This window comes from Thalassophryne amazonica, chromosome 16 (assembly GCF_902500255.1).
Source record: "Thalassophryne amazonica chromosome 16, fThaAma1.1, whole genome shotgun sequence".
In the NCBI taxonomy this organism is placed as follows: domain Eukaryota; kingdom Metazoa; phylum Chordata; class Actinopteri; order Batrachoidiformes; family Batrachoididae; genus Thalassophryne; species Thalassophryne amazonica.
Genome location: NC_047118.1, coordinates 26,568,933 through 26,673,733, shown reverse-complemented (window position 1 = coordinate 26,673,733; position 104,801 = coordinate 26,568,933). Strand labels below are relative to the sequence as shown.

General features: G+C 41.3%; 1 protein-coding gene across 2 annotated transcripts; it reads left to right on the top strand.

Annotated features, from left to right (window-relative positions):
• Positions 1-22,674: 22,674 nt before the first annotated feature.
• Positions 22,675-73,125, top strand: LOC117528651 (myosin heavy chain, fast skeletal muscle-like). Of its 2 annotated transcripts, XM_034191284.1 has the most exons (40): positions 22,675-22,799; positions 23,060-23,273; positions 25,404-25,547; positions 25,644-25,800; positions 34,587-34,614; positions 34,697-34,814; positions 34,886-34,978; positions 36,314-36,377; positions 36,465-36,563; positions 36,650-36,753; positions 36,832-36,970; positions 37,061-37,179; positions 38,648-38,797; positions 38,886-39,056; positions 39,132-39,436; positions 39,841-39,919; positions 40,172-40,259; positions 40,367-40,484; positions 40,588-40,711; positions 45,874-46,010; positions 51,749-52,004; positions 52,137-52,379; positions 54,858-55,034; positions 55,111-55,256; positions 55,332-55,422; positions 56,330-56,719; positions 56,805-56,931; positions 57,005-57,123; positions 58,191-58,387; positions 60,937-61,120; positions 61,204-61,369; positions 61,475-61,599; positions 61,769-62,077; positions 65,441-65,644; positions 65,723-65,848; positions 65,930-66,100; positions 71,060-71,164; positions 71,275-71,370; positions 71,445-71,579; positions 72,697-73,125. In XM_034191284.1, exons 2-40 carry the CDS (start codon positions 23,070-23,072, stop codon positions 72,718-72,720), a joined length of 5,832 nt encoding a protein of 1,943 aa, XP_034047175.1. In that variant the 5' UTR covers positions 22,675-22,799; positions 23,060-23,069; the 3' UTR covers positions 72,721-73,125. The 2 variants fall into 2 exon arrangements, with proteins under 2 accessions (XP_034047175.1, XP_034047174.1); XM_034191283.1 differs by lacking the exon at positions 22,675-22,799 and having other exon boundaries at positions 39,132-39,438; positions 39,843-39,919.
• Positions 73,126-104,801: the final 31,676 nt, after the last annotated feature.

The following is a 104,801-nucleotide window of genomic DNA, read 5'->3' as shown; positions in this document are numbered from 1 at the left end:
GGTACGAGCACCAGATTTGGGGTGGTGATTCTCATGATGTTACTCAGCATATCTGGACAACTGGCCACTTGAAAATGTAAGATGAAGGCCATTTGCCAAGACGGCCACCAAAATGACAAAAATCAAATAATGACGTGGCCATCTTTAAAATAGACACCATTTTGGATTTCATACATTGCGATGAGACCGTTTCTAAACAAAAAGTAATTTTTGGTGGGTCATTGTGGTGGCCTGCTTGGAAAATGGCTGTCATCTTGACTTTTCAAGTGGCCAACCAGATTTAGGAATGATCATTACAAATTTGGTGCTTTTACCACCAAATGCACGTTTCCGGCTTCATGGTCGAATAAAACGGGCAAGAATTCCTCTTCAGCCACAGAAACCAGTCAGCGGGAGCAAATAACGCATAGAAATGCTATATATCATGACAGCAAAATTACAGCTAGGATGCTAACGTGTTTGCCAGCTAACACAGTCCTACATCAGATTAACGGTACCCAGAATTTAGACCTTACGAGTCTTGAGTCCGACTCTGCTGGCAGGAACATCAGGGATTCAGGACAGCCATGTTTAGATAGCAAAAACCTCAACTCTCGTGCTACGGTCACATTAGCTTCAAATGACGGCGACAGCTCGTCAGTGTCGATGTTCAATGATAGATTACAAAGGACGGAAAAACCCGACATGGTTACTGAGATTTTCCTCCTCGTTTGACTGCTTCACTGAACCACAGTTCTCTTGATTTTTTTCAGTCTGAAGTCTTTCACAGTGATGTTTCTGTATCGCTAGTTAGCATGCTAACATCTCCGTAAGATGTCTTTAAATCACTTCTATCTGGTTACAAAAACTGTTTTATATTTAGAAGTGTGTATTTCTTGCTAAATTTTACAAGATATGAGAGAAAATGCGAAACAAGGTGTATGTGTGTGTGTGTGTGTGAGAGAGAGATGCTTAAATTATAAATAGTTATAGGACAGTTTAATATTTTACCTTTGTGGTATTTTACTGACATCAGGAGTGTTTCATTTAAAATTCAAAGAGGTCGAGTTTGAGAGAGTTTCCCCCAGCTAAGGTTCGGAACATAATTATAGCTAACGTGCGCTGATTCAGTACCATGTATTTTGAAGTAGCCTAACAGTTTTAGAAACGCCTGTGTGTCATCAATAACAGATTGCCTAATAAAATAATGTACAATTCAGTAGTATTTCAACAGTGTTTATCGTTAATTTTCACATTGAACCAAGTTTTTGGGGTTCATGCAAGTTGACGAGTTGGAATTCTGACTTCGGGGCGTAACAGAAATTTTGAGTGGATTGCACCAGAAGCTCCACCTTGTGGCTTTTGAATCTGGGCTGGAATGGTGTCAAGACTGTGCTTGTGAAGCTGCTCCTCTGTGATCCTGGAGCCATGTTCAGCCTGAATAATTTTTACAGTGAACACATCTCAGCAAAACATGGTCAAGATGTCCAGGGCGACTTTCCTCAGACCTGAAACCACTCTCTGAGTCTCAGAACTTTTGGAACCAGAACATGGTGTGGTCAATGCCTCCAAAACTTGGAGATGCATCAGTTGTATCTGGTAAGGCCTGGAGTTTGGACAGTTGAGGTGCCATGTGACTTCCTTTGAGGACCCACACACACACACACACAAAAGTTCTACTCAAACCGTTACTATTTATTAAAATTCACATTAAATACACATATAGCAATGAACATTTACAACGTTATAATAAGTAAGGCCAATAACAGTAAAGAACAGCAGCACCATTTATAATGTATAAATAATAAATAACTTTCTTAACAGCAGCATTAGAATTAAATTAAAAAAAACACTAAAAAACAATGAGCAATTAACAAATATAATTATGCAAATAAAGACGGCTTTACAATAAAAAAATAAATAAAATCAACTGCAGGTTCCAAACAAACAATGGTCGATGAACAAAAATAATTCTGCTCATAAATAAAGAAGGCGGCTTTACAAAAGTTCACGGCGAGCTTTCCTGGCAGCAAAATCATTGATCAAGTCATCCAAAGACAGGAACAAACTGTCAGGAGCAAACACCCAATCTGGTTGCATCCAATTGGTTTGTTTTGGGTAAAAATATGGCAGTGGACGAGTTTTTTTGTATAGAACTGCCACACACATTTTAAAAATCAGTTCAAATTGCGCAGAATTTAGTGCCTCCATGCATTTTTCAGCATTTATTGGACTGGAAATCGTCACATCTGGCAACCCTGGTTAGGCGACACAGCGAACAGACGCAAACAGGGCTGTACCATTTCAGGGAATCGGGGCGGGGGTGGATGGGGCTTTATATTAGGCTAAAAAAACTGTTAATTTGCCCCAATTAAGTAATGGGGTAGGGGCCTACACAATGTTTAAAGACAAAAACGATGGGTCTGTTCATAAATAATTCATATTGATTTTGAAATGTAATAATGTAATAATTTCAACACATTTTTCAGTCAATTGGAGGCCCTGGAAACTAGTGCAACATGGTTGGTGCCCCACGCAGGCTGCGTAGTCTGCTTATGCCGAACGGCGGCGCTGTTCAAGTATAATGTAAAATCTGTAATGATTAATGTTGAGTGATTTTTGGAGCTGTGTCTCGTGTTCTGGTCTCGCCGTGCACCTGCAGTGATTTATTAATATCCTGCACACCTGCTGTGTCCCTCCTTTAGAAGAACAAACAGAGTGTTTGTTTCAGCTCCTCACAGTCTTGTGTCTCAGTTATTCACTTCATAAAGACCTAAAAACAACATTTTCATTTCTGGCCTTGTTTGAGTACAGCAATATTTAATCTGATTATTCTCAGATATTTTACACTCGAACAGATGGGAAAATTACGTTCCGTTTTCTTATCGTGCCCCTGTTCTGTGGAATGATCTCCCTGCATCAATAAAACAGTCAGATTCTGTGGAGACTTTCAAGTCCAGACTTAAGACACACTTATTTTCCCTTTCGTATGGCTAGCATACTGGCATAGTATGTTACTATGCTTTTTACTCTTTTAATTCATTTTATTAGTAATTGGAGCAGGCTGCGACCTCAACTTTACCTAAAATCTGGGTCTTTTAGTGAAGCTTTTGGCTAGTGGCCGGCGATCACCTTAGTATTTCTTCTGTTTTCTTGTTGCTTAATGCTGACAAATTATACTTTAGTTGTTGTCTTTCTGATGCCTGATTCTGTTTTGTTTTTTTTTCTCTCTCTGTTTGAGGTACAGCTCCATCCAGAGATGTGTGTGATGTCTGTTCTGGAAACCCTCCTGTCCTGTGCACCAACAGCATTTCCTGTATATTTGTTTTGTCAATTGTTTTGTAATTTGTGTCTGTAGCATGGCCCAAGCAGAGGGTCGCCCCTTTGAGTCTGGTCTGCTTGAGGTTTCTTCCTCAAGTCATCAGAGCACGTTTTTTCTTACCACTGTCACCTGTGTTCTTGCTCTGGGGGTTAATAAGGTTTGACCTTACTTGTGTGAAGCACCTTGAGGCAACTATGTTGTGATTTGGCGCTATAAAAATGAAATAAATTGAAATTGAAATTGCTGCACTGTAGACCCGACGGGCCCTTGGAGGAGAACCTTTGGAGTACAGAACGAAACCAGAAACCGGTTTCATACCAAACCCCAATGAAGCATTTTGTGATTTTAGCATCAAACGAGCAGTGAGGGACTTGGTGGCCTGAAATAGTTAGGCTTTAGCAGTGAAAGAACCTGATAAACAAACCCAATTCAGCTGATATGTAATTTATATATATATATATATATATATATATATATATATATATAGTATATGTAGTATAAATAGTATATGCAAGTATGTTTCAAGTATACTTCTTGTTTACTTTTTATATACTTATCAGTACTATTCTTTGGTAAGGGGGAACATGCCCAAGCTGTTAAACAATTTCTCAGTTACTTGTTGAAAGCCATCAAAAGCCGCCTGAATTTTACAAATGGTTTTCAACACGGAGGTGTTTTTCCTGTCGCGGCGCACACAGATTCGCCGAGTCGTCACGGAAACGACTCGGCGAATTTGCGCGCACGTCTTTCATTACAAAATGTCCTTAAACACTGGAATGTCCGCATAAAGTCCTCATGCCGGCCTCTTCTGAATCTTCTCTGTTCTCTCACGACGTCCTGGGTGAATTAAGCCTTAAATTAGAATGTTTTCAGGTCGAAACAGGCTGACGACGGTGCCTGGAAGCGCTGCACGACGTCCCGCTCCGTGGGAAGTCCTTACAGCGACAGAAACACCCCATCTCTCATCAGCCGTTAAACTTTTCACCGAAAACCAGCTTAATTTCTCGAATAGTGTCCACTCGGATATCCCTCACAGGTCCAGAAAAATGTTGATAAAGCAACGCGCGCCGTCCGCAGCGGCTATTCAGACAAAAAGATTCCGACGGGCGGGGTGAAGCACTCCTCACTCAAGGCCTGCCCACAGGCGAATGACGTCACCGACACGCGTGAAAAAACTCACGCATGCGCACGAGGGTTCAAGCTTGTCTGACGTAAAAACATATGAATCAAATCCATTTGTAAGTCCCTTCGGCTGCTCCCTTGTTTGCACTTGGGGTCGCCACAGCAAATCCAAGGTGGATCTGCATGTTGAATTGGCACAAGTTTTACGCCGGATGCCCTTCCTGACGCAACTCCACATTACATGGAGAAATGTGGCAGGGGTGGGATTTGAACCCGGGAACCTTCTGAACTGAAACCAAGCGCATTAACCACTTGGCCACCACCCCAGCTCATGAATCAAATCCATTTATTTTTTGGAAAAAAAAAAAAAGGACCGCTTTTTTCATCACAGACCTCGTATATATATATATATATATATATATATATATATATATATATATATATATATATATATATATATATATATATATATATATATATATATATACAAAGAATGTTGAGGTCTGTAATTTTTATTGTAGGTACACTTCAACTGTGAGAGACAGAATCTAAAACAAAAAATCCAGTAAATCACATTGTATGATTTTTAAATAATTAATTTGCATTTTATTGCATAAAATAAGTATTTGACCCCCTAGAAAAACAGAGCTTAACAATTGGTACAGAAACATTTGTCTGCCATTACAGAGGTCAGATGTTTCCTGTAGTTCTTGACCAAGTTTTTACACACTGCAGCAGGGATTTTGGTCCACTCCTCCATACAGATCTTCTCCAAATCTTTCAGGTTTGGAGTTTCAGCTCCCTCCAAAGATTTTCTATTGAGTTCAGGTCTGGAGACTGGCCAGGCCACTCCAGGGTCTTGAAATGCTTCTTATGGAGCCCCTCCTTAGTTGCCTTGGCTGTGTGTTTGGGGTCACTGTCATGCTGGAAGACCCAGCCATGACCAATCTTCAATGCTCTTACTGAGGGAAGGAGGTTGTTTGCCAAAATCTCGCAATACATGACCCCATCCATCCTCCTTTCAATACTGTGCAGTTGTCCTGTCCCCTTTGCAGAAGAGCACCCCCAGAGTATGATGTTTCCACCTCCATGCTTCACGGTTGGGATGGTTTTCTTGGGGTTCTTCTCATCCTCTAAACATGGTAAGTGGAGTTGATTCCAAAAAGCTCTATTTTGGTCTCATCTGACCACATGACCTTCTCCCATGCCTTTTCTGGATCATCCAGATGGTCACTGGTGAACTTCAAACAGGCCTGGACATGTGCTGGCTTGAGCAGGGGGACCTTGCTGCCCTGCAGGATTTTAAACCATGACAGCATCATGTGTTACTAATGTAATCTTTGTGACTCTGGTCCCAGCTCTCTTCAGGTCACTGACCAGGTCCTCCTGTGTAGTTCTGAGCTTTCTCAGAATCATCCTTACCCCACAAAGTGAGATCTTTCATGGAATCCCAGACCGAGGGAGATTGACAGTCATCTTGTGCTTCTTCCACTTTCTAATAAATAATCATTACAGTTGTTGTCTTCTACCAAGCTGCTTGCCTGTTGTCCTGTAGTCCATCCCAGCCTTGTGCAGGTCTACAGTTTTGTCCCTGGTGTCCTTAGACAGCTCTTTGGTCTTGGCTATGGTGGACAGGTTGGAGTGTGATTGATTGAGTGTGTGAACAGGTGTCTTTCATACAGGTAAGAGTTCAAGTTCAAACAGGTGCAATTAATACAGGTAAAGAGTGCAGAATAAGAGGGCTTCTTAAAGAAAAATTAACAGGTCTGTGTGAGCCAGAATTCTTGCTGGTTGGTAGGTGTTCAAATACTTATTTTATGCAATAAAATGCAAATTAATTATTTAAAAATCATACAATGTGATTTACTGGATTTTTGAAGTTGAAGTGTACCTACAATAAAAATTACAGACCTCTACATTCTTTGTAGGTGGGAAAACCTGCAAAACTGACAGGGGGTCAAATACTTATTTTCCCCACTGTATATACAACCCCATTTCCAATGAAGTTGGGATGTTGTGTAAAATGTAAATAATAACAGAATACAATGATTTTCAAATCCTCTTCAACCTATATTCAATTGAATACACCACAAAGACAAGATATTTAATGTTCAAACTGATAAACTTTATTGTTTTTGTGCAAATATTTGCTCATTTTAAAAATGGATGCCTGCAACACATTTCAAAAAAGTTGGGCTGGGGAAACAAAAGACTGGGAAAGTTGTTGAATGCTCAAAGAACATCTGTTTTGAAACAGGTGAGTGTCGTGACTGGGTATAAAAGGAGCATCCCCAAAAGGCTTAGCGACGGGGCAAGGATCACCACTTTGTGAACAACTGCATGAAAAAATAGTCCAACAGTTTAAGAACAATGTTTCTCAATATTCAGTTGCAAGGAATTTAGGGATTCCATCATCTACAGTCCATAATCTAATCTGAAGTTTCAGAGAATCTGGAGAACTTTCTACACGTAAGCGGCAAGGCCAAAAACCAACATTGAAAACACATCCAGGTTTTGGAGGACCACATGCTGCCATCCAAATGTCTTTTTCAGGGATGTCCCTGCTTATTTCAGCAAGACAATGCCAAGCCACATTCTGCATGTGTTACAACAGCGTGGCTTCGTAGTAAAAGAGTGCGACTACTAGACTGCCCTGCCTGCAGTCCAGACCTGGAGAGCTGAACGAGCCACACATCACCCCGACCGCACTGGAATCTACACGTACAGTGTGTGAGGCCGAGCCCCACGCCTTAGAACCTCACCGGCCACGCGTGTAAACACACACCAACACCTGAACCAAATGAGAGAGACAGAGATGGGGGGGAGACAGGGAAAGGGAGGGGAGAGAGAGAGAGAGAGAGAGAGAGAGGGAGGGGAGTGAGAGAGGGAAGGAGACAAAGAGAGGGAGGGAGAGAGAGAGAGAGAGAAACAGAGGGAGGGAGAGAGAATTTTGAATTTTCAAACACAGCTTTATTTACAACAGTTGAGTTACATCACTTCCATTGTTTTTTTTCCATGTCCACCAACATGGACTGTGCTGACAGGCATCAGAAATGGAGAACCAAGCTCCCATCTTGCACAGATGAGAGAACGTCATTTATCCATCATGTGTCCCTGAAGATGTCGACATTATCAGTAAGAGCATAAGACTGGAAGTCCACTCTGGTCCGGGCTGCCAGGCTCGGACTGATAATCTGTGATTTTGGGCATTTGTCCGGTGGGCCGCTGCACGTTTAGACGTGCGTGGGCCAGCCTTCCCATATTTATACAGATTATGGAAATATACAGTGTTCTGTCAACACGAGGAAAGTCCGTGATCGGTGAAGCTACAGCATTTAATCGGCGCAGCTGCAGAGCCACTTCCTGAATTTGTGTCAAAATAAAAGTTCTGTAGTGTTTCATACACGGCGCAGTCTTATTCTAGGTTTCAGTTTTGTTTCTGTTTGATTGCACAACGGAGACTTACATCGAGCACAATGATTGACATGATCAACAGCCAATGACAATGGAGAAGCATACAGGGTGGCCAATCAGATTGCAGGAAGAGCAGGCGGCCGCTCCCGCCCCTGTGAATGGATTGAGTCCTCGGCGCCTGGACTTCTCTCCGCTCTTCTACTGATACAAGGTTGGAATCGTTTCTTTTATCTTAATTAACTGTGCTTTACTTTTGTTAATCTTTAAATGCAACAGCTACGGACTTCAGCTCCTTAATTTGCTGCTGTGTGAATCCTAGCAGTGGTTACACATTACCTCTCTCTCACAGTATTTTTTAAAATTATTATTTGAACGTATAGACCCTCGGTCAAGTGATCTCTTGCATACCACAGAGCCGGTGTTCTGTCGAGATGAGGTGCGCCAACTTTCGACACTCTGAGCTGTGATGTACCTTCGCATTGTCCAATAGGAACGACGCGTCGGGCCAAAACACGGAAGACTCGTGGCAGAAACCACTGATCTCTACAAAATGGATTGGACCAATCCGATTGGTGCAGAAACCACTGATCTGTACAAAACATTAACGTGTGACAGGACTGCTCATTTAGAGAGCAGTTTTCTGAAGAAAAATCATTGGAAATGTTTTGTTGTTGTTACCTCAAAATTTCTGATTACTGTTAAAAAAGTTTAGAACACTTGTAATTAAAATAGGTAAATAAATCAATAAATGGTTCTTTAGAAACCTTTCATCTGTATTAAAACCACCTGTTATTTCAGATTAGATAATTTCTTGTTTAACATAAGGAACCTCAGACATTTATTTTTAGACAAATAAAATAACATGGAAACTTGTATATTTTTTGAAGTCTGGTAGATTATTTATATCTTATTTCAATCAGAAAAACAAACACTAAATAAATACAAGTGTTTATTATAAATGCAAAAGGAAATAATTTAACAATGACTGCAATGTGATTGTAAAGTAGGATTTCTGTGACATAAACCTCATGATGTTTTATAGTCATTTAAACTTGTAATTTCGTCAAAATATGTAATTGCCTTTAATGTTATCAGGACGCCCCCTCGTGGCGCTGGGTCCACGTTTTGTACTATGATCAAGGTGAAATGACAGTGAAAGTGTGTGTTTAGGTGTGTGTTCATGGTATTTAGGTCTATAGTATTTGTTCATTGGGGGTTCGGTATGGACGGGTGGGTGTGCGTGTTTGGGGGTGGATTCGTCGGGCCAATAGTGGGCTGGTCCAGAGGAAAAATGCCAGGGCCGAAATTTGTTCCCAGTCCGACCATGCGGACTGCCAAGAGTCCCTTCAGCATAAACTGAGGGTACACTGATCCCTGAGCTAAAACACAGTTCTTCCGAGTCTTCCAGGTGGCCAACTTGGCGAGTCCACAAAGCAGGTTAATTCAAACATGCAATTTCCTGAATTGTGTGGACAAAAAATAAACAAGTCCATAGTGAACAACAAACCAAACCCATGAAACCACCTCCCCAACAACCCAAACAGCCCTGACAACCAGTGACACTGTGCAACAACATGGTGAACATTTTCCCTAAGTAGACAAAAAGGACAAACCCCATCAACCCCTGGATCCATGTGCATCAGATATCCATTTGTAGCCAGAAGCCCATGTACAATCCTCCATTGGAGGTCCCCCGTTCGTTTGTCTACTGGGGGTTTGTACAGGCTTTGCAAGCACCCCACAGGAGACAAGGCGGCACCAAAACCTCTGACCACTTCGACGCTGTCAACGCTACTAAAGAGTGTAAGTCTGACTGACACAGGTGTAATAGAGAGCCCTTTTACCAATACTCTCAAACACCCCCAATTTAGGTGTCCTGAAAGACAGGAGAGCCCCCTGCTCCTCCTGCCATGCCCCCACAGCAGGCAAGACAGTCAGAGAGGGGAACACCTACTCACATTCATTATCCCGCTGGTCAGACAGAGTACAGTTCTCAGCAAACGCCCTGTGGGGCCCTGGCAGGGAAGCACAAACCTCCTGCACCACCCAAAGCAGCATCCTGGAGGAACGGACTCCCACTGACTTCGTCAACTTCACAAAAGACGTGCGCAGTAGATGGCCCAATTTGGTGCACCCCACCTCCCTCAGGCGGGACCGCAGAGTGGCAGATGACAACCCGGGTGAGTGAAAAGAAGAGGCTCCTCAAACAGCCACATCCCAGGTGTGCCTACATTGTCCCTGTGCACAGCGAGGACCTGCCATGCCTGGAGAACTGATCGGTAAAAAGCTGAGGTGTGCATCCTGATGACATCCTGCTGCTGTAGGAGAAAAAGATGTTTGTCGTATCCAAGATCTGCCTCCTTCCTCAGCAGGACACGAGCCGTATCCTGCCAACTCAATCCCGAGGTGTACAGCAGTCTCTGAGCAACCTGCAATCTGATGGTCAACACCCGAGAAGCAATGTTCTCGGCATGTACAACACGGGAGCCCTAATCCCGTGATGGCCCAACCAGAAAAAGTCCACCAGTAACCACTGCAACTGCTTGATAAGGCCTCAAGGTGGTAGGAGGACAGACAGTTTGTGCCACAGCGCCAAAGCAACCAAGTTATTCGTGACCAGAACTCCCCCCCTATAGGACATCTGGGGCAGCAACCATTTCCATTTGGGCAGTCTGGCACACATCTTCTCCACCAAGCTCCCTCAATTTCTTTGCTGATAACTACCCCTCCCCAGGAAAACACCCAAAATTTTCAAGATTGTGGGGACTCCCTACCGCAGTCCATGTGGCAGACAGGGAGCAGCCCATTCCTCCCACCTCCCCATCAGAACGGCCTCACTCTTCTCCCACTTAACTTTTGCAGAGGTTCCCGTCACATAGAGCCGTAAGCTGTCTTGTAACTCATCAAAGTCTTCTTGATTTGTGACAAAAACAGTGATGTCATCTGCATAAGCAGAGAGCGCCAGGGGAGAAGACTGTTGAAAACCCAACAAAACAAGGCCAGACAGCCTGACCCTAATGCAACACAAGAGTGGTTCAATGGCTACAGAGTACAGCTGACCTGAGATGGGGCAGCCCTGTCTTATACCCCTTGTTACTGGGACTGGGCAGCTCAACGCTCCCCCAACCTTAACCAAACATGAAGCCCTGTTATACAAAACCCAGACAAATGAAATAATCCCTTCACCAAAATCAAACACCCTCAAGGTGGAAAACAAAACCACACAAATCAAGAAAAGGTTGTCCATAATAGTCCTATTGGTGCACAATAGGACTGCTGCTCCTTGTGAACAATGAAGTCCAGGACACCTTTTAACCTGTTCACCAGAACCCTAGAAAAGAGTTTATAATCCACACAAAGAAGTGCAACCGGTCTCCAGTTCTGCAAAAGAGTAAGATCCCCTTTGTTTGGAGGGACAGAACAGTGATGGAGATACGGAGAGTGAGAAAGGGAGAAGGAGAGAGAGAAGGAGAGGGAGAGAGAGAAAGAAACGGAGAGGGGAGAGAAGGAAAGGGAGGGAGGGGACCCAGCGCTGACTGTAATTTCAATTTATTTAATTTATATAGCCTCAAATCACAACATAGTTGTCTCAAGGTACTTCACACAGTAAGGTCTAACCTTACCAACCCCCAGAGCAAGAACACAGGAGACAGTGGTAAGAAAAAACTCCCTTTGATAATATTGAGGAAGAAACCTGTAGCCTTTGAATATGAAATTCAGAAACAGTTTGTATTCATTTGTGTTTTCATGTTTCAGCACCTGGTGCAGTGTCTATTTGCTCAGAACACCTCACCATGTCTGGTGTTTGTTCCATCCAGTCACATGTTCAGTCTAAAGTTTCATTCCAGTGAAGCTTTTTCTAATTGTGTCTGTTTGCTGAAGACCTGATGAAGCACATCAACACGACGACTGTAGTTGTGTGTATATGATGAAACATCAAACTTAAATCCTTTACCTGGTTTGCTGCTTTGGGGTTTTTGTCGTCCTACAAATCGGATGAACATGAGTGAAATTTTGTCAAACTCTTGCAGGAAGCGAGTGTTGAATGTCATTGTGGGACCAGAAGCACGCGGCTGATTGTGTTCTGGACTTTAGACTGTGTGCAATATTAAAATGAGGTTTATAACTTCAAAAATTATGTTTTTTTTTCATTGAATTTGATGACACAACAATCTCACAGCCTCGCTAATGAGGCTGAAGCAAGACAATCACCGGGTGGCCGATTACGCCATAAACTTCTGCATTTTGGCCAATCCCTCAGGACTTCAGGATGTGTTCTTCCAGGGCTTGAACAATAGCATCCAGAGCCAGCTCATCGTGGTGGACCTGCCCGAGGACCTGGTCGATCTCATTGCTCTGGCAATCTACACCGATCGGCGCATGTCCGACCACCCTCGCTGAGACAGCCACCATCCTGCTCCATGGGTCATTTCTGTCACCGGCCGGTTGTTCACTTCCAGTCATCCGGGTGTCCTCACCTCCAGTGCTGCTGAGGAACCCATGTAAGTGGGATGGACTGGTCTCCCTAATGAGGAGAAAGAGTGGTGCCATGTGGAGGGACTCTGTTTTTACTGTGGACAATCAGGTCATATTCTCACACACTGTCCTGTCAGGGGTGCACCAGTGCGGCCGAGAACGTTAGTGCGGGTGAGTCAGAGGTTAATTGCTCCTTCCTCTCAGAATGTGCTGAACGCTGAGCTAAAGTCTGATTATACTATGCTGGTCTGCCCTGTTTTATTGGTTCTGGTGCCGATTCTAACCTTATGTTATCCTCTCTTGCCAGGTCCCTCCACCTTAAATTGTACCTGCTGTCACGCCCCCTGGTGGTCCATGTGGTGGATGGTCACCAATTGGTCCAAATTGTGTTCCGCACTCAATCTGTTCATATGACTGTTCCTGACAGTCATTCTAACACATAAGTTTCCACATTTTTTATAAAACGACTCAGTTGGTAATCCTGGGCACTCTGGTTACAACGCCACAAACCCAGCATAGACTGGTCTCAAGGGAAGATAGAGTCATGCCAGTGTGACCCACGGTGTTCCACTGGATGCTGCGCTTTGTGCCACTGGATGCTGCATTGTATAATATGATTTCATAGCAGATTAATCATTTGCTCTCAGAACTTGGCTGATGAAACCACCTCTAATCGCTGCATGTCATGTGCTTCATGATGTGGAGAACACATTTGGTCTCAAAGGTAATTATTTCTAATACTTAGATTGTAATAGCTTGGTAAAACAGTTGCATTTTACTTCCTTCTTATGAGTATCAGTAAAATTGTGTTTATTATAGATATAACATCTCGTCATAATCATTCAGATGAGCTGTGCTGTGATGCGCTGATGCAGTGACTCACAGCGTATTGAACTGTTTGTGCAATGTTCACATATAGTTCATATTATTAATGTGTGGCAGAGATTTTGAACATTTCAAACTTTTCTTTGCACGCTTGCATGCAGCCGCGCACAGTTTACGTGTTTACTCTCTGGCATGCCAGATTGTGTACCAGTGTGTGGATCAAATTTGTGCAGTTGTCAAGGCACCTTAAGACTTTCAGTCATTTCTGTATGTCTCCAGGTCCCTAAGGTGAGCAAGACAGCTAGTGGCCGATCCCTCCCACCCAGGTCACAAACGTTTTGTCACCCTCCCCTCTGGCAGGAGGCTGATGTCCATCAGGACCAAAATCAAATCAAATCAATTTTATTTATATAGCGCCAAATCACAACAAACAGTCGCCCCAAGGTGCTTTATATTGTAAGGCAAAAGCCATACAATAATTACAGAAAAAACCCAACGGTCAAAACAACCCCCCTATGAGCAAGCACTTGGTGACAGTGGGAAGGAAAACTCCCTTTTAACAGGAAGAAACCTCCAGCAGAACCAGGCTCAGGGAGGGGCAGTCTTCTGCTGGGACTGGTTGGGGCTGAGGGGAGAGAGAGGCAGGAAAAAGACATGCTGTGGAAGAGAGCAGAGATCAATCACTGCAGAGTGGTGCATACAGAGCAAAAAGAGGTGAATAAAAAGAAACACTCAGTGTATCATGGGAACCCCGCAGCAGTCTAAGTCTATAGCAGCATAACTAAGGGATGGTTCAGGGTCACCTGATCCAACCCTAACTATAAGCTTTAGCAAAAAGGACAGTTTTAAGCTTAATCTTAAAAGTAGAGAGGGTGTCTGTCTCCCTGATCCGAATTGGGAGCTGGTTCCACAGGAGAGGAGCCTGAAAGCTGAAGCCTCTGCCTCCCATTCTATTCTTAAAAACCCTAGTTACTACAAGTAAGCCTGCAGTCTGAGAGCGAAGCGCTCTATTGGGGTGATATGGTAAGAAGTAAGAAGAAGAATTTTAAATTCTATTCTGGAATTAACAGGGAGCCAATGAAGAGAAGCCAATATAGGTGAAATATGCTCTCTCCTTCTACAACCCCTGGCAAAAATTATGGAATCACCAGCCTCGGCGGATGTTCATTCAGTTGTTTAATTTTGTAGAAAAAAAAAGCAGATCACAGACATGACACAAAACTAAAGTCATTTCAAATGGCAACTTTCTGGCTTTAAGAAACACTATAAGAAATCAGGAAAAAAAAATTGTGGCAGTCAGTAATGGTTACTTTTTTAGACCAAGCAGAGGGAAAAAAATATGGAATCACTCAATTCTGAGGAAAAAATTATGGAATCATGAAAGGTTGGAGCCTTGTCATGGACCATTTTCTTCAAGTTCCACAAAAGATTTTCAATTGGATTAAGATCCGGACTATTTGCAGGCCATGACATTGACCCTATGTGTCTTTTTGCAAGGAATGGTTTCACAGTTTTTGCTCTATGGCAAGATGCATTATCATCTTGAAAAATGATTTCATCATCCCCAAACATCCTTTCAATTGATGGGATAAGAAAAGTGTCCAAAATATCAACATAAACTTGTGCATTTGTTGATGATGTAATGACAGCCATCTCCCCAGTGCCTTTACCTGACATGCAGCCCCATATCATCAATGACTGTGGAAATTTACATGTTCTCTTCAGGCAGTCATCTTTATAAATCTCAATGGAACGGCACCAACAAAAGTTCCAGCATCATCACCTTGCCCAATGCAGATTTGAGATTCATCACTGAATATGACTTTCATCCAGTCATCCACAGTCCACGATTGCTTTTCCTTAGCCCATTGTAACCTTGTTTTTTTCTGTTTAGGTGTTAATGATGGCTTTCGTTTAGCTTTTCTGTATGTAAATCCCATTTCCTTTAGGTGGTTTCTTACAGTTCAGTCACAGACTCCAGTTTCCTCCCATTCGTTCCTCATTTGTTTTGTTGTGCATTTTCAATTTTTCAGACATATTACTTTAAGTTTTCTGTCTTGACGCTTTGATGTCTTCCTTGGTCTACCAGTATGTTTGCCTTTAACAACCTTCCCATGTTGTTTGTATTTGGTCCAGAGTTTAGACACAGCTGACTGTGAACAACCAACATCAGCACAAAAAACAATAATCACACACACAGACAGGAGATGAAAGACGACAACCGAGATTTGAAAGTCCAGTTTATCAGAACACCCAGAGGCAGCCTTTAGGCATCGTCAGCGGCCTTGTTCATCCATCTGGAAGGAGGAGGGGCTCAGCCCTGAACAGTTCACTGTCCACAGTCAACGTCAGAGCTGAAGAAGCTGAGGGAGGGAGAGACCGGGGAGTGAGGCATAAGTGTTGTCCTTCCTTCAGGAGGTTTTTATCGCAGCAGCCTTGAAGTGCAGCTGTGTTTTTGGGAAGCCAAATGAATATCCAGATTAGCAGACGCCTGACAGATTCCACAGTCTGAGAACAGAGTGGCTCTCAATACATCTGAATGCAGAAAGGAGATGCGGTCTTACTGACAATCAAAGCGGTTTGTCAGCGCCGCTATCCTCCCGGAGATGGTATCCAACGTGCGGTTAACACCCGCAGATTGAGCTGACACTGCCCTTCCAATCGAATCAATCATGTGGGGCAGCCTGGACGGGCCAATTATTGCTGCTTCCACCTTCTTGAGTTTCCGGTAAACCAGCGCTATGCCAGCTCCACATAGCAGAAAGCCTGTCACCACTGAGCCAAATATATACACATCTTCGACGTCCTCCACAGACAGCATGTAAAGGCACATGACCTGCCATCTCCTCCATGAGTCCATCACGTAACCCATCACATGTGTCCCAGCAGGACAGGTCGGGTCCTCCGCCCCCGAATGTCTTGTAGAAAAAATAGTGTCAATTGCGTTCAGAGACCACTTTAACAGATCCATTTTTGTCGTTTTCCAGAAGAGCAAAGCTGCAGCCTCACAGACAACACGCCACAGAAGCAGGAAAGATAGGGAGGGAGGGAGAAGAGAAAAATGCGTCCGTCTCGGCCGAGTGCAAGCTGGCAAAAAAAAGAGAAAGAATGCCCCAAGCGGTTAAACACCAACACCCGCCCTTAAAAACTGGGCTGAGGGTGGGCCAAGAAATTCACGTGGGACACACACGCATATCTGCACGTCTCCCAGTTACGATCCTGAGTGGGGATCTAACCCTTCAAGCCCCAGCACTGGTGGACACGGGGTCAGAAGGGAATCTGCTGGACAGCAGATGGGCAAGGGAAGTAGGGCTCCCTCTAGTGGCGCTCCCTTCACCATTGAAGGTGCAGGCGCTAGATGGCACCCTTCTTCCTTTAATCACACACAAGACACAACCAGTAACTCTGGTGGTGTCTGGGAATCATCGGGAGGAGATTGAGTTCTATGTAACTCCTTTTACCTCCCGCGTAATTTTGGGCTTCCCATGGATGATTAAACACAATCCCCGGATTGATTGGCTGTCTGGGGTTGTGGCTCAGTGGAGCGAAACCTGCCACCGGGAGTGTTTAGGATCCACGGTTCCCCCTGGTTTGACTGCTAACGAGGAGGTAAAAGGCCCCCCAATCTGACGGCAGTGCCTGAGGAGTACCACGATCTTGCTGACGTCTTCAGCAAAGATCTGGCACTCACTCTTCCCCCGCACCAGCCGTACGATTGCGCCATTGATCTGATCCCGGGCGTTGAGTACCCATCCAGTAGACTGTACAACCTCTCACGTCCAGAGCGCGAATCAATGGAAACCTACATCCGGGACTCCTTAGCTGCCGGGTTGATCCCGAACTCCACCTCCCCGATGGGTGCTGGTTTCTTTTTTGTGGGCAAGAAATATGGTGGACTCCGTCCATGCATTGATTACAGAGGGCTGAATGAGATTATGGTTCGCAATCGATACCCGTTGCCCCTGTTAGATTCAGTGTTCATGTCCCTGCATGGAGCCAAAATTTTCACTAAACTGGATCTTAGGAATGTGTACCACCTGGTTCGGATCTGGGAGACGAGTGGAAGACGGCATTTAACACCCCATTAGGTCACTTTGAGTACCTGGTCATGCCGTTCAGCCTCACCAACGCCCCTGCAACGTTCCAAGCCTTGGTAAACGACGTGTTGCGGGACTTCCTGCACCGATTCGTCTTCATATACCTGGACGATATGCTCATCTTTTCCCCGGATATGTTAAGCATGTACGTCAGGTCCTGCAGCGGTTGTTGGAGAACCAGCTGTTTGTGAAGGGCGAGAAGTGCGAGTTCCACCGCACTTCTTTGTCCTTCCTGGGGTTCATAATCTCCTCCAACTCCGTCGCCCCTGATCCGGCTAAGGTTGCGGCGGTGAGAGATTGGCCCCAACCAACGAGCCGGAGAAACCTGCAACAGTTCCTCGGCTTTGCAAATTTCTACAGGAGGTTCATTAAGGGCTACAGTCAGGTGGTTAGCCCCTTGACAGCCCTGACCTCCTCTAAAGTCCCCTTCACCTGGTCGGATCGGTGCGAAGCCGCGTTTAGGGAGTTGAAGCGCCGGTTCTCGACTGCGCCAGTTCTGGTGCAGCCCAATCCTAACCGCCAGTTTATTGTTGAAGCGGATGCCTCTGACTCAGGGATAGGAGCCGTGCTGTCCCAGAGCAGGGAGTCCGATAAGGTCCTCCACCCCTGTGCCTATTTTCCCGCAGGTTGACCCCGGATGAGCGAAACTATGATGTGGGCAATTGAGAACTACTTGCGGTGAAAGAGGCTCTTGAGGAGTGGAGACACCTGTTGGAGGGAGCTGCGGTGCCATTCACGGTTTTCACAGACCATCAGAACCTGGAGTACATCCGGACCGCCAAACGTCTGAACCCCAGGCAAGCCCGCTGGTCATTGTTCTTCGGGCGTTTTGACTTCCAGATTACCTACCGCCCCGGGACCAAGAACCAATGATCTGACGCCTTGTCCCAGGTTCACGAAGAGGAAGTCAAAACCGAGCTGTCAGATCCAACGGAAACCATCATTCCCGAGTCCACTGTCGTGGCCACCCTCACCTAGGACGTGGAGAAGACCGTCCGGCAGGCCCTGACATGGAACCAGGACCCGGGAACTGGCCCGAAAGACAAGCTGTACATCCCACCAGAGGCCAGAGCTACAGTCTTGGCCTTCTGTCATGGTTCCAAGCTCTCCTGTCACCCAGGGGTGCGAAGAACCATGGCAGTGGTCCGGCAGCGCTTCTGGTGGGCATCTATGGAAGCCAACGTCCGGGAGTATGTCCAGGCCTGTACCACCTGTGCCAGGGGCAAGGCAGACCACCAAAGAGCACAAGGACTCCTCCATCCATTACCTGTGCCTCATCACCCCTGGTCCCACATCGGCCTGGACTTCGTCACGGGCCTCCCGCCATCCCAGGGCATGATGACCATCCTCATGATAGTAGACCGGTTCTCCAAGGCGGCCCACTTCATGGCCCTCCCGAAGCTCCCGACGGCTCAGGAGACTGCAGACCTCCTGGTCCACCATGTCGTACGTCTGCATGGGATTCCATCTGATATCGTCTCTGACCGTGGTCCCCAGTTCTCCTCACAAGTCTGGAGGAGTTTCTGTAGGGAGCTGGGGGCCACCGTAAGCCTCTCGTCTGGGTACTATCCCCAGATGAATGGACAGGCAGAGCATGCTAACCAGGATTTGGAACAGGCTCTCCACTGTGTGACCTCCGCGCACTCAACGGCCTGGAGCAACCATCTGGCCTGGATCGAGTACGCTCATAACAGCCAAATTTCATCTGCCACCGGCCTCTCCCCGTTTGAGGTATGTTTGGGGTACCAGCCCCCATTGTTTCTGCTCGTAGAGGGAGAGGTTGGGGTGCCCTTGGTCCAGGCCCACCTCAGGAGGTGCCGTCGGGTGTGGCGTACTGCCCGCTCTGCCCTGCTGAAAGCCTGGACGAGGGCCAAGGCCCATGCAGACCGCTGGCATTCCCCAGCCCCTGCATACCAGCCCATGCAGGAGGTTTGGCTATCCACCAAGGACATCCCCCTTCAAGTGGAATCCCATAAACTCAAAGACAGATTAATCAGACCATTCACCATCCTCAAAGTTCTCAGTTCTCAGTGAATCGTGTGGGACCCGGCTCTTCGCTGGACAGACGTCTTCTATCCTCGAGCCTGCCCACACGTCACCTTTGTATATTGACTGCATACAAATTCTGTGATTGTCTGTATTTTGTTGTGCACATTCACAACAGTAAATTGTTGTTTTTGGCTCATCCATTGTCCATTCATTTACGCCCCTTGTTGTGGGTCCGTGTCACTACACTTTCCCAACAATCACACTGGATCGATGGAAACTTCATGCACTGAATGAATTATTGCACTGTTTATCCAAAAACTGAAGCTGATGATGAAAGTTGCTCATTAGCGCTGCGGCTGGTCGCTAGTTCAACTGTGAAATTACATGATTTATTTCTGAACACCACCAGATGAGATAAAACATCCAGAGCGAGTCACACTGAATGATTCCACTGAAGTGACATTTCAACATCTCGAATATCATTTAAGCGAAGCGTAACTTCCCAAAATCCACCGTTTTCTGGTGCTGTCAACGACGGAGCAGCTGGGCCGCTCCTGACATTTGTACAAATCCTCATGAAACAGGATTAGAGTCACACGTGTGAAGAGTTCAGGGAACTGAAGCAGCTGGACGCTCTGACGGGTTGCTGATGACAACACATACAGACCATGAACCGGACACACAGTCTGGATCCTGAACCCATGTCAGCTCGGAGTGACCGTCACTTAGCTCACAGTTAATAAAATGTTTTTTTTTGTCGAGACAAACAAGAAATTAAAGAACCCCGAATAAACAAACTCATCTCACTGTTGACATGTTCCTTTGCTTTATATTCACTATATCCTTCTTGGCAGCACGGTGTCTTAGTGGTTAGCACTGTTGCCTCACAGCAAGAAGGTCATGAGATCGAATCTCACCTGTGGCCTTTCTGTGTGGGGTATACATGGTCTCAATGGGGCTAACCTGGTTAAATAAAGGTTGAATTAAAAAACTGAATAAAAAAAATTATGACAGGGTTATTCCTTTGATCTTGTGTCTGGCTTTCTCAGATTCTGATGGCTGACCTTTGTTTCTGATTACTGACCTGTGACCATGAACTTTGCTCCAGACCTTTGATCCTCATCATCAGCTTTTTCACTGCTTGGTGATCTTTGATCCTGGTCATGTCTTGGATCTTTGAAACAAAGCTGACCTAAGTTTATCACTTCAAATTCTTATTCAAACATATGACGATTTCTACATTGTCTGGTGATACAGTAACAATAATCATTTTATAGTTAACCTGTTCAGTATACGTTAGTCCTCCCCACTCATCTGAATTCATTCATATCAGTGGTCCTGCTGAGCATACACTCCAAAAGCACTGGAAATACTACTTCTTTCCAAGAGCTTTGGGCTTTCAGCCAAATCAACTACACACATACTTCAAGCTTGATACTCAGTTAAGCCAGCTCAGAATTACAGCGAGGAGACGATGGATGCTTCATCTTCAACTCCTTTAATTTTTTTTAGAGAATTTTTCTTCTGTGGTTCAATCCAGAAGTGTGCTGAGCGGAGCAGGAGGGTATAACAGGCTGAGTGAGTGCACTGCTACACTTCTTCCACTCAGACTGATTTTACCACAACTGCATCAAAATAGTTACTTTCAAAAATAAATCACCATGATGCAAAATCACACTTATGTAAATTTTGTAATTGATCCACAGTTTGCAAGTGTGCTGTCATACGGATTATGGATCAGCTATGATCTATTACTCCATTGGTCAGTGACCTTGGCAAAGGTCATTTACACTTCTGTGATCACAGTATTAATGCAGAAAACTACACTGAGATTTTGCATTCAAGAGGATGTCCATGTATTTTTCAACAAGTCAATGCAAAACCACATTTTGCACACATTGCAGAGCCATGACTGCTGAAGAAGAGAGTATGGATACTGGACTGGCCTGCCTGCAGTCCTGACCTGCCCCAATAGAGAATGTGTTGAGGATTTTGGAAATGTTGTGTAGCTTAAGATGTATCTGAGGGAAGAATGGGACAAAATAACACCTGAAAATGAACATAAGAATGAATACGCTTTAAAAAAATGATTACCATTATATTATATTATTATTATTATTAATTTACATTTTCCTTGTCACCCCAACATCTTCGGGGTTGTATTAGTTTGGTACATCTGACTTCAGTTCCACCAAGGAGCCATTAAAGTTTCACACCAGCAGAGGCACTAATCCGCGAAGACTGCAAACGAAGTTTCCCAAATCTATTTTTGCATTGACCGGCTTACTGGGTCCAGGTGCAGCTGTCAGTAATTTGCAATATCTTTCTGCAAAATGCCAAACTTCCTTTTAGAGTCAGAATCAAGACCGACTATGAGAAAAAACTCAGGCAAAGTGACGCTTTAACCAACAACAAGCACTTTGTTTATGTCGTGATTTTAAAGGTCTGTTGCGGTGATCAGAAACATGTTTCTGCCCGTGGGTTTAGGCAGTCCGGACTTAACGTGAGGTACTGCTGCTGGTTGGAAATTAATAAATTTATATAAGATAAGAGACATTCTTGAGTCAGTTCAAAATCACCAAATTATTGAAAATGCATATCACTATCAACATAAAACTGTTTCAAACCATATTACGTACACACACACACACACACACACACACACACACACACACACACACACACACACACACACACACACACACACACACACACACACACACACACACACAAAGTTTTAAAGTACAAAATCCTCTTACCTTTCCTCCTATATGAAAGTCCTATATAAGTAGTCATTATAATAATATTTATTATTAATAACAAATGTGTGATTTTTCGGTGTATAAGTCATAGGACCCCCAAACTAGGAAAAATACTATGACTTTTCTATTCTATCTATAGGTATTTTCTATTTATTATTAATGATCGTTAGGTGGCAGGCGTGGTGATCAAGCGGTTCATTGCACTTGTTTTCACTGCGGAAGGTTCCCGGTTGAAAACTCACCCCTGCCCATTGTCCATGTAATGTGGAGTTACGGCAGGAAGGACATCCGGACTTGCGTAACAATCACGTCTGTCTCAGTTTGTAAGAAACTGATTATCTTAAATCAATATTCACTTTGACTTAAACCAACTCCTCTGCTGAACAGAAAAGCACCAAACATTAGGAGCTCGTAGCTGCTCCAAGTATAAAAATAGTACTTGAGGATCATCACCTGCCACTGCTGCCGTGTTGACGTTACCCCCCCCCCCCCCCCCCCCCCCCCCCCCAATCCCGTGCCATATTTAAGGGTTGAACCCAAATTGTGACATGAATTGAATGACATTGCCGTATTTGGAGTGTGTGTTGTGCGTCACCAGCACACTGGTCTTCATAAAAGGGGCATCAGCATCACACCACCGTTGACTGAGGGGCCTGCCAGAGCGACCATTGGTAAGATCCAACATTATCCCATCCAGGAGTCCAACAGCACCAGCTATTCTGTAATGACCTTTACTTTCTGATGGGATTTACCCACTTTGTGTGTTTGATCTGCAGCACTGTGGATTCACTTTGACATCTGTGGATAAAGCAGGTAAGTGAGACAGTTTGATTGAAAGTCTTCAGAGAAACACTCCTTCCTGATGCTTGAAGAACAAAACAGTGCCCACAAACGGCACCCTCCTCTCCGCCCCATGATGTTCATTTTGTTGTGTAAAAGTCTCCACATTGACTGTTTTCACACTAAAACTGTTATAGAGCTGACGGGCAGTTTTGTACTTCAATAATTATAAAAGGGTGACTGTGAAAATGTGAACTCTGGAGGCGCGTTCCTTACTTTGTTTTCAATTCCAGATATATCGACATGAGCAGTGATGCGGAGATGGCCCAGTACGGGCCAGCAGCCGTATTTCTCCGTAAACCTGAAAAGGAGCGAATCGAGGCTCAGAACAAACCATTCGACGCAAAATCAGCCTGCTTCGTACCTGAAGAAAAGGAACTGTACATCAAAGGTGTTATCCAGAGCAGAGATGGGGACAAAGTCACCGTAAAGACCGAAGCAGGAGCTGTAATTATTTCTGAACAACACGTGCCAAGAATCAGCATTAATTTCCATAACATGATCCGTTTCAAAATATTAATGTTAACAGTTTTCCAAATGATGCTTGTTTTCCATTAATTATGTTTTCTGAAGAGGCAAACACCCACATCTGTTTGTTTCTAAAAACTCGTTAACCTGATGAACCAGACTTGGATAGAACACTGGATCAAGTCTGGAATCATAAAAGATTTGAATGGATTTGGGGAAGAATCTTATATTTCTGCCAAGGCTGCCCTCTGTTTATTTTTTAACAACCCAATAGCATTTGAAATAAAGTTAGTTATCATCAAAATATTTATTTATTAAAAAAAATTCCGAATCTGTATCAAGGTCAAAATTTAACCAGCTCTTCTTTGAGCAAAGTGGAACCAAACTCGTGGAGAGGGGCAGAACTCTCTTTTTCTCCAGAGATGTCCAGGATGAGAGGTGCAGGGCGAGTGTGGGGATACTCACAAGTATTTTTGGAGTTCCCCCGATGACCCAGAGGGCTGCCTCAGTATGGCTTTGTATTGCAGAGAGGATTCTGACTATTGATTGTGCAGTTGCACCAAACAGCATTTCAGAGTATTCAGGCTTCTTAGAGACTCTTCATGGGATCCTGGACAAAGTTCCTGCTGGCGACTTGTTAGTTCTACTGGGGGACTTCAATGTTCATGTAGGCAATGATGAAGAAACATGGAGGGGAGTGATTCGGAGGAAGCCCCCCCCCAACAGATATGAATCTGAATGGTGTTTTGTTGTTGGTCTTCTGCATTAGTCACGGATGGTTGATAACGACCACCTTCGTAGAACACAAAGGTGTTCATAAGTACCAGAACACCCTCAGTCAAAGGTCAAGGATCGATTTCGTAATAGTGTCATCAAACGTGTTACTGTGCGTCTTAGACAGATGGTGGTCAGATGGTGGGGTAAGCCACTGACCTAGAAGGCCTAAACAGGATATTAGAAGGGTCTTGGTAGTATGACGAAACCAGTCTACATGTGTTTTTTGGACTTGGAAAAGGTGTACAATCAGGAGGAAAGTTGGAGCATGAGATTTTAGACAGATTGGGGCGGCATCTGATGTTTTATGTACAGTACACTGTCCCAGACTGTCGTGGTGAAGACAGAGCTGAGCAAGAAGGTAAGCCTCTCTATTTACCTGTCAATATAGACGCATATCCTCACCTACGGTCATGAACTTGGGGTAGTGACTGAAAGAATAAGCTTGCCGATACAACTGACAGAAATGAGATTCCTCTATCAGGTATCTTGTCTTACACTTGTGGACAGGGTGAGAAGCTCGATTATCTAGGAGGGGCTCGGAGTAGAGCTGCTGTTTCTTCACATCGAAAGGAGTCAGTTGAGGTGGTTTGGGCACCTGGTAATGACGCCCTCTGGTCGTCTCTATTGGAAGGTCTTCCAGGCAGATCTAACTGGGAGGAGACCCCAGGGAAGACCCAGTACACACTGGAGGGATTTTATTTCCCAGCTGGCTTTGGATTGCCTTGGGATCCCCTGGGAAGAGTTAGAGGACTTAGCAGAGGATAGGGAAGTGTGGGATGAGCTGCTTCGTCTACTGCCACCATGACCCAGACCCAGATAAGCTGCAGAAAATGAATAAATGAATAGTAAAGTAAGACCCTTCAGCTGCTCCCTTGTTTTCATTTCGGGGTCGCCACAGCAGATCCAAGGTGGGTCTGCATGTTGATTTGGCACAGGTTTTACACCGGATGCCCTTTCTGACGCAACTGCATATTTCATGGAGAAATGTGGCAGGGGTGGGGTTTGAACCGGGGTTTGAACCACACTGAAACCAAACACACTATCTGGCCACCACTCCTGCCAAATGAATGCATAATACATGCATATAAATAAAATTTATTGTTATTAATTGACGTCTTCAGCATTACTAAATGCCCTTTTAATGATTCATTTTTGCATTGCAAGATAGGGGATGTTAATATTTTCTTTCTTTCTTTGCATATATGGACTCACACTTTCCTGCTTTAGTTTTCATGTTGTTCTTATGTGCTGGATTTCTTTCTTGCTTAATCCTTTCAGTTCTCTTACATGAATTTAACTTCTGCTCAGTGACACGTTATCTTCCTCCATCAGACTGTAGTCGTTAATAAGGATGACTGCCATCAAATGAATCCCCCAAAGTACGACAAGATCGAGGACATGGCCATGATGACCTACCTCAATGAGCCCTCTGTGCTGTTTAATCTCAAAGAGCGTTACGCAGCGTGGATGATTTATGTACGTAAGGATGTACGGAGGCGTTTCCCTCTGTCTCTTTCTCTTTCTCTGGAGGGGGGTGACTGTGGCTGACCTCTTTTTTATTATCATCTGCAGACCTATTCTGGGCTATTCTGTGTAACCGTGAATCCATACAAGTGGCTCCCTGTGTACGACCCGGTGGTGGTGTCGGCCTACAGAGGAAAAAAGCGCATGGAGGCCCCCCCTCATATTTTCTCCGTATCTGATAATGGCTATCAAAATATGCTGACAGGTAGGCCAGACCACTGACTATAATGATTTCAAATACACACAAACACACACCCCCTCCAAATCTATAAATTCCTCAAACGGAGTTTGTTGTATTGACAGGAGCTTTCCAAAAAGCTGAAGGAACGACAATCCGTTAGAACTGATACACCGAACCATGTATCAGAAAACAATATCTGAGAGTTTTGACAGAATCTTGTCTTTGTGTTCATGATTCAATTTATAGAGTATATACAGCACCAAATCAATCAATCAATCAATCAATCAATCAATCAATCAATCAATCAATCAATCAATCAATCAATCAATTTTTTTTTATATAGCGCCAAATCACAACAAACAGTTGCCCCAAGGTGCTTTATATTGTAAGGCAAGGCCATATAATAATTATGTAAAAACCCCAACGGTCAAAATGACCCCCTGTGAGCAAGCACTTGGCTACAGTGGGAAGGAAAAACTCCCTTTTAACAGGAAGAAACCTCCAGCAGAACCAGGCTCAGGGAGGGGCAGTCTGCTGCTGGGACTGGTTGGGGCTGAGGGAGAGAACCAGGAAAAAGACATGCTGTGGAGGGGAGCAGAGATCGATCACTAATGATTAAATGCAGAGTGGTGCATACAGAGCAAAAAGAGAAAGAAACAGTGCATCATGGGAACCCCCCAGCAGTCTACGTCTATAGCAGCATAACTAAGGGATGGTTCAGGGTCACCTGATCCAGCCCTAACTATAAGCTTTAGCAAAAAGGAAAGTTTTAAGCCTAATCTTAAAAGTAGAGCGGGTGTCTGTCTCCCTGATCTGAATTGGGAGCTGGTTCCACAGGAGAGGAGCCTGAAAGCTGAAGGCTCTGCCTCCCATTCTACTCTTACAAACCCTAGGAACTACAGGTAAGCCTGCAGTCTGAGAGCGAAGCGCTCTATTGGGGTGATATGGTACTACGAGGTCCCTAAGATAAGATGGGACCTGATTATTCAAAACCTTATAAGTAAGAAGGAGAATTTTAAATTCTATTCTAGAATTAACAGGAAGCCAATGAAGAGAGGCCAATATGGGTGAGATATGCTCTCTCCTTCTAGTCCCCGTTAGTACTCTAGCTGCAGCATTTTGAATTAACTGAAGGCTTTTTAGGGAACTTTTAGGACAACCTGATAATAATGAATTACAATAGTCCAGCCTAGAGGAAATAAATGCATGAATTAGTTTTTCAGCATCACTCTGAGACAAGACCTTTCTAATTTTAGAGATATTGCGTAAATGCAAAAAAGCAGTCCAACATATTTGTTTAATATGCGCTTTGAATGACATATCCTGATCAAAAATGACTCCAAGATTTCTTACAGTATTACTAGAGGTCAGGGTAATGCCATCCAGAGTAAGGATCTGGTTAGACACCATGTTTCTAAGATTTGTGGGGCCAAGTACAATAACTTCAGTTTTATCTGAGGTTAAAAGCAGGAAATTAGAGGTCATCCATGTCTTTATGTCTGTAAGACAATCCTGCAGTTTAGCTAATTGGTGTGTGTCCTCTGGCTTCATGGATAGATAAAGCTGGGTATCATCTGCGTAACAATGAAAATTTAAGCAATACCGTCTAATAATACTGCCTAAGGGAAGCATGTATAAAGTGAATAAAATTGGTCCTAGCACAGAATCTTGTGGAACTCCATAATTAACTTTAGTCTGTGAAGAAGATTCCTCATTTACATGAACAAATTGTAATCTATTAGACAAATATGATTCAAACCACCGCAGCGCAGTGCCTTTAATACCTATGGCATGCTCTAATCTCTGTAATAAAATTTTATGGTCAACAGTATCAAAAGCAGCACTGAGGTCTAACAGAACAAGCACAGAGATGAGTCCACTGTCCGAGGCCATAAGAAGATCATTTGTAACCTTCACTAATGCTGTTTCTGTACTATGATGAATTCTAAAACCTGACTGAAACTCTTCAAATAGACCATTCCTCTGCAGATGATCAGTTAGCTGTTTTACAACTACCCTTGCAAGAATTTTTGAGAGAAAAGGAAGGTTGGAGATTGGCCTATAATTAGCTAAGATAGCTGGGTCAAGTGATGGCTTTTTAAGTAATGGTTTAATTACTGCCACCTTAAAAGCCTGTGGTACATAGCCAACTAACAAAGATAGATTGATCATATTTAAGATTGAAGCATTAAATAATGGTAGGGCTTCCTTGAGCAGCCTGGTAGGAATGGGGTCTAATAGACATGTTGATGGTTTGGATGAAGTAACTAATGAAAATAACTCAGACAGAACAATCGGAGAGAAAGAGTCTAACCAAATACCGGCATCACTGAAAGCAGCCAAAGATAACGATACATCTTTGGGATGGTTATGAGTAATTTTTTCTCTAATAGTTAAAATTTTGTTAGCAAAGAAAGTCATGAAGTCATTACTAGTTAAAGTTAATGGAATACTCAGCTCAATAGAGCTCTGACTCTTTGTCAGCCTGGCTACAGTGCTGAAAAGAAACCTGGGGTTGTTCTTATTTTCTTCAATTAGTGATGAGTAGAAAGATGTCCTAGCTTTACGGAGGGCTTTTTTATAGAGCAACAGACTCTTTTTCCAGGCTAAGTGAAGATCTTCTAAATTAGTGAGATGCCATTTCCTCTCCAACTTACGGGTTATCTGCTTTAAGCTACGAGTTTGTGAGTTATACCACGGAGTCAGGCACTTCTGATTTAAAGCTCTCTTTTTCAGAGGAGCTACAGCATCCAAAGTTGTCTTCAATGAGGATGTAAAACTATTGACGAGATACTCTATCTCACTTACAGAGTTTAGGTAGCTACTCTGCACTGTGTTGGTATATGGCATTAGAGAACATAAAGAAGGAATCATATCCTTAAACCTAGTTACAGCGCTTTCTGAAAGACTTCTAGTGTAATGAAACTTATTCCCCACTGCTGGGTAGTCCATCAGAGTAAATGTAAATGTTATTAAGAAATGATCAGACAGAAGGGAGTTTTCAGGGAATACTGTTAAGTCTTCTATTTCCATACCATAAGTCAGAACAAGATCTAAGATATGATTAAAGTGGTGGGTGGACTCATTTACATTTTGAGCAAAGCCAATAGAGTCTAATAATAGATTAAATGCAGTGTTGAGGCTGTCATTCTCAGCATCTGTGTGGATGTTAAAATTGCCCACTATAATTATCTTATCTGAGCTAAGCACTAAGTCAGACAAAAGGTCTGAAAATTCACAGAGAAACTCACAGTAACGACCAGGTGGACGATAGATAATAACAAATAAAACTGTTTTTTGGGACTTCCAATTTGGATGGACAAGACTAAGAGTCAAGCTTTCAAATGAATTAAAGCTCTGTCTGGGTTTTTGATTAATTAATAAGCTGGAATGGAAGATTGCTGCTAATCCTCCGCCTCGGCCCGTGCTACGAGCATTCTGACAGTTAGTGTGACTCGGGGGTGTTGACTCATTTAAACTAACATATTCATCCTGCTGTAACCAGGTTTCTGTAAGGCAGAATAAATCAATATGTTGATCAATTATTATATCATTTACCAACAGGGACTTAGAAGAGAGAAACCTAATGTTTAATAGACCACATTTAACTGTTTTAGTCTGTGGTGCAGTTGAAGGTGCCATATTATTTTTTCTTTTTGAATTTTTATGCTTAAATAGATTTTTGCTGGTTATTGGTGGTCTGGGAGCAGACACCGTCTCTACGGGGATGGGGTAATGAGGGGATGGCAGGGGGAGAGAAGCTGCAGAGAGGTGTGTAAGACTACATCTCTGCTTCCTGGTCCCAACCGTGGATAGTCACGGTTTGGAGGATTTAAGAAAATTGGCCAGATTTCTAGAAATGAGAGCTGCTCCATCCAAAGTGGGATGGATGCCGTCTCTCCTAACAAGACCAGGTTTTCCCCAGAAGCTTTGCCAATTATCTTTGAATCCCACCTCATTTTTTGGACACCACTCAGACAGCCAGCAATTCAAGGAGAACATGCGGCTAAACATGTCACTCCCGGTCCGATTGGGGAGGGGCCCAGAGAAAACTACAGAGTCGACATTGTTTTTGCAAAGTTACACACCGATTCAATGTTAATTTTAGTGACCTCCGATTGGCGTAACCGGGTGTCATTACTGCCGACGTGAATTACAATCTTACCAAATTTACGCTTAGCCTTAGCCAGCAGTTTCAAATTTCCTTCAATGTCGCCTGCTCTGGCCCCCGGAAGACAATTGACTATGGTTGCTGGTGTCGCTAACTTCACATTTCTCAAAACAGAGTCGCCAATAACCAGAGTTTGATCCTCGGCGGGTGTGTCATTGAGTGGGGAAAAACGGTTAGAAATGTGAACGGGTTGGCGGTGTACACGGGGCTTCTGTTTAGGGCTACGTTTCCTCCTCACAGTCACCCAGTCGGCCTGCTCTCCCGGCTGCTCGGGATCTGCCAGGGGGGAACTAACAGCGGCTAAGCTACCTTGGTCCGCACCGATTACAGGGGCCTGGCTAGCTGTAGAATTTTCCACGGTGCGGAGCCGAGTCTCCAATTCGCCCAGCCTGGCCTCCAAAGCTATGAATAAGCTACACTTATTACAAGTACCGTTACTGCTAAAGGAGGCCGAGGAATAACTAAACATTTCACACCCAGAGCAGAAACGTGCGGGAGAGACAGGAGAAGCCGCCATGCTAAATCGGCTAAGAGCTAGTAGCTGCGCTAAGCTAGCGGATTCCTAAAAACACACAAAGTGAATAATGTGTAAATAATTTAGAGGTGATTCAGCAGAAGGAGTGCTTTAGTTAAGGCACGTGAAGATTACACTGGGAAACAAATCGTTATCTAGATAACTAGATCAATCTAACTGCGCAGATTAAACAGCTAACAGACACAGCAAAACACCGCTGTGCTCCGGAACAGGAAGTGATACAATACCGCAGTGAGAGCCAACCACCAGTAGAGGTTGGCTCTCACATCACATCAAAGCTGCCCCAAGGCGCTTCACACAACTAAGGTCTAACCTTACCAACCGCCAGAGCAAGAAAACAGGCGACAGTGGGAAGGAAAAACTCCCTCTGATGATTTGAGGAGGAAACCTCAAGCAGACCAGACTTAGAGGGGTGACCCTCTGCTTGGGCCATTCTAAGAATGACAAGATTTTTAGAAAGTTTTCTAAAACAGAACATAACACAACAAAAGAAGATGCATTTGATGAGAAGTCCATGCAGGTGTCCAGTCCACAGGCAGGGGTCATCCAGCAGTGCTCATGCCCTTTAGTGGGCCTGTTCCTGCAGCAGAGTCTGTTCCACGTTCCACGTCCGTTTCAGAAATTATCTAAATCAAATCCAGCATGCGACACCGAGACGTCATCCACACAGAGAGACAGTAAAGCAGAATCAGTCAGCCAGAAAAACTACAGCTAAGGTATCATTTATCAGCACTAAGGAACAGGAAAACAGAGACAATCCTAAAGTGATCACTGGCGGCTAGTCCTAAGCTAGTCCTAAGCTTCACTAACAAACCCAGAATTTACATAAAGTTGAGGCCAAGACCCACTCTGTTTACTAGCAGAATGAATTTAAAAGGGTAAAAGCATACTACCCAACTATGCCAGTATGCTAGCCATATGAAAGGGAAAATAAGTGCCTCTTAAGTCTGGACTTGAAAGTCTCTACAGAACCTGACTGTTTTATTGATGCAGGGAGATCATTCCACAGAACAGGGGCACGATAAGAGAAAGCTCTATGACCCGCAGACTTCTTATTCACCCTACGGACACAAAGTAGTCCTGCACCCTGAGAATGCAGAGCCCAGGCCGGTACGTAGGGTTTAATTAGGTCAGCTAAGTAGGGAGGTGCCAGTCTGAACAATTTTATAGTTTAGTAGCAGAACCTTAAAATTTGATCTCATGGGGACAGGAAGCCAGTGAAGGGATGTCAAAATGGGTGTAATGTGGTCAAACGTTCTGCTTCTAGTCTGGCAGCAGCATTTTGAACCAACTGGAGAGCCCTAATGGTGGATTGTAGTAAACCAGAAAATACACCATTGCAGAAGTCCAATCTAGAACAGACAAATGCATGAATCAGGGTCTCAGCATCAGCCATAGACAGGATGGGACGAATCTTCTCTATATTTCACAGGTGGAAGAAAGCAGTCGTCGTAATATTTGTAATGTGGAGGTCAAAAGATCAAGGAGGTCAAAAGATTATTCTCAGTAAGATAGTCCACGAGCTGCAGTGAAACCACTTTTTCAGAATTTTAGAGCAAAATGATAGATTTGGTATCGGCCTATAGTTTTTCAATATACTAGGGTCAAGATTAGATTTCTTAAGTAACGGTTTAATCGCTGCAGATTTCAAACATGTAGAAACAGATCCAGAAGATAAAGAAAGATTAATAATTTCCAGCACAGTCGGCCCAAGAGTGAGCCACAGGTCCTTAAACAGTTTTGTTAGTATAGGATCAAATAAGAAGGTTGTGCTTTTTGTAGACGTTATGAGTTTTGTCAGCACGCTGAGTGAGAGACTGTCAAATTCTGTAAATCTAGGTAATACCTCAGTAATGGCCCCCACCTCAATAGCAGGGTGTAGTGGCTGGGTTAAGGCATGCTGGGATATGTTTAACCTAATGTCTTCTATTTTCTTCTCAAAGTAATCTAAGAAAACTTGTGCTGTAAAATGAGAGTGAACTACAGGTGGTTGCCCATGAATAAGTGTTGCCATCGTGTCGAACAAGAACTTTGAGTTATGCTTTTTTTGTTGATCAAATCAGAGTAATAGGTCCGCTTTGTAGCCAGTAATGCATGCTTATAGTCCAAGATAGCATCATGCCACGCAAGGTGGAATACTTCTAATTTTGAACTATGCCATTTCCATTCTAGACCTCTAGCTTTATGCTTGAGTCCACATAAGAAATCATTGAACCACGGCAACTGTTTTTATTTGGGTGGGTGGGGGGGTGTTAATGTAGGTGGAGCGATCATGTCGAGTGTAGTTTTGAGCACTGAGTTTAAACTGTCCACAAGACTTTCTACTGACTGGGCATTTTCCAAATGTTAAACTAAGATATCAGACAGTCTAGCTTTGAGTTCAGTCATAGTTGAAGAGTTGCTGTGTTGTCGTAGTGCTAAATAAGGTTCTTGTTCCATTAAACATGGCAGCAAAACTGTAAACTTAATAAGTGAGTGATCAGAAACCACTGACGCAAGGGGCATGATTTCAATATTTGTGACAGCGATACCACAAATGAGGACCAACTCTGGGGTATTTACACTAATGTGTGTCAAACCCCGAATGCATTGCTGGAATCCTAAAACATCCACAATGTCCATAAATGATTTGCAGAGGGGATCAGAAGGCTTATTTATATGAATGTTGAAGTCATAGGCATTCAGAATGTTATCTGCATGGGTTGCCAAGTTAGAGATAAACTCATCAAACTCATCTAAGAATTCAGAGTATGGACCAGGGGGCCTATATACAGTGACAAAGTAATACGGCTGATTTTTATTCTTCTGACCTTGGCAATACATAGTTTCCTGGGCAGAGCAGAGAGTCAGATGTTCAAACAAATTATATTATAAACCCCCAACAGCTAATAAACTAAACCCATATTTATAAATTCGAGCAACAGCCCTGCCTTGCTTTGTATCACATGTGACGTGACTAAACATGGCCTCATTTAAGGGGAGGACAGCAGTAAGTTTAAGCCAGGTTTCACACAAACCAATCATATCTAAGTGGTGATCCATAATTAGATCGTTAATCAACAGAGATTTTGAGGATAGTGATCTTATGTTAATGAGACCCAGACTAAGGACCTCAGTGGGGTTTGAGAATTGGATTGTTGAGATGTTTCTGGCCTTTATGACAATGTATGCTTTAAATGTTTGACTTTGGATCAGAATTTGAGTTAGGGTTAGGGTTTGTTGGTTGGTTGGAATGCTTTTTATGTTGGGAACTACTGGATGAACTGTGGAAAATGGGTACTGTCCCTGAAAAACTAGGCCTTTTGCTGGAAAACAGGGACATGTAGTCACCCCAGCTTAAAAGGTGAAACAACAAATCAAATCAAATCAAATCAAAATCAATTTTATTTATATAGCGCCAAATCACAACAAACAGCTGCCCCAAGGCGCTTTATATTGTAAGGCAAAAGCCATACAATAATTATAGAAAAACCCCAGCATTCAAAACGACCCCCTGTGAGCAAGCACTTGGCGACAGTGGGAAGGAAAAACTCCCTTTTAACAGGAAGAAACCTCCAGCAGAACCAGGCTCAGGGAGGGGCAGTCTTCTGCTGGGACTGGTTGGGGCTGAGGGGAGAGAATCAGGAAAAAGACATGCTGTGGAAGAGAGCAGAGATCAATCACTAATGATTAAATGCAGAGTGGTGCATACAGAGCAAAAAGAGAAAGAAACACTCAGTGCATCATGGGAACCCCCAGCAGTCTAAGTCTATAGCAGCATAACTAAAGGATGGTTCAGGGTCACCTGATCCAGCCCTAACTATACGCTTTAGCAAAAAGCAAAGTTTTAAGCCTAATCTTAAAAGTAGAGAGGGTGTCTGTCTCCTTGATCCGAATTGGGAGCTGGTTCCACAGGAGAGGAGCCTGAAAGCTGAAACCTCTGCCTCCCATTCTATTCTTAAAAACCCTAGTTACTACAAGTAAGCCTGCAGTCTGAGAGCGAAGCGCTCTATTGGGGTGATATGGTACTATGAGGTCCCTAAGACAACACTCATCTTTATTTGTAGTCCAATAAACTGGCACGTCTCTGGTGGTCAAGCTTGTTTGTATTTGTGTCACCAACAGATCGTGAGAACCAGTCTGTCCTGATCACGTAAGTCTGAGTTCTGCCTCTGGTAATATGGGCTGTAGTGGTGTTTGTCTGTCCTCTGAATGGTTTTATTCTGTGTTTCTAGTGGAGAATCTGGTGCAGGAAAGACGGTGAACACCAAGCGTGTCATCCAGTACTTTGCAACAATTGCAGTGTCTGGTGGCGGGCAGGAAAAGAAAGAGCAGACTGGTGGCAAAGTGCAGGTACTGAAAACTCACCAGATTCACTTTTATATACATAAAAACTATCAGCTTAACATGACTGTGCTTTCCAGGGAACGCTGGAAGATCAAATCATTTCAGCCAATCCTCTGCTGGAGGCTTTTGGGAATGCCAAGACTGTGAGGAATGACAATTCTTCAAGATTTGTAAGTCTGTGTCACAATTTAGCTTTATGTATTTGAAAGTTGCTTATTCAAAAAGAGGATCATCTGGTTTCAAGCCCCCCACTTAACCACTAGACCATCAACTTGGTGTGGGGGGTGGTGTGAGTTGCTGCTGAATTTAGATAGTTATGGGGGGGGATTCCCTTTGAGGGAAGTGTGTGAAAAAGGGCACTTAAGAAAGGGGACTAAAATCCAGCCTACATAAATGTATGGTGGCCATCCAGGATGGCAGCTGTAGTCAGTGAAGGCATCTCTCAACTTCCATTTACATCTTCACAGACAATAAATCTGGATTGCCTCATCCACACAGGTGTAGACCGCTGTCCTTGTGTGCATGAGAGCCGCCGCCAGCCGGCAGCATTACACTTATAATAAACAAAAGGAGAAAAACACTGTAAATCCAGTTCTGTGGCTGGACACACCCATTTGACACACCCAGCATGCGTGCACAGCCAGACTGTGCATTCACAGGCAGGCTACAGAGGCAGTGGTTGGAGGCTTCCGGAAGTGCTGTTTGTCTCCGATCATATAACGGAAAACTGTGTCAACCCCTCAGAAGCTGTCTCACATGTTGCCCAAATTCTGAGTCGCAAAGACCACGTGGTGAGGGGTACAAGGCGCTCGCCTGATGATTTGGTGAGGGAGTTTCAACTGTTGATCTGTTCAAAAATCAAGCTGTGCACAGGCACCACCTTATGACTGAAGCAAAGGGACGGTGAACAGCTGCGAACCTCACGCCGAACTGCACAAATTTTGTCACGGATGCCATTCACAGTCTGTCGCAGCCCAGTGAGACACTAGCAGGATGGGTGCAGCCGAAAGGACAACACCATGTCGCTTGATAATTAAACATGACAGTTGGTACAAACTGTTCCTTTTTAAATCCCTCTTATGCCTATACAAACTGAAATAGACCTTTGTCAACATTTTTAAGCACATAACTCCAGAAAATTCAGTCATAAATAGACCAAACCTGACTTTTTTTTATCAGATAAATAATGTGATATACTTTTCAATGTGATTGGAGCATTTTTAAAATTTGACCCCTGTGTAATTCTTCACTGACCCCTACCTGACTACAGCTACCACCCTGGATGGCCACCATACATTTGAGTAGTTGATGGCACACTGATTTATTTTTTCTTTTTCCCCCTTCAGTGGTACTGATTAGTGGTACTGGCTCATGGTCTTATCTGCTGTCACAGAAAACCTCTTTTTACAAAAAATTTGGAAAATATTTTTGATGAAGCACATTGTAGAAATGGCCGGAGTATAAATACTTTAGGATGCTTAGTTACCCTCTACATTGTTTTCTAGGGTAAATTCATCAGGATTCACTTTGGAACAACTGGGAAACTCTCTTCTGCTGATATTGAAGCCTGTAAGTACACCATTCAAAATTTATTGTTTTCAGCCTGTTCAAATAGGTTCAAATGATAATCAATATTTGAAATGTTATTCAATCTAGATTTGCTGGAAAAGTCAAGAGTGACATTCCAGCTGTCAAATGAGAGAGGCTACCACATCTTCTATCAGATCATGACCGGCCACAAGCCGGAGCTCATTGGTATGGAAAGATCGTCGGAGCTTACAGAGCCCAATATTATAAAGGCCAGAGTTTCAAAATAAAATCCTGCTGGTTTGTCTCTGCAGAAATGCTTCTCATTACAACCAATCCATATGACTTTCCCATGATAAGTCAGGGGCAGATCACTGTGGCCAGTATTGACGATAAAGAAGAGCTCATCGCTACAGATGTGAGCGTTCTCCTCACACGTGTTCAGCAGTGTAGACGTGGACCATTTTCTAATAACTGTTTCATTTGAACACACCAGACTGCTATTGATATCTTGGGCTTCAGCAATGAAGAAAAATTGTCCATCTACAAGCTCACCGGCGCTGTGATGCATTATGGGAACATGAAGTTCAAGCAGAAGCAGCGCGAGGAGCAGGCTGAGCCTGACGGCACTGAGGGTGAGCTACGCGGGACTCGTCTCTGTTGCCCCTGAAGGCATTCAAGAGTTATTGATGACAACGTGTTAATACTTCCTGTTTGTCTCTCAGTGGCGGACAAAGTTGCGTTCCTCATGTCGCTGAACTCTGCCGACCTGCTGAAAGCCTTTTGCTACCCCAGAGTGAAAGTGGGCAATGAATTCGTCACCAAGGGCCAGACTGTCCCCCAGGTACTGTGACGCCACACAAGACGCTTCAGTTTGGATAATGAAGGAAGCGGAGCCATTGTTGTGTGATAGGTCACCACACACACTGATTGTTGCCAGGCGGTGGCCTGTACTCGTATTACACAGCCTGTGGTTGGACTGTATGTTTGATATATATTTGGCATTTCTGTTTTAAGCAGCACAGTGGCCAAATGGTTTAAGCAATTGTTATTGCAGAGCAGGTTGTAGGTTCCCGACCACCTCTGCCTATTCTTTGTGTAATGTGGAGTCGTGGCAGGAGGAGCATTGGGTGTAAAAATCAATCAATATGCAGATCCATATTGGAACTGCTGTGGCAACACCAAACGAAAATGTAGAAGGCAAAAGTGTGAGTTAAATTGTTCTTATGAATGTAAAATTTTGTGTAAGTGTACTATTTTTCCACTTGAAAGTGCAATGTAAATAAACTAGCAGAGGTAGCGGCTTCAAGAAAAACAAATGAGCCAGTAATTAAAAAGTGACATTGAACATTTCACTGGCTAATTTTGCAGAACCTTTTGATACACCAAATTCTTAGTCAATTTAGTTTATCAATAAACTACAGCACTCAGAAAGTGCTCTTCTTTCTTTTTGTAGCCTTTGTAGCCTCTATGCTTTCTAGTTTCCATGTTTTAAACATTCTTCCTTGGCAGAAGTGCTCGGTAAGTGCTGTTGTTTATTTATAGCCTAAAACCACCGCGTTGACAATTTGATTCCAGCTTATATTATTAAATGATTTCATTATTGTGCTTAAAATTTTTCAAGTCACTGTAATATATATAGATACACACACACACACACTAGAGCTCTTGATGAAATTCACCAGGTGAAGATTTTGTTCCATTTGAATGTGGGCTGCTGTGGGACACCAGCAACAATGACCAAGTGAAAACCAACCTGTTGCTTATATTGGTAGATATAGATTAATGCTTTATTTGTGAAGGGACAGTGCAAGTTCATGTACATCATCATATTATAGCCACCAGTTAATTTCCATCTGTTGTTCCTGGTAGCTGTTCCACAGCATGATTTTGACTGTGGGAGGAAATAAATGGTAAATGGACTGCATTTATGTAGCGCTTTTCACAACGGGAGCAACTGGGAGATTAAGGACCTTGCCCAAGGGCCCTTAGTGATTTTCTGGTCAGGCTGGGATTTGAACTGAGGATCCTCTGGCCTCAAGCCCAATGCTTTACCACTAGACCATCACCTCCCAACCCACACAGGACATGAGAGATCATGCAAACTCCAAACAGAAACTGAAGGAAATGATCCCACAGCCTTCTTGCTATGAGGCAATAGTGCTAACCACTAATCCACCATGCCACCAGCTATTAAAATTCTAACTATGCAATAATAATAAGTGTTAGTGTATGACAAAATACTGCTTAATTTGGAAGTGAAAAATTCAATGACAAAGGGTATGTAATCTCTCCATATAACTTCTCATTAGGTGCTTAATGCAGTCGGTGCCCTTGCAAAGTCTGTATATGAGAAGATGTTCTTCTGGATGGTCTATCGAATCAATGAAATGTTGGATACAAAGCAGCCAAGACAGTTCTACATTGGAGTGTTGGACATCGCTGGATTTGAAATCTTTGATGTGAGTTTTAGCTTATTTCATCGAAGATTATGGGGTTTTCATTTTTATGTTGCCTGAATTTCAGTTGATGTTGATTTATTGTCTTCAGTTCAACAGCTTGGAGCAACTCTGCATTAATTTCACCAATGAGAAACTGCAACAGTTTTTCAATCACCACATGTTTGTGTTGGAACAAGAGGAATACAAGAAGGAAGGCATTGACTGGGAGTTCATTGATTTTGGAATGGACCTGGCAGCCTGCATTGAGTTGATAGAGAAGGTATAAGTTTACTGCTGTGAAAAAATGTGTTCATTTATTAGACCAAACCTCACATGCCCATGTTGTCGTCAACAGCCAATGGGGATTTTTTCCATCCTTGAAGAGGAATGTATGTTCCCCAAGTCCTCAGACACAACTTTTACGAACAAACTCCATGACCAACATCTTGGAAAATCAGCTGCTTTCCAAAAGCCCAAGATGGTCAAAGGCAAACCTGAGGCTCATTTCACCCTGGTACACTACGCAGGATCAGTAGACTACAACATCACTGGCTGGCTGGAAAAGAACAAAGATCCTCTGAATGAGTCTGTGGTGCAGCTTTACCAAAAGTCTTCAATGAAATTGTTGTCTCTTCTGTATGCATCATTTTCTGGCAGTGAAGGAGGTACAGCAATCATTTTAAAGACACATTGCTTATATTCAACCCCACCTCAGACCAAGTTCGGCCAACATGGGAGGGGGGACCTCCCCAGTAATTCTTCCAGTTACTTTGAAATCTATTTCATTGTAGACAGCAGGAATCCAAGGTCTTTCATGATTTTTCTGGTCAACTTTATTTCATTTGTTAAAATACATCCATTGCTGCATTTCTGGGGTAAAAACTGGAAAACTCGGCCTGGGTTTAAACACGACCCGGGTTAAGGCTATGGGTAGGGGTAAGGGTTGCCACACACCTCACACTAAGCGATGAAGCAATTCAGGCTTCTTTTACCCCCTAAGAAGATGGGGTTGTTGTTGTATTTTCTGCTTTTTGGCTTGGGAACCTATTTTCTGTTTTCTGTTTAGATTCAGGTGATAAAGGTGGCAAGAAAGGTGCAAAGAAGAAGGGCGGCTCTTTCCAGACTTTATCTGCTGTTTTCAGGGTACAGAAGTCTTACATACTACACACAACATACAAGATTGATTGCTTTGCACCTTCAGCGTGGTGCTTTCATGCAGTACGTCTTCCACCAACCAAATGTAAATATTTGGTTTACCTGAGTGGCAGCGCTTCCTCGAAGGTCTAACTCAGAGCGAGATTCAGTGCAAAAGAGTTTTGTTCTGAGTGAAAGTTTTTGTTTTGTTTTGTTTTTTTTCCCCAAGTCAGTGTAATAATGACAGTTGTTGATTCTTAGGAAAATCTTGGAAAACTAATGACCAACTTGAGGAGCACCCACCCTCACTTTGTGCGCTGTCTCATCCCCAATGAGATTAAAAAACCAGGTGGAGATTAAAAAAAAAAACAATTTACACATCCGAAAAGTTTTTTAAATGAGAATAATGTAATCAGCTGTTTCTGTTTGAAACCGGTTGTGTCATTGTTGCTGCAGGTATCATGGAAAATCATTTGGTCATCCATCAGCTACGCTGCAACGGCGTCTTGGAGGGCATCAGGATTTGCAGGAAGGGATTCCCCAGCAGGATCCTGTATGCTGATTTCAAGCAGAGGTCAACACTCAATCTTAAACTGAAAACTAAAAATACACCAAAGGCAAACTATGGTTTTGTCTGCAAGATTCTTATGGTGGCTTCTGGTGTTCCGTCTGAGCAGATACAGAATCCTGAATGCCAGCGCTATCCCAGAGGGTCAGTTTATTGATGGGAAAAAAGCTTCAGAGAAGCTTCTAGGCTCGATTGACATTGACCACACACAGTACCGATTTGGCCACACAAAGGTATGTAGCCAAGTACACCAATGACAACAATTACTGTTATTATTATTATTATTATTATTATTATTACTACTACAACACTGTTGTTTGCACTCGGGGTCGCCACAGCAAATCAAAGGTGCCTGTGCATGTTGAATTGGCACAGGTTTTATGCTGGATGCCCTTCCTGATGGAACATTACATAGAGAAATGTGGCAGGGGTGGGATTTAAAGCTGGAGCCTTCTGCACTGAAACCAAGTGCACTAACCACTTGGCCACCACCCCTGCATTATTATTATTCGTGGGGTAATTATTATTACTACACTAACTACAACAATTATTATTATTATTAATATTAGTAGTAGTAGTAGTATTTCTACTGCTACAGTTGTTATTATTTTTGCAACAACAATTATTATGCCCATTACTACTACTACAGTTATTATTGTTACTACTTCTACTGCTACTACTACTTGTTATTATTATTATGATTGTTGAAACAACAACAATTCTTCTTCTTCTTCTTCTTCTTATTATTATTATTATTACTACTACTACGACTACATTCATTATTATTACGACTACAACAATTATTATTATTATTATTACTACTACTACTACTACTACGACAAGGTGATCACAGGCCACTAGCCCTAAGCTTCACTAAAAGACCCAGAATTTAGGTAAAGTCTGTCTGAGTCGAACCGGAACCACCCGATTTCCTCTACCACCGAACCCCGGGGATACTGGAGCCGCCAAGTCCCGAACTCCCAGGTGGCCACTGCCTCCGCTCGTCGGATCCGGTACTGCTGGCAAGGAACAGAAACAGTCAGGTGTGGGTGCGGCTGCACCCATCAACACGGAGGGTGGAAACACCACCTCCACCTCTACTCAAAAACAACACTGTAGACTGGAATGTGTGTACTTATCCAATCACGTCCAATATGGTCTTCAGATGACCCTAAGCACAAGCAACAAAGTATTATTCCTTCTGGATTCACAATTGGCTGAGTTCGTTACCTCTTTGGTAGAGCGATATCTCGGTAATGAGGTGGAGATGCTGTCCTGCAGATATACCTCCCTGTTGATTAATATCAGCTGTTTCAGGTGATGGGTGACAGCTGTCACCCTGGCTGCTCCTGTGAGGCGGCAGCGCCCTCCGATGCCTGGAGCCCGCACTCCAGGCAGGGCGCCCTCTGGTGGTGGTGGGCCAGCAGTACCTCCTCTTCAGCGGCCCACACAACAAACTGGTCAGGTATGATGTCAACCATGCAAGGGCACTCCCAGTAATCCCAAAATGATGGTGGCCAAGTGGTTAATGCGCTTTGTTTCAGTGCAGAAGGTTCCGGGTTCAAATCCCACCCCTGCCACATTTCTCCATGTAATGTGGAGTTGCGTCAGGAAGGGCATCTGGCGTAAAACCTATGCCAATTCAACATGCAGATCCACCTTGGATTTGCTGTGGCGACCCGAGTGCAAACAAGGGAGCAGCCGAAGGGACTTACATTCTCCAGCCTATTGAGTAGAATATGATGATTCACGGTATCAAATGCAGCACTGAGATCTAACAGCACCAGAACCATAGTGGTGTCCAAATCCATTGCAAACAGAAGATTACTCACCACTTTAGTGAGAACCGTCTCTGTGGAATGATATTTTCTAAAAGCAGACTGCAGTGGTTCAAAAAGATTATTTTCAGTAAAGTGGTCCACAAGTTGCTGTGACACCACCTTTTCCAGAATTTTATAGCAAAATGATAGATTTGATATCAGCCTATAGTTTTCCAATACACTAGGGTCAAGATTAGATTTTTAAGTAATGGTTTAATCACTGCAGATTTGAAACAGATCCAGAAGTTAATGAGAGATTAATAATTTCCAGCACAATTGGCCCAAGAGTGGGCCACAGGTCCTTAAACAGTTTTGTTGATATAGGATCAGGTTGTGCTTCTTGTTGACGTTACGAGTTTCATCAGCACACCTAGAGAGATACTATCAAATTCTGTAAATCTAGGTAATACCACAGTAATGGAGCCCACCTCAATAGCAGGGTGTAGTGGCTGGGTTAAGGCATGCTGGGATATGTTTAATCTAATGTCTTCTATTTTCTTCTCGAAATAATCCAGGAAATCTTGTGCTGTGAAAGGAGAGCGACTTATAGGTGGTTGTCCATGAATAAGTGTTGCCACCGTGTCTAACAAGAACTTTGAGTTCTGCTTGTTTTTGTTGATCAAATCAGAGTAATAGGTCCGCTTTGTAGTCAGTAATTCATGCTTATAGTTTAAGATAGCATCATGCCACACGAGGTGGAATACTTCTAATTTTGAACTATGCCATTTTTGTTCTTGACCTCCAACCTTATGGCTGAGGCCATGCAATGTCATCGCAATGATAAATAAGGTTGTTGTTCCACTAAACACGTCAGCAAAACTGTAAACTTAGTAAGTGAGTGATCAGAGACCACTGATGTAAGAGGCATGATGTCAGTGTTTGTGACAGCAATACCATGTGCAAGAACTAAATCCAGGGTATTTCTACTCGTGTTTCGAATCCTGAATGCATTGCTGAAATCCTAATACATCCACAATTTCCATAAATGATTTGCAGAGGGGATCAGAAGGCTTATTTATATGAATGTTGAAGTCACCAACAATCAGAATGTTATCTGCACTAGTTGACAAGTTAGAGATGAACACACCAAATTACTAAACTACTAAACTAAACCTAGGTTTAAAATAAGAGCAACAGCCCCACCTTGCTTCACATCATGAGGGACATGAGTAAATATGTATGCTGGTGGGCAGGCCTCATTTAAGGGGAGGACAGCTGTAGGTTTAAGCCAGGTTTTACATAACCCAATGATATCTAAGTGATTATCCATAATTAGATCATTAATCAAAAGTGAGTTTGAGGACAGTGATCTTATGTTAATGAGACTCAGACTAAGGACCTCAGTGGGGTTGACAGTTGGACAATCTGGATTTAGGGGGTTTCCAGAGTAGCATATATAAGATGCCTAGAAGTAGGTTTAGGTTTTTCGACATGCCATGCGGGTTATAGGTAGCAGACACAACATATTTGATATTGCTGGAACAGCCAATGAGCCATCCTCAATTTCAACATCATCCAATGGAATAATGGGTATTATGTTTGCAAAGCATATCCCTCTATGATTTTTATGGACACGTCTATGGAAACAAGCCACAGTCTCAACTTGTTGAATTTCCCTCCCTGGCTCATAAACTGCACTATCACCATAGTGGATTATTATTATTATTATTATTATTATTATTTAAGTTTTGTGTGAGTATTTTTATGTGTTTTTATGAGCCAGTTGTTGAAGAAGAATTTCTGTGACCTTTGTGGGACAGACAATAAAGTTAATTCTATTCTATTCTATTCTATTCTATTATTAGTATTTCTACAATAACAACATCAATTATTACTACTACTAGTGCAGTTATAATTACTACAACTACTACTGCTGCTGCAATTAATCTTGTTATTATTATGATTATTACTACATCAATTACAACAATTGTTATTACTACTACTGCTGCTGCTACAGTTATAATTATTAATATTATTAACATTATTAATATGCTACTACTACTACAATAACAACAACAATAATTATTACTACTGCTTCTACTGTTGCTGCAGTTATAATTATTACTGCTGCTACTACTTCTACTGTTATTACTGCTACATCAATTACAACAATTATTATTATTACTACTGCTGCTACAGTTATATTACTCCCCCTCCTACTACTACTTCTATTCTTCTTCTTATTATTATTATTACTACTACTACTACTACTACTACTACTGCTGCTGCTGCTGCTGCTACAGTTATAATTATTACTCCTCCTCCTCCTATTACTACTACTTCAATTATTATTACCACCACTACTACTACTACTACTATTACTACTACTACTGCTGCTGCAGTTATAATTATTACTGCTGCTACTACTACTACTACTACTACTACTACATACTACATCAATTACAACAATTATTATTGCTACTACTGCTGCTACTGCTGTTATAATTATTACTCCTTCTCCTCCTCCTCCTCCTCCTACTACTTCTATTACTACTACTACTACTACTACTGCTGCTGCAGTTATAATTATTACTGCTGCTACTACTACTACTACTACTACTACTACTACTGTTATTACTGCTACATCAATTACAACAATTATTATTATTACTACTGCTGCTACAGTTATATTACTCCCCCTCCTACTACTACTTCTATTCTTCTTCTTCTTCTTATTATTATTATTATTATTACTACTACTACTACTACTGCTGCTGCTGCTGCTGCTACAGTTATAATTATTACTCCTCCTCGTCCTGTTACTACTACTTCAATTATTATTACCACCACCACTACTACTACTACTACTACTACTACTACTACTACTACTGCTGCTGCAGTTATAATTATTACTGCTGCTACTACTACTACTACTACTACTACTACTGTTATTACTACTAGTTACTACATCAATTACAACCATTATTATTGCTACTACTGCTGCTACTGCTGTTATAATTATTACTCCTTCTCCTCCTCCTCCTCCTACTACTACTTCTATTACTACTACTACTGCTGCTGCTGCTGCTGCTGCAGTTATAATTATTACTGCTGCTACTACTACTACTGTTATTACTACTACATCAATTACAACAATTATTATTACTACTACTACTGCTGCTACAGTTAAAATTATTACTCCTTCTCCTCCTACTACTACTGGTATTATTATTACTAGTACTGCTAATGGTATCACTGCAATTACTCTGATTATTATTATTGTTGTTGTTGTTGCTTCCAGATTTTCTTACCGTGACCCACAGAGAAAAGGAAACCCGCTGTCCATTTCCACATTTTATATTGAACAAAATCAAGCTTTCTAAGCACCTTTCCTACTGTTTATATTCTTCAATCCTCTGTTGCAGAAACAAAAATATTCCTACAGCACTTTAAATCTTTAGCTAAATGATTCAATATTTTTACCCCACGTACTGATATTCACACACGTCTCAGAGTTATTCTGGTATATTGAGGTTTGGATGTCAAACCGTTTCTGTTGATTTTTTTTTTTTTTTTATGCTCTGTGCTTTTTCTCAAGCCAACAAAGTTGTGCATTATCATGTCTCATGTTGCAGGTTTTCTTCAAAGCAGGCCTGCTTGGCACTTTGGAGGAGCTCCGAGATGAGAAACTGGCTTCTCTCGTGACACAGACCCAAGCAGTGTGTCGCGGCTATCTCATGAGAAAACAATACACCCGTTTAATTGAACAAAGGTAAGATCATGATGAAAAAATAACTCATCCCATGTGGATGAAAAATGTCGAAACAATTCGTCACCGGTTGGTCCATGTGTGGAATTATAGAAGTACTCATACAGATACAGAAAACATTTATTTATCTCAGATGGTCAATGAAGTTTCTTCAGTCCACCGGCCAGTCGTACACATTCATACCAAATAGTAAAATTCACAAGTATCGAAGGAAGAAAAATAAAAGAACTAATAAAAATAAATAAATCATCATCATCACCAAAATAAATAAAGAACAACTAAAAACAAGAATCAAAGACCAAAAAAAACAACAACAAAAAAAAACATAATGAATGGATTAAATTAAAGAATAAATCAAGCTGAAGTACATTTGTGCTTCTAATTGAAGCTGTCAGTTACATTGGGTGGCAGTGCCCATCACATCTGGCAACACTGCATTTAGCAGCTTCATAGCAGAAGGAACAAATGACTTCAAGCAGCAGTTTGCCTTCCTGGGGGACATCAATAAAAATGCCTGGACAGGGCATGATGGTGATTAACAAGACATTTAGCCTTCTGAAGGACACGTTTCTCCCAGAGAGAGTCCAGATTGCTGTGTTGTGTGTCACGTCATGTGGGTCCCTCTGTTTAGTGCGATAGATTTAATTAGGGTTTTCTGTGAAAAATGTGACTTAAAACTGAATTTTTCATCTCTTTGGCTGACATTCACCCTTCGTATATGGTACAGTGTTACCACGTGTCCTGACATTGAGCCACATCATAAATTAACCATGATGAATGATGACACTCATGACCAACACATGACCATATAGTACTATTTTATTGCATAAATGTTGACATGTACATATATTGCCCTCTACTGGTTACATGAATACCTGACTGTTACTAGCCCTTACTGGTTATTGGTCTGGTTGAAGATATGAATCACATCTGATAAAACTTTAGTGTATTCACTCACTAAATCAGAAGGTTTTTCTTGTTTTGAGGGAGGTGAAGGTGTTGAGGTTAAAATGGTGGGCTCGAGACCAGGGGGTCCTCAGTTTAAATCCCTGTCAAACCAGAAAATCCCTCAGCTCCTTTGGGCAAGGTGATTAATCTTTCAGTTCCTCCTGGTGTGCAGTTCACACCTCACATGGCAGCACGTCGGTGTAAGTGAATGTGAGGCTTACTTTTGACCTTTCTACACTCTACCCAGCATTTATTCATCAGTCAGTCTCAGCATGGATAACTTTTACAATGGAAACATGCTATAGTTGATTTTAATTTCATGGCCTGATTGATTTGATTTATGTCTGTATAGAAAGTCCGCCACTAGCTCCGATTGTCTGTGACCCCATCATGAAATGCTTGCCTCTACTGGTGGTTGGCTCTCACTGCGGTATTGTATGACCGGGAGTGACATGTTTAGCCGCATGTTCTCCTTGAATTGCTGGCTGTCTGAGTGGTGTCCAAAAAATGAGGTGGGCTTCATAGATAATTGGCAAAGCTTCTGGGAAAACCTGGTCTTGTTAGGAGAGACGGCATCCATCCCACTTTGGATGGAGCAGCTCTCATTTCTAGAAATCTGGCTAATTTTCTTAAATCCTCCAAACCGTGACTATCCAGGGTTGGGACCAGGAAGCAGAGTTGTAGTCTTACACACCTCTCTGCAGCTTCTCTCCCCCTGCCATCCCCTCATTACCCCATCCCCGTAGAGACGGTGCCTGCTCCCAGACTACCAATAACCAGCAAAAATCTATTTAAGCATAAAAATTCAAAAAGAAAAAATAATATAGCACCTTCTACTGCACCACAGACTAAAACAGTTAAATGTGGTCTATTAAACATTAGGTCTCTCTCTTCTAAGTCCCTGTTGGTAAATGATATAATAATTGATCAACATATTGATTTATTCTGCCTAACAGAAACCTGGTTACAGCAGGATGAATATGTTAGTTTAAATGAGTCAACACCCCCGAGTCACACTAACTGTCAGAATGCTCGTAGCACGGGCCGGGGCGGTGGATTAGCAGCAATCTTCCATTCCAGCTTATTAATTAATCAAAAACCCAGACAGAGCTTTAATTCATTTGAAAGCTTGTCTCTTAGTCTTGTCCATCCAAATTGGAAGTCCCAAAAACCAGTTTTATTTGTTATTATCTATCGTCCACCTGGTCGTTACTGTGAGTTTCTCTGTGAATTTTCAGACCTTTTGTCTGACTTAGTGCTTAGCTCAGATAAGATAATTATAGTGGGCGATTTTAACATCCACACAGATGCTGAGAATGACAGCCTCAACACTGCATTTAATCTATTATTAGACTCTATTGGCTTTGCTCAAAAAGTAAATGAGTCCACCCACCACTTTAATCATATCTTAGATCTTGTTCTGACTTATGGTATGGAAATAGAAGACTTAACAGTATTCCCTGAAAACTCCCTTCTGTCTGATCATTTTTTTAATAACATTTACATTTACTCTGATGGACTACCCAGCAGTAGGGAATAAGTTTCATTACACTAGAAGTCTTTCAGAAAGCGCTGTAACTAGGTTTAAGGATATGATTCCTTCTTTATGTTCTCTAATGCCATATAACAACACAGTGCAGAGTAGCTACCTAAACTCTGTAAGGGAGATAGAGTATCTCGTCAATAGTTTTACATCCTCATTGAAGACAACTTTGGATGCTGTAGCTCCTCTGAAAAAGAGAGCTTTAAATCAGAAGTGTCTGACTCCATGGTATAACTCTCAAACTCGTAGCTTAAAGCAGATAACCCGTAAGTTGGAGAGGAAATGGCGTCTCACTAATTTAGAAGATCTTCACTTAGCCTGGAAAAAGAGTCTGTTGCTCTATAAAAAAGCCCTCCGTAAAGCTAGGACATCTTTCTACTCATCACTAATTGAAGAAAATAAGAACAACCCCAGGTTTCTTTTCAGCACTGTAGCCAGGCTGACAAAGAGTCAGAGCTCTATTGAGCTGAGTATTCCATTATCTTTAACTAGTAATGAGTTCATGACTTTCTTTGCTAACAAAATTTTAACTATTAGAGAAAAAATTACTCATAACCATCCCAAAGACGTATCGTTATCTTTGGCTGCTTTCAGTGATGCCGGTATTTGGTTAGACTCTTTCTCTCCGATTGTTCTGTCTGAGTTATTTTCATTAGTTACTTCATCCAAACCATCAACATGTTTATTAGACCCCATTCCTACCAGGCTGCTCAAGGAAGCCCTACCATTATTTAATGCTTCGATCTTAAATATGATCAATCTATCTTTGTTAGTTGGCTATGTACCACAGGCTTTTAAGGTGGCAGTAATTAAACCATTACTTAAAAAGCCATCACTTGACCCAGCTATCTTAGCTAATTATAGGCCAATCTCCAACCTTCCTTTTCTCTCAAAAATTCTTGAAAGGGTAGTTGTAAAACAGCTAACTGATCATCTGCAGAGGAATGGTCTATTTGAAGAGTTTCAGTCAGGTTTTAGAATTCATCATAGTACAGAAACAGCATTAGTGAAGGTTACAAATGATCTTCTTATGGCCTCGGACAGTGGACTCATCTCTGTGCTTGTTCTGTTAGACCTCAGTGCTGCTTTTGATACTGTTGACCATAAAATTTTATTACAGAGATTAGAGCATGCCATAGGTATTAAAGGCACTGCGCTGCGGTGGTTTGAATCATATTTGTCTAATAGATTACAATTTGTTCATGTAAATGGGGAATCTTCTTCACAGACTAAAGTTAATTATGGAGTTCCACAAGGTTCTGTGCTAGGACCAATTTTATTCACTTTATATATGCTTCCCTTAGGCAGTATTATTAGACGGTATTGCTTAAATTTTCATTGTTACGCAGATGATACCCAGCTTTATCTATCCATGAAGCCAGAGGACACACACCAATTAGCTAAACTGCAGGATTGTCTTACAGACATAAAGACATGGATGACCTCTAATTTCCTGCTTTTAAACTCAGATAAAACTGAAGTTATTGTTCTTGGCCCCACAAATCTTAGAAACATGGTGTCTAACCAGATCCTTACTCTGGATGGCATTACCCTGACCTCTAGTAATACTGTGAGAAATCTTGGAGTCATTTTTGATCAGGATATGTCATTCAAAGCGCATATTAAACAAATATGTAGGACTGCTTTTTTGCATTTACGCAATATCTCTAAAATCAGAAAGGTCTTGTCTCAGAGTGATGCTGAAAAACTAATTCATGCATTTATTTCCTCTAGGCTGGACTATTGTAATTCATTATTATCAGGTTGTCCTAAAAGTTCCCTAAAAAGCCTTCAGTTAATTCAAAATGCTGCAGCTAGAGTGCTGACTGGGACTAGAAGGAGAGAGCATATCTCACCCATATTGGCCTCTCTTCATTGGCTTCCTGTTAATTCTAGAATAGAATTTAAAATTCTTCTTCTTACTTATAAGGTTTTGAATAATCAGGTCCCATCTTATCTTAGGGACCTCGTAGTACCATATCACCCCAATAGAGCGCTTCGCTCTCAGACTGCAGGCTTACTTGTAGTTCCTAGGGTTTGTAAGAGTAGAATGGGAGGCAGAGCCTTCAGCTTTCAGGCTCCTCTCCTGTGGAACCAGCTCCCAATTCAGATCAGGGAGACAGACACCCTCTCTACTTTTAAGATTAGGCTTAAAACTTTCCTTTTTGCTAAAGCTTATAGTTAGGGCTGGATCAGGTGACCCTGAACCATCCCTTAGTTATGCTGCTATAGACGTAGACTGCTGGGGGGTTCCCATGATGCACTGTTTCTTTCTCTTTTGCTCTGTATGCACCACTCTGCATTTAATCATTAGTGATCGATCTCTGCTCCCCTCCACAGCATGTCTTTTTCCTGGTTCTCTCCCTCAGCCCCAACCAGTCCCAGCAGAAGACTGCCCCTCCCTGAGCCTGGTTCTGCTGGAGGTTTCTTCCTGTTAAAAGGGAGTTTTTCCTTCCCACTGTAGCCAAGTGCTTGCTCACAGGGGGTCGTTTTGACCGTTGGGGTTTTACATCATTATTGTATGGCCTTGCCTTACAATATAAAGCGCCTTGGGGCAACTGTTTGTTGTGATTTGGCGCTATATAAAAAAAAAATTGATTGATTGATTGAAATGTGCATTCAAAGAAACTGAGTCTTCCTGAAGCAAAGGTCACTAATCTGACCTTTGAAATCTGGTGTAAATGATAAATGGACTGCATTTATATAGCACTTTTCCATCTACATCAGATGCTCAAAGCTCTTTACAAATAATGCCTCACATTCACCCTGATGTGAGGGGTGAATGTGAGGCATTCACAAAGGACAAATCTCTGTGGCCACTGTGGGGTCCGAACCCCACGGTGGCCACAGAGATGTGACATTTAGAACACATCAAGCTCTGCAGCAGCATTAAGGAGCTTGCCCTGGGCCACCTTACAGATTTTTTTCCATCTGATCTGGGAATCAAAGCGAGGATCCGCTGGTCATAAGCTCAGCACTTTATCTTTGAGGCCATTTGCCAGTATCATTTGTTGTATTTGCTCTCCAAATGGATTCCACATGACTGTGTCACAGTATCCCCTCAATTACCTTTTAATTCTGTTGATTCTGCTTTGATTTGCTGAAAAAAATCAGGAAAATCAAATGCTTTGCAAAATTGGCCCTGCAAAATAAACCTTACAGCATGTGTCCACACTTTAATATATTTTCTTTCAGTATGTTTAGTTTTGAAGCAGTAGTAGAGTAAAACTTGTTGTGATATATTTTCCAGAGATGCCCTCTGGACTCTGCAGTATAACCTGCGTTCATTCATGAATGTGAAACACTGGCCTTGGCTGAAGCTGTTCTTCAAAATAAAGCCACTCCTAAAGAGTGCCGAAACAGAAAAGGAAATGGCCAGCATGAAAGAGGAGTTCATCAAATGTAAGGAGGACCTGCTGAAGTCAGAGACGAGGAGAAAAGAGCTAGAAGAGAAAATGGTGACGTTGCTGCAAGAGAAGAATGACCTGCTCCTGCAAGTGCAGACTGTGAGCTTACCATCTTTGAAAGGCAGCAGTTGTACTGAAACGAACGCTCGAACTAGTATGAGCATACCCACACCAGCTGTCTTCAGCACCAAGGACAGTGCTTATTTTCTGCAATTTGTCTGTCTGTCATAGGAGGCTGAAAATCTTGGTGATGCAGAGGAAAGATGTGAGGGCCTGATCAAAAGCAAAATCCAGCTTGAGGCAAAACTCAAAGAGGTGTCTGAAAGACTGGAGGATGAAGAGGAAATCAACGCTGAGCTAACAGCCAAGAAGCGGAAGCTTGAAGACGAGTGCTCTGAACTTAAAAAAGACATTGATGACCTTGAGATCACATTGGCAAAAGTTGAGAAAGAGAAACACGCCATAGAGAATAAGGTTCGTTATTTTACCTGTTTGATTCCTGTGTTGTGAGTCATGACTGTCGTTCTCACAGTATACTTAACCAATTTCAATTAATGTTGGTGGAAAGTTGGCCAATGAGCCAGTGAGGATTGTAATATTTTTAGTTGCAGAGAAACCCAAAATCTAACATCAGATTCAAAAGGTCCATATTGTCAATAGATGAAGTAGAACCACAGGTCTCATTGTTTTACATGGATAGACTTATCACAATTACTTCTTCGGAAGTCTATGGAAATTGATGAACATGTCCTCACCACGTATGCTAACAAAAAGAAAGGGTTGTTTTGTACAGTATAAAAATATGAAGAACTACAAAACAAAAACAGCAATAATACATAAAAAACACAACTGTAACCATGTCTGGATGCATACGTTTTAAATTTATAAACTTCCATATTTTCCTTTAAAACCCAAAAGAAAACAAACGAACAACAAATGCAAAAATAAGTGAGACTTGAGACAACTTTCTTTTTAACAGCATCCCATTTTCATTGTATTTAATTTAATTATGCTAAAATTTGCACTACTTCAAAGGAAAACTCTGGTTTCTAAGAAATTACCGAGTAGTACATTATCCTCTGGTTGAAACAGTCATGTTGAAAGAACTAGAAACTATTTTCAAATTGTCATTTCTCAGTGACTGCATATGTCCAAAATGGTCTTCAGATTTTGATGATCAAGCCGTGTTTTCACTCTCACAGATTAACATCCCAGAGAGTTGTGGCTTGAAACTTTGACCATTCATTGCCAAACCTTAGAGGGTCTTGGAGGGTGAACCAGGTTATACTATGATTGTGATGTGGTCTCATTTTAACCGTGGCAGGATTTTTTCAAAAATTACTTTTTTCCTCCCTGTTGTGAACTTTGACATTTTTGTCATTCTTTACATTTCCATGGAGCCTGTAAAGTTGTTGTCTATGCCATGACTTCACCAGGAGGTTTCCAGAAGTGCCATCATTGTACAGATACTACTGTTGTTTGTGTGTGCACCACATGATATAAGATCTAGATGCTAGATTGCATTTGTAGCCAACCAAGATCTTTGCACTCCAGTTTATTGTGGTTACAGACTATGACCGTTCAGCATATAGATCCATGAAAGTGAGAGCACATCTTCTTATCGAGCTGAGCCAGCACATTCCTACCTACACACAATCATCTGAAAATCTCACAGCACTGCACTTTGACATGTTGTAATCACATCGGCCGTATGAGTGGAGCAAATGGTCACTGTGACCACAGTCTTCCACATGTAAAACCAAACATATATATGTGTGACACCCAGTCTTCATCTGTCATGGTCCCCATCATTATCCTCTCCCTCCAGCCTTGACTGTGGTCCTGAGTGCAGATCGTCCTCCTGACAGGCAGTTTCCATTACACTCCAAATTGTGCATTTTTAAGTAGAGAATTGAAAATTCTCTTCACGGAAACATCTGTTTCCACAAAAACTCTCATACACTTCAAAAAGGTTTTGATGCTCGCATGAGGTGCTTTTTGAAGTGATTCAAAAAAATCCTGCCATTGCAACCCTGTCATGGAAACACTTTTTCCCACTATTGCAGGTCACATGATGTAGAGAAAGAGTCACATGACATTCTAAAAATTTGTGACACCCTTATGTGTGGATAAGAGGCGTGGAGCTCGTTAAATGTTATAAGAGATGATGTTACAGTGATATTGGATGAAAAAAAAAAACCTTAGCAAAATGGCAATATTTAACAGGACTTACTGTGCCAGAACCATTGAATTAACATTTCTCATGAGAGCTTCGCTAGAATGGCAACTACCGCAAGAACACGACAACTACCACGAGAACACAGAACTCAGCAGTCATATCCCATCAGTTCATGGACACTGATGGGATACTGCCGACAACTTGTAACTAATAAGTAATATAATTAATAAGGTAACTACTAATCTAACTTGGTTATTCTTAAGATTTAGTAGTCAGCAAAGTAACTAATCAGCAAAGTAACTAACAGTTATTTTTCTGAGGACTCAATCTTAAAAATAACCAAATTAGATTACTAGTTACCTTATTAGTTACATTCAGCAGCGGCCGACAACTTGTCCGCAGCTGCTAATGAAGTAACTATAAAATAACTGTAAAATGTAACTGTATAAAGTATCTAATAATGTAACTTTTCAAAGTTACTGTGGCAACACTGCTGGACACATTATAGCATCAGGTGTAATGAGGTTAAAATCATGACTCTATACAAACTGGACACCAATCACATATTAATATCTTGTCTTCCCTGAGAAGCCTAAATTACCATAATTCTTGAAAGCACTGTGTAACTGTAGCCACATGTGAGCCAGGATGACTGCACAAATAACCAGCATTAGAGCTACATGGTTACTGAAAGTTTGCGCAAAGTCTCGAGGTGAATCTGCTAAAAATGGTGGAGCCATGAAATTTCTCCATTTCATGTTTAATTGTTGCAGGTTAAAAATCTGGTGGAGGAGATTGCTAGTCAAGATGAAAACATTGGTAAACTGACCAAAGAGAAGAAAGCCCTTCAAGAAGCCCACCAGCAAACACTGGATGATCTTCAAGTTGAAGAAGACAAAGTCAATTCTCTGACAAAAGCAAAAGCAAAGCTTGAGCAGCAAGTGGATGATGTAAGTTGTGGCAAGACTATTCTAAGTGATCAATGTTGAAAACAAATGAATCACATGCATGAAACTTGCTTTGAAGCTGGAGAGTTCATTGGAGCAAGAGAAGAAGATCCGCATGGATCTTGAAAGAGCCAAGAGGAAGCTTGAGGGTGATGTGAAACTTTCTCAAGAATCCATAATGGATCTGGAGAATGACAAACAACAAGCTGAGGAGAGAATTAAAAAGTAAGGTCACAAACTGATCGAATCTCTGTACTGGAAGTAAGTTTTGGGTTGACATTTCTTTTTGTGTCCTCACAGGAAAGATTTTGATAATAACCAGTTGGCCAGCAAGATTTCAGATGAACAATCAATGAGCGCCCAGCTTCAAAAGAAGATGAAGGAGCTCCATGTAAGAAAGTTCAGCTTTAACTTTAAATTACACATTAAGCTAGTTGCCCGTTCCTGATATTTGATGCCCGAGTGTATATATCTTTGGCACAAAAAAGAATCGAATACTCAATTGGGGCTTGAAAATAGGTGCAATCTGTTGCAAAAGTAGTTTTGCAGAATTGTGAGCAACTGGTAAAGTTTTAAAAAAGTTAAAAAAATAAATTAAAAAAGCTTGTGACATAAGGACACATCGTGATCCAAAAAACACAAATAATCAGATGTAATTTGTGCAGATGAGGTAATATGTATCTTTTATTTTAATTTTACAGATGGCTGTGGTTCTACTTTTGATAGTGCATTTGAAATAATTTTTCAGGTTACATTTAAAAGCTAAAATTAAAGCAATGCAGATTGTTTTCTATTTTGGAGTGAACGGTGCGTGATTTCATTCCATCAAGGCTTGCAGCTGGAGCTAATCCACAGCACAGATGTGTGCAGTGACTGTGCATGGGGATGCGGAGGGAGATCAGCACAGCGGCTCAACATCAGGAGAAGCCTCCTGTTTGTCCTCTGCAACATAAATCCCATGAAAAGGATGTTACACTCTTCAACAGAAGCCAGTTTTGACATGTTAACATTTTAGCTTTGTAGAAAAGTGTGGTAATAACCACTATGGAGGTTAGCGTACAGTCTGCATGGAGTATTTGTGTGCATGCCCAGAAGCTCTCGTGTCAAAGGCTGTGTTCAAAATCATTTGTTGTGTGTGTTAACCTGCTGTTTAATAATATGACTTTGGCCTGCTATTGTGATAAATTGGGGCATGCGTTCATCATTTTTAGAATCAGGAAGTCAGTGTGTGCCAAGAATCTGCAGTGGGATACCAGCTTTAATCACATGAATGAAAACTGAAGATATTTTGATTTCAGGCTCGTATTGAAGAACTAGAGGAAGAAGTTGAGGCTGAACGTGCAGTTCGAGGCAAAATAGAGAAGCAGAGGTCTGAGCTCGCTAGGGAAATTGAGGAGATCAGCGAGAGACTAGAGGAAGCTGGAGGAGCAACCACGGCTCAGATTGAGATCAACAAGAAGCGTGAAGCGGAGTTCATCAAGTTACGGCGCGACCTGGAGGAGTCCACGTTACATCATGAAGCCATGGTTGCTGGTCTGCGCAAAAAGCAGGCGGACAGTATGGCTGAGTTAGGAGAACAGATTGAGAACCTCCAAAGAATCAAACAGAAGCTGGAAAAGGAAAAGAGTGAGTACAAAATGGAAATTGACGATTTGGGGAGCAACATGGAAGCCGTTGCAAAAGCGAAGGTAAGCTTCATCAATCCCAGTTTGAGGAGTCCACAACTCATTTAATTGGCTGAAGGGTTAATCTGTGTGACCTTATCACACAAAGATTGTCCTGGAGAAGACGTGTCGTTCACTTGAAGATCAGGTTGTGGAAATGAGGGCAAAAACTGAAGAGAACACGCGACAAATCGCTGATCTCTCCACTCACAAGGCCCGCTTACAAACAGAGAATGGTAAGCCGTTTCCTTTCCTTATTATTATAAAACCACTTTCTCTTGATGGTTAACTCTCCTGTGTCTGTTGTAGGTGAGTTGACCCGACAGATGGAAGAGAGAGAGAGTCTTATTTCCCAGCTGACACGAGCAAAGCAGGGATTCAGCACACAAATCGAAGAGCTGAAAAGACTGACTGAAGAGGAAACAAAGGTAACTAAAAAAGAACCTCTTATGACATCTCCACACTGGGAAGTGTTCTTCAACGACATGTTTTTAGGTTAAAAAGTATTTTAAGATTTCCCGTTTCCACACCAAAGTTAATGATTTTGTGTTTCACATCAGACCCAAACATTTCACCATATTTTGGGAAAATTGGTCAGTTAATTTTGGTGCAGTTTTCCTAACAAACCTACAAACAGATGAGGGTGCAGTAGATGTTTCACTTTAATTTGATGGTGGACACAAAAACAATTGGAGCAACCACGGGTGCAAGTTTGGGGGATGTCTGAGCACCCTGTGGTCTTTAAGTGGTGGGACGTACTCGGCGGGTACATACATGTCTCTGGGTCCTCAGTCTTTGAGATCAAAAGGGCTGAAGAGCTTATAGAGTCATGAGGTCACTGGACCGAGGTGATGCCAGTATCTTTGCAGGCAAAGGAAAATTGAATTCTTTAGGCCCCTGGTGCTACATGTCTTACTGTATGTAAGACTTGTGAAACTTGGGCACTAATCAGTGACCTAAGATGGTGACTGGGTGTCTTTGGTACTAAGTGTCTTCGAAGAGATCCTTGGGTGCTGCTTGAATGACTTTGTATCAAACAAGCGGTTACGAAGAGAGATTAAGATGAGATGGATTGCTGTCATTGTGAGTGAGCGTCAGCTCCGACATTCTGGCCATGTGGCCCGTTTCTCTGTGCACGATCCAGCGTGCAGATGCCTGGAGAAGCTGGAGAAGGCCAAGGGGACGTCCACATTTCACCTGGCTGCTGCAGACAGGTGGCTATTTAAGAGATGAGGGAATGAACCAGTTGTCTACTTAGGTGGTTGCTGTCCAGGACACAAGCTGGTTCCGTGGTGTTGTGGATGTGGCAGAAGCAGCACCACTGCATGGTCCCAGACCAGACTTGAGTTCAGCACATGACCACATCTGCTTTTTAGATTTCCACACCTTTGAGCTGGATGTAAGATAAAACCCGTTATGTCCTAGACAGATGTAATTATGGTGACATTTCCAAACAGTTGCATGTTTTTGATTGATTAGGCCTTTCTTTCTCCAGGCTAAGAACGCTTTGGCTCACAGTTTGCAGTCAGCTCGTCATGACTGTGATCTCCTTCGTGAGCAGTATGAGGAGGAGCAGGAGGCCAAAGCTGAGCTGCAGCGCGCGCTGTCCAAAGCCAACACCGAGGTGGCTGTTTGGAGAAACAAATATGAAACCGACGCCATCCATCGGACCGAAGAGCTGGAAGAGGCAAAGTAATTACATCCACTCAGTAACCACATGTGCTCACTTATCAAACACTCATCAAGCCTTTATTTATTTATTTATCTTGTGCTATTTTATGATCAGACATTCTGGTTCTGTAAATCTTCAAAAAGAGCTTTGTATTTGTTATGTTAAAAGAAACACTGACATCCTTGGATAAGTAAACCAGTACTGCAATTTCCAAATCATGCAAAAATTACAGAAACTCAGGCCTGATCCAGGTCAGGTTCAAACCAATGACCTTCATACTGCAAGATGTCACTGCACCACTGCACTGCTTTCATCACAGTTTTGACTCTCTCAGCTTAATATTGGCTGTAAAACAGAACCTCCAATGAACATTAGTGATGCATGGGTCTGTTTTTTTTTCTTCCATTGTCCTCATGAATAACGTCCTACATTTACACTGATGTTCCAGTGCAGCATCGTTGCCAACAAAATAAGGACTGCATTTTTTCCACCTAGTAGATGCTCAAAACCAACCAAGCTGGTAACCATTTTTACAATTAGGTGGACTGAGACAATACAGAGGACACAGACAGGAAGCAGGATTCAAACCCAGGCCTGTGTATCAGCAGGCCGGCTCATTATCCACTGAGCTACCTGCTCTACGAATTGCACTTATCATGCAAAAAAAGCTGCTTTCATAAACTGGTGAATCATATTCTTTAGATTGTTATAGTTGATGCAGCAATAAGTAACATTTCAGTGCAGTCAGACTCTGGATGAAAATAAAAAAACACAATTACTTATAATTGAGAGATGCTGCTGTTTTCAACCATTTGGCTTCTGTCACTGGTGATGTAGATCATTCTGGAATAAAAAAGACTGAATTATTTACTGCTATTATTATGACTGCTGGGATAGACTCCAGTTCACTGTGACCCTTAACTGGAGTAAGTGACTGAAGATGAGTGACGGATGATTGAATTATTTACCTGGATCTGATGCAGAGAGGTGCATAATTCCATCTTCTTACTCGGGTCAGCCACAGTCAAACAATCTTTATCTTATGGAGTTGTTACCGTTGTGCAGTGATGAGTTTTTCCCAACACTAACGACTTCCTGCTTGATCCATGAATTAAATTATTACCTTGAAAGTATAGAATTTATATATATATATATATATATATATATATATATATATATATATATATATATATATATAAACAAATCAATTTCAGTAGTGACATAGTGTATATAAGACAAGTGTTGATAGAAATACTTTGATTTGCTTTGAAACTTCAGATCCAGCGTGGTAATCTGAATGGTTTGAGGATTTATGTGCTGTAAAAGAGCCACCGTGTTCTGTAACGTCTCATAATGAGGACGGAACCCGGGTTAATGAATAAAATTCATATTTTCATCTTAAATTCAAATTCAAAATTCACCTTAAAGGTGTAGTGGCACTGGACTTTTTAAGATTTAAATCATTAAAATAATTTTCTTTGGCATCACTATTATTTTATTCCTTACCATTTTGATAAGGGATTCATAATGTGATATTGCCAATATGATCAAAATTGATGCATCCTGGAAACAATTTAGAATTTCAGCCCCTGAGGGGAAGAAATTCAAGGGATCAGATGCTATGACCGACATTTGGTAGATCTGGAAGTGATTGACAAGAAATCTTGTGGATGTTAACATAAGATGGGTCACAGGTAATCACCAAACCTTACACATGTGCTCACGCAGTTCCTCCTGTAGTTAGCCTGCATGACGGCAATGAAGGAAAAGCCAAAATTCACTATGGAATTTCGCTCCAGATCAATATGACCCCTTCATTAAAATTAACTGTAATTTTGCAACTTGTTACAAAAAGTCTAACAAACTGCCCCCCCCCCCCCCCCCCCAAAAAAAACATTATAATGCTTGGGTTTCAGCAGAAAATAAATTTTCCCAGTTTTGTTAAATTTGAAAGGCCCAATAGCTTTAACTTAAAAAAAGGAAAAAAAATTATGAGAGTACATGGTTTGAATGTAACTGATCATATGAATGTCCAGATATTCTCTCAGATCATGGTATTTGTGTAAACAATAGCTCACTATGTACGCGGCTTTCTTAAATTATGTTAATGTCAACCTGTTGTCGTCACAATCTGTATGTGACGACATTCTGTAGCCTTGCAATGCCACAAAATGCAAACACAGTCTAAAATTTTATCTGATGAGGATACTGAACCAATATCCATAAATGACGATATTTGACATTGGACATAAGTTGATCAGCATAGGATAAAAGTGAAAATTCACCTTCTTAAATTCATGACTGTTTGGTAGCTGACCAGAGTGGGTTGATTCAAAGAACAAACTCCACTGTGGATGTGAAGGTTTGCTGCTTGGGGTTCCTCTCTGTGTTAAATAAAAGCAGCTGCAGTTGCTTTGTAGTGACATTGAAACTTAAAGCCCAAATTCAAAACTGTACGTAACTACAGTGCTCGTGAAAACTTTGCAACAATCCGTATTTGTCGCCAAAATCTCACTTTCACTGTGTTACTGTGCACAAATCCAAATACCACCTTTTACTTTTTTCACAGGAAAAAGCTTGCACAGCGCCTCCAAGAGGCTGAAGAACAAGTTGAAGCTGTGAATTCCAAATGTGCTTCACTGGAGAAAACCAAACAGCGACTCAATAACGAGATGGAGGATCTCATGGTTGACGTAGAACGGTCCAACAGCATAGCAGCCAATCTTGACAAGAAACAAAGAAGCTTTGACAAGGTTTTTTATTCCAGAGTGACACTGAGGCGGCACTTTATTGGTTTCACATGTTCAGATTGGTGCTGACGTTTGACTGACTTCAGGTTATTGCTGACTGGAAACAAAGATTTGAGGAGTCTCAGGCAGAGCTCGAAGGAGCCCAGAAGGAATCCCGAGCTTTGAGTACTGAACTTTTCAAACTGAAGAACTTGTACGAGGAAGCTCTCGATCAACTAGAGACGATGAAACGGGAAAATAAAAACCTGCAACGTGAGTTAAATGTTCTCACACGACACACAAATTTGCTACAGATGACTTAAAAGATTTCAAAAATGACATTTAAACTTACCTCATTCTATGATTTTGGAAACACAGAGGAGATTACAGATCTGACAGAGCAACTTGGAGAAAGTGGAAAAACAGTCCATGAACTGGAGAAATTTAAAAAGCAGATGGAGACGGAAAAGTCAGATATCCAAGTGGCGCTAGAAGAAGCTGAGGTAGGACTTAAGAAATAGCAGGCATAACAATTAAATAGATAAAATTACAGCTTCTACATCATTAGAAGATATAATTTATCCTTTTAAATTCAGTGTATTCCTTGTCATTATAGAATATTGTCAAAGTAATGTAAATAAACATCTACTGCACATGAACATATCTTTTAAGGCTTCCTTGGAACAAGAGGAAACCAAGATCCTGCGTATACAAATGGAGCTGAGCCAGGTGAAGGGTGAAGTGGACCGCAAAATAGCAGAGAAAGATGAGGAGATTGAGCAGATTAAGAGGAACAACCAAAGAGTGGTTGACTCCATGCAGTCCGCTCTGGACGCTGAGGTCCGGAGCCGGAATGATGCCCTGAGAGTTAAGAAGAAGATGGAGGGAGACCTCAATGAGATGGAGATTCAGCTGAGCCACTCGAACAGGCAGGCAGCCGAGGCTCAGAAGCAGCTCAGAAATATTCAGGCACAACTCAAGGTACAACCCATAACCGTGCCACATTCACACAGTGAAACCACCTGTTCCAGGAGCATCTGCAACACAGTGGTCTTTATTAGAAGCACCGTGTTCCTACGGTGTTGTAAACTAAGTGTAGTACTAGTAGGCAAATACATATATGACAGTTTACCACCCGACCCGCCAAAAATTCTAGAAAATGGTTTTCAACTGTTTCTGGTAATAGTGGGTGTAGAGAACAACACACTAAAAGTCTACTAAAATCAAATTTCCAGAAAGTTGTCAAATTCACAGTGGCATCCAAGATGGCCAATAAAATTTGAAAGTAGCTGTAACTCCCTTACTATTCACTCTGGGATCATAATTTTTGTGCCTATACCTAAGTTTTTGGAGGCAAGGAATTCAGTCAGTGCAAGCAAAAAAACAAAAACAAAAAAAAAAACAACCAACAAAAAAAAAACATTGGACAATCCATCCATCACAAAATCCAAGATGGCAGCCTAAACGGCTGCTGATACTTTAAGATCCATGTAACTCCACTGTTTGCTCTGAGAATAGTGATGGAGAAGTACAGAGAAGGCCAGAAGGAGTTACATTGTGTCTTTGTGGATCTAGTGAAAGCTTATGACAGGGTGCCAAGAGAAGAGTTGTGGTACTGTATGAGGAAGTCTGGAGTGGCAGAGAAGTATGTGAGGGTAGTGCAGGACACGTACAAGAATAGTGTGACAGCAGTGAGATGTGCAGTAGGAATGGCATTCATTCAAGGTAGAGGTGGGATTACACCAAGGATCAGTTCTGAGTCCTTTTTTGTTCGCAGTGGTGGTGGACAGGTTAACAGATGACATCAGACAGGAGTCTCCATGGACTATGATGTTTGCAGATGACATTATGATCTGTAGTGAGAGTAGAGAGCAAGTTGAGTCTAGCCTGGAGATATGCTCTGGAGAGCAGGGCAATGAAAGTTAGTAGGAGCCAGACTGAGTCCATGTGTGTGAATGAGAGGGAGCCCAGTGGAGTTACAAGGAGTAGAAGTGGTGAAAGTAGATGAGTTTAAATAGTTGGGGTCAACTGTCCAATGTAATGGAGAGTGTGGTAGAGAGGTGAAGAAGAAAGTGAAGGCAGGGTGGAGTGGGTGGAGAAAGGTGGCAGGAGTGATTTGTGACAGAAGAATATCAGCAAGAGTGAAGGAGAAAGTCTACAAGACAGTGGTGAGGCCAACTATGTTGGACGGCTTAGAGATGGTGGCACTAACAAAAAGACAGGAGGTGGAGCTTTTTCTCCATACCAAAGATCTGCAATGTATATCACATCCTATAAAAGCGTGAATGAACAGCAGACAGGAACCCAAGTGCAGAGGCAGAATTACTGATGCTGCATTCGACTTGTCTGATTGTAAATAGAGGTTCTTTTTGTCGGGTTCAACGTAGTAAAGGAGGAGAAATAAGAGGTCGGTATCTTCTCCGGTCAGAGTTGTGGAATGGAATTGGGATGTCTCAACTGATACCTTGGCAATGTCCACGTCTGCATCACCTGGTGCACCCTTTATATAACGGCTGAGTAGATCCTTGTCATTTGATTGGTGCTTTATAGGTCCTGTGACATGGGTTATTCATCCCATTTGTGTTGCGTTGCATTTACCTTGCAAATTTGGTTCTATATGTTTGACCACCACACACACATGCACACACACCACGTGTGCACACACTAGTGGCGGCAGTGTTTAGCTAAACATGGCAGAGTTTGTTTTGCTGATGGAGGAGAATTTGAAGGAGCTAATTCACAATGCTAATTCTTCGAACACAAAAACACGCCATAAGATGTCTGCAGGCATGAAGAGTTGTTACAATGAAGAGGATGACGTTAGGATGAAAAGTTGGACAAATTTCAGATGCGATTTTTTACTGGAGTGAGGAAAAGAGACAGCAGTCTGTACATGAAGTCAGTGCACAGCATCATAGACTACCTCATCAGAACTGCTTTTTGCAAGTTGACTGAAAGCAATTTTGGACTCCTATTTAAAGATCGTGTTGGACTGTTGATGTCAAAGCACCAGTGATGTACACCAAAATGTAAGTCCTTTTCTGTTGTTTATAAATCAATAAAATATCAAATGACACAGATCTATTTTAGCCATTATATAACACAAATAATGCATTTTTTTTTTTCATTCTTTCAATGGAACAAATGGTTTATGGAATGTTCCATTCAACTCGGCTTCACCTCATTGAATGGAACATTCCATAAACAATTCCATCTTTCACTTCATGAAATATTCATACCACTGATCTTATAAACATTCATTATTTGTATAGTATTCCTCAGTTTACTACTCATAATATCTATCAGTTTTTGTTTGTTGACATTAGGGATGCACCGATACTTTTTCCAGACTGAGTACAAGTACGAGTAAATGAATACGAGATTGAGCGCTACCCGATACTGGTGTTTGGATTGGTGCATCTCTAGTTGACATCCCTCCAGAGAAAATCATCCTTCTTGCCTGTAAATTCTGTTTTGGTGGTGAAACTCATAATAGGGTGAAGCACCTTCTGTCCCGCTTGCTTGTGATGCGCATTGTCTTTGATAGATCAGAGCAGGGAGAAATGGGCTAAGATCATATTCCATAACATCTTCCATGGAAAGTTCACCCATTTTTGACACACCTAGAAATCACTGGAACAACAAGGCAGGATCAACAACCTGATCTGGAGAAACTCTGTGATGCATGAAGGATGCATCACCAAGTGTTATGGCTTTATCATTCCGTTTATACGAAACGCTGAGTCTGTTTCCGCTGGTGAACTTGGAGTTGTGTTAGGAAGGGCGTCTAGTGTAAACACTTGTGCCAAATCCCAATGTGGGTCCATGCTGGGTTTGCTGTGGCAACCCTGAACCAATGAAAGCAGCCAAAAAACAACATTTTATGGAAATCTAGCCATTAGTAATTGTGGACAAATGAAGTCTTCAATGTGAAGACTTTGGTCAAGTAACCAATGGCAGTGCCAAAACACAGCACTTACTGTATTATATGAAAGTTTATTTCTAAGGCATGTCATGTAATTGACCATTTTTAACAAATTATGCAAGGTTGTTTTAGTGAAAATGGTGGTTTCTGCTTGATGAATTATTCTTCCAGCAAATTGACAAATAAAAATCAACCTCAATAAAGTTTTTATCAATGCCAAAGTTTAGCCCATGAGGTGGATGTTAGAAGGATGTAAGAATCTTGAAGAGTAAATGACGTTTGTTTGAGGACACCATGAGAGAACTAGTGGATGGCGATATAAAGACCGCCCTGTACACCTAAGTGTACATGATTAAATGTTGTGAGTCAGTGAAGCTCCATTAAGCTTTGGAATTAAAATGGTTCAAATATATTTTCAGGATTCCCAGCTCCACCTTGATGACTCACTTCAGATACAGGATGAGATGAAGGAGCAGGTCGCAGTGATGGAGCGTCGAACAAACTTGATGCAGTCTGAGATTGAAGAGCTTCGAGCCGTGGTGGAGCAGACAGAGCGAAGTCGTAAAATGGCTGAGCAGGAGCTGGTTGATGCCAGTGAGCGCGCCGGCCTTCTGCATTCTCAGGTTGGTTGTTCATCAGAATGGAGGTTTCAAACAGTGGATCTTCATTTGTTTACCACTTACTCACTTTTTGTTTGGCAGAACAACAGTCTTTTGAACACCAAGAAGAAAATGGAAACAGATTTAATTCAGCTTCAAGGAGAAATAGAAGATACCGTTCAGGAGTCCAGGAATGCAGAGGAGAAGGCCAAGAAAGCCATTACTGATGTAAAGTGCCCTTGATCTGTTTTTAGTTTGGTCAGTACAGACTTGATAAAGAAATGACAACAGCTACTGTGGCATTTGTAGGCCGCCATGATGGCTGAAGAGCTGAGGAAAGAGCAGGACACCAGTGCTCACCTGGAGAGGATGAAGAAGAACCTGGAGGTGACGGTCAAAGACCTGCAGCACCGCTTAAATGAGGCTGAAAATCTGGCTATGAAAGGTGGAAAGAAACAGTTGCAGAAACTGGAGGGTCGGGTGAGTCTGTTGTACTCAGAGCTTACATTCAGTGTACCCCACAAATAAACACTAACAAGATTTTTCCATTTCCTCAACCATTCCAGGACTTTGCTAAAATGATCTATTCTTCACTGTTAGCTTAATTTTGGACTTTTGGGGTCCAATCAATTTCTTTAATCTGCACTGAATCAGTTTCCTGAATACCCTGTTGTTTAAGTACTCTGTAGTAATGGTTGTGTGCTATCAAAGTTATTCCCTTTCTTGGTCTCTCAGTCTGAGAGCATAATTTATTAATTTAGCATGTTCTCCAAGGCTCGGCATGTCACCTCATTCAGTTCTCCTTCAAGTTTTATTGTGGTTTGCATCCATCTTAATGCCCTGTCACACCTTGACGATTTAGCCGTATGCCAACCGTATTAAAAAAAATGCTGGCATAAGTCCAATAAGTTAAGGGTAAGTATTTTTTATAAGTTAAGAGCAAGTTGAAGCACGATGAAACACACTGAAGCTCGCTGATGTACGTCCTAATACACATAAGTTGTAGGTAAGTTATATGATTGTTGGCAGACGTTTCTTTTAATTTACTCATAAGTCTAAATCCGTCCATTAATGCTGGCCACTGATTGGCTGAAAGCTGCGGGCCTCATGTAGATCGACTCTTTCATTCATACATGCAGTAAATCTGACCTGTTCATTTCAGTCCAATTCACCATCACAGACGGACACGAATCCACATAAAGCTCCTGATTTTTGAGAATGACATTTGGAAATACCGTAATTCGTGGCTGGAAATGCAACGTTTTAAAGCAAGTCCTTCAATGGTTTTTCTGCTGCAGGTGTGTTTCTCAGCTGATGTTGCGCTCTGAACACATAGAAGCGCTGTGATGACCTGATCAGACCTGATCAAGTTTGCTGATCAGGAAGCAGCTGGCGCTTTAAACATTTAAAGAAACAGCACTTCATTCATTCACAGTAGTGTTTCCCATAGCCAGTCCACTCATCGGCATTCTGTACACAATGAAAATGGTCCATGAAGATAAAAAAATAAAAAATAAAAATAAATTAATGTTAAATTACTCTGACGCACAGCACATCGTGCAGTACCAACCCAAACCACTGGGTGGAATCGGAGCTGTCGGCATACGCTGGATAATCGTCAAGGTGTGACAGCTGCATTAATTTATTAGATGTACGACAGCGTGTCCCAGCGTTTTTAATACAGTCGGCATACGCAGGTTAAATCATCAAGGTGTCACTGGACCTTAATTTGCCCATTATGCCCCCACCGCCCACTGTGGAATGTGGACCTCATTCAGTTCAGTATACAGGAGCAGTCTGTCATACATATAGACAGTGCCATCTTGTGGCTGAAGATAATAATACAGTATTTTTTGACCCACCAAACAAGTTAACAAAAATAATGTAACATAGTCCAGACATGCATATTTGCATAAACTGGTAAAGAGATGAAATTCAAGAACTTGCTCTGTCTTCACCTACTCACCCCTGTTAACCCCCAAAACACGACTCATCTGCAAATCATGAATTATCCACAAACTGTTAATTGCAAATCGAGAATACTGAAGAAATATCTCCCAAATTGTGAACGTGGGTCTCACAAAACGTGAATATCATTCATGATGTATATGTTTTTTTCAGTTTAAGTAGTTTATGGATTTCAGTTTATGGATCAGTTACTGCAGGAAATCCTGATCACAAACCCGATCACCTTTTTTTTTGGTGGGGGTCATTGCAGCCGGTGAGGTGGGGAGGTGATCTGTGAGCAGCTCTCTCTTCCGAGGTGAAGCATCTGGTCTCGCTGGGTGTGTACCACTCCGAGGACAGTGTCAGGTGAGGAGTTTGACTGGGACGACCCACCTGTCAAACTCACAGAGGACAGAAACCTCCCCCTCCGGTAAACAGCTCAATAATCTTAAGAGAAACCTTGTAGAAAAACAAACAACACTAGTTTCTAACCTCAGGAAGGTAGACAACAAGCTACAAACTTATTTTTTTATCCATATGAACCGTCCTCTGAGCTGGAAAAATAATATTGACCAAAATGAGCAGATGGCAGAGAAACAGAATCTTAGGGACCGTCTAAAAAGTGCAAAAATAAGACACCAGGAAAATATTCAATAAATTCAGGTGTGGTGTCACCAAATTCACTGAACACATCAGTGGTCTCCTGCTGGATAAACTACAGCACTCAGTTTGGAAGAATGTGCAAAAATAGAATTTTAGTGATTTTTTTTTATCATTAAAATCAGTCATAAATGAGCAATAATTCTGGCAGTCACATCTGTCGGCCTGCCAGAATTTGTGTCCCCCTGTGCAACTCTACTGAATGAAGACTAAACTTCCTCAAATTCACTGTAGCAATTGTAGTAATAATTTTTGCGGTAATAGGGTTTGCGATCAAGATTTCCTGCAGTAATTGATCTGTAAACTGAAATCCATAACGATATTCACGTTTTGTGAGATATGTTTTTTAAATATTCACATTTTGTTCAATTCAATGTGCACCTTTACAGTGAATGCACATTTTACCCATCCTAAAATGTGTTAAAAAAGAAATGAAATGACAATATGTGGCAGTAATGTTGATACTGTGGTGGGTGACAGAACTAAGTAAATGTATGGGAAAGACTGATTTAACTCTTGAAGAATACTATGAAGGACCAAAGCAAAAAAATAAAATAATAATAATAATAATAATAATATTTTAAAAAATCATCATTGGAGCGAGGAACCTTGTCGTCACAGTTGTTGATTTTAGCAGCATGTTTTGTATTGAATCAGTGAACAGTGACATGCCCAAAGGGCAAACATGAATCAGAATCAGAATTACCTTTATTGTCATTGCACAGCAATCAACACAACGAAATTTGCTTGTGCATCCTCAAAAACAATGACCACCCTCAAACACACACCCATACACATACTTCAATCAAAAAAAAAACATCAGGAGATTGGGGGGGCAAGCTTGGAGACAAACTCATATTGCGCTGATCCCACATTGTCATTGTCCCATATTACACTATCCCATACTGCACATGTCCCATATTGCACGTATCCCTCCAAAACATCAATTAACAATAAAAATACCCAACTTAATAAAACCCCTTAAATAGCTTAAAAACAAAAATATACCTAAAATTAAAAATAGTTAAAAACAATTATTGCACATGTCTGCCCTTGTTTTAATTAGAATAATGCAATTGTTCCAACTGGAGCTTGGGCGTGTCTATTCAGTTCTGTAACAGGTCTAGGAAAGAAGCTGTTTTTCCAGCCTTGTGGTGTGGGCTTTAAAGGCCCGATAACGCCTGCCGGATGGAAGCAAAGAAAAAAGGTGGTATGAGGGGTGTGTTCTGTCCTGCAAAATACTGCTTGCTCGGCGGAGACAGCGAGTCCTAAAAACATCATCCAATGAGGGCAGAGGGAGACCAACGATCTTTTCTGCCATTCTTATGACACGTCTGATGGATTCCTTGTTGTTTTCAGAGCAGTTTGCAAACCATGCTGTAATGCAATAAGTTAAAACACTCTCGATGGAGCAATGATAAAAGGCCTTGAGCAGCTCAGCTGACAGGTTGTTCTTCTTAAGTGTTCATGGAAAATAAAGCCTCTGATGCGCCTTTTTGACCACAGCAGATGCGTTATCTTCCCATTTAAGATCCTCAGTGATCCAGATGCCCAGAAATTTAAAACAAGAGACCCTCTCTACTACCTCACCTTTGATGGTTAAGGGAGAGGGGTCATCCTTGCGCTTCCTGAAGTCAACTATAATCTCTTTGGTTTTCTTGACATTCAGGGTCAAATTATTTTCTGTGCACCATTCAATGAACGTTTCAACTTCATCTCTATAGGCTGCCTCGTTGCCGTTGAAAATCTGTCCCACCACAGTCGTGTCATCAGCAAATTTTATTATCGTATTTGAGGGATGGGTGGGAATACAGTCATATGTATAGATGGAATAAAGCAACGGACTTAGCACACAGCCTTGTGGTGCGCCGGTGCTAAGAGACAGACTAGAGGATAGATGTGGGCCCAGTTTGACTGCCTGTGGGCGGTCAGACAGGAAATCCTTAATCCATGCACATAAATTATTGCTAAGGCCTAGGTTGAGGCGCTTTGTGACCAACTTACTGGGTACAACTGTGTTGAAAGCAGAGCTGTAATCTATAAAAAGCATTCTCACACTTGCCGCTTTACTGTCGAGGTGCGTTAAAGCTGTATGGAGAGCTGTGATGATAGCATCCTCCGTGGATCTATTTGCCCTATAGGCATATTGATGCTGGTCCAGATTGAGGGGAAGGACAGATTTTAAATGCTTCATCACTAGCCTCTCAAAGCACTATTGCACCACAATAGGAGTAAGGGCCACAGGTCTGTAGTCATTCATGGATCTGATGTTACTTTGCTTGGGCACTGGAATAATGGTGGCTGTTTTGAAGCAAGCTGGTACAGTACCTGAAGAGAGATCTGTTAAAAATATCTGCAAAGACATCTGCCAACTGGTGGGCGCAGTCTTTAACCACCCTTCCTGGAATTCCATCAGGCCCCTCTGCCTTTCTAGTGTTCACAGACTTAAAGATGTGCCTCACCTCCTCTGTCGAAACAGTGAGTGGATAGTCTGTGTCAGCAGAGGGGTGGGGAATAGCTCCGTTGTTAAGCCCTTTTGTTTCAAAATGGGCATAAAAATGATTGAGCTCCTCAGCCAGGGAGACATTAATGTCTACTGGTGTTTCACGGGTACCTCTGTGGTTTGTGATCTGCTGGATGCCCTGCCACACACGCGTCGGATCTCTATTGATAAAATGGTCTTCAATCTTTGCCTTGTATGCAGCTTTAGCCTGCCTAATGCCTTTTTTCAAATTGTACCTTGCTGTTAACCTTCTTCATTAAAAAAAAAAGTTACACTAACGTGCCAAGCATTATGAAAATCCTTGCTGAATTCTCTTTTCTAACCTGCAGGTACGTGAGCTGGAAAATGAGCTGGAGTCTGAACAGAAACGTTCTGTGGACGCAATCAAAGGAGTCCGTAAATATGAACGGAAGATCAAAGAGCTCACTTACCAGGTACATCCACTGAATCTGCATTAATACTGTGAAATCCAGCACTCATGTGGAAGGAAGTCCACCCAAAAGGTGACATGATTGACAGACATGTTCTTTCTTTAACTTAACAGTCTGAAGAAGAGAAGAAGAACAATGCTCGACTGCAGGATTTGGTGGACAAACTCCAGCTCAAAATGAAATCCTACAAACGACACGCTGAAGAGGCTGTGAGTGAAGAAAATGTCTGTTCATGGATTCAGCGACGTCTTGGATCACTGTTCAATTTTACGTTCTTTTCCAGGAGGAGCAGTCTAACGTGCACATGACCAGGGCCAGGAAGCTCCAGCACGAGCTGGAAGAGTCCGAGGAGAGGGCTGACATCGCTGAATCAATGGCCAACAAGCTGAGAGCCAAGAGCCGTGAAATTGGATCAAAGGTACAGATTCAGATATTAACAACTTAGGGTCCTATATCACTGGGTGCGACTTAGCAACCAAACACCCTAACGAGTGACTCAGTCTCAGTTGTTGTCTCACTGAAGTTGTTGTCCCAGCAGAAGACTGCCCCTCCCTGAGCCTGGTTCTGCTGGAGGTTTCTTCCTGTTAAAAGGGAGTTTTTCCTTCCCACTGTAGCCAAGTGCTTGCTCACAGGGGGTCGTTTTGACCGTTGGGGTTTTACATAATTATTGTATGGCCTTGCCTTACAATATAAAGCGCCTTGGGGCAACTGTTTGTTGTGATTTGGCGCTATATAAAAAAAATTGATTGATTGATTGATTAAAGTGTCCACTCTCATCTGAAGATGGACACGTTTGCACACAAAGTGTTCAGCCCTTATTATCCTACTACTATCCACATGAATAGACTGTGGAAATTCCCCCACTGTTCTCAAAAATGGCAAAATAAAACAAAAATAAACAATAAAATAATAAGAAATAAAACAATAATAATAATAAAGCCTACAGTGCACTCACCGATTTGCAGAATGATGTCCCTACTGGATTTATTGTCCTATCCTCCATGTCCAGTATATAATCCACAGCTTTGTGATCTTTCTCTCCTCGGCTCCGCAATCGTACACAGGCCTGACCAGCCTTTTCTCCAATATATGTCCAGCAGCACTTCAGGGGTGTGTGTCCTTTGATTTGGTTTGATTTATTCAGCAATAACATGGATCTCTCATGTTTGGAGTCTCAGCGAGTACATTCAGAGAGTCGCACAAGGGAGCAAACTGGGAGGAGCCTTATCGCCTTGCCAACTTTGAAAAATTCTAAATCCAGGCGCGATGCTGGCGACACCCTGTGAGTGACGTGAGGGAAGAGCACCACCCAGTGAACCTTGTGTAAAATCAAGCGATTTCCCTCACAATTGCCGTTCGCAGGTTGTTGCAGCCCAGTGCGATAGGACCCTTAGATACTCCTGTAGTTCATTTGATGGTTGTTACACAGTACGCATATCTTCAGTGTCTGCCCTGAACAGTTCTTGTTACATCACAAGCTCACCAGCACATGGTCCTTGACATAAAATGGTTTGGTTTGTGTGGTTTCCCTCCAGGTCCCAGAGGCACAAGCCGAGTAGTGGAAAAGCAGACAAGACGAGGCCTGTTTAAACGCTGACACAGACAAATGTTGACACATGGCTGCATAATAACATGTTATTACTCCTTAGTTACTTAAATCAAAGACTCATCTGTCATAAAACTGAACTACAGCATGTTACAAGTGCACAAAAATATAACCCAGTCTGAAATCTGAATTTGGATTCAGTTTTGAGCAGCGGCTGAGTCGCTCACATATCCTGTGACCTTTATGAAGATGCACTAATTTGGGATATAATGACAAAAAATATCAGCATTTTTAAAAGTAAATGTAGCAGTATTCAACAAAAAGATACTGAACACTAGATCACTGCCTAATTTAAGCTGCTTATCTTTCTGAGCATAATATTTAATTATTTACAGCATTTATAGAATTAATTCATAAATTCAAATATACAAAAACATTTAGTATATAACATTATAGCATTGTGATCATCAAACTGATATTGAAAATGATGATGCTTATGTCTCCAGTTATCAAACGAATCCACATCAAAGAGCTCTGAGACAAATTCATGTTCATAATATTTTTCATTATTATTATGAATAAAAAATTAATGTAATATTTAAATTGAAATGTAAATGCAATTACAGGAATTATCTTTTCACAAATTTTTTATAAAGCTTAATTTAAATTGTTGTAAAATTCTATTTGCTTTGTTCAAGCAGATTATTGCATTAGAAATGGGAGAAAATTCAGGGAAATAGTTTTATTTTCAAAGTAAGGGTTTTGTATGTTGTAATGTACATTGCTGAAAGTTATTTGTACTGAATTTTTTTTTTTTTAACAAATCATCCCATATTATAACACTGAATATTGTGTATCATGTATTTTTTTTTACCCTCAAAACAGGAATGTTCCATTATAAAATGAAGTACAAACATTTGATTAAAAATCTCTAGTGGTTTCAAACAAATAAAAGAACCAAAATTAAGAATTTTAAGGCAGAATATACTTTAAATCTTTTATTATGAGAGTAATTAATATTCCCTATTCTAAAAATAAACTCTTATTTTGAAATAAATATTCCTTAATATTGTGACATTGATATCAGCTGTAGTTTCCAGTCCCAGTACTTCCTGTGTGTCACTGTAGGATCATTTAGTCATTCTGGTGAAAGTGATAACGTTCAGCTGTTCAGTTGCCTCCCTGTCAAACTCTGCTTGCAGTGTTCTGAAATTGTAGGAATAAAGTTTGCATTGCATTTGGTTGTTATCGTTTCATTCATCCCAGTTTCTTTAAATGGAAAAGAGGTGCCGTTTGTCACTCTGGCCTCACAGCCACATAACGCCGTGACGCGTGATGTGTATCCACAACGTGTGAAGAAAATAACTCAACAACAATAAATACTACTATCTTGCTCTCATTACCAAATTAAAAGCACGTAATGACATTAAAGTGGCCAATCAATTGCTGCACCAGATCAATCGAAAAAGGAACCTTTTTTCCACTGTAATATTCCATAGACGTGTCTGCCACCTGCTGGATGGTTAGTCAGTCCTGGATGTATCATCAGAGGTGGATGACTTCACAGCTACTGTATGTAGTCTTCTGCCACCTGCTGAAGGTAGAGCACGTGTGTGTGCTCATCATTCAGCTCCACTCACTGACAGCGACTTTTTATCAAGTGAGCAAGTGCACGAAAAAATATACGACAGAACTGGGGAGTAAAGAAAGGACCAAACATGTGGCTTTAGGAGTTACTGTACCAAAACCTTTCTTCGTCACTGCAAATTAGTGAAGTAAACCTGAAACATGGTTTCTGATGCTTTAGAAATCTTTATATCTCACGTGTTTCAGCCACTGTTCAGAAGTCTGATTCAAAGTAAAGACATCAAATACTGTGTTAAATGAGACCAAACACTTGTTTTAAAATGTTCCAGCTGATTTGCCCCCTCTGGTGGTGAAACACAGTAAAACACAAGTGAATAAATGAATCTGTTGGATTTTCCAGCGTATACATTAATTGTTTAGTTTTTTGTTTGTTTTGTTTTACTAGTTTGTAAGGTCCAGTAAATTGTACTCTGGCGCCACCAAGTGGTACGCACCTGGGAGAAGAAAATGTTGCAGTTCCATGATTGACCACTTGAGTCTCCAAAAATGAGCACATTCCCAAAGGACTCCATGTTAAAATGTCCAACTTTAGAGCAGAAACAAACAGTGGTGGGCACAGTTCAGCTATAATCCGATAGCAGATAATTATCAAAGCTAATGTTTTTGCTATTGGATTAGCTTTTCAGATAAGTTTTAAAACCACCATCGGACCAATTATCTTCCGATTAAATTTAGTTCCTATAACTTTCAATCTGATAACATTTTCTTTGCTGGTCAAAAACGTTTGTAAACCCTAAAATCAAACATTTTAGTCAGTTTGTTGTGTGTTTCTAGCCACGGAGCAGACTGGCTGCCTGTTGCTTGCTGATGACATCATCATTAAGCGCAAAGCATGATTGGCCGGTCAACGCAGGGAGCATTGTGGGTAGTGTAGTTCAGGTTCACTTTGCGCATTACAGTGGCTTGTCCACTCGACACAAAAACAAAACAGACTAATTTTAACATTATTTTATTTTATTTCTTTGTGGCTATAATTTAATCGCCAAGACTCGGTGGGAAAGAGGAGCTCTCATGGCGCAGCTGTGTGTACAGAGGGACTTTTCTTCACATTTACACACTGTTTTGGATTTATGTAGATAAATGTGGATTATTTATTCAGATGAATCCCACTAAAATTAACAGGCAAGAATTTATATTTACTACATGTATTTTACTCTACCAATCAATACATCAATGGATGCATTTCTGTTGTTTAAGCCGCAGGGTTCAAAGAAAAGCAGCAGATTTAGTTCGTAAATGACGGTGTATCTAATACCGAAATAAACTGTGACTTCTAATACTGATTGACTGCTTTTGAAAGATGATGACAGTGTTTATGGTTTTATTTATTTTTTAGTCATTTTTCGTGTGTTCTTTGTGTTTGTAATCCTTGAATTTACCCAGAAGCCCCTGCGGCGCTTAATAGTATAGGCTCTGGGTGGGTGGGGGGGGGGGGGGGTTCGTGTACATTTCTCTTTTACTTGGTATTTTTGTTTTACATATGATGAGAGGTTTCAAAAAAACTTGGTGAACCTTTTCATACCTGGTACGTTTTTTCTCTACAGCCCAATATGTGATCAAGGTTGAGTGCCGTTTGGCAAAAATGACGAAATTCAGTTTTAATGGACTGACAAACTAGGAAATTATCTTAGATTTAAAAAATAACTTGATTCAGCATCTTTATACGTACCTTAAACATTTTCAGCATGTTTCAATGTCCTACTTCATGTTTTTGCACGAAAAACAGACATTTTTGGCTAATTTTGGTCGAAAAATCACTTTCAGTTTGAAAGTCACTCAAAGTTTGGTGACTTCCTACAAATTTATTTTCAATGATAAGGGGCCCAAAAGTGGTCAAAAACATCTTTGTGTGGTTCTTTAGTAAAAAAGAGGTCATGACCGATGACATAAGAAATCACTTGCTTAATGCAGTCCAGAAAGGGAAAGAAAGGTATTTGACATTCAGAGAGGTTTATCCAGAAAACTATTCGAATCAGTGATTGCTTTCATCGTATAAATCTGAAAACAATGAAAGCTATCCACAACAAGCCACAGAAGATGACCAAACAGGCTGTGAAGGAGATGAATATATCAGAGAGAAAAATTGAAATTGCTCGGGAACGAGGCCTTACTACTGAAGACCTGTTAAGATATGATGTTGTGCCATCCCCTGTTCTGTTCGATGGTGAAGATTATAACTACACTCACAGTACAAATGCTTCTTTCATAACTGATGTCAGCCTCTCCAAACTCTCCAAATTTAGTGACCTACTAGCAAGTTTCACATCATTCTTAGATACATACCGTATGTTTGGTTGATGTGACTATGTTTTTGATATGTATTCTGAGGATCCTTCAGTGAAGGACAGCGAGAGGAAGAGGCGCGCTTGTACAACACCCATCGAGTACAATTCAATTGGTCCATCATCACAGCTACCAAAAAACATGGACACTTTCTGACCATCCAACAACAACAAACTTCTCCTTGAAAAAATGATCTACAACCATCTCTGAACCAGTTGTCTTTCCCTTCAAGAGTATCCTATTGTACTTGGACAGGTTAGCAGAGAGGACGAGGAATGGCAATGCCGCACTATATACAGAGGCGAGGAGAGGACTTTAGCAGAACTACAGTCTACAGGAGCGATATTTGAAGAAGCTGACCTTCGGATACCCCTCCATGTACTTGACTTGCTTAGGGCTGGACACGAGGTTTGCGTTGTCATTTCAGGTGATGCTGATGTGTTTCACTGCTGTACCACATGCCAGTCTTCATCCAGAATAATCTGAAGGAGCTATGGGTTCGTGCTGGAGTTGGCGACACCACTCGCTATGCGCCCCTTCATTGTCTGTATGATCGCCTTGGACCTGACCTTTGTGCAGTTATTCAAGCAGTACACAGCCTTACTGGATGTGATATAACGAGTAAAGTTGGAACAAAGAAATCTGCATTAAAAGCTAAACCTGTTAAATTCCTAAAGCTATTTGGAAAAATGCCAAATTTTACTCCAGCCATTATCAAGAATGCAGAAGAGTTCTTGGTGACGAGCCAAGAACTTTACAGACCTGCGGGCTGAAATTTTCCACCACCCAAAGGGAAGTTCTCATCAGAATCTGCCACCAACAAGCCAAGGACTTCTACCACATATCAAGCGAAGCTTTTACAATGCCTACACCATTATGCACGCCATAGAGATTCATTATGATCCTGTACATGCAATCGCAGTGAAACCAGAAGACTGTGGCTATAAGAATGACAAGCAACAGCTGGTACCTGACACATATGGTCAACATGTCTTTGCAGGTCTGCTGAAGCTGAATGTGTTAAATTCTGTCATTGCAATAAAGCACCAAAAAACCCTTGGGAATGCAAAAAAAGACTTCTGCCTCTTCTTGCTAAGAACAATCCAGTATTGCCAATAATATACTGGAAACTTGTCCTCCTCTTTCATGACATTTCTGTTGTATGATGCAATTTATGCAACATCAAAGGACTACAGTGTCCATTTTTGCTCTGCATCAGGCCATTGGGTTTGCTGGTAATTTTTGCTGTCGCCATGGTTATTTTGAGGCAAGGGCGTAGGTTTGGTCTCAGCTTTGGTAGGGACAATACCACCCCCCCCCCCCCCGGCCCCCCTGCCCACCACCACCACCCCCTAACCCACTCATACCATTAGATGCACAAGTACAGCATAATACATAACATATGACGACATAATGCTGAATAATTTAACACTTTATTTACAATATTAAGCGTGTAGGCAAACAAACAAATAGCTTAAATAACAAAATTGCACCCAAAATCACGAATCTATTCGATAGGCCTACACCTGAGAGAACAAGACAACAAAAAAATACTTGTGGAGCTAACAAAAAAAAAAAAAAAAAGTTTTTTGCAACCAAGATGTATAATTTATTCTCTTCATCAATAATGCAGTTGTAGGTATCTGGCAACCTAATTAAAAAAAAAAAAAAAGGGATTTCCAATGATATATAGTGTATTACGGTAAACGAAGCCTGTGATGTCATAACGCAGAGGAAAAACACGGAAGTTTCACACTAATGCGCCGCTGATTCTCATTACCGTAAGTTCTCATGTAAGCCCTCACTCTGAAAAATGTAACACTGACAGCAAGCCAAGAACCCGTGCTTTCTAACAGCATGCTATATGTTGCATATATTACGGTAAAGTGCGTTCGGTGACTTTTGAAACGAGGCAAAAGTATGAAAAAGAGCGCAAAAGTGACAAAAAAGTACAGAGACAGACAGCAAACATAAATGTAGTAATTTCTGAGGAAAAGGCAGGATGTTAGTGTCATTTGTGAAGGTGTGGGTGTGCAGTTTATTTTAAGTGTGGCGCACAGCATTGTTCGCAAGCCCCCGCCCTTCTTGTTTTTCTGCACCGGAGCAGTGTTGCCAGATATGAAATATGAAACTATCGTACCAAAACCTCAAAATTATCGTATTTTGGGAGAAATGATCGTACACAAACAAAACGCATACAACGTAGCTATTTTAGCGTTTTTTGTTTTTTTTTAATTTCCAAAGAATTTTATGTCACATTTTTAAACAGTAATTATAGTAATGGGGAAACTAGAACGCACTACTAGAAAGATTTTTTTTTCTGTGAAGGGACACAAACGTGTTAATTACCAAACTAGAATTCAACCTCGAGGTCGCTGTTGTCATCCGATGCCACTTGTGCAGATTTTGTTGAACACAGAAAAAATGTTGACACCTCCATAAGGAACTTGAACTTTTTTTTTATTTTTCTTGTATATCTCTTTGCTCTTGTGTTTTGTTCGTTTGTTGTTGCATTTGTTGAAATAAAGTTAAAAAAAAAAAAAGATGTTGCTTGGGGAATCTTCCTGTCACGGCACAGATTGGATGGGAACTCATTACTTTGTATGGAGAGGGGGCGGGCTTTCAAATGACGTTGTCCCGGGCGTCCAAAGCTGTGTGTGGTGTGTCTTTGATGCCGCCTGAGTGCAACGACTGCAAAATGATTCTTGGGTGTCAGAGAGAGATGCGTGTTTGGGCAACCAACTGAAATTATCGTACATATTGGATTTTTTCCCATTACTGATCGTACATCGTACATAGGGCAAAACTATCGTACAAATACGATAATTATCGTACATCTGGCAACACTGCACCGGAGCCACCCATCCTCTGCGCTCCGGGACCTCCCACTTTACAAATTAAGCACTGCCTGCCACGAGATGCGCTTTGTTTACGGCCATGTGAGAAGAACGTGAGCCAATGAAATTGCAACATGGGTAACCCTGTCACTCTGGCACGTCGAAAACAAAACGTGACGACTAAAATTATAGTATCGAGTTCGCAAAAAAAATAGTGAATGATTTTGTTATATAAACAAAAATGCTAAATATTGGTAGGAACTATTTTGCCATCCCAAAATAATGGTTGTGACTTGTCCCTATGGTCCATATGCAAACCTACGCCCCTGTTTTGAGGCCATATTGAAATTATGCAAATCGGGTAACCTCTAATAAGGCTGAAAGTAATGCCATTTAATCCCTTGATATGAAAAACCTATGTCTAGAGTCCAAAAATAACCTCCTATTGCAATTATTTGTTGACTTACAGCTTTATGAGTGAATATGGTAAAATCGGCTTTTTGGGGGTAGGGGTGATCTTTGTTTATATTGACCGCCTCTGTCACTCTACACAGCATGGGAAACAAAATCAATCAATCAATCAATTTTTTTATATAGCGCCAAATCACAACAAACAGTTGCCCCAAGGCGCTTTATATTGTAAGGCAAGGCCATACAATAATTATGTAAAACCCCAACGGTCAAAACGACCCCCTGTGAGCAAGCACTTGGCTACAGTGGGAAGGAAAAACTCCCTTTTAACAGGAAGAAACCTCCAGCAGAACCAGGCTCAGGGAGGGGCAGTCTTCTGCTGGGACTGGTTGGGGCTGAGGGAGAGAACCAGGAAAAAGACATGCTGTGGAGGGGAGCAGAGATCGATCACTAATGATTAAATGCAGAGTGGTACATACAGAGCAAAAAGAGAAAGAAACAGTGCATCATGGGAACCCCCCAGCAGTCTACGTCTATAGCAGCATAACTAAGGGATGGTTCAGGGTCACCTGATCCAGCCCTAACTATAAGCTTTAGCAAAAAGGAAAGTTTTAAGCCTAATCTTAAAAGTAGAGAGGGTGTGTGTCTCCCTGATCTGAATTGGGAGCTGGTTCCACAGGAGAGGAGCCTGAAAGCTGAAGGCTCTGCCTCCCATTCTACTCTTACAAACCCTAGGAACTACAAGTAAGCCTGCAGTCTGAGAGCGAAGCGCTCTATTGGGGTGATATGGTAATTCAGTAATCTGAATTACTTTTTTACTAAAGAACCACAAAAAATGTTTTTGGCCAATTTTGGGCCCCTTATCATTGAAAATAAATTTGGTGAAAGTCACCAAACTTTGAGTGACTTTCAAACTGAAAGTGATTTTTTTTTTTTTTTTATACCAAAATTAGCCAAAAATGTCTGTTTTTCGTGCAAAAAAACATGAAGTAGGACACTGAAACATGCTGAAAATGTTTAAGGTACGTATAAAGATGCTGAATCAAGTTATTTTTAAAATCTAACATAATTTCCTAGTTTGTCAGTCCATTAAAACTGAATTTTGTCATTTTTGCCAAACGGCACTCAACCTTGATCACATATTGGGCTGTGGAGAAAAAACGTACCAGGTATGAAAAGGTTCACCAAGGTTTTTTGAAACCTCTCATCATATGTAAAACAAAAATACCAAGTTTGGCTGTAAAAGAGAAATGTACACGAAACACCCCCCCCCCCCCCCCCCCCCAGAGCCAGGACTATAAAGGGAAACTGGTTTATCAGAAGCTGACAGTGTAATCTGATGTGGCCGCGTCCAAATCAATACTAATAGTTATCGGTTATCTGTAATAAAGATAACTTTTTTAGCAGTTTATCGGTTTATTAACAGTTATCGAAGTTAACTTTTTGGTTAGCTGTGCCCACCACTGTAAACAAACATATGAACATGTGATTTTGGATTCTTCTCATTCATGGAATGACAGTGTAATACTGCCACCGATATAAAAAAAATGATGATAATAATTTTTATACTCGTGGTCATTAATACTAACATGAAAAAGTCAAATTTGCAAAGTAAAATCAAGATTTTTATTGCAAACCATATCTTTGATAATCACCATTGAGTTTTTGGATAGTTGGGGGGGGGGTTCCATCCCTGTCTGTAGGCTGTAGCTCTTCTCTGCTTTTTGCTTCTTTTATTTATTTTTTTTTTAATCTGCTATGTGGTGACTATACATGTTTCCTACTCGGCTTCCTCTTTTTTTTTATTATTTATTTATGTTTTATAATTTCTGCTGTTTGACACTCGGTGCAGTGAACAGATGCTTCACGATAAAAAACAAATGATGTGAAAAACGATTGCTTTTAGCTTTTTTTTTTTGTCATCTCAAATCACACACAGCAGTTTTTCTCCTTCATTAATTTACCATCCACAGCACTCTGCGTAAAAACAGATCTGACGTATGTCAACGAAAATCTCGTTTGTCCTCCCAGTGGAGGAGCTTAAAACAAACATTTTGTTGGTTTCCGGCTTTGATGTGCTGCTCTTTGATTCGCCTTCTTCCTTTGTTGCAGTAAAAGTTGCGTTCCTCGTCTAATTGTCGCTGAATTGTAACAACAGGCTGCCGCAGTGTCGCAGCGAAGGACACAAGCAGACAAACGTAGCCGGACTCATGCATCACCCCACAGGGGTCATTAATCCAGTTTCCAGATAGAACATGAGCTCGGAGCTGTCATTAGCTCCCCGTCAGTCCTTGTGCTCCAAGTCCAGCAAAGTGTAGCAACAGGAACCCTGACACAGCCAACTTCTCATGATTTTATTCAGAGGAACCTGATCTGCTGAGAGTGGAGATGTTGGATTCAAGGTCACTCTGAGGACACGGCCTCAGAGAATTCTGGATATCTGAGGAAGCTTTACTTTGTTTGCTTCTCCTTTCCAACCAGAGCACATGAAATCGTTACAAGAAGTAGATACGTGAGCAGGAGTAAAGATGTGGAGATAGATGAGGGATTAGTGCAGCAGGAGTGGACCCATTTAATCTGACCGCGATTCACCAGTACTGTTAAAAAAAAAACACACAAAAATCTTAGTAAGCTTCATAACACTATGATGTGCAGTTTGATGCACAAGTACATAAACTCAAGTCCTGAGTGTTACTGTTAGAATTACTGTTAATGGCGTTAGCTAATGATTTGCAGCAGGCCGCTTGTTTTATCAAAGTTAAATGTTCAGTACGGTGGCCCTGAAGTACGGTGGCCCTGACGCGCAAAACACAACAGCAAATCGCACAACACAACAGCAAATTGCACAGCCAACAGCAAATCAAATAAACACAACAGCAAATCACACAGTACAACAGCAAATCAAAAAAATACAACAGCAAATCAAAAAACAAAACAGCAAATCACACAGCACAACAGCAAATCAAAAAACACAACAGCAAATCACACAGCACAACAGCAAATCAAAAAAATACAACAGCAAATCACACAGCACAACAGCAAATCAAAAAAATACAACAGCAAATCAAAAAAATACAACAGCAAATCACACAGCACAACAGCAAATCAAAAAAACACAACAGCAAATCACACAGCACAACAGCAAATCACACAGCACAACAGCAAATCACACAGTACAACAGCAAATCAAAAAAATACAACAGCAAATCACACAGCACAACAGAAAATCAAAAAACACAACAGCAAATCAAAAAAATACAACAGCAAATCACACAGTACAACAGCAAATCAAAAAAATACAACAGCAAATCACACAGCACAACAGCAAATCACACAGCACAACAGCAAATCAAAAAAACACAACAGCAAATCACAGTACAACAGCAAATCAAAAAAAATACAACAGCAAATCAAAAAACAACAGCAAATCACACAGCACAACAGCAAATCACACAGTACAACAGCAAATCAAAAAAATACAACAGCAAATCACACAGCACAACAGCAAATCACACAACAGCAAATCAAAAAAAAAAAGTGTAGCAACAGGAACCCTGACACAGCCAACTTCTCATGATTTTATTCAGAGGAACCTGATCTGCTGAGAGTGGAGATGTTGGATTCAAGGTCACTCTGAGGACACGGCCTCAGAGAATTCTGGATATCTGAGGAAGCTTTACTTTGTTTGCTTCTCCTTTCCAACCAGAGCACATGAAATCGTTACAAGAAGTAGATACGTGAGCAGGAGTAAAGATGTGGAAATAGATGAGGGATTAGTGCAGCAGGAGTGGACCTGTTTAATCTGACCGCGATTCACCAGTACTGTTAAAAAAAAAAACACACACAAAAATCTTAGTAAGCTTCATAACACTATGATGTGCAGTTTGATGCACAAGTACATAAACTCAAGTCCTGAGTGTTACTGTTAGAATTACTGTTAATGGCGTTAGCTAATGATTTGCAGCAGGCCGCTTGTTTTATCAAAGTTAAATGTTCAGTACGGTGGCCCTGAAGTACGGTGGCCCTGACGCGCAAAACACAACAGCAAATCGCACAACACAACAGCAAATTGCACAGCCAACAGCAAATCAAATAAACACAACAGCAAATCACACAGTACAACAGCAAATCAAAAAAATACAACAGCAAATCAAAAAACAAAACAGCAAATCACACAGCACAACAGCAAATCAAAAAACACAACAGCAAATCACACAGCACAACAGCAAATCAAAAAAATACAACAGCAAATCACACAGCACAACAGCAAATCACACAGTACAACAGCAAATCAAAAAAATACAACAGCAAATCACACAGCACAACAGCAAATCAAAAAAACACAACAGCAAATCACACAGCACAACAGCAAATCACACAGCACAACAGCAAATCACACAGTACAACAGCAAATCAAAAAAATACAACAGCAAATCACACAGCACAACAGAAAATCAAAAAAACACAACAGCAAATCACACAGTACAACAGCAAATCAAAAAAATACAACAGCAAATCACACAGCACAACAGCAAATCAAAAAAACACAACAGCAAATCACACAGTACAACAGCAAATCACACAGCACAACAGCAAATCAAAAAAATACAACAGCAAATCACACAGCACAACAGCAAATCAGACAGTACAACAGCAAATCAAAAAAATACAACAGCAAATCACACAGCACAACAGCAAATCACACAGCACAACAGCAAATCAAAAAAACACAACAGCAAATCACAGTACAACAGCAAATCAAAAAAATACAACAGCAAATCAAAAAACACAACAGCAAATCACACAGCACAACAGCAAATCACACAGCACAACAGAAAATCAAAAAAACACAACAGCAAATCACACAGTACAACAGCAAATCAAAAAAATACAACAGCAAATCACACAGCACAACAGCAAATCAAAAAAACACAACAGCAAATCACACAGTACAACAGCAAATCACACAGCACAACAGCAAATCAAAAAAATACAACAGCAAATCACACAGCACAACAGCAAATCAGACAGTACAACAGCAAATCAAAAAAATACAACAGCAAATCACACAGCACAACAGCAAATCACACAGCACAACAGCAAATCAAAAAAACACAACAGCAAATCACAGTACAACAGCAAATCAAAAAAATACAACAGCAAATCAAAAAACACAACAGCAAATCACACAGCACAACAGCAAATCACACAGTACAACAGCAAATCAAAAAAATACAACAGCAAATCACACAGCACAACAGCAAATCACACAACAGCAAATCAAAAAAAAAAAAACAGCAAATCACACAGTACAACAGCAAATCACACAAAAGCAAATCAAAAAACACAACAGCAAATCACACAGCACAACAGCAAATCAAAAAAATACAACAGCAAATCAAAAAAATACAACAGCAAATCACACAGTACAACAGCAAATCAAAAAAACACAACAGCAAATCACACAGCACAACAGCAAATCACACAGTACAACAGCAAATCAAAAAAATACAACAGCAAATCACACAGCACAACAGCAAATCACACAGCACAACAGTAAATCACACAGCACAACAGCAAATCACACAGCACAACAGCAAATCACACAGCACAACAGCAAATCACACAGTACAACAGCAAATCACACAACAGCAAATCAAAAAAAACCGACAGCAAATCACACAGTACAACAGCAAATCACACAGCATAACAGCAAATCACACAGCACAACAGCAAATCACACAACAGCAAATAAAAAAAAACCCAACAGCAAATCACACAGCACAACAGCAAATCACACAACAGCAAATAAAAAAACCAACAGCAAATCACACAGTACAACAATAAATCACACAGCACAACCTCAAATCACACAGCACAACAGAAAATCACACAGCACAACAGCAAATAAAAAAAACACAACAGCAAATCACACAGCACAACAGCAAATCACACAGCACAACAGCAAATCACACAGCACAACCTCAAATCACACAGTACAACAGCAAATCACACAGCACAACAGCAAATCAAAAAAACACAACAGCAAATCAAAAAACACAACAGCAAATCACACAGCATAACAGCAAATCACACAGCACAACAGCAAATCACACAGCACAACAGCAAATCGCACAACACAGCAGCAAAGAAAAAAATGCAACAGCGAATCGCACAACACAACAGCAAATCACACAGCACAACAGCAAATCGTACAGCACAACAGCAAAAAAAACACAACAGCAAATCACACAGCACAACAACAAATCACACAGCACAACAGCAAATCACACAGTACAACAGCAAATCACACAAAAGCAAATCAAAAAACACAACAGCAAATCACACAGCACAACAGCAAATCACACAGTACAACAGCAAATCAAAAAAATACAACAGCAAATCACACAGTACAACAGCAAATCAAAAAAACACAACAGCAAATCACACAGCACAACAGCAAATCACACAGTACAACAGCAAATCAAAAAAATACAACAGCAAATCACACAGCACAACAGCAAATCACACAGCACAACAGTAAATCACACAGCACAACAGCAAATCACACAGCACAACAGCAAATCACACAGCACAACAGCAAATCACACAGTACAACAGCAAATCACACAACAGCAAATCAAAAAAACCCGACAGCAAATCACACAGTACAACAGCAAATCACACAGCATAACAGCAAATCACACAGCACAACAGCAAATCACACAACAGCAAATAAAAAAAAACCCAACAGCAAATCACACAGTACAACAATAAATCACACAGCACAACCTCAAATCACACAGCACAACAGAAAATCACACAGCACAACAGCAAATAAAAAAAAACACAACAGCAAATCACACAGCACAACAGAAAATCACACAGCACAACAGCAAATAAAAAAACACAACAGCAAATCACACAGCACAACAGCAAATCACACAGCACAACCTCAAATCACACAATACAACAGCAAATCACACAGCACAACAGTAAATCAAAAAAACACAACAGCAAATCAAAAAACACAACAGCAAATCACACAGCACAACAGCAAATCACACAGCACAACAGCAAATCGCACAACACAGCAGCAAAGAAAAAAATGCAACAGCGAATCGCACAACACAACAGCAAATCACACAGCACAACAGCAAAAAAACACAACAGCAAATCACACAGCACAACAGCAAATCACACAGCACAACAGCAAAAAAAACACAACAGCAAATCACACAGTACAACAGCAAAAAAACACAACAGCAAATCACACAGCACAACAGCAAAAAAACACAACAGCAAATCACACAGCACAACAGCAAATCACACAGCACAACAGCAAAGAAAAAAACACAACAGCAAATCACACAGTACAACAGCAAATCACACAACACAACAGCAAATCGCACAACACAACAGCAAAGAAAAAAACGCAACAGCAAATCGCACAGCACAAGAGCAAAAAAAAACACAACAGCAAATCACACAGCACAGCAGCAAAAAAAAAAACACAACAGCAAATCACACAGCACAACAGCAAATCGCACAACACAGCAGCAAAGAAAAAAACGCAACAGCAAATCGCACAGCACAACAGCAAATCGCACAACACAGCAGCAAAGAAAAAAACGCAACAGCAAATCACACAGCACAACAGCAAATCGCACAACACAGCAGCAAAGAAAAAAACGCAACAGCAAATCACACAGCACAACAGCAAAAAAACACAACAGCAAATCACACAGCACAACAGCAAAAAAACACAACTGCAAATCACACAGCACAACAGCAAAAAAACACAACTGCAAATCACACAGCACAACAGCAAAAAAAAAATGCAACAGCAAATCGCACAGCACAACAGCAAAAAAAAAAAAACACAACTGCAAATCACACAGCACAACAGCAAAAAAACACAACAGCAAATCACACAGCACAACAGCAAAAAAAACACAACAGCAAATCACACAGCACAACAGCAAAAAAAAAAACACAACTGCAAATCACACAGCACAACAGCAAAAAAAAAACACAACTGCAAATCACACAACACAACAGCAAAGAAAAAAACGCAACAGCAAATCGCACAGCACAAGAGCAAAAAAAAAAACACAACAGCAAATCACACAGCACAGCAGCAAAAAAAAAAAACACAACAGCAAATCACACAGCACAACAGCAAATCGCACAACACAGCAGCAAAGAAAAAAACGCAACAGCAAATCGCACAGCACAACAGCAAAAAAAAACACAACTGCAAATCACACAGCACAACAGCAAATCGCACAACACAGCAGCAAAGAAAAAAACGCAACAGCAAATCACACAGCACAACAGCAAATCGCACAACACAGCAGCAAAGAAAAAAACGCAACAGCAAATCACACAGCACAACAGCAAAAAAACACAACAGCAAATCACACAGCACAACAGCAAAAAAACACAACTGCAAATCACACAGCACAACAGCAAAAAAACACAACTGCAAATCACACAGCACAACAGCAAAAAAAAAGCAACAGCAAATCGCACAGCACAACAGCAAAAAAAAAAACACAACTGCAAATCACACAGCACAACAGCAAAAAAAAAAACACAACTGCAAATCACACAGCACAACAGCAAAAAAAAAAACACAACTGCAAATCACACAGCACAACAGCAAAAAAAAACACAACAGCAAATCACACAGCACAACAGCAAAAAAAAACACAACAGCAAATCACACAGCACAACAGCAAAAAAAACACAACAGCAAATCACACAGCACAACAGCAAAAAAAAAAACACAACTGCAAATCACACAGCACAGCAAAAAAAAAAACACAACAGCAAATCACACAGCACAACAGCAAAAAAAACCACAACAGCAAATCACACAGCACAACAGCAAAAAAAACACAACTGCAAATCACACAGCACAACAGCAAAAAAAAAAAACACAACTGCAAATCACACAGCACAACAGCAAAAAAAAAACAACAGCAAATCACACAGCACAACAGCAAAAAAAACACAACAGCAAATCGCACAACACAACAGCAAATCGCACAACACAACAGCAAAAAAAAACACAACAGCAAATCACACAGCACAACAGCAAATCGCACAACACAACAGCAAAAAAAAACACAACAGCAAATCACACAGCACAACAGCAAATCGCACAGCACAACAGCAAAAAAAAAAAACACAACTGCAAATCACACAGCACAACAGCAAAAAAAAAAACACAACTGCAAATCACACAGCACAACAGCAAAAAAAAAAAACACAACTGCAAATCACACAGCACAACAGCAAAAAAAAACACAACAGCAAATCACACAGCACAACAGCAAAAAAAAACACAACAGCAAATCACACAGCACAACAGCAAAAAAAAACACAACAGCAAATCACACAGCACAACAGCAAAAAAAAAAAACACAACTGCAAATCACACAGCACAGCAAAAAAAAAAACACAACAGCAAATCACACAGCACAACAGCAAAAAAAACCACAACAGCAAATCACACAGCACAACAGCAAAAAAAACACAACTGCAAATCACACAGCACAACAGCAAAAAAAAAAAACACAACTGCAAATCACACAGCACAACAGCAAAAAAAAAACAACAGCAAATCACACAGCACAACAGCAAAAAAAACACAACAGCAAATCGCACAACACAACAGCAAATCGCACAACACAACAGCAAAAAAAAACACAACAGCAAATCACACAGCACAACAGCAAATCGCACAACACAACAGCAAAAAAAAACACAACAGCAAATCACACAGCACAACAGCAAATCGCACAACACAACAGCAAAAAAAAAAAAAAAACACAACACCAAATCACATAGCACAGCAGCAAAAAAAAAAACACAACAGCAAATCGCACAACACAACAGCAACAACATTAACCAAAACGGAAAAGGTAGGTACGAGTACCTTCGGGTGATACAAATCGTAAACCATGTGCAATTTTCCCGTGCAATATGATTCCACAGTTGGATACGAGGTCTATTAGAAAAGTATCCGACCTTATTATTTTTTTCAAAAACCATATGGATTTGAATCACGTGTGATTGCGTCAGACAAGCTTGAACCCTCGTGCGCATGCGTGAGTTTTTCCACGCCTGTCGGTTGCGTCATTCGCCTGTGAGCAGGCTTTGAGTGAGGAGTGGTCCAGCCCCCTCGTCGTTGTTTCATTGCCAGGAAATGGCGGAATGATTTGGGCTTTTTTTCCATCAGAATTTTTTCAGAAACTGTTAGAGACTGGCAGCTGGAAACCATTAGAAAAATTTATCTGGCTTTTGGTGAAAATGTTACGGGCTTGGTAGAGAATAAGGAGTGTTACTGTCACTTTAAGGACGGCCCCCAGCGGCTGTGGGGCACGCCGTGCTCCGAAGCCGCCATCGACAGGTTGAACGACTATTTCATTTCTAAACGGATGGCTGTCTGGATCCGTGACCATCGTGTGCCCTTTCTCTGGTTATCACAAGAGCTGGACATCAACCATTTTCTGGCAGATTTCACTTTTAACAAGAGATTTTGTCATGGAAAGCCGAGCGGAGGCTTCGCGCGTCACGATGGATTCGCTACTGGAGCGAGACAAAACCACCTCCGTTTTGGTCTCACAGGACGGCTTTGAGATGGCGTTCAGACAGCTGTCGGTGGTTTTTCCATCGAGTGATTATCCGAGAAATTGTGGATGTGCCTGGACATGCCAGAACATGTCCCGTGAGGCTTCATTACGGCGTTGCTTTGCGCCATGCGGCACCGCCGCAACGCGCGGAATTCCTCCGCACGTCTGTCTCAATGTGCCAAAAAAGTGCTGATGTCCACGTCTTTTCACAATTCCTGTGCTAGTCAGATGACATCCAGGATAAAACACAGTGTCCAGTTTGGAAATAAACGGCACATTCCACTGTTACAGGAGTTTTTGTCATGGAAAGACGTGCGGAGGAATTCCGCGCGTCGCGGCGGTGCCGCATGGCGCACAGCAACGCCGTGATGAAGCCTCACGGGACATTTTCTGGCATGTCCAGGCACATCCACAATTTCTTGGATAATCACTTGATGGAAAAACTGACAGCTGTCTGAACGCCATCTCAAAGCCGTCCTGTGAGACCAAAACGGAGGTGGTTTTGTCTCACTCCAGTAGCGAATCCACAGTGACGCGCGAAGCCTCCGCTTGGCTTTCCATGACAAAATCTCTTGTTAAAAGTGAAATCTACTGGAAAATGGTTGATGTCCAGCTCTTGTGATAACCAGAGAAATGGCACACGATGGTCACGGATCCAGACAGCCATCCGTTTAGAAATGAAATGGTCGTTCAGCCTGTCGATGGCGGCTTCGGAGCGCGGCGTGCCCCCCAGCCGCCGGGGGCCGTCCTTACAGTGACAGTAACACTCCTTATTCTCTACCAAGCCCGTAACATTTTCACTGAAAGCCAGATAAATTTTTCTAATGGTTTCCAGCTGCCAGTCTCTAACAGTTTCTGAAAAAAATCAGATGGAAAAAAGCCCAAATCATTCCGCCATTTCCTGACAATGAAACAACGACGAGGGGGCTGGACCACTCCTCACTCAAAGCCTGCTCACAGGCGAATGACGCAACCGACAGGCGTGGAAAAACTCATGCATGCGCACGAGGGTTCAAGCTTGTCTGACGCAATCATACGTGATTCAAATCCATATGGTTTTTGAAAAAAATAATAAGGTCGGATACTTTTCTAATAGACCTCGTATAATTCTCGTTTTACATTTTGTTTGGTCCACATTTTATTTTTATTTTATTTTATTTTACCTTATGTTTATATTAGTTGTACATATACTGTGAAAAATTTACCGTTAAATTTCACTATCTTTTATATTGGCTAAAAATCACTTGCACCACGGAAAGCACCTTTTTTGGAATTAAACTCAAATCTCATTGTAATGTAAATTACCATGACAATAAAGGATTCTGATTCTGATTCTTGCTCTGAGGCAACATGTGTTTAGCAAGCCTTTAGTGCACTTGGTTTCAGTAACAAAGGTTCCTGGTTTGAACCCCACCCCTACCACATTTCACTGTGTCATGTGACGTTGCAGCAGGAAGGACATCTGGTTTACAGCTTGTGCCAAATCAACATGCAGACCCTCCTTGCATCTGCTGTGGAGACCCTGAGTGAAATCATGGTAGCAGCCAAAGGGACTTAATATATTTGTAAATTTTACAAAAAAAAAAGTGTATCAGCATGGCCATGCCAATTCAACATGAAAAAGACCATCAAAATTACAGATTAATATTTTTTAATAACAGGTTTAAACTGTAAAATTTACAGAAATATGTATGTGTAAACCATTTACATATTCATTGTAATTTTGACAGAATTCCCCTGGAAACCACAGCTGACAGAATTCTTCTGTTAAAACAACTGGATTTTTTTTACAGTGTAAAAGCTGAATTTTATTTCTTGTAAACCAAGACAACCATCACCCACGTCACGTTTGTCTGCTTATCTTTTATTTAAAACAGAAAAAGTCACAGACAAGTACAAGAGTGTACAGTTTATAACTGTTCACATTTTAATCTCGAATGAACGAACTGAAGAGTGAAAATCATTGAATTATCTTGACGGTGGTGCGATCATAAATGTCTTACAGCGTGTTTGTTTGTTTGTTTTTACATATATAAACGGGTTACAGCGTTTTCTTTTTTAAATAAATGTCTTCAGCGGTTGTTTTTATGTTGGACACCATTTCTGTGTCTGTGCGTGTAATCGATGTGAAGACGTGTGCATTAAACGTCCTCAAAGATTATGAAACTTATTTTTTAATGTCATGTATTGAACAACCAACATGCTGTTATTTTTGTCTGGGAGCAGCAGGAGATCGTTTAAAGAGCTGCAGAATGTCTGGAAGCGCTGCACTGAGTGAATGCGCGCTCCCGCGACAGGGGATACAAATTCTGACGGGGATACTTTGGCACAACACCTGTTGTTTACGTTCACTTGTCGTGGGCACGAGTACCATAGTGATTTTGGGCATTTAATAATGTGTGTGACGTGTTTTTTTTTTTTTTGACAGGGTGGAAAGACAGTACAGCATCTTACAATAATTGCTGGTATGTTCATGTGAATGAATGAATGAATGAATTTATTTGGCACACAAACTCAACAATAACAAAAATCTGATACACAAGACAATTCCACAGTGATGTGTGACCAAAAGGGGGTGAGCAAAAGCAAAGCTTATAAGCGCCCACTCCTTATATACATACATACATACATTTATACTCATTACCGACCCCCAGAGCAAGCACACAGGCGACAGTGGTAAGGAAAAACTCCCTCTGATGTAATGAGGAAGAAACCTCAAGCAGACCAGACTCTAAGGGGTGACCCTCTGCTTGGGCCATGGTACAAATACATTTAACACAACACAAACTCAAATCCCATCATCATAAACATATCTAGTGAACACCATATCTTTATCTACATACATACATATATACACATATACACATACACCTGAATGAGTGATGATACATACATGTCCACACACACACACACACATATATGCATATATTTGTCCATAATTAAACAATACAAATCATATTTTCTTCACTGTAATACTTTGTTATAATATTCTTTTTAAATAATCTCTTGAAAATTACTAAAGTGTCATACATTCTAATCTCTGTTGGACATTCATTCCACTTCTTCACCCCAATCACAGACACACAAAAACCCTTTGCATTTGTTCTTACTGGTGGTTTCTTAAAAATTGCACAACCTCGTAAACTGTAACCGGATTCCCTCAATCTGAACAGATTCTGGATATGTCTCGGTAAGGCTTGGTTTTTGCTTTAAACAAAGTTTGAATTGTGATGTAATCCACCAAATCTCTGAATTTGAATAAACTTAAAGACACAAATAGAGAATGTGTTGGTTCACGGTAATGTGTATTGCAGATGATTCTTATAGCTCATTTTTATAAAAGAAATATTTGATTAGTATTTGATTTGTAAGTGTTTCCCCACATCTCAACACAATATGTCATGTATGGAGTTATCAAGGAGTGATATAAAGTAAGTAACCCTTTTTGTGAAAGTATGTCTTTAGTTTTATACAAAATGGCGATGGATTTTGACATTTTCGATTTGATATAATTTATATGTGATTTCCAGCTTGAGTTTGTTATCAATTATAACACCTAGGAATTTGTTCTCCATTACTAATTCTATTTCCATAGTGTTTATAGTAAGTGTGTTTGTCGTGCAGAGTTTTCCTTACAACCTCTCACCAGTCGCTGGGCTAATCTGCTCGAAACCTGGCATGCAGATTCAGCTCGGGATGGAGCAGGTCATACTTCATTACTGTCCCAATCAGGCTGGAATCTCAAAAGTTATTGGTGTCAGAATATACTCACTTTTCTCCCTACGGAATAGGATCCCCTTTAATACTAGATCAGCCCCATCCTTAGAGACTTTTAAAGCCTCTTTAAAAACCTACTTCTTTATTTATTTTTTTGTTCTCTGGCATTTCCTAAATGAGCAGTTACATCTGTTTCACCTCAGTATTTCTTCTGTTTTTCCTGGTGCTTAATGCTGACAAATTTACATTATTTGTAGTCTTTCTGTAGCATGGCCCAAGCAGAGGGTCACCCCTTTGAGTCTGGTCTATTTGAGGTTTCTTCCTCAGAGGAAGTTTTTTCTTACCACTGTCGCCTGTGTTCTTGCTCTTGGCGTTAGTAAGGGTAGACCTTACTTGTCTGAAGCACCTTGAGGCTCCTTTATTGGGATTTGGTGCTATGTAAATAAAATAAAATAAAATAAAATAACATTTTTTTCCTACTACTTTACTTTGTCTTTTATCTGTTTTATTGCCTGTTGTAATTTTATTTTTTTCGATTCATTTATTTACGGTTGGGGGTAACTTGGTGCCCATGTTTTTATCATGTAGATCACTTTGGTCAACTGCTGTTGTTTTAAACGTGCTTTAGAAATAAAGGTTGAGTTCAGTATGTAGCCCAGCTCAGCCAAATGTGGTACACAATTTGGTTGCTGTGTGTTTCAAGGTGCATGCCTGAACTAGGTCCCGATTGGCAGGAACACTGACAGTTATTGGGGTCACAAAAATGCTCCCTTTTTCCCTGTGGGACCCAGCTCAGCTAAATTTGGTTATGTGGGCTTGACTAGGTGTTGCCATGTCATGCCTGAGTTAGTTCACAAATGGGAAGGAACTGTGAAAGTAAGTGGCGTCAGAAGAATACACCTCCTCCAAAAAGAGAAAGTTTTTAACCTATCCAAAGCTTCTACAATCTATGGTCAAAATACAAAGCATATTTATCTGTAAATCAGAAGTTTTTATCCACAGTATCATAAGTGTCAGTCTCTGCCAACTGCACCAAATATTTCTAGTTTGTACATTTTTACAACTCATTAACCCTAATCACAGATTTATTTCACAACAAATTGTCCAGTCTTCACAGGTAGCCTTTTTTTTTTTAAAGAACACTGGCTAACCATAATCACAAGATTTTAATTGTATGTCTTTAATGACTAAAAAAAAAAAAAAAAAACAACTGGTGCACAAGTTTGAATTTATTTTGGGATCTTCTCTCATCCACACAGGATCAACATTATACATATAGGCTTAAATATATACATACATTCACTTAAATTTTTTAATAAGAAATTTTTTAATCATTCAGCAGCATGCAAGTATCTGAAAAATAGTACTTCTGAAATCTATACTACTTGTGAACATGAGTTAGTGAATGTGAATTATGAAATACCCTCAAGAGACAGAAAGACAGACTGGCGCAAATTTGTGCTGGTGATCACGTCACCGGTGCAAGAATGTGTAAGAGTAGACAAACTGTCACATGTAGGAGTTCTACTATTAAGACTCAGGAGACTAGAAACAGTTTAAGAACTTGAATGCTGCCATTGGAAAGAGGGATGGGTGGAGCCTAACAAGAGCATCAGACAGGAACCAAATGGTGGCTTTGAGGTAGAGGAGGCAGAGTATTGGCCAGTGACTACAAGCAGCACCGAAGTGATGAACTGATGTGTTCATTTCCTATTGGTTTTGAGTTGATGGCTTAAATGTGGACCAGCTAACTCTTGTTAGCGATACATCAGATAATGATCAGGTGAATCTGAATGAAAGCTAGAAATCAGAGTCTTCCTGGTAGAACCTATGCTACACTGAATTTTTCTTGATCTTCAGTTAAATTTGATGGTCCCAGTCCTGACAGTCTACAGCACATAGTCTAAAGTGCATTGCACAAGGGCATTCGAGGTGTGTCCGACTGTTGTTCATGGGGTACACAGTCTGAGTGCTAATTAGGACAGAAGGTGAAAGGAGATGGCTTTATTCGTTTACTTATTAATTTACATGTTTTGGGCATGATCTAAAATAATCAGATTATAACCTCTAGGAGATGCTGAAATGATTTCAGATGCAGACACAAAGATTCAAAAAGCCTCTTTTAATATTTCACTTCAGTTGGTTCTGTTGGACATAATTTGACAAGTTTATCATTCCATTCAATTCCCCCCTCTTATATAACTCTCCGGCCCCATCTGCTGGCTCCCCCTGCAACCATATCTTTGGAGTGTACTTTCCTGAAGTCCAGCAGACCCTTTCTGAAGAGGATGAGCACTGCTGCACTCGAGCATCCTTCCAGCGACCCCTGCAGATTAAACACGACTTTTTCTTTGTGAAGCACCCTGCAGTCATTTGGACTCTGAGAGGCTGTGAAATGTCTCCACGGTGAAAACTGATGGCCACCAGCTGGAGCATGTGCATTATCTTCGCTTTTCCTATTTAGTAGTTAGATGAATAGCATGTTATTTTGCAAGTGGGAGCTGCTTAAATGCAAAGTGGGAATTTAATGATTCCTTTTTTTGCAGAGGTTATCAGGACACTGATTTAGATTCACTGTATGTACAATTGTGTTTTATTTCATGTATTACAGAGAGAAAACTAACCAACCTTATGTCACATCAAAGGGTTGGGCCCCCTGATTTACGACCTAAAGGTCAAAGGTCACCCTCCACCCACCCCCACCTCCCCGCCCCTCCCACCTGCGTCTAATATTTTAATATCCTTTTATATTTTTTAATTCTTGAATTAAAGAATGATTAAAAAATACCTGAATCTTTTTTAATGTAATTATGTAATTGTAATGTAATTACAAATAAAATGTATTATTATTATTATTATTATGGGGTGATTTTTTATGTATTAATTAAAGAATTAACTAATTATGAAATAATTAAACTTGAATATATAAAACAGTGTCTAATATTTTAATACCCCTTTAATATTGTTAATTCTTAAATTAAAGCATATCCTTTTATATGCTTTAATTCCTGAATTAAAGAACAATTAAAAAATACCCATATCTTTTATGCAATTATGGGAGGATTTCTTTAATTTACTAATTAAACGTGAATATTTTAATACCCCTTTAATATTTTTTAATTCTTAAGGATTTCTTTAATTTACTAATTACAGAAATATTGAATTATGCTTTAATTAAACGTGAATATTTTAATACCCCTTTAATATTTTTTAATTCTTAAGGATTTCTTTAATTTACTAATTACAGAAATATCGAATTATGCTTTAATTAAACGTGAATATTTTAATACCCCTTTAATATATTTTTTTAAATTCTTAAATTAAAGAGCGATTAAAAAAATAACCGCCTCTTTAATGTAATGGTGGGAGGGTTAAGTCTTTGCACCGAGAGCCCCAGGTGTCACATGATTCTTTTGCATCACATCCCATGAGCTCCACTAACGTTAATACCTAATAGATGTTAAAATTAAAAAGCTTTTTTTCGGATTAATTAAAGAAATAGCCTCTCACTGAAACAAGAAGCGCCTCACCGGAACATGACCCATGTGTGTGTTTGTGTGTGTGTGTGTGTGTGTGTGTGTGTGTGTGTGTGTGTGTGTGTGTGTGTGTGTGTGTGTGTGTGTGTGTGTGTGTGTGTGTGTGTGTGTGTGTCACACCAGACGGTAGAGAGGGAGGAGGGTGTTTTTACCACCGCGGGCGCCAGTAACTGTTTTTGTAATCTGTTTTCTGTTTTAAAAAAACAGTGCAAAATATTTTATGAGGGGAAAAAATATCATTGTCCAGCAACCTCAAGGACATGTGTTGGGGCGCTGACCACGTAACAACCCCCCCCGCGCCAGTAAATTACCTGATACCGCTGGGAACTGTAGATTGTTTTTGGCTGTTGCAGTTCCGTAGGTCCATGGCCGTAGGGGGTGTGAACCACTTTAACATTTTATGTACCTTTTCGGACCCCGGTTCACCCAAGGTTTCTGCCATCTGTCCCAGCCAGTCTCCTGGCCGCCCTCCTGAACCTTCTTTAGTTCTGAATAGTCGGCAGGTCCGACCCCCGACTCGCCAGTGGTGGTCAGGGGGCCTTCCCATTCTTCCTTTGGTTCTGCTGGGGTCCATAGCTGGCCTCTGGCCTGGCCTAATCATTTCGGTCTGCCTCATAGTCACCCTCCTCTATACAGTTCCTCTGGATGATGGCTCATGTTCCCTTTCGGTAGTGCCCTCCAGCCATCCCCCCGTCCTCCCGCCCATTGTCGGCTTGGGTCTGTGGTTCGCTGGGGACCGCCGGTGTCGGTCCATTGGGGGGGAGGTACTGTCATGATCCAGTCCTGTTGGGCCCGACTGTTATTATTTTGAAGTCTTTTTTCCACGTTTGTGCTCTGAGCTTTCATGCCATGTATCATAGTCATGCTTCAACTGGTCTTGTTTCTTGTTCTTGTCAGGTTTTCATGTTATCATTGCTTTTGTTTGTCCATCATCCTCGTTATTTGTTCACTCTTGGTTCCTTATGTAGCTGTAGTTTAGTTCTGTTCGTCACATTGTGTGTATTATGCTTTGGTCACAGCTTTTGGTTGTTATTTACCTGCAAGTGTTTCCTGTCTGGTTATGTTCTTTTAGTTATTTATTGCACTCTGTTTATCATTTATTTTTGTGTTGCTTTATTATACTTTAGTCACAGGGATTTTTTATCTGCAGTGCTTATTTTTATTATGTTCCATTTTTATTTATTGCATTATCTGTTATCTTGTTTAATTAATTGCATTATTCTCTAGTCACCAGGTTTGTTTGTTCTGTTTTTCAGTTGTTTATTTTGCTCTTCTCATTTGTGTATTCAGTTCTTATGTTCAGGCTTAGTGTGTTACCGGTCATAGTTGTTCTGCATTCTGTCTATGGTTTCTGTTATTGCCTCTTGTTCTTTGACTGCTCCAACTCTTGTATCTTTGTCTCCCACACTTTGATTCAGTCTGCTTTGCATTTTCACTCACTCCCGCTCTTGCACCTGCTCACGCATCTTTGTATTCAGCCTGCCGGTATTAGACCTTGCTTTGTCCTTGACCACGTTTTTGTCTCTGCCTTTGATTGCCACCACGCTTTGTATTTTGACCTCAGCCTGTTTTTTCGACCAAGCCTCAGCCTCACGTCTGTCGGTACCTTAGCCTCATTGCTGGACCACCTGTGAACCGAATCCCTGCCCTCTTCAATGATTAAACCTAATTCTAACTGCACCTGCTGTGAGTTTGCATTTGTGTCCACCTGGTTTGTGCCCCATCCTGACAGTGAGTAAAACCAGCTGAACTTCCGACTCCTTATACATGGATGAACACAACACGTATTGGTTCTTCCCTGTGACAAATCATATTTGAGCAGCAATAATGGTCCATTACTGGATTATAACTATGCACATCACAAACAGTCTGTGTTATCTGGTCAGATGTTACACCTCTGGTGGAAACACGGAGGGACATAATGAGTTTTTAGGTTGGTTTCTCTCTATCCTGGATGTGACCTGGTGCCTGAGTAGGACTCATTAGCTTTCACTCCCATCGTCCTGTTTCTCAGCAGTCTGTTCATGTGAACAGCTCACAGATTCGATCAGGCTAATCTGATTATTATAAACGTGCAGCAGTTTCGGCTCAGTGGTGCCGGCGGTGTCTCCCGGGGCTGAAAGGCAGGATGAGTCTTATCTGTCTTGCTTTAAGGTTACTACATTAATCCTGAGACCTGAAGACAGGCGACCTTTCACAAACACATGGCCGGACTTTGTGCTGTTTGTTTTATACCTCATTTGGGAAGAGATCCAGGTGGACAGGACCAGCTCCCACCGGAGACACACACACACACACACACACACACACACACACACACACACACACACACACACACACACACACACACACACACACACACGTCAGTTTTGTATCAGGTTGTTTGTTTATTTGTTTGTTTCATGCCTCAATTCAAATTACAAAAAACAAAATAAAAGAAAACAAAAACACCTCTACAACTGAGAATCTGTAAAGTACACAGTTTCTGTCATACTGTGTTCTTTTCAAACAAAATCCATATTACTGGCTCATTTGATGTAATAGGACCCCCCCCCCCCCCCCCCCCCCAACAAACAAATCAAACAAATAAAACCAAACAACACCGACGAAAAGGATCAGTTGTGTTTGGGCAACATCACCACTTTGAAGTTGCAGGATTATCGAGGATTGCGGCACAGCCTAAACTCTGCCAGAGGACTGATGTTTAAATATTCAAATCAAATTAACACCATCTTTAATGTCTTAATGAAGCAGGTGTTTCCTATTAGTCATCACCTCTCATCCAACAGGAATATTGCACATTCCTTAAAACATTAGCTCTCATCATCTCGCTCACCTCTCAATATTTGCAGATCACCGACAAGATGTCCCCTCCTCCACCCCACTGCAACCACTTACTCCCTGTCCTCTGCCTGTAGGTCGGCTTCACTTTTTTTTTTTTATCAGCAGGATTCATGATCATCTCAACTCTACTCAATTACACCATAGACTAGAACTTTCTGTAGATTATGTTGTCATACATATAAAAATAATCAACTTTAGCTTGTGTCCTGAGTCTTTCTGGTAAGAACTTAGTTGTTACTGTTAATCATGATACATAGATCAGGAAGAGCACATGCCTTGTACCACTGTGGCATTAAACTGCAAAAATGTCCCATTAGTTTTGAAGCTTTGGCACCATGGACGCCACCTGTCTCTCCAGTGTTTCTGCTACATCCACTGCAGCCGCTGATTCCATTCATGAGGGCAGATTCACAGTACAACTGGCATCGCAGGATTTCTCTTGTGTCTGTAACATGTGGGGAGAACCCCAGTCAGGCCAAAAATATTTTATTAAGAACACAGATGAAAATGCAGCTAAACGTCCAGTAATGTGGATGTCAGTACAGAATATCTACTGATGGTCACCACACAGCAACATGACATCTAAATGCCCGCTGTCCACTTCAAATAAAGTCCTCAGAGATAACGTTCAACTGAAGACAGCAGAATCTGATATCTGCTCCACAGATATTTTGCGTAGTAGCATAAAAAAGTCAGACATTTACGTCCTCCACCTTGTTTTTTTACCATGAAATTCTCACTCACTATTTGCACGATTGATCACCATTAAAAACTCCTTTTCAGTAACTCCAGGCAACTTTGCTATCGAATTGTCATGAAAACAGTATAAAATGTTGTCATTTTGATAGTGGTCACTGCATGATGTTCTGTCACACAGCAGCCTAACAGCAGGGCACAAATCAGGGTTACTAACTGCCGCCTCTTGGGCCACATTAGGCCCAGTCTCCTTTTGTGTGCACATGCTTTACCAGAGTGTGCACGTCAGAATCAGAATCAGATTTACTTGGCCACGTATGAATGCACCTTGAGATCTGTCAGTGTTGGCTGGGAGGGATTCTGGCAGAGACATTAAAATTTGCTTATACACATTTAAATTTGCACCCATGCAGCTGGTCCAAAAATCTCCTTTAACGTTCAGGTTAGTGAACTCCAAACCATTAGTTCAGGCAGTGTAAGTGGCTTCATTGTCACCAACAGTGTGATTTCAATTTCAGATGAGTTTGTTAAAATATTTCTCCAAGAACGGGGACCATGTGGCACCATGCATGTGACTGAACTGCGGAGTTATTTGTCAAAATAAAGAAAGAAAGAAATGCACTCAACAAGACTGCAACCTTTTCCAATAAATTAAAATTACTTACAACTTTTTTGGTTTTAAAATTAATGTTATAAATGTGCAGCCACGTTATTTGGCAGTTGTTCCATTGTAAATGAAAGTGTCCCTTTAAGTTTCCAGAAGACGGGGACAATATAATAGCAACAACTAATCCAACAGAAATCCAAAGAGCTTTTTTACAGTCCTGCGTAGGGCTTGGGTGAGTGAGTTAGTCTATCCCAGCCAGATTGTTTGGATGACAAAACTAGGAATGCTCTGATGTTGTAACTCATCAAGTTAAAATAAGAAACCAGACTGTTTGTTAAACTGATGCAGCACATCAACTCTGTTTTTCCAATGTAATATTTAAAAGATGTATCTGCCACCTACTGGACACTTCTGTTTATAAAAGTATGAATTTTTTTTTTTCACAGATGGTAGAAGTTGGGCAGTGTAGTGGTTAGCATTGCTGCCTTGCAGCAAGAAGGTCACGGGATCGATTCCCACCTGGTCCTTTCTGTATTCGGTATTGTCTGTCCAAGGCAACCATCTCGATGGCCAATGCCACGGGCCACTCCTACAGCACACTGGCACTCTGATAATGCACTGGCCAGCCAGGACCAGGGGGTCCAACGATGTTCATTATCATGCTGTTCGTTTGGATCAGATAATCTGCAGATAATCCACGAACACATAAGCCTTCTGCAGCTCATGTGTTCGTGCTGATTAAAGCACGATCACGGTGGATTGTTCGCTGTCTTTGCTGTGTTCATGTATCAGCCTCCTGACCGTGAACACCAGCTTCAGTACAACGGCTGCTTCTGCTTTTTGAACCATGCTGACACAAAACACAAAATAATCATTCATCCAGAAGTTTTATTTATTTATTTATTTATTTCTGTAATTGCTGGTATTTGTGTCATTTTTAGAAACAGCATGGCATCGGCCCTCACTGTCAGCTGACATCCCACAGAGACTGCAGATGTGACAGATCTTCTTCATCTGGTAAAATGTTGTGTGGGCCGCCAGAAGAGAAGGTACTGCTGGCCCACCACCAGAGGGCGCCCTGCCTGAAGTGCGGGCTTCAGGCACTAGAGGGCGCTGCCGCCTCACAGGAACAGCCGAGGTGACACAGCTGTCACTCATCAACTGTGACAGCTGTCACCGATCATCTGCACTTCATCCCGGATAAAAGCAGGATGACACCTCCACCACGTCGCCGAAATATTGTTCTTCTAAGGAGGTAATATTCTCTGCCGTACTAACAGAATTATAACTTACGTGTGCTCTGTTAGCAGCCGTTGTCCTGTGGAGCCTTGTCAGCTGATTGGGGGTTTGTGAGAGTGCCGACGTCTTCGCCTCTCACGCTTTCCAGATAAGTGCTTAAACAGGAGCTGCACGAGTGTGTGATTTGAGGTGGAGGTGGAATTCCCACCGTTGTTGTTACTGGGTGTACACACACCCACACTTGACTGTCTTTGCTCTTCGCCAGCAGCACCAGATCCGACACGCGGAGACGGTGGCCACCTGGGGGACTCGGGACCTGGTGGCTCCAGTATCCTTCGGGTTCGGTGGCGGAGGAAATCGTGTGGTTCCGGTTCTTCTCTAGACGGACGTCTCCTATCGTCGAGCCTGCCCACACGACACCTTTATCCATTGACTTTGTATCATTCTATAATCTGCTGTGTATGGTTGTGGCATTCACAACAGTAAAGTGTTCAAATTTGACTCCTTCTATTGTCCGTTCATTTGCGCCCCCTGTTGTGGGTCCGTGTCACTACACTTTCACAACAGTAAAACTCAGCTTTCATCTTTTGAGCTGTCAAATTCTTCAGTTTTTTTTCTTTTGAAAGGTTCTAATAAGTAGGCAAAAATACAGCAGCAAAAGAAGCTGTAAACTGAAAAAAAGAAATTGAAAATAGGATTAAATGTGAAGTAACATAAAAGTGTTTTAGGTGAGAATGAAAAGGTGTTTTGTCACGCAATGACGGACTGAGTTAAAGGGTTAGTACAACGGACTGAAATAATTTGTCCGATGCACAGTGTGTTTTCTGCAGCAGACATTCTGAGGTCACTGACTCATCATTCAGATGGGAAAAAAGATATGTATTTTCAATAAAAAATCATGTTGAGGCAGGTTTAGAAAGCATCATAGCAAGAAAGCTAACAAACGTAAGAGTTATACCACCAGTTAACATTAACTTTTCATTCGTAACGTGGATACTGTAATCACACAGAGAGAACGCACCTTTATCCTTTGCTTGTGTTTCTTTTCTTTTTTCCTAAACTGGACACCTGATAGCTTTGACCTTTTTCTGTCCATCTCTGTTTATTTGACACTCGGCAATCAACAGACTCCACACCTCCGTGTTGATAACCATTTGTAAAATCCAGGTGGCTTTTGATGGCTTTCAGTGGAGTGAGTATCTGAGAAATTGTTTAACAGGCCATGTTCCAACTTGTCCTTAAGGCTTCCAACAGAGGTGTTTTTCCAGTGGCGGAGCATCGCGGCGGCTGCGAGCCGACGCTGCAATCCGACGCTGCAATCCGACGCTGCAATCCGTCCGCACGTCTTTCATTAAAAAAATCTCCTTTAACAGTGGAATATCCGGATAAAATGCTGAAACCAACTTCTTCTGAAACTTCTCTGTTCTCTCACGACGTCCTGGATCAATAGAGCCTGAAATGTGGAGGTTTTCAGTTTGAAACAGGCTGACGATGGCGCCTGGGAGCGCTGCGCGACGTCTCGCTCCGTGGGAAGTCCTTAAAGCGACAGTATCACCTCAAAATCTCTCATCAGCCGTTAAAATTTTCACCAAAAACCAGCTGAATTTTTCGAACCGTGTCCACTTCGATGTGCC

Bases quoted from the DNA above. Each gene is read 5' to 3' on its own strand.
- LOC117528651 (XM_034191284.1), top strand. From the start codon at position 23,070: ATGAGCAGTGATGCGGAGATGGCCCAGTACGGGCCAGCAGCCGTATTT. The intron at 52,380-54,857 runs GTTCGTTATTTT...TAATTGTTGCAG, and splicing joins AACACGCCATAGAGAATAAG to GTTAAAAATCTGGTGGAGGA. The intron at 56,720-56,804 runs GTAAGCTTCATC...TATCACACAAAG, and splicing joins AAGCCGTTGCAAAAGCGAAG to ATTGTCCTGGAGAAGACGTG.